Raw genomic sequence first — 144,179 nt, 5'->3', positions numbered from 1 at the left:
GAAGTGCGGTAGTGTGAAGCAAGGTATGCTAAGACAAATTTGGATTTGCTATTACTGCAAATGTGAGTTTGGCTCTCTGTGAATGTGTGTGTGTGTGTGTGTGTGTGTATGCTGAGATGCTACGTGCCTGGTTAGTTAAATGTACATTTTCCAAACAACTAAAAAAAACAAAAAAAACCAAAACACTCACAAAAAATCGGCTTTCATTCATTCTCCTTTTTGTGGGTGTTTAAGTGAGCCCGTGTTGGTTGGTGCTATTAAAGCACAAGTGTGTGGTAAAATTAAATAGCTTTTGATGTTAGCCTCTGAGTGCGTGAGTCTCATGTGTATGTGTGCGAAAAACAATGGGACACTCTCTGCTTGTATGTATGTATGAATAAATGTGTGTGTGCGTGTGTGTGCCATTAACATGTCTCTATGCTGTGCATGTGATTTTGCAAGCAAAATGTTGTATTTGTCAATGGTCTTGTTGCCAAAGCCAGCTAGCAGCACTTGATCAGCGGTGGGGGGACATGAGGGTGCTGCTGAATCTTTCTGTCACTCAGTCAGTTAGTCAGGCTGTCAAGTTAGACATATATGAATGTCTGCCTAAGTATGTGTCATCTACACGACCTTGACAATGTAATTTAATGATGACGATTGTCGGTGTCGGTTGTTCGTTGACTCGTTCTTTCTCTTCTTCAGCTCCTTTTCGTTTTTTGTTTTTTCTTCTTATGCTGTGTGAGTGAGTGTGTCTTTTTTCTTCTTCTTGGGCTTGCTTGTTTTGTGTCTTTGATAAGATTTTCTCCCGGATTTGATTGGAGTAATTTTGAAGGAATTGTAAGCAAACTGTGCGCAAATGGGGGTGCCAAGTTCATGTACAAGTTAATGTTGGAAGTTCACCAAATGAAACCCACAAAACCCACATCACTCCCTTCCTCTCTCCCTACAACTAGGAGAGCACAGCATCATTAATCATTAGCACACTTGGATACAGCCTGAAAAAAGTGATGTCCTTTTTTGTTTTGGCAATTGCCCCCACTCTCTCACATACCATTAGCATTAGTCGTAGTAGTAGTTGTGTTTTTGGAGAGTCCCATATTGTGTTGAGGTTTTAGGGTTTAGGTCATTAGAAGGCAGCTAAATTTAGTAAAATGTCCCTTTAGTTGCAACATCTGGCAGAACGAACTACTTTCATAATGTCCCTTATTTACGAAAAACTATTCAAAATTGTACAACTGTAGTTCTCAGCGTAAAAGTAAGTTTGCCTGTAACTCCTTGGATTGACATTTTTCTATAGAATAGAAATCGATTCTAGGCTTGGCTAAGAAAATCTGCAAAAAAACTATGATTGGAACAAATGAAATATAATATTTAAAGTTTTGGGCTTGTTTTTAGATACCTTTGGCGTTCGAAACATTGTACAATATCTCTCTTGTTGAGCGTTAATTGATGAAATCGGTACATTTTACATCAAAACAAGTAAAATCGTCAAATTTTGTGTATGGTATCTCTTTGGATAAGAAACGTTATGCTATTGGAGCTACATCAGACTACGGACCGATTCGGCTCATACTTCGTTTGAATGTTAGAGACCATAGAAGTGCCAGTCAAGTCGGTTGAGAATTGCGACTATAGGTGCTCAAGAAATATAATCGAGAAATCGGTTTATATGGGAGCTTCTTGACACGTATGTTGGAGATCAAGGAGAAGTCATTGGGCAAATCAGACAAAAACTGCGACCTCTAGGGGTTCAAGAAGTGCAATCGGGAGGTTGTTATATATGGGAGCTATGTTAGGTTTAAGATGAAATTCAAACCAATTGCGCCCTAGAGAAGAAATATATCCCAATATGATCGAATATGGCAATGTGGCCAACCTTTTTGTGGCTAAGCGGACTGATGATGAAGCTTTGCTCAACCTCAAAATCGCGATCTCCGTAGCCGGTCCAATGCATTTGCAACACACCACATTTTGCCTTAACTTTTAAAAAGGTTTTTATTTTGCTTTCTATTCAAAATAGAAGAAAAAAAAAAATCAATTGGTTCAAGTGGCCCAAAGATATTCAACATCAAATTTTTTTTTATTATGAGGACTGCTGCATGTACCAGTCCATTGGAAAATTTGACGTTTTCCAGCTTAATCGTACAGCTTTATTCGCTAAATGGTCATAAAATAGGAGTTTAGGAAATAAAATGAAAGACTTTTTGAAGGTTTTAGTGCCTAAATATACGAATTAAAACAAAAAACCTCTAGTTGGTTTTTATGGACAAGAAAAGAATCTCTACAAATTTTCAGCTCAATATCTCTATGTTTAAAGACTGTAGCGTGATGTCAACAGACAGACGGACAGACAGACAGACGGCCAGACAGACGGACAGACAGACGGACAGACAGACGGACGGACAGACAGACAGACGGACAAACAGATGGAAAGACAGACGGACAGACAGACAGACGGACAGACAAACGTACAGACAGACGGACAGACAGACGGACAGACAGACCGACAGACAGACGGACAGACAGACGGACAGACAGACGGACAGACAGACGGACAGACAGACGGACAGACAGACGGACAGACAGACGGAAAGACAGACGGACACAGACAGACAGACGGCCAGACAGACGGACAAACAGACGGAAAGACAGACGGACAGACAGACAGACGGACAGACAAACGTACAGACAGACGGACAGACAGACGGACAGACGGACAGACGGACAAACAGACGGAAAGACAGACGGACAGACAGGCGGACAGACAGACGGACAGACAGACGGACAGACAGACGGACAGACAGACGGACAGACAGACAGACGGACAGACAAACGTACAGACAGACGGACAGACAGACGGACAGACAGACGGACAGACAGACGGACAGACAGACGGACAGACAGACGGACAGACGGACAGACAGACAGACGGACAGACAAACGTACAGACAGACGGACAGACAGACGGACAGACAGACGGACAGACAGACGGACAGACAGACGGACAGACAAACGTACAGACAGACGGACAGACAGACGGACAGACAGACGGACAGACAGACGGACAGACAGACGGACAGACAGACGGACAGACAGACGGACAGACAGACGGACAGACAGACGGACAGACAGACGGACAGACAGACGGACAGACAGACGGACAGACAGACGGACAGACAGACGGACAGACAGACGGACAGACAGACAGACGGACAGACAGACGGACGGACAGACGGACAGACAGACGGACAGACGGACAGACAGACGGACAGACGGACAGACAGACGGACAGACAGACGGACAGACAGACAGACGCACGGACAGACGAACAGATATGGCTAGATCGTCTTAGATTTTTACACTGATCAAGAATATATATACTTTATATGGTCGGTAATGGATATTTCGATGTGTTGCAAACGGAATGGCAAAATGAATATACCCCCATCCCTCGATGGGGGATATAAAAAAGGGATGGTTGACAAAGAGGAACAAGGCTTCAATACTAAGCCCAGTCTTTGTTGGCAAAAATTCTAAGAATTCATAGTAGATAATGATTTTGCCAAACGTTTAGAGCGATTTTAGTGTTTAATTCAAATTGATCAGAGCTTTTATCTTAAGCAACCTTCCAATAATACACATCGAGCAATGTTAATGGAAAGAATACAAAATTTCACATGGAAAGCCACTTTTGGGTGGGCTTTCCGAAATTTTACATATTTTTTTTATTTACATTTTGTAAAAACGTAAAATATGTTACCAAATATTTTTTATTTTCCACATGCATCAGCTTTTGCGCTACATTCTATTTTGGTCATTGGATTTTTTTTTTCCAGCTGAAACACATGATTTACATGAATGTTTCAATTTGTGTGTGTGTGTGTGTGTTTTTTAGAATTTTTGTCAAACCAAAAAATGCATGATCCTTTAATCCATGCGACTTGCCAACAATGTTATCTAAACGAAACGAAACAAGCTTCAATTATTTATAATAAACCACCAAACAATCAATCATCAGCTCATGCCAACATTGTAAAGGTTTCGTCAACATTTCCGGACCGTGCTCATAACACTGTGCTGCACTGTACTGTGCTGGACTTAAGCCGTGTTAAGACCAAAATGCCAATGGCTAAATTTGAAAGGACAGCATATGGACATCAATAAAGCCACTGAAACGGCATGGACACACACATTCTGTTGGTGTTTTTCAGTGTTGTCCATAGCAGTGTCGCCCCGATGAGGCGCAATTTGCCACAGCAATCCAAACATTATCACCAGCAATATCAGCCAATGGCAATAAAACAACACTAAAGTGGAGGGGCACAAAGAAACCCCCTTCACCCTTCTGCCAACTGTTAATACACAAGCAGTGCAAACGAAAAGTACAAACAAATCGAGGATTTAGAATTACACATACACGTAACGGTGACAGTCAGTCGTCCTCAGCATATGGTACATAGAACAACCAGGCTAACCTCCAGCCCCGTCTCTATCACTGTGCTGATACAAAAAGGAAAAAAAAAAAACACAAACAACCAGGGACCCTCTACGGTTCAAATGTCAATAGTGTGGAAAAAAGATGACAATGAGAATCGTGGCGCTGATACAGATGCTGACGAATGCAGCATGGTTGCTGTGCTGTGGCAATGCAACTCAAATGCGAGTAATGCAATGTGGCAGAAATTAACTTGCCTGTCCGCACACTGGGGGCTCACGCACACTCACTCACTTGCACATATTTTAAGCGCTAATTCCATGCCTCAAGGCTGGCACAGTGCACGTTCTCTGGGCACCACGAGGCATGTAATTGTCAACAGTATCCCACATAGCAGAACACAAATGCCGCCATGTGTGTCACATGCTCAGATGTTGATTGTCTTTGCTTATTCGCTGACTACTTTAGGGAATCCAAATGAGTAAGGGATTACAAAAAGTTCTTTAGCAAGTAGAAATATTCAACACTGAAAGAAAAGAAACAGAAAAACTATCGATTTACGCGATACAGAAGCATTCAGTATCAAATTTCAGATTGTAAGAAAGCCTGCCATGCTGCTTTTGGGAAACAACAAGTGAAACCGTGATAAGTTCGGTGATAAGTTCGGTTTAAGACTCCCGACATCCAACCCACATATGGTCCAGATCGGACCATATTTAGATACATAATGTCATATAGGTCGGTCATCCGAATTAGCGCTTAATTACAGAAACGGCGCATTTATTTCCCGATTTCGTTGAAACAATGGAACTGTAACTTGTACAGAGTTTCACGGCACGTGAACCAAATTTAATTAAGATCGGCATATATTTGATTAATAATATGGATATATTGGGTTGCCCAAAAAGTAATTGCGGATTTTTTAAAAGAAAGTAAATGCATTTTTAATAAAACTTAGAATGAACTTTAATCAAATATACTTTTTTTACACTTTTTTTCTAAAGCAAGCTTAAAGTAACTGCTGATAACTGACAGAAGAAAGAATGCAATTACAGAGTCAAAAGCTGTGAAACGCCAACTATATGAAAAATCCACAATTACTTTTTGGGCAAACCAATAGTAGTGTTATAATAAATTTGTATAATCAAATTCTCCAAATTATCACATTTTTATTCCCACCACCATACGAAGAGGGGTATAATAATCTAGTCATTCCGATCACAATTCCTCGCAATATTGACCCTATTAAGCATACCCTCTACCATAGGATAGGGGTATACTAACTTCGCTGTTTCCTTTGCAACAGCTCGAAATATTGATCTTAGACCCCCTAAAGTAAATATATTCTTGATCGTCTTGACACTTGGAGTCGATCTAGCCATGTCTGTCTGTCCGTCTGTCGAAATTGTTCGAACGAATGAAGATATCCGAAATTCCTTATCGATGTAGGTCGTTGAAGATTGCAAATGGCCTTATCGGTTAATATTTGGATATAGCCCCCACATAAACCGATCCACAGTTTTGTCTTCTTGAGCACCTAAAGACCGGGAATTTTTGCGATATGACTGAAATTTGGCGCAAAGTCTTCTGTTCCGACTTCCAACCACTGTGCTAAGTAAGATCCGCATCTATCTATATACTGACATAGCTCCCATATAAACCGATCCCAGGACTGGACTTCTTAAACTCCTGATTTGGCTGAAATTGGGCACAAAGAGTTCTGTTATGATTTCCAGCCTCTGTGCCAAGTTCAATCTGAATCTGTCTATAGACTGATATAGGCCTCCTTAAATACCCATACCTCGATATGACTTCTTGGGAAGCATCAATCAACTCTCGATTTGAACTGAATTAATAAAGTTTAATTTTGAGCGGAATTCATTGTGGTGTGGACCCAAGACTCGTCCCGGCCGAACTTAGCACGTTTATACTTATTGTTAGTACACGAGAACTTAAAATGAACACGTAGATTAAGAAATAAAAATAAAATACCTACCATGATTTCCACAGACGGACGGATGGATTGGCAGACGGACTTGGCTTGATTGATCAAGAAGTTCAAGACGATCAAGAATATTTTGAGGTGTTACAAACGGAATAACGAGATTAGTGGTGGGCTTTAAAATAGTAGACAAAAATCTGCCAACTTTGAATGGATAGAACAATTGTTACAAAATTTGGAATGGGAATATCTGTGGTGGCTTTTATTGAATTTGGATAGACTTGCAATGAAAACATTATTAACAACCCGAATAAAATTTATAAAAAAATATTTTTTTTTTTTGATTTCCTCATCCTACTGTGCATATGTAAATAAGGGGATTTCCTCAAGAAACATAACCGCAAATTCGGGTTTGAACAGACAGAACAGACTTCAAAAGGGCATTGGTTCATAGGAAATAAAATTGCCAACGGACTCAGTAGATTACCAAGACAGGAAGACCGTCTTGTATTTTCCAGTAAGAACATTCACTGTACCTCTCTGTTTTAATTTGTTTAACAAGAGCGAATCCTTTGTACTCCTCCCTTTGGTGTTGCCCCAAAAGGGTTCTGTCATCCATTCTGCTAACTTGGTGCCGAAAGCGAATCTAAGAATCACGAACGTCTTCATGCCAGTCCATTGGGTCTTTCATCCATTCTGCTAACTTGGTTCCGAATGCGAATCTAAGAATCACGAACGTCTTCATGCCAGTCCATTGGGTCTTTCATTTGTTTAACAAGAGTGAATCCTTAGTACTCCTCCCTTTGGTGTTGCCCCAAAAGGGTTCTGTCGTCCATTCTGCTAACTTGGTGCCGAAAGCGAATCTAAGAATCACGAACGTCTTCATGCCAGTCCATTGGGTCTTTCATTTCAGATGACCCAATACTCTTTTGATGTTCGTTTTCACCATGATTTAGACAGCCCTTAATGCCTCCTGCTTTTGTTTTAGGAAATGCAAATCAAACGGTGTCTCCTTAAAGTTCACTTTCACATTTTGATTCTCTAACATTTCAACTTCAAGCACAAGGTGCTGCAAATTAAAGCCATACCAGTACACAAAATATGGCGGATATGTTAGTCAAGGGAAATGCAGAAGCGACTGAACGAAAGAAGCACGGACACAGCAGGAACAATCCTTTTTGTTTTTGCTTAGCTGGCAAATATGTTACATTCACTTTGAACTGCTCCGTTCAGCGGCACCAGACAGACAGACAAAGAGACAATCACCATACCACAGCAGACCATAGAAGTGGGATTTTTTAGTTAGTCCCCATTGTTTTGCCAGTTTGTGTGTACTCAGCGTATTTTCCCAATGCCAAATAGTGTCGGTCTGTCTGCCTTTCTGCCGGTCGCTGCCGTCTCTTTGCAAATGCAATGACAAATGCTGTTCCACTCCAGAATGTTGACGCCTTCCTCTTTGTCTAAATACCCAGCGTGTTGGTAGGCTGTAAGCTACGAGCGGCCAACTGAAATCTAACGCATTTATCCTATCAATGAATGTGATTGCATGGACTGACTCTCTCTCTCTCTCTCTCTCTCTCTAATTATGTCGCCATCCTCATCTGTCCAAGAGGTATGGGTGGATTTTTGACCCAACCGGCAGCAGTAGTTTGAGTGTCATCAATGAATTGAAAGAGGATATTGGAATTGCAATTGTTTCCCTCAATTGGTTTTCTAGTACGTCGGTTGGACAAAAGCATTGCTTCGGTTTCCGCTGAGTTTGTCATGTCTGCTGCTGCTGCTGCTGCTGCAAATGGTTAAAAGCGATTGGCGTTAGACAGGTGTTTGTGTGTTCATTTTTATATGGGTATTGGATTCTTAATTAAAACTATTTGGCACTGCATTAAGGATGATAATGGGGAGAGGGGTAGCAAGAGCAGCAATAAAATCTCTGCATGCATGGATGTTTGGGTGTTGGTGGGCAAGTATTGATGTGTGGATACACCAGCCCTGTGTGTGTGCCCCTGTGTTTGTGGCCTGGATTGAAGATTGAGTTTCCTGTACATTTTTAAGTTATACCTTGGTATTGGTGGTGGCTATGGCTGTGGCTGGGAGCTTTGAGCCGTGAACCACAAGCCAAAACATATGGAACGTAGGTGTTTTTAAATGCATGAAGCTGCTGTTGGGGTCCGCTGGTGGCAGGTTGTGGTTGTTTATGCCCGTTTTTTTGCTTTTGCATTCCATTCTAAAGCACCTCTGAAAGTGAGCGACACATTTTGGTCACGTTAGCACATAAAATCAGCATAACTTCGATTGTCACCGGCTTCACGTCTCTTGCTCGTGCATAATTGTCTATCCATGATGACCATTCAAGGCGATGCAGGCAATCTGCACAAATAAGGATCTAAACGATAAAATTTCGTCATCAGCTTGCTTAGCTGGGCTATAAATGATGGCAGCAGCTTTGAAATGGCCATCAGTCGTCCCTGGCTTAGCCCAAGTTAAACATCCGGTTTGCACTCAACTCGACTCCAGCTCCCGTCTAAAATGGCCAAGTACCAATTTGCTATTGCCTTGCTGCTCGTCGCTTTGGCCATCATCAGCTGTGAGGCGCAAAAGACCAGACCTCGTCCAGTGCGCCTCATTCAACGCAATCGCCAATTGGCCCGCCAAGAAGTCGATATACCGGTCACACCCTATCCCTCTGCAGATGAACTAAAGCCCGACATTCCCTTTGAAGAAACTGCACCCACAGACGATGTGCCAGTGGTAGAGGAAGTGGCCCCTGAGGCAAGTGAACCGGTTCCCGATGAGGTCTATGGTCCCCCCGATACCCCTGTGCTCTACAATTCGCCTGATGAGGTATATGGCCCTCCAGAACTTGATGCCAATGCCTTGCCAGCCGAGGTAGTTTTGGCCCGCCAAAAACAACGTCAAGCCCGTTTGGTGCAGGCCCGTCGTCAGGCCGCCTACCGCCAAGCTAAATTGGCCAAATTGCGTGCCACCAAGAAGCGCAATGTCTAGATAGCTGGTTGTGAAGAAAATTTCCTCACTTCTCATGGCAAAAGTTTGTTTTTGGAAAATTTTCTCCTCCATTCCCTGCCTGCCTATGGATATTGATAAAATTGCTGCTGCTGCTCGAGAACTCCTTCAATCACGTACTACGATCTTGGTAAACATCACCGCCACCCCCTATACAGTAATTTTAACGATAGTTATTTTTAATTTAATTTAAACGAATTTCTGCAACATCAACAAAAAAGTCAAAATAAATGAAATGAGCTTTGTAAAGGATCTAGAATGTGTTTGTGATGTTATGAACCCCACCTCCCTTAGAAATGCATTCGCTAATGCTCTCCCCACAATGGTTTATCACGATGAATGGCATTCCATACCAAAGGCCTGGAAACAAAAATTGAAAGGCATTATCTCTGAATGAAAAGAAGATATGGCGAATAATGCACTCCAATTGAATGTCATTGCAAAAGTAAATTCCATTGCAAATCCTAGTGACACTCAAACACCCACACACACACACACGCACACACACTCACTCACATAAAATAATATTAACCCACATTCATCCATCCACCAGAGTAAGAATTTTCTATAACCGCCATTCGCAATGGAAGGAGATGCCGCAGCAATATCCGCTGCAGGGCTTAAATCCACTTGGAGCGGACCGAGTAGAAAGCAATTCAATTGTCTGCTTGTTAACTTTGCAATCTTATTGTGTTTCTATGTGTGTATGTGTGAGTGTACTGCGGCTGAGTATCATCCTTGGTGCCCAGGAAGTGCGGGCGGAACAGTATTTTATTCTTTGAATGTGTTGAATTTTCACTTCAACTGTATACAAACCATCTCTATCCAGACAATGACTGACACATTCGTGCACTAGAAAACTAGGGTGGATGGGGGCATAGCAATGGCATAGGTATGGCATGCAGTGTGGTGTGAATCGAGCGTAACTATTTCCAACTGCGGGAAATTTAGTTCACTGAACTGCGAATATCGATAAGAAGAAAAAACTCAAATGCACTCGAATCATACATTGCGCCTGCATTGATGCCAATGTTGTTCTTACTTTACGTAGAAAAGTTGGCTTGCCGTTATGGTGCATATCAGAAAATTGGCATTGACAAAAGTACCTTTTGTTTGATTGAGGAAACTGTTGTTTGGCCAATTTAACCAATGATAATTTGCAAGAGATTTTGCAAGGCATTAAGAAAGGGAGTGCTACTGAGTACCAAATACATTAATAATTTGTATCGTGTTTTTGCATAGCTGGACAGCCCGACAGCTGAATTAATTTCGTGCGCGCGAGTTCGCTTATTTCCAGAAGTTTTGGTCTATCGCCAATGTAGTATCCAAACAAGTCAAAATTCATTAAGTTCGGCCTGGTGCATACCACAACGTATATATACGCATATTATCTATATTTTGCTTAAGTCCGAAGATAAATAATGATTTTGTTAGTAGCACGAAATTACCGACTTGGACTTTTCTTTATCGAGGTATACTAATTTCGTCATTCTGTTTGTAACACCACGAAATATGCGTCTGAGACCCCTTAAAGTATATATATTCTTGATCGTCGTGACATTTTAAGTCGAATTAGCCATGTCCGTCCGTCTGTCTGTCGAATGCACGGTAACTTTTGAAGCAGTAGAGCTAGCCGCTTGAAATTTTGCACAAATACTTCTTATAAGTGTAGGTCGGTAGGGATTGTAAATGGGCTATATCGGTCCATGTTTTGATATAGCTGCCGATCTTCAGATTTGACTTCTTGAGACTCTAAAATGCGAAATAATTATCCGATTTCGCTGAAATTGACTTCTCCTATAATATACGCGCCACATATGGGCTAAATTTGTCTATGACCTGATATAGCTCCCATATAAACCGATCTCCCGTTTGCGTTTGTCTATACATATCATTATATAGCTCCAATTGCATAGCAATTCTCATCCATTGCTCGCCTAAAACAAGTAAAAAGGCGTTAAGTTCGGCCGGGCCGAACTATAGATACCCACCACCTCGGGTATATATATAAACCACCTCTCATCAAAATTCGGTGAAAATTTCATACGAATTATAAATGCGCCTTTTTTGGGGCCAAGACTTTAGACCAATTTGCAGAAATATGTGGAGGGGCTTAACTTAAATCTCTGTCCTAAATTTCGGCAACATCGGACAATAAATGCGCCTTTTATGGGCCCAAAACATTAAATCGAGAGATCGGTCTATATGGCAGCTATATCCAAATCTGGACCGATCTGAGTGAAATTGAAGAAGGATGTCGACGGGCCGAACACAACTCACTGACCCAAATTGCGCCGACATCAGACAATAAATGCGCTTTTTAAGACCCCAAAACCTAAAACCGAGAGATCGGTCTATATGGCAGCTATATCCAAATCTAATCCGATCAGGGCCAAATTAAAGGCAGATGTTGAAGGGCCTAAGATAACTCACTGCCCCCAAATTTAAGTGAAATCGGATAATAAATGGGGCTTTAATGGGCCTAAGACCCTAAATCGCCAGCTATATCCAAATCTGAACCGATCTGGGCCATATTGACGAAGGATATCGAAGGGCCTAACACAACTCACTGTCCCAAATTTCAGCAAAATCGGATAATAAATGTGGCTTTTGTGGGTCTAAGACTCTAAATCGGCGGATCAGTCTATATGGCAGCTATATCCAAATCTGAACCGATCTGGGCCAAATTGACGAAGGATATCGAAGGGCCTAACACAACTCACTGTCCCACATTTCAGCAAAATCGGATAATAAAGGTGGCTTTTATTCGCCTAAGACACTAAATCGGCAGATCGGTCTATATGGGGGCTATATCAAGATATAGACCGATATAACTCATCTTCGAACTTAACCTGCTTATGGACAAAAAAAGAATCTGTGTTTCAGCTCAATATCTCTATTTTTAAAGACAGTAGCGTGATTTCAACAGACAGACGGACAGTTGGGCAGACTGACGTCTTAGATTTTCACGCTGATCAAGAATATATATACTTTATATGGCTTTAAATGGATACTTCGATGTGTTGCAAACGGAATGACAAAATGAATATACCCCCATCCTTCGGTGGTGGGTATAACAACATTGTGATGAGGCCAAGGCCGCCTTGAAATTTAATGCAATTTTTTCTAAACCAACTTTAATTGAATTTTTCTAAGACAAAATTTCAGCGTAACATTCTCTCATAACATGACAAAACTTCAGTTCGGGCCGGGCCCACCTCGAAATTATTTTTTAGAGATAATTTTTTTTAATTTTTTCTAAAGACAATTTTTTATAAAACAAAATGTCAATAAAGGTTTTTCTAAAGAGTAAATTTAAATGAATTTTTTTAAGGACTAAACTTCAGCGAGAAACTCTCTATAGACCTCGAAATTGTTTTTTCAGTCAAAATTTCAATAAGATTTTGCATTTTGCGACATAACATTTTGCATAAAAATCATAAATAATGGGAATGCTCTAATGGATGAAATCAGAAAGTATTTTTGTTCAAAATCTATTATCTACAAAAAGTAATCGTAAACAAGAAAAAGCGTGCTAAGTTCGGCCGGGCCGAATCTTATATACCCTCCACCATGGATCGCATTTGTCGAGTTCTTTTCCCGCCATCTCTTCTTAGGCAAAAAAAAAAGGATATAAGAAAAGGAAGTAAAATAGAGAGATCGATTTATATGGGAGCTGTATCGGGCTATAGACCGATTCAGATCATAATAAACACATATGTTGATGGTCATGAGAGGATCCGTCGTACAAAATTTCACGCAAATCGGATAAGAATTGCGACCTCTAGAGGCTCAAGAAGTCAATATCCCTGATCGTTTTATATGACAGCTATATCAGGTTATGAACCGATTTGAACCTTATTTGACACAGTTGATGAAAGTAAGAATAAAATACGTCATGCAAAATTTCCGCCAAATCGGATATGAATTGGGCCCTCTAGAAGCTCAAGAAGTCAAGTCCCCAGATTTGTTTATATGACAGCTATATCAGGTTGTGAACCGATTTGAACCATACTTGGCACAGTTGTTGGATATCAAAACAAAATACTTTGTGTTCAAATTCATTCAAATCGGATAAGAATTGCGCACTCTAGAGGCTCAAGAAGTCAAGACCCAAGATCAGTTTATATGACAGCTATAACAGGTAATTTATCGATTTGAACCATACTTGTCACAGTTGTTGGATATCATAACAAAATACTTTGTGCTAAAATTCATTCAAATCGGATAAGAATTGCGACCTCTAGAGGCTCAAGAAGTCAAGACCCAAGATCGGTTTTATGGCAGCTATATCAACATATGGACCGATATGGCCTATTTACCAACTGACCTACACCAATAAGAAGTATTTGTGCAAAATTTCAAGCGGCTAACTTTACTCCTTGGGAAGTTTGCGTGCTTTCGACAGACAGACGGACGGATATGGCTAGATCGACATAAAATGTCGCGACGATCAAGAATATATATACTTTATGGGGTCTCAGACGAATATTTCGAGTAGTTACAAACAGAATGACGAAATTAGTATACCCCCCATCCTATGGTGGAGGGTATAAAAATGTCATCAAAAAACTGAAGCTGATTCGCCGAAACTTTCCGTACAGAATGAAGATATTCGCAAAGACAACCCGAACTTGAAGATATTGAAAGATTGATGAATATTGTCTTGACATTCAGTACAAATTTCTGCTCTGACGTTATGACCAAATGTCACCGTAAATGGGTCAGTGCCTGCACCCAATAGCGACCACAATTATCAAAAAAAAAAAGAATTGAAATATTTTTACAAATTTCACAGTAACAGAAGAATTCTGGCATTTTCCGATTTTGAGAAAAAAAAAAATAAAGTCCTGGCTACGTTCCCGTTGGAGGGTATATAATATTTGACCCGCCCGAGCTTAGCACGCTCTTACTTGTTAGTATTAACATCAAGAGGACGTAGGAAAAATCCACAATGCCAAAGCCACTTCCTAGGAGCAAAAAAGAAACAAATCAAAACTAAAAGCATACGAAATCTCTTATAAGCTCTGCAGCTTATAAGAGAATTTTACAAAGAAGAACTCTCTTAAGAGAGATTACTCCAATGTAAGACAACCCATGTATATACGTCACTTTATTATGGGAATATCAAGATATTAATCATTTGCCTAATTGATGTCGTCACTGCCGGCCGTCATTGCTGCTCGTCACTTTAATGTCTTGAGGAGAAATTTGATGAAGCAAAATGACGAGGGAGGAGAAGAACAGGTTCTTAGTAGAAAGCACGCACCATCTGTTTGAGAGCAGGCCTTCTCTCTGTATTTCTCTCTGTGCCTGCTCCCTTACTGGTGGCCATTCATGGTCTTTGTTTTTTTTATACATCCGTTGTTACTTTGTTGTTTTTGTTTTTTTTTTCAGATAATTCCACGTTTATTGTTGATATGAGTTGTGGTTTTTTGTTGTCTTTATGGCATGTTGTTGTCGGTTGGGAATAACCCAAAACCACAAGAAACCCAAAAACAAGTCACCAGGCGTTTACTTGAAATGTGTCTTCTCTAAAAAAAAAGGAATGATGAATGGCGTCAAAGCCTCAAAGATAAATCAAAGTGCATCCAAGTGCATTATGCAGTTAAAATTAACTGCACAAAGTCGTGAGTTGGCAAAATTTTGACGCCACACATTGCTCATACCCCAGTAAGGTAGAAGTGCAGGCATAAAGCGCCTCTAAGTCTACCTAGGCTAAGCATAAAGAGCTTAAAACGAAATTTGAGACACGTTGATTTTTGGAATAAAATAAGTCGTATTGTTAAAAAAAAGTAAGAGCGTGCCAAGTTCGGCCGAGCCGAATCTTATATACACTCCACCATGGATCGCATTTGTTGAGTTCTATGCGCGGTATCTCTTTTTAGGCAAACAAAGAATATTGAATAAGAACTGTTATGCTATTGGAGCTATATCAATTATAGTCCGATTTGGACCATAAATGAATGCTGAACATTGTAGAAGTCATTGCGTAATATTTCAATTCATTCGCATCAAAATTGCGCCTCGTAGGGGCTCAAGAAGCAAAATCTAAAGATGGGTTTATATGGGAGCTGTATCAAGCTATAGATCGATTCAGACCATAATAGACACGTATCTTAAAGGTCATGAGAGAAGCCGTTGTACAAAGTCGTTGTGAAGCGTTGCCAAATCGGCTTAAGAAGTCAAGACCCAAGATCGGTATATATGGCAGATATATCAAAACATGGATCGATTTGGCCTATTTACAAACCCAACCGACCTACATTAATAAAAAGTATTAGTGCAAAATTTCAAGCGGCTAGCTTTACTCCTTCGAAAGTTAGCATGCTTTCGATAGACAGACGGACGCATGGACGGACGGACAGATGGACGGACGGACATGGTTAGATCGACTTACGTGACGATCAAGAATATATATACTTTATGGGGTCTCAGACGAATATTTTGAGTAGTTACAAACAGAATAACGAAATTAGTATACCCCCATCCTATGGTTAAGTCCGGCCGGGCCGAACTTTGGATACCCAACATCTCGGGTATATATGTAAACCACCTTTCGTCAAAATCGGGTGAAAAATGCATACCTTATGCCCCATATATAGCCATATGATCCAATTTAGACCAAATACTTACAAGAACAAGTCATTGTTCAATTGCGCCTTTTATGGGGCCAAGACTTACAATCGAGATATCGGTCTATATGACAGCTATATCCAAATCTGGACCGATTTGGGCAAGTTTCAGAAAAATGTCGAAGAGCATAACACTAAGCACTGTCCCAAATTTGGGCGACATCGGACAATAAATGCGGCTTTTATGGGCCCAAAACCTTAAATCGAGAGATCGGTCTATATGGCAACTATATCTAAATCTGGACCAATCTGAGCCAAACTGATGAAGGATGTCGAAGGGCCCAACATAACTCACTGTCCCAAATTTGGGCGACATCGGACAATAAATGAGTCTTTTGTGGACCCAAAACTTCAAATCGGCCATATTGCAGAACTATGTCGAAGAGCCTAACACAATTCACTGTCCCAAATTTCGGAGTGATCGGACAATAAATGCGTCTTTGTTGACCCAACCAAAACTTTAAATCGAGAGATCGGTCTATATGGCAGATATATCCAAATCTGGACCGATCTGTGCCATATTGCAGAAGTATGTCGAAGAGCCTAACATAATTCCTTTGTGGACACAAAACTTTAAATCGAGAGATCGGTCTATATGGCAGCTATATCCAAATCTGGACCGATCTGAGCCAAACTGAACTGGGATATCGACTGACCTAACACAACTCACTGTCCCAAATTTCAGCAAAATCGGATAATCAATGTGGCTTTTATGGGCCAAAGACCCTTAATCGGCGGATCGGTCTATATGGGGGCTATATGAAGATATAGTCCGATATAGCCCATCTTCAAACTTAACCTGCTTATGCATAAAAAAAAAAATCTGTGCAAAATTTCAGCTCAGTATCTCTATTTTTAAAGACTCTAGCGAGATTTCAACAGACAGACGGACGGACATGGCTAGGTCGCCTTAGATTTTCACGCTGATCAAGAATATATATACCATAAAGGGTCGGAAATGGATTTTTCGATGTGTTGCAAACGGAATGACATTGAATAGGCGTATATCCTGAACACCATAAGACATATTTCATACATGAAAACGGATTTTTGTTGAATTTTACTAGCGCCCTTCGCAGCCCGAACAAAATTTTGCAAATTTTTATGGCATTAATATAATGCTTTGTAACGATTTGATTATATTCAAAGGAAATGTTGTATTAGAAGTCGGAACAGTACTCGGCATGCATAATGTCAGTCAAATCGGACAAAAATTGCGGCTTCCATGGGGCTCAAGAAGTCAAATCGGGAGATCAGGAGATATTCAAATCTCAACCGATATAGCCCATTTGCAATCCCCAATGACCAACATCAATGTAATGTATCTGTACACCGCTACCGTGATTTCGACAGACGGACGGACATGGCTAGTTCGACTCGGAATGTTGAGACGATCAAGAATATATATTCTTTATGGTGGTGGGTATAAAAAGTAACCTCGAAATCTAAAATCTAAGTTAGGAATTCCGTGCGAGTTACAAAATCGTTCTCAGCATTTCCTTTTAAATTACAAATTTCGTTTTCTAAGCAATTTTTTGTGGGTGCAATAATGTTTGAGTTAGTCCCTTTATCCTCTCAACTTCTATTAATGGGTGTGAGTCGGCATTTAAGACTTCAATTTGTTGCTTCGTTGGAAATGCGAAAATAAAATAAAACAAAACAACAAAAAATAAAAACACACACGCACACACACGAGAGTTAAATAAAACAAAACGACAATTTACCGCAGTAGCATCTGTTTGGTGCGTCAAACAGTCAATGAGATACTCAAGCAAGCATCCGAATCTTAAGCGATGAGTAACCCCAAAACGAAGAAGAGAACGAGGTTGAGCATCTTGGATTTTTGGGAAGATCAATTGAGAGACACCAGCTTCGTATTTATAAGCATCCCAATGGCCCAACTCGCAGTAGTTCCCCACGAGACGACGTGAAAGTGACAACTCAGCCAAACAACGGATCCCACAAATTTGCGCTTTGCACAACATTAGTCAAGAGTTCGAGAAACAAGTTTTCTTTTCCCCACAAAACAAAACAAAATAAATTGTGTTAAGTTTTTTTTTACTTGAAATAAGATCGCAATAGTAATCGCCAATCTAAAATAAAAAACGACATAAATTAGCCCACAATGACAGCATTTAGCAAAAAAGTACTAATCTGCATTTTGTTCGGTGTATTCGTATTGCTGCAAAACACCATGGCTCAAAGACCCCCCTTTGCTGGTAGCCGCCCTCCAAACGGCCTGAATCAGAAGGATAAATATAACAACAACGTAGTGGTGGTGACACAACCAGAAATCCAAGATCGTTTTGGAGAAGGCGAAGCTCCCATCAGCAATCAAATACCCTATGGCCAGCCGCAAAGACCTCCAACAGGGTTTGTGGTAACTCCCGTATCGGTGTACACACCCATCAATAGACCATCAACATCGACAAGTGGTTCGAGTGGAAGTGGATTTTCTGCGGCAGCAACACCAAATGCCGAAAATGCAGGTGCAGTCTCATTTGCCGATCGCTTTGGCGAAACAGATGGCTCAAATGCGATCTCCGGTTCTGCATCAACCACTTCCACCACCCCAAATCCCGTGCACCCTCTGGATGCGCATGGCGATCAGGAATTGATCAACAAACTAAGCAAACTGCCCTTGGACCAGCAACCATTCTGGTTTGTTAACCACAAAGCCATTGAAGCTCAGCGCAATTCAACGGTAGCGAATATAGCCCCCGTGCAATCGTCCAGAGGATCATTCGGTGGTTGATTTGTTTTATTTCAGTCAATCACTTTTGTTTGATTGTTTGTTTTTTTTTGTGATTAGTGATAAGCTTTAATTGTTAAGTTGACATATGATCACCTGAGGAGAGTCGCGAGAGAGAAGGCGGTGCGCGAAAATCATTTTAAAAATGAATTTATTATTATTATTATTATTGTTTAGCATAGGATAATTTAATAATATATGTATGTACGTATGTAACTCTATATATGTATGTATTTATTTAAATAATAAATCAAACAAAAGCCAGACAACAGATACAACAGATTTAATATGAGCCGGCCATTTATTGGGGAATGGAATGGTGTGAAGCTCAAGGCAAGCTTATCCAGGGTTACCGTTGGGAATTTTGAAAAGGTCGTACCAAAAGTAGATTATTCTTGAAATAGCCGTACAAAAGGTAGTTTTCTCAAAAACAGGCTCCCAATGTGATTATTCAACACTTTACAAATGAATACAATCAACTAACTCAGTACAAGTCGGGCGATCGTTTCATTGAGAAACCCTAACCAAAGTGGAGAAATATTCAAATTGGATAAAAAGATGTTCAGTTTTCGAAAATATTAGGTAAACCGATTTCCTGACTGACATTATCAGGCACTTGATGGTTAGTAAAAACAAAGAAGAAGAAGAAGAACCAATCTGTCCTGTTTTCTTTTTAGCTTTATCTCTTTGCATTTAGAAAAATTGAGATATAGTCCGGCTACGTTGACGGGGATTTGAATGGATCCAAGAGGTTGCTCCAACCAGAAAGTCATGGGAATAAACATCTGGCTGCTCACACAGTCAGCAAAGACAGAAACAGAGACCAAAGACAGACACATAACTCGATATTCGGCTGGAATGTAAAGAAAATAAGTAAGAGCGTACTAAGTTCGGCCGGGCCGAATCTTATATACCCTCCACCATCGTCGCATCTGTCGAGTTCTTTGCGCAGTAGCTGTTTTTGGGCAAACAAATTATTGGGTTGCCCAAAAAGTAATTGCGGATTTTTTAAAAGAAAGTAAATGCATTTTTAATAAAAGTTAGAATGAACTTCAATCAAGTATACTTTTTTTACACTTTTTTTCTAAAGCAAGCTGAAAGTAACAGCTGTTAACTGACAGAAGAAAGAATGCAATTACAGAGTCACAAGCTGTGAAAAAATTTGTCAACGCCGACTATATGAAAAATCCGCAATTACTTTTTGGGCAACCCAATATAATGAATAAGGACGGAGGAGCAGCTATATCAAATTATAGTCCGATTCGGGGCTCAAGAAGCGAAATCGGGAAATCGGTTTATATGGGAGCTGTATCAAATTATAGATCGATTCTGACCACATTGCACACCTATGTTGAAGGCCATGGGAGAAGCCGTTGTACAAAATTTATGCCAAATCGGAGACCCAAGATGGGTTTATATGGCAGCTATATCAGGTTATGGACCAATTTGAACCATACTTAGCACAGTTGTTGGAAGTGATATCAAAACACTATGTGCGAAATTTCAGTCAAATCGAACGAGAATTGCGCCCTCTAGAGGCTCAAGAAGTCAGGACCCAAGATCGGTTTGTATGGCAGCTATATCAAAACATGGATCGATTTGGCCCATTTACAATCCCAACCGACCTTAACTAATAAGAAGTATTTGTGCAAAATTTCAAGCGGCTACTGCTCCAAAAGTTAGTGTGCTTTCGACAGACAGACGGACGGACATGGCTAGTTCGACTTAAAATGTCACGACGATCAAGAATATACATACTTTATGGGGTCTCAGACGCATATTTCGAGATGTTACAAACAGAATGACAAAATTAGTATACTCCCATCCTATGGTGGAGGGTATAAAAACCCACAAGACAAAAGCGTTCTGGGATTTTTCTACGTTCAATTCAAAATAATTATCTGCAACTTGTATAAAAGCCACACATTTGCAGAAGAAGTAGCACAAACACAGTAAAGCTAAAAGTCGCAAAAATTTGTAAATTTCAAAAGGTCACAAAACATTAGTTGACTCTAGAAAGGTCGGAAATTCCGAATTTAGTCGCTCAACGGTAACACTGTGCTTATCTCTTCTAGCCGCAAAACAAATCAATTGTTCTCAAAAATAAACACACAAAATGGGGATAATTAACATTATTTAAAGCAGAATGTTGTGTTTTGTGACCTGTTTGCCTTCAAATGTTGTGAATCACTTTATAATGTGGATAAAAACAAGAAAAAGGTATTAAATTAGGCTTGGCCGAAATTTGGATACCCACCACCTCGAATTTATGTAATAATCACCTTATAATTCGGTGAAAAATGCATCAGCGAAATCGGTTAATAAATGCGCTTTTTATGGGACCAAGAACTTAAGTTGGGAGATTGGTATATATGGCAGCTATATCTAGATATAAGCCGATCTGAACCATAAAGGGCAGGGATGTCGAAAAGCCTATCATAGCTCACTGTGCCAAATTTCAACGTAATCAGATAATAAATGCGCCTCTTATGGGCCCAAGGTATTAAGTCGGGAGATCGGTCTACATGGTTACTATTGGGTTGCCCAAAAAGTAATTGGATTTTTCATATAGTCGGCGTTGACAAATTTTTTCACAGCTTGTGACTCTGTAATTGCATTCATTCTTCTGTCAGTTACTTTTAGCTTGCTTTAGAAAAAAGGTGTAAAAAAAGTATATTTGATTAAAGTTCATTGTAAGTTTTATTAAAAATGCATTTACTTTCTTTTAAAAAATCCGCAATTACTTTTTGGGCAACCCAATATATTTAGATATAGACCGATTTATACCACATTCGACACTGATGTCGGGGATCTTGACAAAACGCATTGTGGCTTATTTCAACGAAATCGGGTAATAGTCGGGAGATCAGTAGCTTTCGCAGCTTTATACAAATATAGACCGATGTGGACCGAATTGAACACGGATGTCGAAGGGGGCTAACACAAATCATTGTCCCATATCATTCTACAAAATCGGAAAACAAATGTGGTCCGAAGACCTTAAATCGGCAAATCGGTCTATATAGCGGTTATATCAAGATATAGTCCAATAGCAAGAAAGGCAACTGTAGCCCTATACACCTGCAACAGAGCCGTTGGTAAAAGTTGGGGGTTTAGACCACTCATCATGCATTGGGTATATACTGCAGTAGTTAGACCCATAATGCTATATGGTTTTGTGGTCTGGTGGACGGTGCTTAAAAAGTCCACCAACTGTTCAATAATCAACCGGATCCAAAGATTGGTTTGTTTGTGCATCACAGCCGCACTGAGGACCACACCATCTGATGCACTGAATTAAATGCTGCATGGTCATTGTGGCTAGACAAATTGCCGTTAGGCTAAGGGAGCTTCCTCTTTGGTCATGTGTGTTATCCTTGACACAACGTCCGATGTTCCACGCAGTGTGGATTACACCCTACATGAGTTGCTAATACGTACTGTACCTGATAGAACCGATTGGAACTATGAAATCCCTGGTAATAGAAGTTACATAGACTTCTATACGGACGGTTCCAAACTAGGCGACCAGGTGGGCTTTGGAGTGTACTCTTAAGATCTAGAACTGGTCATATCGAAAACGTTACCCGACCACTGCAGTGTGTATCAAGCGGTGATCCTTGCAATTAACGAAGTGGTGGTACTATAATTTCAAAACGACGATTAGCATAAATATCTTCTCAGACAGTCAGGCGGCCATTAAATCCTTGGAGAATGTATTTCTGAACACAAAAACCGCCCTCGAGTGTCGAGTGAACTCAAAATGCTCACAATGCACATGTTCTGAGTTCCGGGCCACAGATTTATCCCAGGGAATTGTAAAGCGGACGAGCTTGCGAGACTAGGAACTACCTTACACATTCCGGTGAAACTGGAATCTGTGGGTATGCCTCAAGCGACATGTTAGCTAAGTTTTCCGGATCAGGCCACGAATGATAGATAGATCATTCGAAGGGCAACGAATTATAGATGGTCACAAAGAGGGGGCTGTGAGCATTCCAAAACTATGTGGCCTAATCTAGGCTTGAAGAGGTCTACCGCTTTGCTGTCATTGACTTGAACAGACATCTCAGTCATTGTGTCTGTCATGACAGATCACTGTCTAATCGAAAATAAAGGTTCCCAGCATTGACTTTTGCAGAAGCTGTGAGGATATCGAAGAAGAAGAGACTATAAAACAACTTCTGTGTGTGTGTCCCGCTCTGGCAGTCAGAAGGTGTTCCGCTTTAGGTTCTCATTTCCTTGAAAACCTGTGCGATTTCGCGGATGTGAACGTTCACAAGTTGTTGGGCTCTTTAAAGCGATCTGGGTGGTCCAATGGTAGAAATTAGAAGGCATCTTCCACAAAAAAGTCTAAGTGAGTCTGATGGCCACTTAAACCTAACCTAACCTAGCCCGTCGTCGAACTTAGCCTGCCTATGAACAAAAAAAACGAGACTGTGCAAAATTTCAGTTCAATATCTCCATGTGCAAATACTGAGGCTTGATTTCAACAGACAAACAAACGGCCATGGCTAGATCGTCATAGATAGAATTAGATAGGGAAATTGGGACCCAGTTGAACCGAAGAAGAGCGCTAATTAGTAGAAATCTCTTTGAGTCAACAATTTTAATTATGTGAGAGAAGAGGAGTTTATCACTGTTTGAAAAACTCCGCTACAGAACCTAGGCTACCCTGTAACCATTAGCAAGGTTTTGTTTGCGCGTTCATTAATGAATGCGTCTGTCCCACCAAGGAGCTAGCGCAAGTATTAGCGATTCCCGGGCTTGGTCCCGGGGCTCAATAAAGCCAGCTATGCCTTCTAATGACTATTACAACGAGTAATAGCACCAGTCTTGACCTCACAAGGCCTAGCGCCAGAGCCGTTGCCGCCGATAAGCTGTACGAGTTAGTGCAGTACAAGGACGCCCCGGTAGCCGAGTTTGTAGTGTGCTTGGATTACCAGTGCAGGGTACGTGGGTTCGATTCCCGCCAGAAGCCTTGGTCTGTCGCTACTGTGGTATTACAATGAACCTAAAATTGTCTAAGTGAGTCTGTAAAGGACTGCCACTCTTACCTAACCTAATCTAACCTAGTGCAGTACATGGTATGTGGAGGTAGAAATACTCCTTATGATCACACAGATGAACAATCTTGTTCCGGTCCATAGAGCCGGTCGCCGCGGGAACGTAACGGTCATTGGCTATTTAAAGGCGCCAATAACTCGCCTTGTCATATCGAGTATAATAGGCACTCAGTATTTAAGCAAAAGTCACTGCGACCTCTCACTAAGACTCTCTCCTCGATTATCCGCGACTGCAATTGCAGCTACTTCGTATAAATTATTCCACCATCTGCAACTTTTGGACGAGCCCGGTAGCTCTCATCATAGTTTTTCGGAACTCTCAGTTCCAACCTGTGTGGTGCTCCCGTGTCGGGTAGGTAGAACGGTACGTGTTAGTCCGTTCGAGCAGCCGCCTCTGCATTTAAGATTGCAAAGAACACTTCTAGAAGCCTGTATGTCTCCTTTATACTAAGTGATTCAATTCTTAGTTATACAATGGAGACCATTGCCCGATGCCTCCATTCATCTTCGACCCATCCTCATATACAGAAGTTCAAGGAAAAAGCGGATGTATCCAACCCAAAATTCACTCTCTGGGAAAATGACGTCTATTCAGCCAACAAAGCTAGATCTTTTCGGTACAAAGACCGCCGCCACACCTCGTCCTCAGTTCCGCACAAAATGGAAATTTGGCCAAATATAACACAACCACCGCCGCAGAGTGCCGTAAGTTCAGGGTGAACTTGGCCAAAAATAGAACGAGTTAACGTACGTGCATGAAACCATTTTTGTATTAGTTTTCCCTCAAATTTGAAATAAAGACTTGATTTGGACTCCTGCCCGGATAGTATTTTTTTGTTTAATGGTTGTTGAAAGTTATAACCAAAGACTCCGTGCAAAATTTCAGCAAAATCGTATAACAATTACGGATTTCAGGGGCTCCAGATGTCAAATTGGGAGATAGGTTATTATGGGAGCTATAGCAGATTATGGACGGATTTAGACCGTACGTGACACTGTTTTTGAATTTCGACAAATCGGATAAAAATTGAGATTTCTAGTGGCTCAAGAAGCCAAATCGAAGAACCACTTTATATGGATGTTATCCAATCACAGCCTATGGTGATGGGTTCAAAACAGGGGTGCACAAAACTAAAATTTTTTTTTACGCTAGCGATGATTAATAACTTTTGTTAAGCCACGGTCGCGACACTGTGCACCCCTCTAATCCGCACCTATCGACTTGCCTTGACGTTCCTTCACCAGGTCAGTATCTGGTCAAGAACTTCGTCCATACACTGGACTGGCAGAAAGAACGGCAGTTACATCCCATCCCGGACATATCCTCTGAAAAAATCTAGCTTCCTTTTTGCAATGAATGTCACCAGCTCAGCTTTTCTAGGTTTTATACGAAGCTCTTGGGCTATCGCTTATCTAGACTGTTTCCTCAAGGCACCCCGAAAGAGGTCTATGATTGTAAAGGGGAACAGGCCTATGGGCAGGCAATATCCTTTATCCCCTCATCCTTAAAATCCAAGATTTCCATTGATTGCCAAAAAAAAACGAAAGATGGATGGATGGTTACTCTAGCCATAGTCTTTGTAATGGAATCCATATGGAGCATTGTGTAAACCAATTTCAACAAAAGAGTGTGGATCCTCATGTCCACCAGATGTTCCAACCTCGCATTGCGTTTAACGATTTGTCATGTCCCTCTTTAATTCTACTAATCAATGTCTCTCCTCAATTTCTTATTTTAAAGGAAATTGAACGACGAACCCATCTAAATCCCTTTCTAACAAGAACGCAGTCATTCGTAAACTGTATGCTCCAACTACCACATTCAATGTATGGCTACAGATCTCATTTGAAATTCACGGCAAATAAGTTGAAGCAACATAAATCTCCAAGTAATGCAGCACCTGCAATGACAACAAATTGAACCTTTTAAGAATGGTCACAAACATCATTACGATGGCCAGGGAAAACTGTTTTTATCGCAAAAAAGAAAAACAAAAAAACAAAAACTGAACTAGTAAAACTTTTTAGTGATGCCATTGTAATCATTCGCGTTAACGCCATGGAGCATCATCCTCATCACAACGTTCATAGTCTTCATCATCAGCAATAACGCTGTTGTAAACTTAAAGTGGTCCTCCTAGGAGCCAATACAAGCACATTGGGAAATAACGCCCAACCAGGTGACAAGTGCCAAATATATGGAGCTGAATCAGTCACTCGCAACAACACGAGACAAACATACAGAATGCTCGACATGCTTGAGTGTCAAGCAACAGGAATGATAGGCAAAGGTCCCCAGGAATTGTAAGCGAAAACACAGAGCAGCCAAACTTAAGAACTCCATTGCAATCTACTGCAGCTATTGGTTGTAGTGCTGGTGATGTGCGCAACGTATTTTCCCCAGTTTATGTCCCATGAGTCACCGGACACCAGAAGATATGTGTGGCCGGAACAGATTCATAGAGCTTCATTAGCTCAATACAGCCAACTAAGGATATGAATGAAGAATTGGCGGCGGATATTTTGTGGGTGAAATGCTTATGGCAAATAATACAGACGATTAGGAATATGGGTTCGAAGAGAGGAAGGAATATTAGTGAAAATTTAAATTGTAATTTATTACTACTTTCAATGGTTTTTGCTATGACTCCATTCTGCCATTGTCAGTCAGCCTTTACTATCTATATTAGCATCCTGTGGTTATTTTATTTATTTACATTTTTTGGAGCAAGGCATACGTAACCTTAGAGCATTTGTAAAGATTTATCTATGGTTTCTCTTTAACGGTAGAGACTTCAAACGCATACTCTTAATGAGATCTCAAGTAATCCCATGGAATTCTTCTATAATTGAAAAAAAAATGGCTTTTTATGCGAGAGCTTTATATAAACGTGGACCTGTTTGTTTGACCGTTTTTGATATGGATGTTAAAGATCGCAGTAGAAATCATCGTACTGCTGTTACATTTATATGTGCAACGCATTGAATCAGCAAACATTTTAACAAAGGAACCAAATAGCTGATAAGACTGCCAGCCATATTTGACTACAACCTATAAAAAAAATTCATTTTGCCAACCAACGCAAGGTGGCGGACATCATTCTTTTTGGCAAAATGATATTAAAAACAATTTTTTATTCCACACGGTCATAACTTCATCTCATAACTTAAACATTTGCAATTCAAATATCTATGAGTGTAGTATGATTCAAGTTTATAGTTCAACGATAAGGGACCTCCTTGCTTTAGCCGAGTCTGAACTCTGACTATAGCTAGAGATAGCTACCGTATAGACCGATTTGTTAATTTCACCTTTTGACTTTACCTCGTATACAGAGCATATTGCAATAAAAAAAAAAAACAAGTAAAAAGGCTTCAACTTCGGCCGGACGGAACTTTGGTTACCCACCATCTCGGGTATATATGTAAACCTTGGGTACTTATGCACCCAAATTCGACACGAACATTGAGTTGTCTAATAAATATATGGAAATACTCAATTTTGTGATATAAAATATTGGTCTTTTGGCAGCTGTATCCAAATATACACCGATCTGAAACATATAGGACATGGATGTCGAAAAGCCTAACATAAGTCACTACGTCAATGCGTCACTGCGAAATAATAATCATCCTATTTTTTATTCATGTTCCGAGTACTCATACACAAGTAACATTTTCAGACTATCTATATATATAGTCAATATAGTCTGATCTGACTCATATTTGGGTCGGATGGCGGGGGAACTCATTATTTCAATTTTCAACGAAATATCTTTTATGAGATTCAGACCCTTAGTCGGCATATCGGTCTATATGACAGCTATATCTAAGTACCCAAATATGGGAAAGATCGAACTTTCCCATATTGGGGACAGATGGCGGTAGGCTTAAAACAACTCTCTGATCCAAATTTCAGCAAAATTGGGTAATAAATTCAGCTTTTATGGGCTTCAGATCCCTTATCGGCAGATCGGTCTATATGACACCTTTCTGGCGGTCCACCCCTTTCCCAAAACACCCCCCAAACTGGGCTTATTTACTGACCATTCGTATTCTACATTTGAATGTAGAATACGAATCTGATATCTAAATAGGTGACCAAATGTTTGGGGGGCCGCCCCTCACCAAAAACATCCCCCAAAGGGGACAAATTTACGACCATAGCAATATGGGGCTCAAATGAAAGGTCTTTGGAAGTAAAGCACGACTTTGATATCAATATTCGGGAAAAGTGTCTATGGGGACACGCCACCCCCACAACACCACCCAAATAGTAAGTATTTTCTGACTATAACAATATGAGACTCAAATAAGAGGGGTTTAAAGTGGAACACGAATCCGATATATATTTTCAAGGCCAACTCACTGAGTGGTCGCCCATCCCACTAAACACCCCCCAAGCCGCTCATGTTTGCCGACTATGGACATATGGGGCTCAAATTAAAGGTATGTGGGAGTAGACCACGCATCTGATATCAACATTAGAGGCCAACTGTCTAGCGGACGTCCCACCACCATAACAACCCCCAAATAAGACATATTTGCTCACCAAGAGAGTGGAACTAAATATTTATAGTTTTTAGGGCCAATACCCCAAACCGGACATATTTGCTGACTTTTGCAATAAGGAGTTTAAATGAGATTAGAAAACGAATTTGATATCCAATTTTGAGGCTAATGGCAATATGGAGATGAAATAAATGAAAGATATATGAGGATCAGAGATGGTCCGTAAGACGATTTTTTAGGTTTCCGACTGTCAAAAAGTTGTAAAAGTCGAAAACGTCGTATACTTGTATAAAACGTAGAAAAAGTCGCAAACGTCATAAACCTTAATAACTCAGTGCAAAAGTTTGATTTTTAACAAATATTATTGTCACTTATTTGTTGTATATAGAAGAGTTTATATGTAAAAAAATTTCGCAATAAAAGAAATATTAAGTTTTTTTTTTAATTTTTGCATTTACATTTTTCACACAATAAATTGGAAATATACGCAAATTTCAAGTCAATTTATAAAGTAACGTTTAAGGATTTTTTTGTGAAGCAAAAAATCAATAAATTATTAGTTTTCATCAATTATATTTAGAAATTGCAATTATTTTGTATCCTTTTGCAAAATTATTTGCTTCTCCCGTTTTAATTTGCTTTTTGAAAGCTGTTGTAAACGACATATGTTAAAAATGCATGACATCTGAGGAAGTGTCAAGTGAAATGGTACATGGAGTGTTAATTATGTTATTCAATAACAATACTAAAAAATAACATTACTTATTCAATAAAATACTTAACACGCCATCTTCCATTTCACTTGACATTACCTCACATTAGCATACTTAACACGCCATCTACCATTTCACTTGACACTACCTCAGATGTCATTCATTTTATAACAATATTGGTAAAAATCGTGTAAACCTACGGTAGCTTTTTCTAATTCTGAACCGATTTTTTCCAATTTCAATATTGTTCGTCTCCAGGAGGAAAAAATTACTTATGCCAAAATTTTTAGTTAATCAGATCAAAAATTCGACATATTTTCGTTCGAATTTTTTTTTTCTGTCAGAAACCTAGTTTTTTGGCTAGGTTTACGACGTTTCCGACGTATGTAATATACGTCGGAAATGTATGTCATATACGTCACTGTTTCTGACAGGCCATCTCTGATGAGGATAGAGCACGTTGCTGATATATTTTCCGGGCTTAGTTTTTGGGGACCACCCCAATCCCCAAAATACCCCTAAATCGGGCATATTTACCGACCATGTCAATGTGGAGCTTAAATGAAAGGTAATGAAAGGGGTAGAGCAAGAATTGATACCCATTTTCGGGATAAAATTTCTGGGGGTCTACCCCTCACTCAAAATACCCCACAAACAGCAATTTTTTTACTGACCATCTCAATATGGGGCTCAAATTAAGGTATTTGGGAGTAGAATACGAATTTGATATTCAAATGTAGGACCATATATTTTGGGCATCACCCCTTTCCCAAAACACCCCAAAAGGAAAAAAAATTTTCGACCATGCGAATATGTGGCTAAAATGAAAGGTATTTGAGATTAGAAAACGAATTTGACAACCTATTTTGGGGCCATATGTTTGGGGAACGCTTCATCCTGTAAACTCCTCTACAGCCAATGGCAATATGGGTTTTAAATAAATGGTATTTGAGAGAAGAGCACGATGCTGATATTTTTTCAGGGCCAAGTAGCTGGGGGACCACCTCTCGCCCGAAAACACCACTAAATCAGACATCATGAGAATATCGGGCTGAAATGAAGTATTTAAAGAATGGAGTACACTTTGCATCCAAACTTAAATTCGTTGTTAAACTGTTGTTAAACTGTTAGTCAAGCGATATACTATTGGGTTGCCCAAAAAGTAATTGCGGATTTTTCATATAGTCGGCGTGGATAAATTTTTACAGCTTGTGACTCTGTAATTGCATTCTTTCTTCTGTCAGTTATCAGCTGTTACTTTTAGCTTGCTTTACAAAAAAAGTGTAAAAAAAGTATATTTGATTAAATTTCATTCTAAGTTTTATTAAAAATGCATTTACTTTCTTTTAAAAAATACGCAATTACTTTTTGGGCAACCCAATATTTTCGTAGCATGGTATTTCACTAAACGATCGTTAATTGTCGAAAATAAATATTCCAAGGAAACTTTTGTTCCATATAAAGTGAGAGAAGGCGCAGCGGAGCGGGCCCGGGTCAGCTAGTGCTCTGTAAATTAATCCATTAAAAAAAGGTGGATTTTAGAGCAATAATACAAAATGGGACATATATGTTCCATTCTTTCTCGCAGGTTTAAACGAGGTACCAGAGGTGTTTGTAACTCATCTTTTCAAAATCGGTTATGGGTTACACAATTTCGTATAAAACTCAAGCACACTCGTCTTTGCTCAAATACTGTGTGCAGTGTGGTTTGCTCGCACAGTTAATTGCTGGCATTGCCGACAATCCGGTAAGACCACACTCACACACACACACACATCTTACTTTTTTGCGTTCACATCACACTCAGTATTTATGAATGAAATTTGAGAGACAAAGCAAGCAGCAAAATAAAGAACAACATCCTGCTGCACACTAGTGTTGTGATACTGATGCCAAAAACATATCAATTGACCTCATTTGAACGGAATTTTAGTTAAAGGCTGCATAGGGTTTTCTATGGCTTACTTTACTATGACTTGTTAATGCATGTTTCCAAATTTTAGTTCATTGTTTTCTATTCATTGAGATTATGGATTATTTGGCTGCTATGCCATTTCAATATTACATCCAGCATGCTGCAGCATTAATCCGGACAAGTGACTATTGTGCTTTGAAGCAAGCCATAAAAAGAAAACCTACTTAAGAGGCGATGTTTTGCCCTCTCACCAGTTGCAGTCGGTCATGATACCTGCTCCAAACGACCAATGGTCACCGTGACAACAGAAAAGGACCATCACAGCACCACTACTTGCGACTACAAATCACAAGAGACGGTGTGAATAGAGTAGACAAAAATTGATGGTGACACTCCCCGTACTCGTAGCCCAGCTAACAAGAAGAAAATTCATGACATCAAACTTGCAATAAGGACTAAAAATAATGCCAAAAGTAATGTAAATGATAATCAAATGGCAATGTGGCATAGAGGAGGAGGGACGAGAGGAGCCAGAGCTGAGTGCTATGAGACACCTAAAGTTTGCCCATTCTGTAGGAGATGGCTGACGGTGATGATGATGACTATGGCTGTCTGGTGATAGTGATGACTCTACACGGTTAGGACAACAATGTCTATGTATGGCAAATGCCGGATGGATGAATGGTTAAATGGACGAGTGGTGGGTTGGTTGGTTGGTTGGTTGGTTGGTTGGATAACTGAAGATCCAGTGACTGCCGCAACAACTGTTGCCCTTTGAATAATCACTCACAGAAGAATGATGATGATGACGGTGTAATAAATATAAATGCGAAAACACAGGAATTCGTATTTAATTCGTTTTCTCCAAAGATTTATTAACAAGTCTTCCATCTTTCGTTATGCTTTCCACTCACCTTCGCACATGCACATTCAAACACACGCGCGCACACACACACACCCACACATATTTACACACTCTAATGTACATTATAACGAACATTCTTCTTACATAGTCAACAAATGCCACTAATCATTATTATCCTTGCAGTGTCCTCGCCGGAGTTGAGTTTACCAAATTTGATATTGGGCCGAATAGCTGAAGGGTTGGTTAACCACAAAATATTGCTGTGAAGTGGAGGGAAAGGCAGCCGCAAAGGGTATGGCGGAAATTGGCACAGCGGGAGCAGCAGGGGCGATTTCTAAACGCTGAGATTTTTGGGATTCCTTCTTTTGCACCAACCGTGAGGATGAAGCAATTTTCTTTGTGGTTGTTTTTTTTCTGCGGCTGGTGAGACGTGCAGGTTGTTGCTCAGCTTCCACCTCAGCAGGTTGGAATTCCTCGGCATCTGGATGGGGGGCAAACTCGGCAGGTGCATCTTCTGAGGGCAATTCAACGGCCGAAGATGGTTCTGGCTCTGATTCTGATTCCGATTCCGGAGGCCCATAAACCTCATCGGGGGGACCATAAACCTCATCGGGTTTGTTGCCTTCCTCAAAGACTATTTCAGGCTTCAGCTCTTCGGCAGTGGGGTAAGGCGTCACAGCTTCGTCCAATTCTTGACGGGCAAATTTCGCACGCCTGGGCTGCACTTGCAATCTTTGTTTCTGTTGTTTTTGTTGTTGCAACTTTCTCACTTGCCTATATCTGGGAGATTCGGCACTGCAAGCCACAATGGCCAAAGCCAAAAGTAAGAGGGAAATTTTTGCCAAACTTGTCATTTCTGCTCGGCTACTTCTTAAGCTGCTGTTAATCACAAAATGATATGGTTGTTCAAAACCTAGACACTTTTATACATGTCATCGATTGTGATCGATTGATGGATGGATGGACGGCTGGTTGGACATTTCGTTTAGGGAAGCAAAATTTAAATTCTGAGTTTTTGTTTTCTTCCCCAGAATTCTTATCCACTCAACGTAGCGATAGTTGGCTCATAATGAAAACCGAAAATTAATTATGCCATTAATTTATGTAGTGCGACACTTTGATTTCATTGCCCATGCCCGGCGAATACTAATGAGCCATTGTCAAGTACTCTCCCCCGAAAAAACATGGAAGTGACGTAGATTACCCATGGAGTGGCCAATGAAGCCAGCATAGCGTCTATGAGAACTTGACGGCATAACAAAGTAAAACTTCTGGTTGAGGGGTAGTCCAGGGATGCATCACAGACTGAACGAAAAAATTTCTGATTCGATAACAGCTGCAAACATGCTGGACTCATGTCTCTTGGACTCAAGAGATTCTCATCTTATTCACTTGCAGACAGTTTTAATAATGCAGATAGGCGATAAGCAATGTGCACACATGGTGCCAAATATTTTTGAAATACTCCCGCCGACTCATCGAGTTCTTATTTCGCTTCGTTTGCCTTATTTGCCGTTCTAATGGCATTCCCTGTTGTCATTGCCAGCCGCCATTAACCGGTAATTGATGTTTTCATGCTGGCCCAATCAGCCAGCTAGGCAGCCAGCCAGCCAGCCAGCCCTTGGTCTTAACGGCGGATTTCTGCTGGCTGTGTGTTGCGGCGTGAGTGCGCTTCCAGCCAAAATGTATGGTCACGTAAAGCCCATCAGAAATAAAATCCAAAGGTAAACACAATAATAATAATTTCAGCTCACTTTAAGTGGCATCCAAATAGGGTATGTCCGGCGATATGCGCCCCCATGTAGCCAAACTCATTTGACATTGACACTTGCCGGCAAAATGTTCACCAAAGCCAAATCGGGGCTGCCAGCGACATTCGACCAAGCTAATGTCAAAGTAATCACTTGGCCCCGGGAAATTGTTGGAGAAGTATAAAAGCGCCACGCTGCCACCCAGACAACATCATACCATCACTTACAACAATCAAGAACACAACAGCAGGAGCTGCAGCAACAGAAAACTGCAAACAACAAAATTACCAGCATGGCCAGGTTTTACACAATCATTGCAATTATTGCCGTTTCGTTGGCTCTAGTGGCGGCTGGGCCAGCTCAGCGTAGACAAAGTAAACGTACAGGAGCTTTGAGGGTGCAATCAGTACGTAAATCGGCACGCCAAGAGGTGGCCCCCACTCCTGCCGCTCCCTATCCCCCAGCGGGAGTTACTCCTGAAATTCCCTTCGATTTGCCCACCGAAACTGAGAAACCTTTCGCTGAACCCGATCAGACCTATGGACCTCCGGAAGCCATTCCCGATGAAACCTATGGTCCCCCAGAAGCTGTCCCCGATGAAACCTATGGTCCTCCCGAAGAAGCTACTCCTGACCAAACCTATGGACCTCCGGATGCAACAGCTGCCGATGAGCCTGCCATCACTGAACCCGATAGCACCTACGGCCCTCCTGAAGCCGCCGATGCTGATGACCAGCCAGCCATTGTAGAGCCCGAAGCTGAGGAGTTGCAAAATCTAATCCAACCCCGCCGAAAGCTGTCACCCAGTCGTGGCCGTTCATCTGCCTTGCGAGTACGCCCCGCTCCAATTCAACGTAGAGGACGCATTGTAGAGATTGTACGTGCAGAGCCGGTTCTCGTTTACACTTTGCATTAAGAGAAGTGTTTCAGGCGTTAGTTTCGGCTAGCGTAAAATTGTAGAACCAAATAGGCATATGTATGATTAATTGCTTGCGTGTGTCCCCCACTACCTAGAGAGACTATGTAACAAAATGTTCTTTACCATTTTGAAGGGTAGCGTATATGTAACTGTTAAGTTTGCCACTGAGTGTTTGTGTTTTGTTGATTTTTATATAAATAAAAGATATTTAGCAAATTCTAAAAAAATTGTAAAATTTGAAGAGTTTTTTTTGCGACCAAAATCTGTGCATATTGTGAGGAGTCATAAAAGAAATCTCTGTGCAAAATTTTGAGAAGATCGCTTGCAAAGATCCTGTGAATTCTATATCAATATTTGGCCGATGATAGGAAATTTGCAAGTTGTCTGAAGAGTCTTTCTCCTCCAGATAGCTTGATACCTTTTTCTCCGACTGTAGTTTCATCTTATATATAAAAATCAATTTGTGTTTGTTTGTAGGTTTGTTTGTATGTTTGTGTGTTTCTTATAGACTCAGAAACGGCTGAACCGATTTTCTTGAAATTTTCACAGATAGTGCATAATGACCCCGTGGTGAAAATAGGTTACAACATTTTTTGATATCTGAAGGCGGGGCGGACCCTCCCCCTTATTATAATTTTCAAAAACGCCAGATCTCGGAGATGGGTGGTGCGATTTAAGCGAAATTTTGTGTGCTCTCTTATAGTAACCTACAAACAAACAGTTGGTATCCCAATTTCAGATAGGGTACCTAGGGGGCGCCCCCTCCCAAAACCTAACAAATATATATTTAGACCAATCACGACAATATGGGACTCAAATGAAAGGTATTTAGAATAAGAAAACGTATCTGATATCCAATTGTCGGACCAAGTGCTAGGGGGACCACCCCAAGCCCCAAAACACCCCTAAATCGGACATATTTCCCGACCATGGCAATATGGGACTCAAGTGAAAGGTAATTGCGAGTCGAATACGAATCTGATACCCAAATGTGGGACCACGTTCCTGGGGGTCCACCCCTTCGCCAAAACACCCCCCAAACAGGACTTATTTACTGACCATGGCAATAAGGGGCTTAAATAAAAGGTATTTGAATGTAGAAAACGAATCTGATATTCAAATATGGGACCAAGTGTTTGGGGGGCCGTCTCTCTCCAAAAACATCCCCCAAAGGGGACAAATTTATAACCATAGCAATATGGGCCTCAAATGAAAGGTCTTTGGGAGTTAAGTACGAATCTGATACCAATATTCTGGAAAAAGTTTATGTGGGGCCATCCCACCCCCACAATACCACCCAAATAGTAAGTATTTTCTGACTATTGCAATATGAGGCTCAGATAAGAGGGTTTTTGAAGTGGAACACGAATCCGATATATATTTTCAAGGCCAACTCAATGAGAGGCCGCCCATCCCACAAAACAACCCCCAAGCCGGTCACGTTTGCCGACTATGGAAATGTGGGGCTCAAATTAAAGGTATGTGGGGACACATCTGATTAGGGGCCACCTGTCTAACGGACGTCCCACCAGCATAACAACCCCCAAAATAGGACATATTTGCTCACCAAGACAATTTGGGTCTTAAAGAGAGTGGAACTAAATATTCATAGTTTTTAGGTCCAAAACCCCAAACCGGACATATTTGCTGACGTTTGCAATAAGGAGTTTAAATGAGATTAGAAAGCGAATTTGATATCCAATTTTGAGGCTAATGGCAATATGGGGTTGAAATAAATGATATATAGATATATGAGAATAGAGCACGTTGCTGATATATTTTCCGGGCTTAGTGTTTGGGGACCACCCCAATCCCCAAAACACCCCTAAATCGGGCATATTTACCGACCATATCAATGTGGAACTTAAATGAAAGGTAATGAAAGGGGTAGAGCAAGAATTGATACCCATTTTCGGGATAAAATTTCTGGGGGTCTACCCCTCACCCAAAATACCCCACAAACAGCAATTTTTTTACTGACCATCTCAATATGGGGCTCAAATTAAGGTATTTGGGAGTAGAATACGAATTTGATATTCAAATGTAGGACCATGTGTTTAGGGCATGTTTCGACCATGCCAATATGTGGCTCAAATGAAAGGTATTTGAGATTTGAAAACGAATTTGATAACCTATTTTGGGGCCATGTGTTTGGGGGACGCCTCATCCTGTGAACTCCTCTTAGGCCAATGGCAATATGGGGTTTAAGTTAATGGTATTTGACAGAAGAGCACGATGCTGATATTTTTTCAGGGCCAAGTATCTGGGGGACCACCCCTCCCCAGAAAACACCACTAAATCAGACATCATGAGAATATCGGGCTGAAATGAAGTATTTTAAGAATGGAGTACACCTTACATCCAAACATAAATTCGTAGACCAATAAAGACCATGTGGGATTCAGATAAAGGCACTTATATTGTTAAACTGTTAGTCAAGATTGCATGATAGTTCACTAAAAGATCTTTAATTGTCGAAAATAAATATTCCTAGGAAACTTTTGTTCCATATAAAGTAAAAGAAGGCGCAGCGGAGCGGGCCCGAGTCGGCTCGTTGACCATAATGCCAAGCAGCTTTGCAGCTCTCATTATTTCTTCGCTAGTAGATTGAAGTTTACCATATATGATGTTTGCTTAAATAGTATCATGAAATGACAATGGGTTTTGAGGTATTACAGATATTTGTTGCCCCAAAGAACTCTGTTTTGAATGGAAAGTTCAGATTTCCTGCCCATAAGATATTTGAGTTTTGACCATTTAATATTAAGTTCTTCGATTTTCTTCTTGACATGCGCTTTCCAGCGTAATTTCGAATCCAGGGTCATACCAAGATATTTCGCATTGTCCGAATAAGGGATACTGACTCCATTTATATGCACGGGGATGTTCCTGGTAGCTTTATTTGTAAAGTTTACATGAACCGACTTCGAATGGTTCAACTTTATTTGCCAAACAGAGGCCCAACGATTTATTTCATTAAGAGCTTGTTGCAATTTAGTGATTGCTTGCTCCTCTGTATCTGCCACAGCAAGTATAGCAGTATCATCCGCAAAAGTTGCAATGACTGAGTTTGGTGGTTCAGGCAAATCGCTAGTGTATAAAAGATATAGGACGGGACCTAGGATACTTCCTTGAGGCACACCTGTACCAATTTTCTTCATGTCTGAGTAGGAGTCATCCTGTTTAATTCTGAAGAATCTATCCGATAAGAATGATTTTAGAAATTCAACATATATTTCAGGCAACATCCTGCTTAATTTCCTTATAAGCCCGACATGGCATACTTTGTCAAAAGCCTGCGACACATCTAAGAATACAGCAGAACATATTTTTTTATCCTCAAAGCTTTGTTCAATAGTATTAGTTATGCGGTGTATCTGGTCAATAGTTGAATGGGAATTTCTAAAACCAAATTGATGGTCTGGTATGAGATTTTTTTCTGCAATAATGGGGTTTAAACGACTCAAAAACAGTTTTTCTAGCAGTTTGGATAACATTGGTAGTAGAGATATTGGTCTATATGAGGTTACCTCTGTTGTAGGTTTACCTGGTTTAGGTATCATACGGATTTCTGCAATTTTCCAAAAAGTTGGCATTCTTCTTAACTTGAAGCAGGAATTAAATAATTGGGTTATTTTAATGATGCAATTATATGTAAGATTTCTTAGTATTTCAGTATTTATTAAGTCGAAACCTGGACATTTCTTTAGCTGCATACGGCCTATTTCTGCATATACCTCACCAACTGTAACATTCTCGATGCTTTGTTCGAAATTTCCTATACCTTCATTACCATTAGTTGGAACTTCATTGTTATTGGAGAAAACGTTCTCCATGTGTTCTGAAAATATTTGCGCCTTTTCCATATTCGTTTTGGCCCATGATGAGTCATCTTTTCTTATTGGATAATTTCTTGGTACAGGCCTCTTAACTCCTTTTGTTGCTTTCCAAAGTGAATAGTCGGTACTTTTATCAGTTGTTAACGACAACAGATGTTGCCTAAGTTCCATATCTCTGAAAAGTTTGGTTTCTGCACTGAGTTCCTTAGTGATTTTATTTAAGAGTGTCTTGTATGACGGATGTCTAGTTTGCTGCCATTTCTTACGTATTTTGCGTTTCAGTTGAATTTTTTCTCTAATATATACCGGGTAGGTTTGTTCAGAAGCAGTACTTCGATAATCAGGAGTACTTTGCCATGCGGCTTTCTGAATAGTTGCAGTTAGTATTTCAACTTCATTTTCCAAATCGTCTACAGAGATTGGTGCTTCGACTTTCAAATCTGCATTCCACAAGATTAAATTGAAATATTGCCAGTCGGTAAATTTATTTATCAAAAAGGGTGGAGGCTCTTTTGTTAGTATTTTTTCAAAAAGTGTAAGGAAGATTGGAGAGTGGTCTGAGCTTAGATCAAAACCATTTTCTATTTTTATTCGGGACGTCGATATTTTTTTGACCAGAAAAAAGTCTATTAAGTCGGGAATTTTGTTTGTATCAGTTGGCCAATAGGTTGGTGTACCTGATGAGATTATTGAGCAACCAGTATCATTCGACGCTTTGAGTAGTTCTCTGCCTTTTGTAGTTGTTAATCGGGATCCCCAGTGAGTATGTTTGGCGTTAAAGTCGCCTCCAATAATGTGCCTGTCGTTGTGTTTTTCTATCAGCTGTTTATATTGTTCGTATTTAATTTGATGTTTCGGTGGACTGTAGAGAGCTGTTATGAGTAAATTTTCATTTTTAGTGAATATTTTTATTGTGGTAGCCTGAAATTCATCCGTTTTTATTTCCTCATCTTCTATATGCTTTATCGACTTCCTAACTATAACTGCGCTACCTCCTCTAGCAGTATTCGTTGGGTGAGTGGTATGATACACCTCGTAATTTTTGAATCTTATATATGATTGAGTAGTGAAATGGGTTTCTGATATTAGACAAACATCTATTTTCTCGTTGTTGAGCACGACTTCAAGCTCCCTTTGGTGTTTGTGGAGGCCATTGGCGTTCCATAACATAATCTTAAGCGGGTTATACATGTTTAGATACGTTTGATGTTTTCTCGAGATTAGCTAGTCTGATTTCAATAGTTTTAAAAAAGTTTTCTTGAGTACTAAGCCTACTGAGTATTTGTGACAGTATATTGTTTGGAGCTTCTGAAACGATATTTCCGGTGACACTCGCATATGATTGCGGGTTTTCATTGCTATTTCGTGGAATATTGGTGTATGGTATAGTACGCTTACTGGTTGATTGTAATTTCTTGTTTCTTAGCTTCTGCAACTCTTTGGCGACTTGACATCCTCGGTATGATGCGGGATGTTGTTCACCACAATTACAGCATTTTGGACGGTCTATTTCTTTATCGCATTCGTACGAATTATGTTTACCCGCACATTTGACACACCGTGGAGGTTTATTACAGTAATTTTTGGTGTGACCAAAACTTTGGCATTGTTTACATTGAGGAAGCACTCTTTGTTGTTTTATTTCCTCGATTTGAACAATGGAGTGGCAAATACTTCTTATTTTGAATATTTTTTGGATGTCTTCTTTGGAATCAAAAGATAAAACGAACATATTAAGAGGTTGTTTAGTTTTGAATTTAAGTTTATTTTGGGCATCAAGAACATTATAACCTTGAGATTTGAGGTCATCAATTATTGATTCTTTATCGGTTGCATAGTGGAGATTTTTTACCATCACTTTAATTGGTCTCGTATTTTTATTTTCATAGCTATGCCAAGACACCCCGATTGAAAAGAGATGTTTTGTCAACTTTCTATAATCATCAGAATTAAATGTGTTCACTTTGTATGTTTCATTACTTAGCATTTTAATTAAAAACGAGCTTGTAATATTTTGTTTTAAATCATGATGAAACTTTATGTAGTCAGTAATGCCTGATACCATTATTGGCGGTGGGCGATATTTCTCATCGTTTTTATTTTTATTATTTATATTATTTTTTGGCGAAATTTGATGTGCGTTGTCACTTTGCTGATTTTGGTGAGGAGAAACATCATTATTTAACTTTTTTCTTTTCTTTTTATTTTTTTGTAGAATCCACTCGGTTTCTCGAGCTAGTTCTTCCTCGTCAGTTTGGTAGTGTATGGTTTGATCTTCGCAAGGCTTGGAATTTGTACTTCCATTTGAATTATAACTTGAACTTGCACTCGTACATTGAACCATAGGCATTTGTTTTAATATTTTATTTTCTTCTTTTAACTGGGCACAGTATTGTTCCAAAGATTGGATACGCTGCATGAGCTCCGAATTGATTTTTTCTAATTCTTTCATTTTATTTACCCTAAATAGGGTTAAGCTGTTACGGGGAGAATCGAGAGAAGAAAACTCGTTGAAACTCATTTTTTGAAATTAACGACCGTAGCAGAGTCGATAACACCGTTTTGACTGGACTGACAATCAGCTGATTAGCAGATGCCGCCTTTTTTTTTGATATGGTAACACTGTCGCTTCTATGCCAGTATTTGCTGAAGCAGAACAGATGTTTGTTGTTTGTATATAAATTTTTATTTGTATCTTCGTCTCTGTCGGTAGAGTTTCTCTTATATTAATTTTTGTGATTTGATAAGAATTAAAATGAATCTTTTTATTAATTAATTGTTCAATAATCCACGCGCACATTGCGAAACCTTCACTTGCACTAGCGCGGAGAATTCAGCGCCACCGAATAAAGGCAATATCAATATGCTGCGTATAGTTTAATGACTTCAAAAAGGGTTTGTTTACAAGCACTCGCACAGTATGTCCGTATGCGCCGAAGGTTGAGACAACTTTACTTTTATATAATCAACAATTAAAACCAATATGGCTATATGGCATCCAACTATGGGGTTGCACGCATAAGAAATATATCTACATGATTCAAAATTTTCAAAATAAAGTACTAAGGAGCATAGTTAACGCCCCTTGGTATGTTCGCAACAGTGATCTCCATAGAGACCTCCGCATGAACACAGTGTCAGAGGAAATATCAATTGCAGCAACGAAACATGATGCCAGATTACGCCTTCATGTAAATCCAGAAGCCATTAATCTCAATGATCCAAGTACCAGACGTAGACTGAATAGAACTAAACCCTATGATCTCTTAATATCATGAGCTTTAAACTTATTTATTTTCTTTTTGTTTCCAATGTAAAATAAATTTTCAGATAGATTATATAAAATTTACATATTTTCAATGATAATTATGTTAAATTTGAAAAAAATTGCTTGTTAGCTTCTTATTGAAAGCTAGTTGCAATTAAAATAAAAAAAAAAAAAAAAAAAAAAAAAAAAAAAGAACTCTGTGCAACTTCTGATACTATTTGATTATTTTTTGTTACCATCAAATAGCCTTTAGATTAATCCTAAACGAAACCTAAGCGCAAATAGGCGATTTCGGTATCTGACAAGGTCAAATGCATAGGTGTGATCTTGGACAGGAAACTGAATTGGAAGTGTCACATTCAAGCGCGTACTAAGAAGGCCCACATCTGTTGGGCACTATATGAGACGGGCCATAGGCTCCTGGCTCTACAGAAGCGTGATTAGACCAATACTTACTTACGCCTCAGTAGTTTGGTGGACTGCTATGGAGAAAAAGTGCAACATAAGGACCATACAACAGGTTCAGAGAACATGTTGTCTTGGCATAGGCGGAGCGATGAGGACCACGCCCACTAGGGCACTGGAGACTATTCTAGATATCCGACCCATTGACATACAGATTAAGTGTGGGGCAGCCACTATGAGGCTATGAGACTTAAGGCGATGGGAGAATGGATTGAGGATGGGAGCAGCTCATACCATCGCGGCATAATCGAGGCGACGATAGGAAACCTTAAAGGAAGGGAAGAGATTTTCGATCGGTTACCTGAGATGAATCTTGAAGTCGAGTGCGAGGCACTGCTGCCATCGGCACAGTTTTGGATTGATGGAACCCTAGTATCCATCTGCCATCTGCAACGTCAAAACTAGAGGACAGAGTGGGCCTGGTGGTCTACATTGAGAACCTGTCCTCCGCCTGACCATAATACGATTCTGCAGGCGGAGATCCGGACGATCACGGAATGCGTGAAGTGGTGTGTTGCTAAGGCGAGGGCGTCGAGTTTGAACATCTTTACGGACAGTAACATTGCCATATGGGCAATAACAACCAGGACGGCAAGGTCACAAACAGTCTTGCAGTGTAAGAAGAAGATTAACGCCTTCCCTGAGAATGGCAAAATCCGCATCGTTTGGGTGCGGGCCATAACGGAGTAAGGGGAAATAAAAGGAAACAAAAGGACTGTCGCCAATAAACTTGGTTAACCCGAAGCCTTTCGGATCGACGCAGTCCGAGTTAAGGGAGTGGGCGACGAATGCGCTTGCAACATTGTGGAACAGCGAAACGGTCGGTAGGACGGCGAAAATCCTATGGGGGGGTATCCAGATCGTGAAAAGACGTGGCTATTACTGAAAGGAAGCAAGAAGGAGGTCAGTATATCTATTGGCATCTGACGGGACACATAGGACTACCAGCTCACTTATGTAGTGTATCGGTGCGGCAAGTGATAGCATGTGTAGGGCATGCGGAGAAGATGATGAGACGTTGGAGCATTTCCTTTGTCATTGCCCGCCTTTCCATGAACCAACTTAGAGGAGTAGTATTGAAAACAATTAAGGATTTTGTTAGTAGCACGGAATTGCTAACTTAAAATTTTTCTTTTTAGAGGTTACTTCATAGATTTTAGAGCGCACAACAAGCCGATTACTGGCTTAGGTGTATGTCCATAGTGGTATGGGGCAGATTAATATCTGCATCCTCTATTCAACCTAACCTAAACAGATTGTAATGTTCAAATACCATATGACTTGAGGGGATGCAAAAAATTTAGTTTTTCGTTATTTTTTTAAACTTTAGTTGTGATTTTCTCGTGAATCGCACACGTATAAGTGTGGCGAGAAACGTACGATCAGACGCTGCACGGAACCTGGACATCTTAAAGCTGCAAACACCACAGGTGGCGGCTGACCCAATTGCGTCAAGAAATCAGGGGCAGGCCCCTGCTCACTCCATAGGAAGAACAGCAACATCCATACTAGGGTACCAAAAGCCTCCCCCAAGGAACACATGGTACTACCAAGAGCTGTCACTGCCTAGAACAGACGTCTCAGTCATGGTGTTCGTCATGACAGGTCACTGTCTGATCAGAAAACATGCCAACAGACTGAATGTTACAAGTAACGACTTCTGCTGTGAGGATATCGAAGAAGAAGAGACTATAGAACATCTGCTACGGGTGTGTCCCGCATTGTCAGCCAGAATTAGTTCCACTTTAGGTTCTCATTTCTTTGAGAACTTTTCTGATTTAGCGGGTGTGAACATTCGCAAGTTGTTGGGCTTTTTAAAGCGATCTGGGCGATAGGATCTAGAAGGCATCTTCCTTCTCCTGCTCCTGTCGTCTGATGGCAGACTGCCACTTAAACCTTACCCATCCCCTTCTCTACTTCTCTACTAAGTGGTGTTGCTATGCGGCACACTGACACACCGACAAACTTTAACTAAATCGAACTGCAAACATTGATATGGGAGAAGTATCCATGGATATGAGAGTATTGCAAATTGCTAATTTTTTTGACCATGAACATTCCCTTAAGGAACAATGGCGAACTTCTCACATATCAATGAGTGCAGTCCAATTCAAGTTTAAGCTCAATGACGAAAGGCCTCCTTTTTAAAGCCGAGTACGAACGGCGTGCCGCAGTGCGACACCTCTTTGGAGAGAAGTTTTACATGGCATAGTACCTCACAAATGTTGCCAGCATTAGGAGGGGAGAACCACCGCTAAAAATTTTTTCTGATGGTCTCGCCAGGATTCGAACCCAGGCGTTCAGCGTCATAAGCGGACATGCTAACCTCTGCGCTACGGTGGATATGAGAGTATATCATGGAAAATTCAATAAAAGTTGGTTTTGTAAGTAAGTTTTGTTCAAATCATGCTCTTATAGAGCTAATGGTTTACCCTCGGATTCATTTCAAGCTTATAGGAAGATGGGCCCATCTTCATAGTGCTCAACCTCTGTGAGCCTTCTCAGTACTTTTCTGAATGTGACACTTTCAGTCGTGTTTCCCATCCAAGATAAATCCCAAGTATTGGAATTTGTATGATATTAAAATCGTCCCATTGCGGATACATTACGCCTCGTATAGGCTCATCTTCCTCATGAAGAGGCAGATTTAAGTGTTATCTGCATTAACATTCAGACTCCTAGGTTAGGCCCAGTCGTGGGGATCTCCACGCCGAGCAGAAGGGTTCAAATCCCTCTTCAGTCAGGATCTTTAATAGGTTATTTATCGTGGTCAATTATAGGAGTGGCAATAACATTCTCCCTTGTGACGTGCCCTGTGCCCCCTTATGCCTTGTTCTTATGGGACATACGGTTTATCCACATGTTGCATATGACTTATGCAATGGCCCAGGACATGGTTCACCCAGTACTGGCCTAAGAATTGGTTCAGTGTATTGTACATCGAAAGGTTTTTCTCTCCAACGCAAAAACTCGCACAAGGAGGTCTCCTCCGATTAAATTGTGACACAGGCATGCTGCTTTTATTTGATGTTTGGTGTGGTACTACACAAAATCACGCTCCAGGAAACCAGTCAAATGCTATTACAAAGCAAAAACACATTTTCTGCCTAACTTTAAACCTAACTTTGAAAAAGGGGTTTGGTTTTCCTATTTCTAATAGAAACAGATCACCCTACGGTTTGCAACCGGACAATATTCGATTGTACAGTGATTATAACCTTACGATATTTTCTCTATAATTTAAAATAAAATATTTCAGAGTTTTCTGCATAGAAAGTTGTTGACATACCAAAAGAATGCTCGTTGCTTCAAATAATTTGTATACCCACCACCGTAGGATAGGGGGTATATTCATTTAGTCATTCCGTTTGCAACACAACGAAATGTCAATTTCCGACCCTACAAAGTATATATATATTTCGGATCGTCGTAAAACTCTAAGACGATTTAACGATGTCCGTTTGTCTGTCCGTCCGTCTTTTGTAATCACTCTACAGGCTTCAAAAATTGAGATATTGATCTGAAATGTGGCACAGATACGTCTTTTTGATACACCCTGGTTAAGTTCTCGAACGGGCCAATTGGGACCATATTTGGAGATGGCTGCTATATAGACCGATTTTCCGATAAAGGGTGTAATGCCCATAAAAACTTAATTTTTCATCCGATTTTGCTGAAATTTAAAACAGTGAGTAGTTTTAGGCCTCCCGATATCGACCCAAATATGGCCGATGTGCCCATAAAGGGTCTGAAGCCCATAAAAGCTTTATTTGTTGCCCAATTTCGCTGAAAGTAAGTAGTTTTAGGCCTCCTAACATAGAACCAAAATATGGTTGAGATCGGACTATATTCAGATATAGCTGCTATATAGACAGATCTGCTGATAAAGGGTCTGAAGGCCATAAAAGCTTCATTTTTTATCCGATTTCTCTGAAATTTGAAACAGTGGGTAGTTTTAGGCCATCCGCCATCCGACTCAAATATGGTAAAAATAGGACTGAATTAAGATATAGCTGTCGTAAAGACCGATATGCCGGTTAAGGGTCTGAAGCTCATAAAGCCTTATTTATTACCAGATTTTGTTGAAATTTGAAATACAAAATTCAACAGTGCCATATATATATATAAGACCATTCAATGCCCGTGCCGAATTTGGGTGCTTAAGTTATCCAATTTTCATTGGATTGTGACGAACGGGGGTTTACACATATATACCCGAGGTGGTGGGTATTCAAAGTTCGGCCCGGCCAAACTTAATGCCTTTATACTTGTTTTTTTGCTTTCCCTTTGTCTTGACCCATTTCGCTGCTAATGCCTTAATGCTCGGCTACAGCATTTCCTAGTCCTACTCCTAATTCTTATTCTCGCAACCAATGCGGTAAACACTTAGGCAAGCACTAATTGGACAAGAACACATTGGAGGACGCTTGAAATACGCAAATACCAAAAAACTATAAATAATGGGAAAATTAAAATTCATCTTGAATTTATGTTTGACTGAGCATTAACATTGAATGACAACAAATTAACATAAACAAAAACAACAAAAAAAAACCAACCACTGAGGGAGATCCATAAAAAGTGTCATATATGAGACGTGTCTGTCCATCAAATTCTTGAGTTAAAAAAAAAAAATATTAAAAATTTATTGACACATTGTATGGTTGGAAGCACAAAAAATTGCATGAACTAACCACACCATTTGATATAAATCGGACTATGAATTAGAAGCCCATTTAATCGAATAAAGGCCATATTTAAACACAAGCCAAGTGGCTTAAAGGGGATTTGTGGAGAAGATTTAGTCATACACACATAAAAAACGGCGGCGCATGCTCATTTGCATGCACAAGTGGTACACATTAACGAAGTCATGTGGGGGGGCCAGAAGTGAAGAATATTTTTTATGGCCATCGACACTAAGCGAGGAAGTTGTTTGTTTTAATAATTTAAGTAAAGGCCCACAATAAGAACTTCTTGGCACTTGAACTTCATGCACTTATAAAAGTAGTTTTCCCATGAAATCAGTTAATATTACCAAAAAAGGTTCTAAGGTAACCAAGACTTAAAAACGAGGGAAAAAAACAATGACCAAATATGGGATTCCTTTTGCGATGGCCTTGGTCCTTATACTTTCCTCGGAAGCTTTGGAATTAATAAAGAATACCAAACTTAACAACACGAAGGCATTAAGATTGGAACAAGCCCCTTATCCAGCTGCTGGTTATAGACCGGAAATACCATTTGAACTGCCAACAGAGATTGCAGATTCCACACAAAGCGCTCTCGAGGAAATGACAACAGTTTCCATAGTGGATGTAGATATCAATACCAATGACAATCAACCAGCTGACACTTATCTACCACCTGCACAAGATCCCTTAGTGGCTAGCGGCAAGGATTCCAGTGCTGTGGTTGACAATACAATCCAATACTCACTATCAGAATTGGAACAAGAAGAACTTGAACCATTAACTCTACCCCAGGCCAGAACCAAGTCTGGTCGTTTATCCTTTGGTCTGCACAAATTGAAAAAGCCCATAAAATGACTTAAGCGTATAATTTGTTAAGGATTAAGGATTGAGATCTTGTTGAATTTCGTTAATAAAATCTAAATATTTACACACTAGATATTGTTACAATAGGAAATGTGGGCACATCCTTTCGCATATACGGACTCTTGTATTGTTGCTGTTCCATGACCAAGCAAAACAATTTGGTTTTTATGGTTAACAAAATATTTATTGCTCTTACAGCAAAACCATACACACATGCCATGCACCTCCGCCCCAGAGCCGGGCCCCTGGAACATGCCCGACATACAACCATCATCACCGTCAATACAAACCATTGTTGCACTCCTACAAAACCATATTTTGTTTTGGTTTTTTGGTCGACACTTGATTCTATCTACAAATCTATGGAAAAAATATGTTCCACCTACACTCAGGCTTATGGAGATAGATTTAGTATCCCTACATTCACGCACACACACACACGCACACACGTCCGCTCTCATACATGCATGCAGTCATGTGTAACCATAGACAGGGGATTTTTGCACATATGATGCATGATGCTAAAATAGGGATGCAAATTAGAGCCTACTTTAAATGGACAGACAGAAACACCATTTAGTGGACAAAAAAAGCGGAGGGCGCTGATTCTTTTCTCCCACTTTTCAGTGAATGAATGCATGTAGAGATATATCCCTATAATTGTACATGGTTGTGTGAGCCTATTACGTCCAAGAGTTGAGCCATGGGTGGTGATAGTAAGGCAGTGCGATTGTGCAAAATTTTCTACTGCTTGGTCTTGGTACAACTCCATGTTCTAAATTTCAATCAATCATATATGGTCTGATTTTGACTATTCTCTGAACGCATGTCGAGGAATCTCACACAACTCCATGTGTCTTACCGAAATTAGATAATTAGAGGCTTTATAAGAGCCCAAAACCGAAAGTCAGTCAATATGTAACTATCTAGACCATACACGGCACGAATGCCGAGAAGTGTAGCACAACTCACAAACCGGGAGATCGGTCCGATGTGCAGCATATTCAAGAAAGATGTGTGGGGGACTACAACAACGCACTGTTCCAAATATTAACGAAATCTGCTAATAAATGCGTCCTTTCGGTTACATGGTGGCTATATGCAGATATAGTTCGATATAGTCCATCATCTAACATAACCTAGCCTATGGTACAACATATAATCTGTTCAATGTGTCAGCTCAAACCCTACATTTTTAAAGACTGTAGCGTGATTTCGTTTGTAACATCAAGCCCCCTTAAGGTAAATATATCCTCGATGGTCCAACTGTCTATCAGTTCTTACATGTAGGATATATAAGATTTGGCCAAGCCGAACTTAACACGCATTCAATTGTTAAACTTAACTTGTTATACCCTCCACCTTATTGATCTGCGACCCCATACACATATATGTTCCTCATCATTCTGAGTCGATTTAGCCATGTCCTTCCGTCTGGCGCTTGAAATGTTGCACAACTACTTCCTATTAGTGTAGGTCGGTTGGGGTGGTAAAGGGGCCAAATCGGTTAATATTTTCATATAGCTGTCATATAAAACGATCTCGGATCTTGACTCTCCAGATGTGCAGTCATATCAAGTAAAAAACCTTTCACAAAATGAAATATATATATCTAATGTTGGCAAATTGGACGCCTTTAAATAGGTTTCGTCATCTCTATCGCAAATCTTTGAAGTTAGTACAAAATTTTTGTCAGTGTAGCAAATTTGTCAGAAATTAATTTAGCTTGGACAATAATTACTTTTTCTACATTGTCGCAGCCCAATTGCCAAGCCATCCAAATCTTTTGGTTTAATTAGAGCCTTGTCCTTGGGCCATATAAGAAATGTAAAAAAAAAATGAAATGAATTACGTTTCATTGATATTTTATAGAGATTTAAGTGTATCTGGATCTATTTTGGCATCCCTATGGCCAAAGCAACAGAGGCAGCAAAAACATCACCACACACAGTCTGTGGTTTCCAAATAAAATTCTAAATAAACTATACAACAAAATAAATGGCAATCGCAGCAACAAAATGCAACACATCAACTGACTCACAGCACCAACACAACGAGAGAAACACTTGAGCGACCGAGCAACACCATCACGGACTGTGTAACCGCAGAGAACACTGAGTATGTACTCGACTCATTCATCATACGTACGGATGGCAATGGCAATGGCGCTACCGATGAGTGTGTTGGTCTTTTTTTTAACGCTTCGCTTCACTGCAGAATCTTTGTTTCAGTGTGTGGGTTAGTGCTTGATTTAAAAGCGCCTAAAAGCAAGTATTACACTTTTCGGCCATCACTCAAAATGCGATTATTTATTGTAAATAATTTTGTATGGACGATATACTTTGAGCGTGTAGCAAGAGGGCCAGTTTTAGTTGCAAGGCCTCTGAGGTTTTTTTTTCCCCCGTATGGGAAGCAGAAGTAGGAAAGTGTTGCGGGCATGTCCATATGCGTTGTACGCACACATCATTGGCTGATGAAAAACGACCCTGCTTCATCATTATAATCAAATGAACGTTTATATCTGCATGGCTTAATTTAATTATGACAATGTTTTGTTGTTTATTTATGTTCGCACGTTCACCTATTTGTCCATAACAACCATGCCTACATATGTATGCATGCATGCATATTTATTCACAACTGCATATGCAAAAATGGCGAGTTCATATCAGAAGTTGATCATATGCACATAAGGGTTTGTCGATAAGAAAATCAAATATTGTAGATTTTCTTCCAAAACAAGGCCAGAGTAGAGTATAATTCAGACATTAAAACATTCAGGCCCAATATCAATGGGCTCAGTCAACCTCTTAACTTCACACCAAACAGGACAAGTAAACCGATTCTGGTAATACGGGAATCCAATGAAATTCATTAGAGGGTAGAAAATGAATCTGAATGCAAACTAAGGGCCAATTTCTGTCGGTTTACCCATTCGAGCGACTGAATATGAGTTTAATGAGGAACATTGTGTACGATGTTTAGTAATAAAGACGAGGCTATAACTAAAAGGGTGTTAGAAGGGGGGTTAGTATAGCTTTCGGTATCACAACGGGACATATAGGACTACGAACAAATGGAAATTTGCCCATGAACATTTCATAAAGGAATAGGGGCAAAATGTTCGCATATCAATGCGTGCTGTCCAGTACCTTTCAAATGTCGCCAGCATTTGTGAGGGGAGAACCACCGCTGAAAATTTTTGATATTCTCGCCGGGATTCGAACCTAGGCGTTCAGCGTCATAGGCGGACATGCTAACCTCTGCGCTCCGGTGGCCCCCGGACTACGAGCTCACTTATGCAAAATCCGGGCGGCAAGTGATAGCATATGTGGGGCATGTAGGGATGATGAAGAGACGTTGGAGCAAGCACGGAATTCCTAAGAAGCACTGAATTCCTAGCGCACAACGTAACCTAACCTAGAAATAAAGTATAAATCTGACATACAAATAGGAAAAAAATGTGGCACAAGCACAGAGGATCCAATAGTGACCACTGCTGGAACCAAGGTATTGCAAATTTCAATATTCTTAAGTTAGTTAGTTAGGTTAGAGTACTTAGAGGCTCTTCGAAAATGTAAGCAATTAATTCTCCCTTTTCGATCGATTCTAGGCCAGTCCTAGCCATCCGGCTCTCATGTATATCATATCCTGAAACGTCGTAGAAACCCAAGTCATCACTGTTCACCAAGGAATACGATCCCACCGTTGTCGATTTCAAAATCCAGAGAGTCACAATATCATGAGCAAACTTAAGATATTTCAGAAAGGGTAGAGGTGAAAAAATTTTCTATAATTTAAATGAAATTGGTGAGCACCCAATCATATAGCCTTTAGATATTGGTTCCCTCTATGGCCAACCCTAATGTTTTTGCATAAATGCATTGGAATGTGTGAGCATGTGTGGAATTCTGAAAGTAGAAGTGTTGTTACACTTTTTATGGTTGTGTGAACATTTGGTTTGTTTGTTGTTTTTGCACGCGCATTCAAAATTCTTATTTAAATCGTTTTTATAAATTCTATGCATTTGCTTCAATATTTTGCTATTTAATTGAATTAAGCCAATTGACTTTGTTGCAAATATGAAAACAATTATGAGCGAACGAATGAACAAACGAGCGGAAATAAATGAAATACACAAACGTAGAGCTCCAAAAAGTGGTTTTTGTTCAGATTTTAATGGCTTTAATTCATTTGGAGTGCTGCATTGGATCATGGTATTGAATGTGATAGTGTAAACTTTGCAAAACACTTCATATTAACTCTATTATCGATTAACTGGGATTCAAATAATCATATAACACCAGAAACTGCATTAAAATTAATAAAATAATAAAACAATTATATATTGAATTGAAACCAGTAAGGAAAGGCAAAAGTCGAGCGGTGCCTACTTTATAATACCCTACACCTACCCTATAAATACTAAAGGGTGACTATATCCAAAGCAAATATGTTCAAAAAGTAATAACTACGGTTGATAAATGAAAAAAAAATTACCCAAAATGTGACGAACATATAGATGGAAGCTATATCAAAATCTGAACCGATTTCGATCAAACTTAATGGATATTGTGGAAGTCTGCGAGGGAAGCGTTGTACACAATTTTGGGAAGATTCGCCAATAAATGCGCTTGCAGTGGATCGAGGAGTGAAAATCGGGCGATATATATATATATATATATATATATATATATATAACGAGAGTTATAAGCAAATCCTTCCTGCCAAATTTCGAGAGAATCAGTTAACAAATTACCATTTTATTGCTGTATTTCTGCAAATCGGACGAACATATATATAGGAGCTATATACAAATCTCAACCGATTTTTATAAAATTCACCAGTAATAACGAGAGTTATAAGATAACAAAATTAGGAAAGTTTTTCAATAAAACACATAAAATTCAGAAATCTTTGTTTGAATCGATGGTACGGTCCATATAATTTAATGATTATTAAATACTGAGCCCCAAATGGTCCATCCTCTTAGTAAAATTTGTGCACATTCTTTCCAACATTTCAGCCGGTACCTCAGGAATAAATGCTTCAATGTTGGTAGCGGGCTTTTCTGTATAGACATGAGCTTTATAGTCTGTATAGACACCGAAAATAGTCCAAAGGCGTTAAATCGCACGATCTAGGCGGCCAATTGACCGGTGCCGAACATGAAATAAAATGTTCACCGAACTCGCCTCTCAATAAGTCCATTGTTACGCATGCTGTGTGGCATGCGCCATCGTCTTGTTGAAACAACATGTCATGCAAAACAAGCTCTTGCATTTTGGGCAAAAAAAAAGTTGGATATCACCTCACGATAGTGTTCACCATTCACAGTTAAGTTACGATTCGCATCATCCTTGAAGAAGTACGGTCTAATGATGCCACCAGCCCATAAACCGCACCAAACTGTGCCCTTTCTGGATGCATTGGTAGCTCTTGCAATGCTTCTGGCTGATCTTCACTTTAAAATCGACATTTTACTTATTTTCGTACCCATTGAGCCAAAAATGAGCTTCGTCGCCAAACGGAAGAAGCGCGCGATGAACTTTCTTAAGAGAAAACTAATTTTGATAATAAAATTCAATCATTTGCAAGCGTTGTTCGTTTGTAAGATGATTCAAGGTTAAATTATAGACCAAACTAAAAATGTTTGACAGTGAAACAAAACACGAAACCGTCGTGAGCTGTTTAAACCAGTGTTGCCAAACAGATAATAGCTAAAAAATTACCCTTTACAAATTAAAGATATTTTTCCTTGTTTGAAGGATTTTCGAAATGAGTCAAAAAGCAAGACTTCTTCAAAGGGATGGTATAGTTAAATTTAAATTCCTCTTTCACTTTAAATTTCGCTCATCTTTTTAATGTCACGAATTTCTCCCCGTTTCCCCTTTCAAAGTAAATAAAATCTTTAAACTAAGCATTATTATCTTAGGAACAACTAAGGCAAGGCTAAAGTCGGGCAAAGCCTACCTTTGGACAACCTACACCACATTGGATATGCAGGCTAAGTCGTCGAATATAAAATTTACTTACATTTGATTGATAAATGGGTTACCAAAGGCCTTAAAGGGAAAATCGGGAGACGCATGTATATGGCAGCTACACTGTCGGACAAAATAAAGTGCGGTTGTGTACGCCTCCTCATTAATCCTCAATATTGTTTACCTACGTGAATTATTTACTATTTTTATACCCACCACCGAAGGATGGGGGTATATTCATTTTGTCATTCCGTTTGCAACACATCGAAATATCCATTTCCGACCCTATAAAGTATATATATTCTTGATCAGCGTAAAAATCTAAGACGATCTAGACATGTCCGTCCGTCTGTCCGTCTGTCTGTTGAAATCACGCTACAGCCTTTAAAAATAGAGATATTGAGCTGAAATTTTGCACAGATTCTTTTTTTGTCCATAAGCAGGTTAAGTTCGAAGATGGGCTATATCGGACTATATCTTGATATAGCCCCCATATAGACCGATCGGCCGATTTAGGGTCTTAGGCCCATAAAAGCCACATTTATTATCCGATTTTGCTGAAATTTGGGACAGTGAGTTGTGTTAGGCCCTTCGACATCCTCCGTGAATTTGGCTCAGATCGGTTCAGATTTGGATATAGCTGCCATATAGACCGATCATCCGATTTAGGGTCTAAGTCCCATAAAAGCCACATTTATTATCCGATTTCGCTGAAATTTGGGACAGTGAGTTGTGTTAGGCCCTTCGACATCCTCCGTGAATTTGGCTCAGATCGGTCCAGATTTGGATATAGCTGCCATATAGACCGATATGCCAATTTAGGGTCTTAGGCCCATAAAATGCTTATTTATTATCCGATGTCGCCAAAATTTGGGACAGTGAGTTAAGTTAAACCCCTTGACATACTTCTGCAATATCGCACAGATCGGTTCAGATTTGGATATAGCTGCCATATTGACCGATATCTACGTTTTAGGTTTTGGGGCCATAAAAGACGCATTTATTGTCCGATGTCGCTGAAATTTGAGACAGTGAGTTTGGTTAGGCTCTTCGAAGTCCTTCTTCAATTTGGCCCAGATCGGTCGAGATTTGAATATAGCTGCCATATAGACCGATATCGCGATTTAAAGTCTTGGCCCCATAAAAGGCGCATTTATAATCCGATTTCACTGAAATTTGACATAGTGACTTATGTTAGGCTTTTCGACATCCGTCTCGTATATGGTTCAGATCGGTTTATTTTTAGATATAATTAGTGTACTTTTAGTATTTGGTCCAAATCGGAACATATTTTGATATAACTGATATGGGACATAAGGTATGAAATTTCCACCGAATTTTGATGAAAGGTGGTTTACATATATTCCCGAGGTGGTGGGTATCCAAAGTTCGGCCCGGCCGAACTTAACGCCTTTTTACTTGTTTTCTTGTCCCGTTATATGTTGGAGTGCTTCAATTATTCTCATAAACATTTGAAATTTTTAAACTCGTTCGTTCAGGTTCCTGATGTAAAAGTATTGTTGTGTAAAAAAGTCTTCGCGACATAATAAAGTGCGTTTTTTATACCCACCACCGAAGGATGGGGGTATATTCATTTTGTCATTCCGTTTGCAACACATCGAAATATCCATTTCCGACCCTATAAAGTACATATATTCTTGATCAGCGTAAAAATCTAAGACGATCTAGACATGTCCGTCCGTCTGTCCGTCTGTCTGTTGAAATCACGCTACAGTCTTCAAAAATAGAGATATTGAGCTGAAACTTTGCACAGATTCTTTTTTTGTCCATAAGCAGGTTAAGTTCGAAGATGGGCTATATCGGATTATATCTTGATATAGCCCCCATATAGACCGATCCGTCGATTTAGGGTCTTAGGCCAATAAAATCCACATTTATTATCCGATTTTGTTGAAATTTGGGGTAGTGAGTTGTGTTAGGCCCTTCGACATCCTTCGTCAATTTGGCTCAGATCGGTCCAGATTTGGATATAGCTGCCATATAGACCGATCCTCATATTTAGGGTCTTAGGCCCATAAAAGCCACATTTATTATCCGATTTCGCTGAAATTTGGGACAGTGAGTTGTCTTAGGCCCTTCGACTTCCTTCGTTAAATTGGCCCAGATCGGTTCAGATTTGGATATAGCTGCCATATAGACCGAACTTCCGATTTAGGGTCTTAGGCCCACAAAAGCCACATTTATTATCCGATTTTGATGAAATTCGGGGCAGTGAATTGTGTAAGGCCCATCGACATCCTTCGTTAATTTGGCTGAGATCGGTCCAGATTTGGATATAGCTGCCATATAGATCGATCCTCCGATTTATGGTGTAAGGCCCATAAAAGCCACATTCATTATCCGATTTTGCTGAAATTTGGGGTAGTGAGTTGTGTTAGGCCCTTCAACATCCTTCGTGAATTTGGTCCAGATCGGTTCAGATTTAGATATAGCTGCCATATAGACCGATTTCTTGATTTATGGTTTTGGGCCCATAAAATGCTCATTTATTGTCTGATGTCGCCGAAATTTGGAACAGTGAGTTAAGTTAATCCCCTTGGCATACTTCTGCAATATCGCACAGATCGGTCCAGATTTGGATATAGCTGCCATATAGACCGATATCTAGGTTTTAGGTTTTGGGGCGATAAAAGACGCATATATTGTCCGATGTCGCTGAAATTTGAAACAGTGAGTTTGGTTAGGCTCTTCGACGTCCTTCTTCAATTTTGCCCAGATCGGTCCAGATTTGCATATAGCTGCCATATAGACCGATCTCTCGATTTAAGGTTTAGGGCCCATAAAAGAGGCATTTATTGTCTGATTTCGCCGAAAGTTGGGACAGTGCTTTCTGTTAGGCTTTTCGACATGTTTATGCAACTTGGACCAAATCGGTTTAGATTTGGATATAACTGCCATGTAGACCGATATCTCGATTTAAAGTCTTGGCCCCATAAAAGGCGCATTTATAATCCGATTTCACTGAAATTTGACACAGTGACTTATGTTCGGCTTTTCGACATCGTGTCGTATATAGTTCAGATCGGTATGAGGTATGAAATTTTCACCGAATTTTGATGAAAGGTGGTTTACATATATACCCGAGGTGGTGGGTATCCAAAGTTCGGCCCGGCCGAACTTAACGCCTTTTTACTTGTTTTTTGTATAAACCGTGAAATTTATAAAATTCTCTTGATTTTTTTTTACAAAAATGTGTGATAAGTTTTTAAGGGTAATTTGTAGCAAAGTACCTAACCTTTTCGTTCAATATTACTTGAATATATTGAAAATAAGCATTGACCATTACTTTTTCGAAATGATGCGCTTCACCGAAACTCAAAAAGATATGTTGGTACAAGATCGCGAAAATGGGATGAAATTGAAAGCTTTGAGTTCCAAATAAAAAATATCAGTATCTGGGGTCATAAAAAACATGGTGGAGGAAGCCTCATGGTGTGGGGATGTTTTTCCTCTTCAGGAGTTGGTTGCCTCGTAAAAATTGACTCTAAAATGACTGGAGAGCACTTAGTAAATATTTTGGAAGAAAATATTTATAGCAGTGCGGAGGAAATGGCCTTGGGGGAGTAAGGTCGCTAAAAATATTTCGTTGAAAAATTGGAATGACCTGCTCAAATCCCTGATCTAAGCCCCATAGAGCTTCTTTGAGCTATCCTAGATGACAATATCCCGATGGAATCCAGATGAAATCTTCACACATTTTGGGAAAAAATGCAAAGTGAATGGAGGGCAATTCCAACAAGTACTTTGAAGAACATTGCTTTAAGTATGCCGAAAAGATTGAGAGAAGTTTTAAATAACAAAGGTGTAGCAAGTTTGTATTGGGTTGCCAAAAAGTTATTGCAGATTTTTTAAAAGAAAGTAAATGCATTTTTAATAAATCTTACAATGAACTTTAATTAAATATACTTTTTTACACTTTTCTTCTAAAGCAAGCTAAAAGTAACAGCTGATAATTGACAGAAGAAAGAATGCAATTACAGAATCACAAGCTGTGAAAAAATTTGTCAACGCCGACTATATGAAAAATCCGCAATTACTTTTTGGGCAACTCAATATATCAAAATCAATACCGGGAGTCATAAGGGAATACTTTGTGCTAATTTTCGTTTGAATCGGTTTACAAATTATCAAATTATTGCAATACTAATCCAAATCGGACAAACATTTAAATGGGAGCTATATCTATATCAGCAATAATGTCGAGACATATAAGAGAATCACTCGCTCGAAATTTCGTGAGAGTCGGTTAACAAATTCGCTAATAATGTCGAGACTTATAAGAGAATTACTCGTGTAAAATTTCGTGAAAATAGGTTTACAAATAACAATATAATTGCAATTTTAGTCCAAATCGGACGGGAGTTATATCCAAATCTGGACCAATTTTTGCCAATTTCAGTAGACATCGTCTCAAGGCCCTAGAAAATGCTTGTACCAAATTTGAAGACGTTCGGATGAAAATTGCGACCAGTACTTTGTACACAAATTAACATGGACGGACGGACAGACAGGGAGGCCACCGTAGCGCAGGGGTTAGCATGTCCGCCAATGACGCTGAACGCCTGGACTCGAATCCTGGCGAGACCATCAAGCGAGAATTTTCAGCGGTGGTTTTCCCCTCCTAATGCTAGCAACATTTTTGAGGTACTATGCCATGTAAAACTTCTCTCCAAAGAGGTGTCGCACTGCGGCACGCCGTTCGGAGCTTAAACTTTAATCGGACTGCACTCAATGATATGTGAGAAGTTTGCCTCTGTTCCTTAGTGGAATGTTCATGGGCAAAATTTTGGACAGACAGACAGACGAATCAGAAAATGATTTTGAGTCTTTCGGTATACTTATCAATGGTTCTGTCTGTCTTCCTTCTGGGTGTTACAAACAAATTCACAAAGTTATCATACCCTGTACCACAGTAGTGGTAAGTAAGGATATTTTAGCACGCTGCATTTCTTTGATATTTTGTTCTTCATAAAAAGATTGTTGTCTTTAATAAATTTGTGCATAATCAGACAATAATTTAAGCTGCTTAGGGGTCTAAAAGGCAAATCTGAGATTATGGGACCTTTTCTTATTTATCTACCTATCTAGACCTTATATAGTATGAACATTGGAAGTCAGGTATCACGTATAACCGATGTATATGACGGCTATAGGTGTACTTCACTTATCAAGTTTCAAACGAATCGAGGTAAGTATTGTATCTTTAAGAAATTCGTTTATATCCCTTGTGGGGAAACTTAAAGGTTTGCCTTATAACCCCAATTCAGATTTAAATATGTGGCAACATCCAAGAGGTTTTTTTTCTCAACCACCATACTCAGACCCTTATTTCTCAAGCATATCCGTACTTACATTCAGCTATCTGATGCAATACCAAGCAAATAATCGTCATTAGAAGAACATATTTTTGGGTATAAATGTATGTTTGTGTCTTTGTGTATTTCTGACGAAAAAGAGCCAATAAAATCTACCCTCTTTAAGAGAGTTTCCTTGTCTGAGGGTTGCCAAGCACTAAAGAAAGTAAACAAGTAAAAAGGCGTAAGTTCGGCCGGGCCGAACTTTGGATACCCACCACCTCGGGTATATATGTAAACCACCTTTTGTTAAAATCCGGTGCAAAACTGACACCTTACGCCCCATAGCAGCTATATTAACATATGTTCCAATTTGGACCAAATACTAATAAGTACAAGTCATTGTTCAATTGTATATAACAAAATATTGGTCCTTTTAGTAGTTATATCTAAAAATAAACCGATCTGAACTATATACTACACGGATGTCGAAAAGCATAACATAAGTCAGTCAGGATTAAAAGTGCGCCTTTTATTGGGCCAAGACTTTAAATCGAGAGATTGGTCTATATGGCAGCTATATGCAAATCTTGATCGATCTAGACCAAATTGCAGAAATATGTGGAGGGGCTTAAATTAACTCTTTGTCCCAAGTTTTGGCAACATCGGTCAATAAATGCGCTTTTTATGGCCCCAAAACCTAAAAAAACCTAGATATCGGTCTATATGGCAGCTATATCAAAATCTAGACCGATCTGTGCGACAATGCAGAAGTATGTCAAGGGGCTTAACTTAACTCACAGTCCCAAATTTCGGCGACATCGGACAATAAATGCGCCTTTTATGGGCCTAAAACCCTTATTCGGAGGATCGGTCGATATGGCAGCTATATCCAAATCTGGACCGATCTGAAGGTAATTGACGAAGGATGTTGAAGGGCCTAGCACAACTCACTGTCCCAAATTTCAGCAAAATCGGATAATAAATGTGGCTTTTATGGGTCTAAGACCCTAAATCGGAGGATCGGTCTATATGGCAGCTATATCCAAATCTGAACCGATCTGAGCCAAATTGACGGAGGATGTCGAAGGGCCTAACACAACTCACTGTCCCAAATTTCACCAAAATCGGATAATAAATGTGGCTTTTATGGGCCAAAGGCCCTAAATCGGCGGATCGGTCTATATGGGGGCTATATGAAGATATAGTCCGATATAGCCCATCTTCGAACTTAACCTGTTTATGGACAAAAAAGAATCTGTGCAAAGTTTCAGCTCAATATCTCTATTTTTAAAGACTGTAGCGTGATTTCAACAGACAGACGGACGGAAGGACGGACATGTTTAGATCGTCTCAGATTTTTACGCTGATCAAGAATATATATACTTTATAGGGTCGGAAATGGATATTTCGATGTGTTGCAAACGGAATGACAAAATGAATATACCCCCATCCGTCGGTGGTAGGTATAAAAATATTTAAAACAAATTGAACAAAATAAAATAAAGTAGAACAAAACAAACAAAAATGAAATAAAATGATTTTTTTTGGTTTCAAAATTTTTGTTTGCAATCTATCTTAGGATACTAAGCAAATTCGTGAACTGTCAGCATAGATAAATCTTTATAAATGCTTTTATTTTAGATAAACCACAGCGCATTCAAAAAAAGCTGTGAATTGTAATTTTTGTCTCTCGTAGGAATTGTTGTTAACTAATATGAAACAAGTTTTCGTACTGACCGCAATTGTATCTCCGCCTTGATCGAGGTCTCGGAATTCATAAAGAGCGACATTGATGACAATAATGTATGTTTTCTGGTTCTACTTAACCACTCAAAGGCCTTCTACACCGTTGATCACGGTAACTTTTGCTTTAAACTTCGTAGGTTTTGCAATTTTTCTACTACATCTACAAGACTCATAATGTTTTACGAATCGGTCACAATCGGTGCATACGGGGCCCACGGTGTCTAGACCAGGACCCCGGGGGTCTACCATTGGTCCACTCCTCTACTCTATGGATGCTAACGACCTTCCTCTTCAGTAAGTCTGCACCCGAGTACACATGTATGCAGATGACGTGCAAATCCATCTGACCACCCATATGGATGACATTGATCAGTGTATTCGGAATCTTAATGACGATCTCTTCCGTGTTTATGAGTGGGCAAAGGCGAACGGTCCCTATTTGAATCATCAGAAATCAAAGTGTCTGATTGTTCACAAGAATATAAGATTGTCATTGCGCGTTATTGATGTCATTGTTAATGGTGAAAGCGTCGCAATGTCACCCGCGCTAAGAATTTGGGGGTGGTCTTTAACAGCTCTCTGTGCTGGACAGACCACAATAACGCTATTCTTGGACGGACTTACGCGAAACTACGGGTATTGTGGCTAACTCACCCGTTCACACCGCATAACATACGGTACCTCCTGGAGAAGACATATTTAGTGGCAGGTTTGATATACGGTGGTGAAATCTTTGATCAGTGCGATACGCAGAATCGGCGCAAGCTAAATGAGACACACAATAGTATTATACGCTATGTGTATGGACTGTGAAGGATTTGGCTAAGACACACTTCTCAATATGAGAGTACTTCAATTTCTGCACGAGATCATCTTCAAACAAAAACCAAGGTATCTATACGACAGACTCAGGTTTGCGAGATCCAATTCAATGCTAATTTGCCCATTAAGGAAGAGAGGCAAACTTCTCACATATCTCCGAGTGCTGTCCGATTCAAGTGCAAGGCCAATGATAATGTTATAGCGTGCCGCAGAAGACACCTCTTTGGGGAGAAGTTTTTACATGCAAAAGTACCTCCCAAATGTTGCCAACATTAGGAGGGGATAACCACCGCTGAAATTTTTTTTCTGATGTCTCCGCCAGGGTTCGACCCTTGCGTTCAGCGTCAAAGCGAAGTCTAGTATCCGAATGGCGATTTTATATTGGTACAATCCGCCTTTGGAATACTCCTCCATTTAATTTATGGGGTATCCGCAACGCTTATACATTTAACATCTGACTTAAAAACTCTTTCCTAGAATATTGAACAACATACGTTAATGTAAACATTGTGATTATCTTGTTTAAGTTCAAATCATTGGTTTGTTCCTTTCTCAACCCCCCTTCTTATAGTTTTTGTGCAACTTGCCTTGAATTCGTGTGAATTCCACTACAACCTCTCCTTAGCCTTGTTCACTCAGCCGCACTGTAGGAAGACTTCTTAAGAGCACTTTCTCTTTTTACACTTCTGTTTTTGTTGTTGTTGTAGCCACATGTCTATATGCGGAGAAAGTATTTATTGAAATTTTGAGTGAATAGTGCTGTTGGGTCGAAAAAAGTTTCCGCTTCCACTAAAAAATGATTGAAAAACCAAGAAAATTTTCAATTAAACAACAATGGTTTAGAACACTAGCTTTTTTTCTTTTTGTCTCTCGATTCGTTCGCCAATTCAATGAAAACAGCTGTTTTCCCTCAATAAAATCAGCTGTTTTCAATGAATTGTCACACGAAACGAGTGACAAACAGAAAAAAGCTAGTTTTCTACGCCGCTATTGTTTAATTGAAAAATATAAACATTTCAATCACACGTAAGATTCAATCATTAAATGATTGAATCAAATAACTTTTTAATTGAAAAATTTCAATCACGATCGTAATGAAAAAAAATCCGATTCAACTAGAAGTGATTCAAACAATAAATTTTTTTAATTCAAAGTTGCAAAAATTTCAATCACGATCGTAATTGAAAAATAGATTCGGATTCAATTAAAAAATGATTGATTCAATTAATTTTTTAATTGAAATTTTAAAATAATTTAATGTCGATCGTAATTGAAAAAAGTGCATATTTAATTAAAAAAGTTATTGAATCCGTTAATTTTCTTATTGAAAATTCCCAAAATTTCAATCACGGTCGTAATTGAAAAAATATTCGGATTCAATTAATATTTGATTGATTCAATTAATTATACTCACCACCGAAGGATGGCGTATATTAATTTTGTCATTCCGTTTGCAACATATCGAGATACCCATTTCCGACCCTATAAAGTATATATATTCTTGATCAGCGTAAAAATCTAAGACGATCCGTCCGTCTGTCTGTCGACGCTACAGTCGTCGCACAGATTCATTTTTTGTCCACAAGCAGGCTAAATTCGAAGATGGGGCTATATCGGACTATATCTTCGCTATCCTTCTTCAATTTGGCCCAGATCGGTCCAGATTTAAATATAGCTGTCATATAGACCGATCTCTCGATTTAAGGTTTTGGACCCATAAAAGGCGCATTTTTAATCCGGTTTGGCCCTTCGACATCCTTCTTCAATTTGGCCCAAATCGGTCCAGATTTGGATATAGCTGCCGTATAGACCGATCTCTCGATTTTAAGTCTTGGCCCCATAAAAGGCGCATTTTTAATCCGATTTCACTGATTTCACCATACTAGAAAACTGGCTATAATACTCAACTTAGATGGTACGTGCAGAAGATACTATCGATGCTAATATCCCTCTATTTTACTTTACACACCCTTAAAAATGTTACCTTCGGTTCGCAACAAATCCATTGATTCCCACCAAAAATACTCAATAGGGTAACTCTAAGCATTTATTGTACCACAACTAGGTCTCTTCGTGTCTCGCAGCTGGCATTTTTTTGGCTCTCTTTAATGCTCTCACTCTTTAGGCGGCAAAACAGCTGCCTCAAAACAACGTGTGCGAGTATCTTGCCGATACAAGATACTACCTGGCCGCTTTCAGTTTAATGCCGACCAAGCTACAAGTAACTAACCCCAAAGACCAACTGCATTTACCGGTCAAGAATGCCGCGTGTTAACTAAAAGAAATAATCCAAAAAAATAGAAAATAGGCAAACAAAAAAGTACAAAACCAAAAATAAATTAAAAATTTAATATCTTTAAGAATAGAATAAGGCCACAAATCGATATAATGGAGGAATTTCTGGATAATTTTGGGTAAGTTTTGACAATTGCATCAGACTGCTTTAAGTTATGGCAATGTTGATTGACTACCAGGAAGATGGGTAGGCAAACGCAATTTGTACCATAAACATGGTGCATTTCAGATATTTTTTTCTTTTTTTTTTGGTTTTTTTTTCATAAATTCTTTTCATGCCACTATGTCGAAGTAAAAATAACATATCTCGTGCACGACACCATTTCAACGAACTCAATGCACACTCATCGCTACATATAAATAAATTTTGTATATGAGAACATGCATGTTCGCAGACACTTCAATGTATTGTTTTGCTATTGCTTTGCCCAGCAGTAGCAACTGTGCAACGTTTGCTTTTTTCTGTTTTGTTTAATTATAGTTTGCGTGTTATTTCCAATTTCTTTCATTTCTTTATTGATTCTGGTATTATGAGAGCCATGCCTCTCTGGTATGCTCTCTTTTCAATTAACTACCGCTAAACACCACACTCACCAATTGGAATTGACGTAGTATAATGTACTCGCACTCTCGTATTTCAAACATGTGAAGCTAAAATTGAATTTAGTTCAATGTTGTCAAAGAAATGTGTAATGACGTTTCACAGACCATGTTTTTCCATCGAAAAAAAAAACAAAGATAAAATTATGACTCTTATTTACAACATTGTCACCTTGGTCAGAAGTCCAATCTGTGGCGTCATAAATAGGGAACGCATTTATCTATAATTATTGCGGAAACACATAAAAGCCAATTTTGTACGTAACACCATTTGTTTTGGAAATTGGTACGGAGAAGAGATCTGTTAAAATAATCACATGCGATGCTGAATGTTTTGAAAGCTTAAATTAAAACTGAAATGCATACAAATAACAGTTTAAGATTTTCAAATTTAGGTACAATAAAAATTAGAAGCAAAACCTTAAAATTTTTTAAATATAAAGTAAGGAAAACCTACACCCATAGAAATAAGTTTGCTGATATCAGCAAACACTGTCTGTTGATTTCAAATTACAATTTGCTTAACTACTAATAAAGCATTTCCAATATGTTAATAAACAGTTTTTGTTCAATAGCATAAGTACGATTTTAGCATATATTTTGCTGTTATTTGATATCGTTAAAAAATTATTAAATTCCAAAAAATTAAAACAAAATGTACCGCTATGTTTTTTTTTTCGTTCTGTCCCAACACGCAGGGGATGTCCCCTATGAATGCAGTGCATTGCGTTGGCGAGAGGAAATTAGGAATTGGAGGGGGGGAAAATGATGTAGTGCTTATTGACATTTGTCTTAAATCTTTGGTTGTCAAAGTGGGTGGGAAAAACATTAGCCGGAAGTCGATTCCACATACGAACGGTTCGGGCGCAATAAGAATTCTCTCTATAATGCATTGTGCGGTCCGCTGGCCAATCAATTACAAACGGGTGTGAGTTCCTGGAATGTCTAGTATCCCTGACATACATCCTTACATCAGGAATAAGAAGACGAATACCAGACGAACACACACCATGAAAGTACCGATAGAACAGCGCCAAACAACCCACATTGCGACGATGATGATTAAGGGAGGCAATAGAGTTGGATACCCTACTGTCCCCAATCAACGCCATCGCTCTCCTCTGTACACGGTCCAGTAGCTCCAGGGATGATTTTGAAGCTCCAGCCCATACATGTGAGTTGTACTCCATTTTCGGCCTTATGAAATTGGTGTAGATATTAAAAAGATCAGACGGAGTGAAGTAATTCTAACACCGTTTAAGGAAGCCTAAATACTTGAATGCTTGAATTCGATACTTCGAATACATGTTTAGCCCAACGGACATCACTTTGTATTTTCATGCACGGAACATCAAGAGTTCCTGTTCGCTCAACATCTACACCGTTGATAGACAAAGATGGTCGTAATGGGTCAGCGAATCGTTTGTGTGACAACAAGCACACTGAGGCTTTCGTTCATTAAAATCTACTCGATTCATTCGACCCCACTCAGAAATGGCCAGCAGATCCTGGTAGAGCCCGCCTCTTGTCCTCAATCTCTCGAAGACTTGGCCTATGGTCGAATGACAGAGATTACTGTCATCCGCAAATGAGTAGATCGAATTCGATGTCTGACCCAAAATGAAAATTAGAAAAAGAGAAGGAGAAAGAGAAAGAACAAAGCCCTGGGGTACACCTGCGATCAATTTGTGCTCATTGGATGAGAACCCATCTATAACGACTCGAATGGTGCCATCTCTGAGAAAACTGGAAATAAATCGAACGAAGCCATTACCGACACCAAATGCGACAAGCTTTGATAGTAGTGCACCGTGCCAGACCCTATCAAATGCCTTGTAGATATCCAGAGCCATAGCCTTACTCTCACCAAACTGGTGGATTGAGCGACTCCAACGTAGAGCGATTTCTGCGGAACCCATACTGTTGGTCGCTTAGAAGGCCATTAGACTTTAAATACCTCACAAGATGGTGATTAACCATGCTCTCCATGACCTTGGAGAGAGCGGAGCATATCGCAATTGGCCGGTAATTCGCAGGGTTGTTTGCCTCACCCTTCTTGGGTATTGGCTGAACGGTGGCAACCTTCCAACGCGCCGGGAAAACTCCCGCGCGGTAGGCAAGGTTGAAAAGGTTGCATAATGGACGAGCGAACGTAGAAGAACACCTGCGTAAGACAAGTGTTGATATGCCATCCGGGCCCGGGGATTTATTTATGTCTAGACTTTCAAGAACCCTTTTAACTCAACGAGTTCGAAAAAATATTTTGGGCATGATGCCAGATACATTTTCGATTGGGGGCAGTGGTTGATTGCTATCCGGCAGGAAAGAGTTCACTTCGAATATATCAGCCAACAGGTTAGTTAGCCCTATCAACCGGGTCAGCGAACGTTTGATCGTCCTTAACAAGCGTTGGAATAAATGAAGAACTACCTTTTACTCTTTTCACGAACCATCAAATGCTCTTACTTCCTCGTGTAGAAGCAAGAACCTTAGTACGCAGACGCTGTTCGTAAAGAAAATTTTCGCACCTAACATATTGGCACACGAAAATCTTGCCTGTTTGCGCAGGAGTTCAGTATTGACATTTTTATCCGAGCGCCAGTTCCTGGATGCAACCTCTTTTGATCTGACACCATCTCTGCATGTCTGGTTAAACCAACTAATTAGACGACAATAATTTAGCCGTTTTTTTCTTAACTGGAATAAATGTCTTCATTCCATATAAAATTATCTTCTCAATTATTTCAGCAGTAGCATTTATATCGTCATCTAGAAAACATAGTTTCCAATTAAATTGCTGAAAGAATCCATTGAGCTCAGCCCAACGCACTTTTTCGTATAAAAATATTGACCGCTTCGGGACTGGGGAGGAAGCAGTACGAAGAGCAGAATACGATACTGAAACAATGCAGTGATCGGGGTTACCAAGAGGTGCAAGAGTATTAACTTCATACATTTTAGGGTGTGAAGTTAAAAAAATGTCTAGAGTTTTATTTTTGTGCCCTTGGACACATGCGATATGTGTCGATTCGTTCACTAGTTGAGCCAAACCATAGGTCTTAATCGATATATAGCCTAATAGCTCCCATATAAACCGTTCAATTTTAATCAGAATGGACTGAAATATTACCCAATGACTTCTACTATGGTCTGCAACATTCAATATACGTATGGTCCGATATATCTCCAATAGCATAAAAATTCTTTTCCATTATTCTTTGTTTGCCTGAAAAGAGATGCCGCGCAAAGAACTCGACAAATCCGATCCACGGCGAAGGGTATATAAGATTCGATTGTTGTTGTTTTGAGCTAGTTTCAATGTTTAAACATCTGAAAATGTCTGCTGTTTCAGCAAAAAATTACTGTTGTACCGTTGTCAGGAGATTTTCTGTTGTTTCAGCAAACAAGTTTACTGTTTTTACTAACCACTTTCTATGAGTGTAATAATGAACAATTAAAATAAAGTTAAATTCTGGTGTTCCAAACGAAATGCAATATAGCGGCTAGCATATATCATTCCATTCCGAAATAGCGATCTGCGATGCTATGAAATATATATCTATTTCTTGTGTTTGGAAATATTAAATCGATCTTGCATTACCCGTCAGTCTCTCTATCTGATCGTTCGTCACAGCAGCTTTCAAGCTAATAGACTATTAATTAAAAATTCTTCTCACCCTCTTACTATTGATGTATGGGATTGGGTATCGATTGGATATACATAGCTCCCGCGGAAATTGTAAACTGATGCAATAAAAGACTTAGGTCAAAGTGCCGAGGTCAAAATCAAAAACTGGTGAAGAAATTGAACAAATATTTATTCAACTTAAATCAAATAAGATGAAGATGTCAACATCTTCAACACTAATGTTGATCCCGATCTTCTTCAGAATTTGCTACAAAATGTCACTATGGGGAATAATGGAGAATAATACAGGGCACGTTAACACAAACTTATTAGACAATCCCGTTTTGGCAAATAACATGCTATCATTGTGATTGTATATTGTCAATCAAACTAACCCCACTCATTTCACAACGACTACCAATACGCTGTAAGATTTGCTTTTTGTAAACAATTTATCCAATATTCTACTATAGGAACGAATTTCAGCACCATCTTTCTCCAAACATGGCTTAATATTCCTTACGCACAAATTCCATTTACAACATATTAACCAAACATCCCTTCCGAGACTATAGGAGTTTTGACTTCAGTGATTTAGGCGACAAGTCCAGTCAGATAAATTGGAATGATATATACAGAATAACAACAGCCGATCTACAACTAAATTTTCTAGAAGAAAACATTCTTCATTTGTATTATTCCACAGTTACGATCAAAAATAAATATATTTATCCAAGGTCCAAGCCCTGGTTTAACTCGAGCATTAAAAGCTTAATTAAGAACTGGTGGAAACGCTTTAAAACAACAGAACTGCATGATAAATATATTTCGTTCCTCCCTCAAGTTAGTGAATAGAGCCATTAAAAAGGAGTTGCTTTAGTTCCGCAATAGACTCAAAATAAATGAATGACATTGATCTTGGCAAAACAAAGGCACCTTCCACCTATCCAGGTGATGTTGATGAAATGAAAAAAAAAGGTTCCTCAATATACCCTCTTTTCGGGCCGACTTTTCGTTTTATTGTAGCCCGACGCTTCAGCCGTTGGAAGACTAAGTGATGGACATTTTGAGTTTATAAACGTCAATATAAATGAAGTCTTACAGTGCCTCGCTACCGTCAAATCTAATGCAATCGGGCCAGACAGACTCGACCCAAAGTTCAAACAGATACTTTTCTCTTGTCTTTTGCCATTGTTTTACACATCTTTTCAACATTATTCTCTCAACAAAGATTATTCCAGTCTTAAAGTCAAATATGGAACACAGGCCCACAGCAATACTATCCTATTTAATCTAATATATTCGAAAAAATACGGCACAAGCAAATAACTGACCATATGTACCGTAATTCTTCGATAATTGATACACAATCGGGTTTCCGGGCCGATCATAGCTGTGTCAGTGCATTAATAGAAATTTCGGAATCTATAAGATGTGCGATCAATGATAACAAACTTTGCTTTCTGGTACTCCTTGATCATTCTAAAGCATTTGACACAACTGATCATCACAACCTGTGTTTCAAACTTCGAAGTTTCTTCAATTTTTTCTAACACTTCGACACATCTTATACATTCCTACCGTTCACAGATCAATCTCAATCTGTGTACTATGGAAATAAAACTTCTAAATCATTGAGTGTTGAAAAGGGTGTACCTCAAGAATCTATTTTGGGCCTCTCCCTTTCACACTCTATGTCAATGACCTTCCTCACCAATTGGTACAAGTCTTTATAACCTGCCCTTGAACGATATTGCACAGTGCATACGGAAATTAAATGATGATGATTTTTAAGTGGGCCACTGCAAATAGTCTTTTATTAAATCCACATAGGTCCCAAAGTATTATTTGTCATATAAATAAAAAGATTTCTTTGCAAAACGTAGATAAACTACTGGATTAACAACAAGTAAAAGCGTGCTATGTTCGGCCGGGCCGAATCTTATATACCCTCGACCATGGATCGCATTTGTCGAGTTCTTTTCCCGGCATCTCTTCTTAGGCAAAAAAAAAGGATATAAGAAAAGATTTGCTCTGCTATTAGAGAATATTAAGATATGGTCCGGTTTGGACCACAGTTAAATTATGTTTATGTTGGAGACCTGTGTAAAATGTCAGCCAATTCGAATAAGAATTGCTCTCTTTGTGGGCTCAATAAGTAAAATAGAGAGATCGATCTATATGGGAGCTGTATCGGGCTATAGACCGATTCTGAACATAATAAACACGTATGTTAATGGTCATGAGAGAACCCGTCGTGCAAAATTTCAGGCAAATCGGATAATAATTGCGACCTCTAGAGGCTCAAAAAGTCAAGTCCCCAGATCGGTTTATATGACAGCTATATAAGGTTATAGACCGATTGAAACCACACCTGGCACAGTTGTTGGATATCATAACAAAACACGTCGTGCAAAATTTCATTCCAATCGGATAAGAACTGCGCACTCTAGAGGCTCAAGAAGTCAAGACCCCAGATCGGTTTATATGGCAGCTATATCAGGTTATGGACCGATTTGAACCATACTTGGCACAGTTGTTGGATATAATAACGAAACACGTCGTGCAAAATTTCATTCCAATCGGATAAGAACTGCGCACTCTAGAGGCTCAAGAAGTCAAGACCCCAGATCGGTTTATATGGCAGCTATATCAGGTTATAAACCGATTTGAACCATACTTGGCACAGTTGTTGGATGTAATAACGAAACACTTCGTGCAAAATTTCATTCGAATCGGATAAGAACTGCGCACTCTAGAGGCTCAAGAAGTTAAGACCCAAGATCGGTTTATATGGCAGCTATATCAAAACATGGACCGATATGGCCCATTTACAGTACCAACCGACCTACACTAATAAGAAGTATTTGTGAAAAATTTCGAGCGGCTAGCTTTACTCCTTCGGAAGTTAGCGTGCTTTCGACAGACAGACGGACGGACGGACAGACGGACGGACATGGCTAGATCGACATAAAATTTCACGACGATCAAGAATATATATACTTTGTGGGGTCTCAGCCGAATATTTCGGGTAGTTACAATCAGAATGACGAAATTAGTATACCCCCCATCTTATGGTGGAGGGTATAAAAAATAGAAATTGTGTTCAGTGCCGAAAAAGTCTATAATTATTAACTTAACACTAGGGAAGCTATATAAATTTTGTAGTAGGGAAAATTTATACTAAATTGCGTGCCCTGTAGCTCTCCTAGCAAAATCCTTCCTGGTACCTGCTTTTAACCTATGGCTCCGAGCTCTCTGCAAATTGTGACGCATTGAGCAAACACAAATTAAATATACCTCATAACAGCATTGTACGCTATGTTCACGGTATTCGCAGAACAGAACATGTGTCACCTATTAACGAGTAATAGGGTGTTAGCTTCCATAATTTTTATTTTAGGATAAAAGCTTTAATGTTCCTGCATAAGGGTTAAAAAGGTTAAAATTCACCAGATCTAAAAGAGACAGAAAAATAGTACCCCTAATACGTCGAAGCCTAGTATCTGAAGGGCAATTTTTTATTGGTACCATACGTGTGTGGAATTCTGTACCAAGTCAATTGCAATGCATCAGCAACGTTCATACTTTGAAAAATAAACTTTTAAATTACTTTCGGAATATTGCTTCAATCACCTAATCCTATATCAATTTTTTATTCAATATTTATTATTATTTATTTTTGATTATTTTTTGTTCACTGCATACATCTTGTGTGGCCAATGTTTAATTTTTATTATTAATATTATTGTATTTTCTTTTTTTTATAAATTTTAAACTTTATATTTTAATCATAAAAGGATATGCATCTTCAACAATAATCCTGTTCTTAAAACTAGTACGATTATTTTATCTTATTGTACAGGAATAATTAATAAACTAATTATTCCACCTATAAAAAAAGAAGACTTGTAGCGATCGGGAGGATATTAAAGGTCTTTCTGACCAAGTAACCCATACTTAAACGGACGAAATAGAACTCAAAGAAATGGTGCAGAGTACAAATATGATAATCAATTTAGGGACACAATATCCACCCTATAGCCAAAACACTCCACACTGACATGTGCACCAATCAAGACAATATGGGTGCCCAATAAGAGGTATTGAATAAAAGACATTCACAATAAGTGAGGACGAAAATCGAGGGTGTAACAATTTTGGGTTATATGGCTGGGGAGAGCGCTACTCTGCCAAATCCCTTGGACGGTTACGTTGATCGGTCATCTCAATTAGAGACTTTTCAAGGAAAATGTCATAAAATGGGCGAATAAAACATGTTAAATAAAACAAGTAAAAAGGCGTTAAGTTCGGCCGCGCCGAACTTTGGATACCCACCACCTCGGTTATATATGTAAACCGCCTTTCATCAAAATTCGGTGAAAAATTCATCACTTATGTCCCATATCAGTTATATTAAAATATGTTCCGATTTTGACCAAATACTAATAAGTACAGTAGATATATCTAAAAATAAACCGATCTGAACCATATACGGCACGGATGTCGAAAAGCCTAACATAAGACTTTGTCAAATTTCAGTGATATCGGATTATAAATGCGAATTTTATGGGGACAAGACTTTAAATCGAGATATCGGTCTATATGGCAGCTATATCCAAATCTGGACCGATTTGGGCCAAGTTGCATAAAAATGTCGAAGAGCCTAACGTAAAGCACTTAAATCAAATTTCGGCGAAATCGGACCCAAAACCTTAAATCGAGAGATCTGTCTCAAATTTCTGCGACATCAGACCATAAATGCGTCTTTTTATGGCCCCAAAACCTAAAACCTAGATATCGGTCTATATGGCAGCTATATCCAAATCTGGACCGATCTGTGCGATATTGCAAAAGTATGTCTAGGGGCTTAATTTAACTCACTGTCCCGAATTTCGGTGACATCAGACAATAAATGAGCATTTTATAGGCCCAAAACCTTAAATCAGGAAACCGATCTATATGCCAGCTATATCCAAATCTGAACCGATCTGGGCCAAATTGAAGACAGATGTCGAAGGGCCAAAGACAACTCACTGTTCTAAACTTCAGCTAAATCGGATAATAAATGTGGCTTTTGTGGGCCTAAGACCCTAAATCGGAGGATCGGTCTATATGGCAGCTATATCCAAATCTGCACCGATCTGGGCCAAATTAACGAACGAAGTCGAAGAGCCTAGCCCAACTCACTGTCCCAAATTTCAGACAAATCGGGTAACAAATGTGGCTTTTATGGGCCTTAGACCCTAAATCGGAGGATTGGTCTATATGGCAGCTATATCCAAATCTGAACCGATCTAGGCAAAATTAACGAAGGAAGTCGAAGGGCCTAACACAATTAACTGTCCCGAATTTCAGCGAAATCGGATTATAAATGTGGCTTTTATGGGCCTTAGACCCTAAATCGGAGGATCGGTCTATATGGCAGCTATATCCAAATCTGGACCGATCTGGGCCAAATTGACGAAGGATGTCGAAGGGCCTGATACAACTCACTGTCCCAAATTTCACCAAAATCGGATAATAAATGTGGCTTTTATGGGCCTAAGACCCTAAATCGGCGGATCGGTCTATATTGGGGCTATATCAAGATATAGTCCGATATAGCCCATCTTCGAACTTAACCTGCTTATGGACAAAAAAGAATCTGTGCAATATTTCAGCTCAATATCTCTATTTTTTAAGACTGTAGCGTGATTTCAACAGACAGACGGACGGACATGTCTGGATCGTCTTAGATTTTTACGCTGATCAAGTATATATATACTTTATAGGGTCGGAAATGGATATTTCGATGTGTTGCAAACGGAATGACAAAATGAATATACCCCCATCCTTCGGCGGTGGGTATAAAAATACCTTGTCATATAAGGTAAGGTTTTTGGGGAAAAATTTGGCTTGTCAAAAATCTACAGTTTTTTTTAAAAGCTCAAAATTTCAAACAAAATTTTTTTGAATACTCTTGACAGTGAGATTTCTGGGAGTTGTTTTAGTGTTTTGTTGTATTTGTTTTTTTCCCCTACTTTAAACTAAAGGCAAAAATGTATGCCAAAGCCATTTGAATCAACGTTTCTTCTCTAAACGGTCAACAAATATTAAGAATTTTGTTTGCACCAGAGGCTTGGGATATACAGTCGCCACCGCATAACTGTAATACGTTTTAGTGAAAAATCCCGCTTAAGTGAAACTTAATGGAAAGAACTCTTCATCTTTGCTGTTATTTAATGCAACTGAATTCGCTTATCTGAAAACACCGCTAAACTGAATTACACCACGTAATCCGTTTTTATATGAAACTGAAATGGAATAACTACACTGAAAGGAAATCCTTCGTAACCGGAATGAAATCTTACATTAATACAATGAAATTTGTCATTGTTTTGGAATCAACGTGGAGCTTCATTGCATTAATGAAACAAGTTTCATTCAATCAATGGCAAATAATTTGTTATACCCACCACCCAAGGATGGAGGTATATTCATTTTGTCATTGCGTTTGCAACACATCGAAGTATCCATTTCCGTCTGACTGTTGAAATCACGCTACAGTCTTTAAAACCAGAGATATTGAGCTGAAACTTTATACAGATTCTTTTTTTGTCCATAGGCAGGTTAAGTTCAAAGATGGACTATATCTTGATATAGCCCCCATATAAACCGATCTGCCGATTTTGGGTCTTAGGCCCATAAAAGCGATATTTATTAGGACAGTAAGTTGTGATAGGCCCTTCGACATTTTTCTTTAATTTGGCCCAGATTGGTCCAGATTTGGATATAGCTGCCATATAGGCTGAGGTTTTGCGTCCATAAAAGACGCATTTATTGTCCGATTTTGCCAAAATTTGTGACAGTGAGTTGTGGTAGGCCCTTCGACATTTTTCTTTAATTTGGCCCAGATCGGTCCAGATTTGGATATAGCTGCCATATAGGCTGAGGTTTTGCGTCCATAAAAGACGCATTTATTGTCCGATTTTGCCAAAATTTGTAACAGTGAGTTGTGGTAGGCCCTTCGACATTTTTCTTTAATTTGGCCCAGATCGGTCCAGATTTGGATATAGCTGCCATATAGACCGATCTCTGGATGTGGGCTTTGGGCCCATAAAAGGCGCATTTATTGTTGTTCATCCCTATATCGATGAAATTTGACACAGCGAGATCTGGTACTTTTGATATCGTTTATGATCGGATCATATTTGCATATAGCTGCCATGTAGACCGATCTCGCAATATAGAGTATTGAGCCCATAAAAAGAGCATTTTCTATCCGATATGTATGAAATTTGAAACAGTGCGTCTGGATAGACCTCTACTCCAATTTGTTAAATATCGTCCAGATCGGATCATATTTGGATGTAGCTGCATATAGACCTAAAGTTTGCTTGGTTGGAGGGACAGACAGACGGACGGATATGGCTAGATCGACTTAAAATGTCACGACGTTCAAGAATGTTTATATTTTATGGGGTGGTAGACGAATATTTCGAGGTGTTGCCCACGGAATGGCGAAATTACAAATATTTACAGCTTGTGGGATCCTAGTTAAATATTTCGATGAGTCACAAACGAAATGACAGAGTTTGGGCTGTACCATATATTTTTGTTAATCCAACAACAAAAATTTAATGATTACCAATGATTAAATTTTTAATTAAACTATCTAATAAAAAATCTAACACGATGGGATCGACAACAAAAGATTAAAAAAAGTTTTTAAAGCAGCTGCTCAATTTAGCAAAACCTAAACTCATCAGTTATTCGTTACTTTTGCTACACCACCAAACAAAAGCTGTTATTTCAATTAACAGAGAACTCACACCAACTGTCTGCCATTGACGGTATATTCACCAAACTTTTGGGTTAAGCTTTGATTGCATTCTATATTGACCACAATGTCAATACAGTGAACGATCCAAAGTAACTCACCACACTGGTGTTTCTTCGCAAGAGTAACAGAGTATTTAAGAAAATTTACGAACACTTTCCGTTTAGTTCATTTACGAACGGTCGCGCGAATTCTTGAAAAAATTCAATAGCAAAACAAACAAACGAAGGTATAACGGCGGTTTCGTTTTTCAAATTTCGTGGCTTAGCAAAACTGAAAGAAAATCCCTTAACTAAATGTTAAATAAATAATACAATAAAGAGATTTGATGTGATATCTATGGCAGTGAAAATCGAAAACAAAAATGCGACTGTGCGCCACATGTATAAAACGTATTTAAATGGGCCAAATTTGCGTCAATTGAAATAAACACCCAAAGGATTGATGGGTCTGAGTCACTGCATTTCGCGCTACGTTTTTCGCCAATTACAAATTTCACATATTAACAAGAGAGTGTCAATTAATGAAAAAAAAAATTCATTTAAACAACGTTGGAAGCCATTAAATCCATAATTAAGCCACTGGCATAGTAATAAAGTCTTCTATCTTGTGACCAATCGAGCGGGGGATCGATCGATCTTTTGTCTGTCCCAGAAAGCACCAGCACCCACTAAACCACCCCTACTTTTCGAGATTAAGGTGTCTAAGCGTCTTGGCTTTTGTCGGGAGTCCGTCCGGACATGCAATAAATACTTTGTTAATAGAAATCATCTGAGAAATATAAAATACGTGCTAATATGCGATATTCGTGTGATTCCAAGAAATGTCCATATACATGACATTTGGTGTTTCCCATGCATTAATGGTATTTTGTTGTTTTTGTATTTTTCTTTTTTTTTTGTACCCTTATAGGATGACGATACCCAGTTTAAGAGGCATCTACGAGACTTTAACTCGCAAAAAACCGATTGAAGATTCCAGTGAATCGAAATTGGCCAAGGTTCTGTCGGCCTTTGATTTGACCACTTTGGGCATTGGCTCCACCTTGGGGGTGGGTGTCTATGTGTTGGCTGGCCAAGTCTCCAAAGTCTATGCCGGTCCTGCAGTGATCTTCAGTTTCTTAATAGCAGCCATTGCTTCCATATTTGCGGGTTTGTGTTATGCAGAGTTTGGAGCTCGAGTGCCTCGTGCAGGTTCGGCATATGTTTACAGTTATGTTACCATTGGCGAGTTCATTGCATTCGTCATAGGCTGGAATTTGATATTGGAATATGCCATAGGTATGTATGTATGTGTGAATGACTTAGAATTCAATGCATGTGTGCGAAAAGCTTCACTTAGACACCAACTGTCTGGCTGCCTGGTGGAAAGTGAAACCTTCGTCTCCAAGACAGATTAAATTACTTGCGTCTTGCCAATTGATCAACACATAATTGAGTTGATTGATTTACATTCGATTCTAATTGATAATTAAACGTTAGACATCGAAGTCGCATACAACAACAACCACAACAATGGCAAAACATAAACGAAACGCCTTTCCAAAAATATTTAATGCATCTTTTTATTATTTTTGCAGGCTCAGCCAGTGTGGTCAAAGGTCTGAGCTCATATTTGGACAACCTTTGCGATCATGCCATGGAGAAATTCCTGGGCACTCATCTGCCTATGAACATTGAGGGCTTAAATCATTACCCCGATATCTTTGCCTTCGGTGTCACCATTGTCTTTGCCTGGGCCATAGCCATGGGAGCCAAAGAGTCTACCCGACTTAATACGATTTTCACTTTGCTGAATCTCAGTGTGGTATTATTTGTCATAATAGCCGGCCTCTTTAAAGGTAAGTAAAATAAGTTAAAACTAGTAAAAATCTAATTATATTGGCCGGGCCAAATAATGGGAAGCCCCCACCATGGATTCTGCTGAAAATATACACAAAATGAATTCATATGAAGGGCATATTTTTTTCTCTAAGTGCCAAATTTTTGCCAAAACAGCAAAAATTGAAGCATCTTAGACCCGTAAAACGCTATTCAGGGGATGATTGAGGCAACAATAACCATGGGTGTTGGAAATAATAACGAAACATTACGCCCAAAATTTCGGCCAAATCGAAAAAATGGGGCTTCACGAGTTCAAGACATCAAATCGAAAGATAGGCTTATATGGGAGCCATATCAGGTTATAGACTGATTTAGATCGTACTTGGCGCGAGTTTTGAAAATCGAACACAGTACACTACGCTAAAAAGTTCAGTCAAATCGAAAAAAAGTTGCGGCCTTCAGTAGAGCTGCGGGTATCGGAAAAAATTGCAGTTTGTAATGGCTCAAGAAGTCAAATCGGGAGATCGGTTTATAAGGGAGCTGATTTGGACCGTACTTGACACAATTGTTCGGAATCATAACAGAACACTGTGTGCAAAATTGTTACTAAATCAGACGAAAATTGCGGCTTCCAGGAGCTCAATAAGTCAAAGTCATGTAATGAACCGATTTGGACCGTAATTGATGCAGTCATAACGTAACTCTATCTGCAAAATTTTAGCCAAATCGCACAAAACTTGCTGCTTCAAGGGGCTCAAGAAGTCAAATCGGGAGATCAGTTTATATGGGAGCTATATCCAAATCCTAACCGACATAGCCCATTTGCAATCCCCAACGACCAACATCACTACTTAATATCTGTTCAATATTTCAAGCGGCAAGCTTTACGCGTTTGAAGGCAATAGGGATTTCGACAGACGGACGGACACGACTAGATCGACTCAAAATGTCGAGACGATCAAGAATACAAGGATACATTCAGTGTCAACTCGCTTATTATATGCACCTCCGAAGGATTTTAATACCATATTCGTTTTCTGGTCTCGAATACCTTACTGTGCTTACCGGACCACTTTTGGTTATGGGTGGCGTTTTTGGGGTAAGGGGGAGGGTCCGCCTCCACCCGATATCTAAACGTACACAATCGATACATGCACAATCTATGAAAATTTTAAGAAAATCGGGTCATAATGAGTCTAATGACGTTTTTGAGGCGTGGCTATACTTCGATCTGATTTTGTATGCCAGATTCGAAATCAACTACCGAATACCTTTCATTAGAGCCCCATATTGAAATGAAGTCCAATATCTCTGTTTGGGAGAGTTTTGGGGTTGGGGCGGCCCGATGGGTATTCAGAGTCAAGTTTTAATACCGTATTCGTATTCTACTCTCCAATATCTTTCATTTGATACCTATATTGTCCCAATCGGTCCACGTTTGTGTTTTTGGCATAAGGGGAAGCGTCAGTCCCCCTACCGATACCGAAAAATTATTTCCTTCCAGACCAACCTACACAATATGGGAAAATTTCGAGAAAATCGTTTCTGCCATATTTCAGTCTATACGAAGCCAACAAACCGAGTCCCAATATTTAGGCTTTTAGGAACTGAAATTAGGGGACCGGTTTATAAGGGGCTAAATTCAGCTGGCTTGAATCTTGGGTACCCACCCCCATGGATTGTGCTTGAAATCTACCCCTTATTAACTCAGTATTCGAATTATTTGTAACAACCAAACGGAGTATTGATTGAGGCTTCTATTGTCTCAACAAATCAGATCGGGGTATCGGTTATGAAGGGGAATATATATGTTGATGAACGTATCGGGATAGGATTAGACGTGAGTATTAGTAGAATAAAAGCCGTTGCTTCAAGGGGCTTTAGAAGTCAAATCATGGGATCGTTTTATATGCGGGCTATATCCAAATCTGAGCCGATATAGCCCAAGTTAATAGCTTCATTCGCTCGCGTGCTATCGTGATATCGAAAGCCGAACAGACGGATATATGGACATGGCTAGATCGTGTCAGCATGTCAAAACGATCAGGACTCAGATTGTCATTTGGCACAAATGATCAGGTAAAACTCAAGTCTTCTAGGGGCTCAGAAGTCAAGTCCGAAGATCGGTTTATATGGGGGCTCATTGAAGGCCAAGGTAAAATTTGAAGATTCTAGGAGCTCAAGAAGTCAAATCTGCGGACCAGTTTATATGGGGACAGTATCCAAATCTGGGAGGCCACCGTAGTGCAGAGGTTAGCATGTCCATCTGTGACGCTAGTGCTAATTCTGGCTACATTTGTAAGGTACCATGCCATGTAAAACCTTCTCCTCAAAGAGGTGTCGCACTGCGGCACGCCGTTCGGACTCGGCCATAAAAAGGAGGCCCTTATCATAAAGCTTTAAACTTGAATCGGACAGCACTCAGTGATATGTGGGAAGTTTACCCCCCTTCCTTAATGGAATGTTAATGGGCAAATTTACATTTGCAATATCCAAACATGTCTAGATAAACTCAGAGGGCCTCAGATCAATATTTAGATGTGTTACATACGGAATGACCCCTCCCATGGTGGTGGGTATAAAAATTAAAAAAAAAAAAACTTTGGTAAAGAATTAAAGTAACAACATTTATATATTTCTCTCGTTGCAGTGTCCACCAAAAACTGGGCCATTCCCAAAGCCGAAGTACCCGAAGGCTATGGCGAAGGTGGTTTTGCTCCCTATGGCTTTGCTGGTATTATACGAGGTGCGGCCATTTGCTTTTATGGCTTCATTGGTTTCGATTGCATTGCCACGGCTGGTGAAGAGGCAAAAAATCCTAAAAAATCCATTCCATTTGCTGTCATCACTTCGCTGGCCATGGTGTTCCTGGCCTATTTTGGCATTTCCACTGTTCTCACTATGATGCTGCCCTACTATGAACAGGACGAAAGTGCTCCTTTGGTTCATGTCTTTAGCATTTATGGCTGGACTGCGGCCAAGTATATTGTCTCCATAGGCGCCATATGTGCCATGTGTACCAGTTTGATGGGTTCCATGTTCCCTCTGCCACGCATAGTATATGCCATGGCCAATGATGGTTTACTTTTCAAGTTCATGGGTGAAATCAGTTCCAAACATAAGACTCCTTTGAATAGCACCCTGCTGACGGGATTTCTAACAGGGGCTTTTGCTGCCATCTTCAATCTGAAGCAATTGATGAATATGATGTCCATAGGCACTTTCTTGGCCTATTCCATGGTGGCTGCATGTGTTTTGATACTGCGCTACGAAAGTGATGAGAGAAGAGATAGTCGCAATCTGGCCAATGGCAGGCTGCTGCTGGAGCAAAGTGACGCTGATTGTGGTTTCTTGAGAATGTTGTTCAACAGCTCCCGATCTACGGTGCCTAGCAAGAAAACTTCGCGCATTGTAACCATGATGATAATGTTGTATGGTGAGTGAAACAACCGCAAACCAGCCAATCAACTTTGAAGTTGTTGATGTAACATTAACTCTGCTTCTTCTTCTTCTTCTTTCCAGTTATACAATGTGTGCTGTTGACCCAGATTCTGTTGCCCTTCGAGGAGAACTTCAGTGGCATATCCGTTTTAGATTTCATCAAGCTGGGTGTGAATATAGTGTCATTGATTTTGACCTTGTTCATCATTTCACGCCAGCCGGTATCTTCAGCCTCACTGGCCTTCAAGGTACCCTTTGTACCATGGGTACCAGGATTTTCTTTGCTCATCAATATCTACCTCATGATAAAACTGGACATCATGACCTGGGTGCGTTTCAGCATATGGATTGCCATTGGCCTGATTATATTCTTTGCCTATGGCATACGCCATAGTCGCATGAGACGCAGAGAGCTTAAAATCTTGGCCGATTCTGAATCTCGAGAGAGAAGTGAAATTGACTCAATCTCATCGTTACACGCCGATGATCGCTTCAGCACTCAAGTTCCATTGATGGTTATGCACACTACAAGTTAATCTCATAGTTTAAGCGAAAAGAAGACAAAACTCCAGGTTGATGCCAAGGTGTTATAGCAAAGGCAATAATAATAAGATGCTACTATTAACAAAAAGGCACATTGTTCCTTTTTTTAGAATTTGACAACAAAAAATTATTTACGATCTAAGGAGAGTAAAGCAATTTACAGTTACTGTTTTTGATTATGTTAACATTCGATTGCAGCAAGGAAATCGTTATCGCAATAATAATGCTAATTTAGCTGAAAGAGTAATTCCAAACTAACATTAACAAGAGAGTTTCCAAAATGCTCGTGATATCGCGAATCGTATTTCATTGTCTACAATTAATACTGAAACATCATACATACATATTGCTCACTCACACAAATCAACATAGGAAACCAACTAATTTAGCACCAATCACCTCCAGCTTAGAAAGAGGAAATCTTAATGTGTGAACGCCCCATCAGTTTTCTAGTAGAACTTCAAAACATGTTTCCACTCAAATAATGTCTCTTTAATTTGCTCGCCTCATCTGACCTCAAAATGTCAATAATCATGTACTTAATTTTAGTAACGAAAATATGTCGAAATAAGCGTTTTTTACGCCTGTGAATATTTTGTAAAGTTTTCATTAAAAAATTCAATAATTCTTAAGCTAATTTTTTGTTTAACACTTTGTACAAGTTTAGTTTAAGCTACAAAAATAAAGAAATAGATTTTTATTTATAAAAAAAAAAAATGTCCTATATAGCAAATACGTCCTTCCTAGTCCCGAATGCTGATATCAAATTCGGACTCTACTCTCAAATTCCTTTGAGCCTCATATTTCCGTAGTCTGCAAATATGTCCGGTTTGGGGGTTGGGGAGACCACTCAGTCACCTGGCACTGAAAATATATATCCGATACGAATCATTGATGTGGTCGGTAAATTTGCCCTAATTGGGGGGTGGCCACTTTCTTTCTACCGAATTTTGATATCAGATTCGTGCTCTACTCCCAAAGACCTTTCATTTCAGCCACATATGTAAATTTGTCCTCTTTGGGGGTTGTGTTGGGCGCGGGGCGCCCCTCCAAGCACTTGGTGCCACATTTGGATGTCATATTCCTGTTCTACTCTCAAACTCCTTTTATTTGAGCCCCATATTGTCGTGGTCAGTAAAGAAGTCCCATTTGGGGGTGTTTTAGGGAAGGGGAGGACCCCCAGAAACTTGGTCTCAAATACCTTTCATATGAACCCCATATTACCATGGTCGGTAAATATGTAAAATTTAGGTTGGTCCATATTTGATACCAAATTAATTTTCCACTCACAGATACCTTTCATGTGAGTCCCATATTGCCGTGATTGGTCTATAAATATATCTTGTGGGTTTTGGGGGCCCCAACCAAATTAGGGTATGGGGGAGGGTCCGCCACTACTCTGGTATTATAGCTTAGTGAATTTGTTTGTAACACTCAGGAGGAACATAAATAGACCCAATGATAAGTATACCGATCGACTCAGAATCACTTCCTGATTCGATTTAGCTATGTCCGGCTGTGTGTCCGTCTGTCTGTCTGTTTGTCTGTCTGTCCGTTTGTCTGTCTGTCCGTTTGTCTATGTTAATTTGTGTGCAAATTACAGGTCGCAATTTTCATCCGATCGTCTTCAAATTTGGCACAAGCAATTTCTTGGGCCTAGAGACGAAGCCCAAAAGGCTTTGGTTCAGATTTGGATATAGCTCCCATTTATATGTTCGTCCGATTTGGACTAAAATTGCAATTATATCGTCATCTGTAAGCTGATTCAAGACATTTTGCACGATAGTGCAAAAATCTCGACATTTTTGGTGAATTTCAAAGAAATTGTTTTAGATTTATATATAGCTCCCATATATACGTTCGTCCGATTTGGACTAGTGTTGCAAATGTGGTCATTTGATAAGCGATTTGCAAGTAAATTGGCACAAAGGATTCCCATATGACTCCCGGTATTGCTATTGAACCTAGAAATAGGTTCAGATATGGTTGTAGCTCTCATATATATTTGCCCCATATTTTTAATAATAATCAATAATTTAGTAATTTTTAAACTGATCTTCACAAAATATGGCACTACGGTCGCTCTTATCACTCTTCTGATGACTGATTATAGATCATAGAAATCATAAAAATTTGTGCAGTTTTAGATATACCTCCGATATATGTGCATCTCCCGATTTTCACTTTAGAGGGAGAGATTCTATCAATCGATCAAAAATTTGCATAACGATTTATTCTATGGCTCCTACGGAAACAATCTAAAAACAAAATTTATTTTAATTTCCCAAGCCTATGAATTTTTACAACACCAAAAAATCCTAATATTTCATGACCATTTAGCAAAGAAAAGTGGATTTTAATGACTTTGACATAAAATCCACCTGCTGCCAAAAGTAGTAGGCCTATCGCCATAAATTTATTTTGTTTATGTAAACAAGCAAGAGCGTACTAAGTTCGGTCGGACCGAATCTTATATACCCTCCACCATGCATCGCATTTGTCGAGTTCTTTGCGCGGTATCTCTTTTTATGCAAACAAGGAATAATGAATAAGAACTGTTCTGCTATTCGAGCTATATCAAGTTATAGTCCGATTCGAACCATAAATGAATTGAATGCTGAACATTGTAGAAGTCATTGTGTAATATTTCAGTTCATTCAGATAAGACTTGCGCCTTGTAGGGGCTCAAGAAGCAAAATCGCGAGATCGGTTTATATGGGAGCTGTATCAAGCTCCAGATCGATTCAGACCATATTGGACATCCAAGTCGGATGAGAAATGAGCCCTACAGCGACTCAAGAATTCAAGATCCAAGATCGGTTTATATATATATACTTGACACAGTGGGGGGAAAACAAGAAGCTTTTTAAAGGCTAGTAAAGATATTTTAATTTTGTCAGCAGATAAAGGTGGCAAAACCGTAGCATTGCAAAAAAATTACTACGATGTGTACATATAAACCTTTAAAAATGGATCCCACTTCAGGACTGCTGGCAAAAAACAACAAATTAGTAGACAATATATTCAATATGAATATAACAAGAATAACGAACAAGAACCTGTTGACGAATTTTACTGCAATTGCCCCAATATTTTATGGCTAACCCAAAATCAATAAGGAGGAACCGCCACTCAGGCCGATTTGTTCATCAATTAATTCCCCAACATATGGCCAATCAAAATATCTAACAGACGTATTAAATAACTTGACTAGAGATTCGCAATACAACATAAAAGACGGGATAGAACTCAAATCAAAAATCATTGACAAGGAAATCTGAGACAATGAGGTATAAATATCTTTCGACGATGTGTCTCTATATCCAAGCACACCGGTCAATTTAGCCATAAACACTGTAACCGAAAAATGGAATGACATCCAGAAGCACACAAAGATACCAGAGGATCTATTTATAGAATTTGTTTATGGAAATAATAATTATTTAAATTGAGGGGTCAGTTCCTGCAGCAAGTAGCGAACATAACTTTTAATAAAACGGTCTAGGCAACATAATCAATTTCACAGTGACAAAAGGATTTTGGAAATTATTCGATTTTGAAAATATATGGGGTGCCCCCTCCCCCTCCTTCTGGCTACGTCCCTGTCCCCATTCTTAGATGGGTTATTAGCCCATAAAAGTTGCATTTATTTCCCGATTTGTCGGGATTCCCAGGATGTTGTCTTAAGCCCATAACAGCCGCATTTACAGGCAGATTCTGCGGAAATTCAGAAAAATGTCCCATCTGCATACAGATCGAACCATATATCGATACAGTTGTCAAATAGTCGCACACCCGATTTCGCTGAAATTTAGAACAGTAAGGCCAAATGATGTCCGAACGGAGTGTGGTCCACGTCAGACCCTATTTAAACGCTATATACACCGAAGAAAATTTGTTGATCCATTTTGCTGATATTTTGCTTGTATAAATGAGGCTTTTTGGCATCTAAACCAAATATGATCCAGATCGGCTAATATTTAGATGTAACTATAGATATAGTAGAGTTATAATAGAATAGCATAATATATATATATATACATATCCATTATGGGTATGCGTTTTCTACTTGTATTAATTTAAATATTTCTAAACGAACTGGTATAGATTAATTATCTGTGGCATGTTATGCATCTGATTAATCCAAATAATGAAAACAAATAATTTTGATCCAATTATTTAGGCAGATTCTAATACTCAATACATAATAGTTTAAAACCATACAGCATCTCATTCGGAATTCTTAAATCCCCAGAGTCATCCCTAATATTTGGCAAATATTACTGCGGTTACTTTACCAAAACTTTAACATACTTTTAGGCGCTGCCTATACTGCGAAATATTTGTCGGTTATTTATTAGCAAATCCAACCAAAACTTTATATTAGTATTTTAAAGTAGCAAATAATTGAAAAAAAAAAAAATAATTTCTTTACCAGCATTTCAAACTTCTCCACTCAGAAGAATTTCTATATTTAATATAAATGCATAAATCAAATTGCCATATGACTCAGCCAATGCCTTTTTAATTTCTCAACTACTACACCATAGATTGCTGTTGGACGATGTGCTTGCTTGTTAGTCTCCAGTGATAAGAATGTATTGCATTGCGAGGAGGTATCTAATCTTGAAGCGTTTCTGAGTAGCAATCGTGCAGATAAACTTTACCGAATAAAGGAGGATTTCAAATTTAGTAGAAAGAAATGGCATTTGGCAATGTTTATCTGGAGCAAGGGAGGGTCCATGGAAGATTTCACCACATCCGTTGGCAAGAGTATTTGTCATATAATGAAATAGATAAACATGCGAAAGTGTTTTGATAAAGTTTTGCAAAAAAAAAACAACCAAGTTAAGAAGCCGTATAAAAATTGTTAAATGGGGAAAATCAATTCTGGTAGCCTTCGCTTTCACCGATGTCATTAGAAATTATCTATATTTACTAAATGATGATGTAATTTCTTACTCAATCAAATAAGCCAATTATAAATTTCCAGATTAAAAACTCAAAAATTATTTTTTCTTTTTGTATAGCAAAAATTTAAAACAAAACGTAAATGTCAGGGCATGTATATACCTCGAAGGTCCATTGAACCTCTCTACTATCTTAGAAAGATGTTCCATGAAATTTAAATTCAACGACAATAGAATCGCTTGTGTAGACAAATTATTAGGTGCTCAAGTTGGGCTTATCAACCTCAGCATCGCGGTTAATAGTTAAAAACAAATGTTATATCTACGTATTCTATATAATTTATAATTTTTAAAAATTAATTTGTGTTTGTAAGTTTGTTTGTTCCGTATAGACTCGAAAACGGCTGAACCGATTTGCTTGAAATATTCACAGATGGTGTAGGTTGGTCTGGCAGGAGCTTTGAGCTTTAAAATGACACCCTATACCTGCACTGTGGTATGGCATTTGTTTGTAACACCCAGTAGGAAGAGAGATAAACTCATTAATACGTATACCGATAGGCTCAGAATCACTTTCTGATTCGATTTAGCTATGTTCGCCTGTCTGTCCATGTTTATTTGTGAACAAACTACAGGTGCAATTCTCATCCGATCGTCTTCAAATTAGCACATACATTTTTTTGCGTAGAATCGAAGCCTATTGATATTGGAAATAAATCGATTCAGATTTGGATATAGCTTCCATATAAAAAAATGTTCGTCCGATTTGGACGAAATTGCAATAATGTGGTCATTTGTTAATCGATTCTATCGAAATTTGGCATTACGGATTTTCTCTTGACTCTCGATTTTACTGGTGAATTTCATAAAAATCGGTTCAGATTTGGATATAGAACTCATACATATATATATATATGGCCCGCTTTTCCCTCCTAGAGCCACTCCAAGCCCATTTATTGACCAATCTTCACAAAATTTTGTACAACGCTTTCCTCAACGACTACCACAATATCTAAGAAGTTTGCTGGAAATCGGTTCAGATTTAAATATAGCTCCAATATATATGTTTCTCCGATTTTGAGAAATATTGCAATAAAATGCTCATTTGTTAACCGATTTATTCGAAATTTTTCAGGACTCTTAATGTTAGTGGTGAATTTCATAGATATAGCTCCCATATATATGTTCATCAGATTATAGGCAATTTGCAATAATGTTCTCATTTGTCAACCGTAGTTATTACAGTTTGAACATATTTGCTCGAAATGCGACACGAATTGTTTAATAACCCATCCGAAAACTTTCGCCAAGGTCCATCAAAATTGGCCAGAATTGGATATAGCACCCACTTTGTACTTATTGGGAAGGAATAGGGTGTTATATAGTCGGCACCGCCCGACTTTTGAATTTACTTACAGGTTTTTGATATCGGAAGCGGGGCGGACGCTCCCCAACCAAATTAAAAGTGAATCGATCGGGGCAATATGAAACTTAAATGAAAGATATTCGGGCGTAAAGTAGGAATATGCCAAGTACGATCCAAATCGGTTTATAACCTGATATAGCTCCCATATAAACCGATTTGCCGATTTGACTTCCTGAGCCCCTGGAAGCCGCAATTTTTTTCCGATTTGGTTCAAATTTTGCATTTGGTGTTCCCTTATGACTTCCAACAACTGTGCCAAGTACGATCCAAATCGGTTTATAACCTGATATAGCTCCCATATAAACCGATCGCCCGATTTGACTTCTTGAGCCCTTGGATGCCACAATTTTGGTCCGATTTGGCTGAAATTTAGCACAAAGTGTTCTTTATATGACTTCCAACAAATGTGCCAGGTACAGTCCAAAGCAGTCTTTAACCTGATACAGCTCCCATATGAACCGATTTGACTTCTTGAGCCTTGAGCCCCTGGAAGCCTCACTTTTCATCCGATTTGGCTGAAATTTTGCACATAATGTTCTGTTATAACACTCAACAACTGTTGGTCTATAACCAGATAAAGATCCCATATTTTAACAGAATCCATTATGGTGGGTTCCCAAGATTCGGCCCGGCCGAACTTAGCACGTTTTTACTCTTTAAACGTTTGTTTCGTTTCACAGTGTGTAATTTTTGTTCCATTCCTATTCCACTTTTATGCCTGCGTATGCAATTGGTCTAGTTCAAATGATCCTCGTGACCCGTCCAATCAAATCAGACTTGCCCAATGAGTCAACGGCCTCATATGGCGTCTAATACGTTAAAGATTTGATATCGAAGCTCTCTATATGACCAAGTACAAGTACTTTTGCAACGACTCATTGCTGTTTATGTTTGTTGTTGTTTTATATACAACTTTTTATATTTTATTGGGGCTTGATTTTGATTGTCAGTTTAATACAAACAACGATCACAATAATTACCCGAATTATTTTAGAAGTATCTTCATCAGCCGAACGGGCAGAACAACGTAAAAATGTTTACTTATATGTATGTGCAAGCGTGTGTCTAATTATTATTAACTATGTTGAGTGAGAGCAGGTGTTTATGTATGTGCATGTGAGTGTTTGTTGACACTTGTTTTCTTCGTGCTTTCGTTTAATCGTATTGTTCTTGTTGTTGCTACTGTCGTTATTATACCTCAGGCTTGTTGCTCGAGTTCGAGTACGCGATGTAGTAGGTAACAAGGACGGGCGGGGGTGGGTTGAAGTGCAGGTCGATATCTCAGTCTCAGGTACTTGATGCCGGCTGCTACAATTAGTGAATTAGTCTTATTTCAGAATTGAAAACAATTGGAACGGTAAATGAGCCTCAGCGCTAATACAAGTCCACTTCGTTTCGTATCGTAGCTCTGTTACCTGTTAGCCAGGTTAAACGAAACCATTGAGGCAACAATAGAAATTCAAATAAAAACAATTTAACGGCCGACTGAAGCTACAAACAACGCTGTTCTCATAGCAATGCTCGGTGTTTTTTAATCGTTGTTCTTGCTCTTGGCAAAAGCTAACATTTGCTAGTGCGTGTGTGTTCCTAGTTTTTTTTATTCATTTGTATTTTGTTTACCTAGGCGTCTGTCTCTCCATGATCGTGTGTTACGACTAAGATACCAACAACACAAAACAAACAATCAAAACAAATGCATTATGGCTTGGTTTGTCCGCATCCTTATCAGCCAAACAAAAACAAAACACACAATACGCGAAGCAAAAACAGTTATGTTATGAACTAACATGACACTTTAACAGAGAGAATATTTATCGACAGAATTTAATTAACATAACAAAAGCAACAACCACATCAAAGTCGAAGTGAGCGTGTGTGTAAGCGAAAATTATAGTGGCCTGGATGCCGTAGCGTATGAATGATACTCGCGAACAAAAACCTCAAAATGACATCTCTCTCGTATCGTTTAGAATGTCTTTTTGAAAATATTTCAAATTGCAGTTGAATACCCCACATTGTTGGCATTTATTTTTAATAAACTTATGAATATGCAGCGAATGAATTTAGCAAATTGCTGTGAAGAAAAATGTAACAATTATTTGTACGTTTCTACAAACACAAGTCACTTGTAAGATGACATATTGAGTATAGGGTTTCATTATGCAGACAGGTGAAAAGCTGTCTTCTTATTAACACTATGACGCCGTAAATAATTTGTTTGAGTTTGAGAATAGAGAAAATATTTTTAAACAATTTTGCATTTTGGTTCAGTGAGAAATTGGAAATGGTTGTTCACCTAATTTAAAACATCCTGATAGAGGGGACAGAAAGAGATGATTTGCTCACGCTTTTCTAAATTACTAATGGCTACTACGGCTTGCTGAAAAATAAACTGTTTCAACCAAGGTTGCAGAGTCGGAGTCGGTTGGTTGGAGCCGGAGTGGAGCAATTTTGCGGGACAAAGTAATAAAAACTGTTTCAACAAAAAAATTAATTCTAAATTTTTTTTTTAAATCAAGCTCGTGCTCTTTTGTTTTTCACCTAAATTATTTAACTTGATTTGTTTTTCATTTGAATATGTCAATCTTGAAAATGCATTTCATTGAAATATAATAAATACTCGTAATCTAAATACAAAAACTGAAAGACTCCGAGTCAGTCAAAATTTCAGAGACAGAAAATGTTTACCATGCTGCTTCATATTTTTGTAACTAAAATCTTGTAAGCAAACCACTGACATCGACTCACCTATTAAACTGTTTGTAGATATGTTTTTGTTTGGATTTATTTCGTTATAAGCCACCACTAAACATCTGTGATGAAAGCAGGGGTGCGGAGTCGGGCTATTTTTACTCGACTCCGGTAAGAGCAATCGACTCCGGAGTCGACTCCGAGCACTTCATTTTTTTTATTTTTAATTAAAAAAAAAGTAAAAGCGTGCTAAGTTCGGTCGAGCCCATCCTTGGGAACCCACCCCCATGGATTCTGCTAAAAATTTATACAAAAACAAGGATGAACGAGAGACCGCCTTATAGGGGAGCGATATCAGGTAATAGACTGATTTAGACCGTTTTTGGAAACGTACTAGGCACAATTTTTGGAAGTAAAAACAAAACACTACATGCCAAATTTCAAGCAAATCAGATCAAAATTGTGGCCTCCAGGGGCTCAAGAAGCCAAATCGGGAGATCGGTTTATATAGGAGCTATATCAGGTTATAGACCGATTTGAACCGTACTAAGCACAATTATTGGAAGTCATAATAGAAAACTAAAAGCTAAATTTCAGCCAAATCGGACAACATATGCGGCTTCCAGGGGTTCAAGAAGTCAAATCGGGAGATCGGTTTATAAGGAAGCTATATCTAAATCTGAGCCGATATGGCCCATTTTCAATCTTTAACGACGTATATCAATACTAATTATCTGTCCAATCCCATGGCAGCCGGTTGTATGTACCGGATTGACCCGATGAATTCCTTCATCGGCAAGGGCTGCCGCTTCAGTGTACCACACACTGCTACTACAACAACAATTATCTGTCCAAAATTTCAAGCGGCTATCGTTTATTACAGGTATAGTTTTTGACCTAGAGACGAAACCAATTAAAATTGAAAGAAATCGGTTCAGACTTGGAGAGAAGGGTATGTACGAAGTAACATGCCAATACAAGTTCATTATACATAAAAAATTTTTGATGACTTTGATTATTTTATTATTTGATCACTCCATTGCCCTGAAAAGTCGCATTAAAGCGACTCTGTAATAGTAGGACGAACAAAGCACTGTTCCAAGGAAAGGCTAGAATTACTTCGAAAACTAAGCAAAAACTACGAAAGCCTTAATCTTCTCTTGATCGTAACATTTCAAATATGAAAAAAGTCTAAAACACTCGGACTCAAACGTCAAACATCAACTATTGAGGATCGTTATTTGTGTGACATAGTAAAGCAAACCCTACTACTACTTCTTCAAGGAAGATACAAAAAGGGCTAAGTCTAACTGTAGTTGGTCCCAATATTCGCAAATCATTGTTGGAAGGTAACTTACTCACAAATCGTTCAAGAATGGTACCAATGCAGACCAAGCATCAATCTGTATAATTTTCCAAAGGAAATACCAATTGCCTATTGGAAAAATGGAGGAACATATTGCTGACTGACGAATGTAAAACTGTAGTATTTGATGGAACTGGGTCTAGAAAGTATATCGGATGTCTTAGCAACAAATAATATAAAACATATTAAACAAAAATGAAGGAAAAGAATTGCTTTGCTAATTGAATTTTGAAGACCACTGTAAAAGTATATGTGTAAAATGTCAGTCAAATCGAATAAGAATAGGGCCTTTTAGAAGCTCAAGAAGTAAAATAGGAGATTGGTTTATAGAGGAGTTGTATCAGGCTAAAGACCGATTCGGACCATATTTGACTCGTATGTTGGAGGCCATGGGAGAAGCCGTTGTACAAAATTTCAGACAAATCGGATAATATTGGGTTGCCCAAAAAGTAATTGCGGATTTTTTAAAAGAAAGTAAATGCATTTTTAATAATACTTAGAATGAACTTTAATCAAATATACTTTTTTACACTTTTTTTCTAAAGCAAGCTAAAAGTAACAGCTGATAACTGACAGAAGAAAGAATGCAATTACAGAGTCACAAGCTGTGAAAAAAATTATCAACGCTGACTATATAAAAAATCCGCAATTACTTTTTGGGCAACCCAATAATTAAGCCCTCTTGAGCCTCAAGAAGTCAAGACCCCGGATCGGTTTATATGGCAGCTACATCAGGTTATAGACCACTTTGAACCATATTTGTCACAGTTGTTGGAAGTTATAACAAAACACCTCATGCAAAATTTCAGCCAAATCGGATAGGTATTGAGCCCTCTATCGAGTAAAGAAATCCAGATTCAAGATTATTATATGGCAGCTTATATGGCAGCTACATCAGGTTATGGACCGATTTATGAGGTCTTAGACGAATATGTCGAGGAGTTACAAACAGAATGACGAAATTATTGTAGTATACCCCCATCCTATGGTGGAGGGTATAAAAATAGTCAAACGTGGTGGGGAAAAAAGTATTGACACATAGGAGGCTTTTGAAAAGCTTTTGAGTTATTCTATTATTTTGGACAGCAAATTTTTGAGAAAAAGTTTATTCATTGAAATATTTTAAATTATTGTAGTTTTAATTGCATAATTTATTGTTATAAAATTTAGGCAAATGATTAATAATTAATCTTTTATACAAATATTTGCATGAAACAACAAAATTATTAAACAAAAAAGCATATTTATTTTTTAGTGGGGCGTAGTTGGAAGTCGATTCCACATTCGTGTTATTCGGGCAAAAAACGAGTTTTCACGGTAGCGCAGTGTTTGGTCAACTGGCCAATCGATTATATACTGGTATGTGCTCGAAGAAAATCTTGTGTGCCTGGGGAAACTCCTTACTTCGGGGATAAAAAACCTATCTCTGCGGAGCAAACACTCTGATGGTATCAATAAAACAGCACCACGGAGACCACATTCCGACGGTGCTCAAGGGAACAAATTAACAACATTTTATATTTTTTTGTCGAAACATTTTTTATTACAATACTTTGTCCGGAGTCGAAATAATTTTCTCGACTCCGGCCAAAATTGCTCGACTCCGACTTCGCAGCCCTGGATGAAAGTATTTATGTATATAATATTATTTAGGTATATCAATTGTTTGTTATTATGATCACTTATGGGCTTACTTGTGTATCGATTATAACAAAACAAGAGTATTTTCAACAATTCGCTAAGACGAAACAAAAACAGCAGAGCACAGCACAGTTGATAGGTACTCAGTGCAAAATACGAATACAGCATTTACAACTATGGTAGCCTCGTGCTTGCCCTCTCCCAATGAAAATGATGGTAGAATCACTTGTTGCTTTGGTTGTACTTGTTGTTGCTGCTGCTATTGTTGTTATCGTTATCTATGGCTGTTGTTCTGGTAACTGTCACATACTTGAATGTGGTGGCGTAGTTGTTGTTTGAATGACACTTTCTTATCAGTATCATTGAGATACAATTATGCCTTAAAGACGACAACGAAGACAACATCGCGACTATAATGACTATGAGATGATGGTGCTTTCTTCTCTATCTCTCTCTCTCTCTCTCGCTCTCTTTTTCTCTCCCTTTGTGTAGAAGTTATCGAGAGACTCGTTGTTGTGTGTGTGTTTGTGGGACGCTGCCTAGATGTTGTTTCATTGTTTGTTTTGATTTTTCACTTGTGTTGTTCTTTTTTTGCAAATAAATTTTATTTTTGATTCATTTCCTTCGGCTGCTACTCGATTTGCTGTTGGGTATGCTTAGGAGAAAATGCTCATCCGCCAACTGTCATTCGGTTTAAACGCTTTGTGAACGTCAAGCTAAGCGGGTTTATGGTGAAAAGAGTGAACAAGTGAAACAAAGTTAAATTTTTCAATTAAAAACGAACATAAATATTTTTGTATTTTTGTTTTAAAAAATATAATTAATAAAACAAACATAAATACTGGAACCACAGTAACTTCCCTTGGAATACTTCAGTTTGGCTGTCAATCTTTTTGTGTAGTGTACTACCATATCATTATCCCCCAGTATTGAGGTGAGTCAATAACAGAACACAATACAAAAAAAAAAAAAGTGTGTTTATTTACCTTTAAATTTATGTACAATTTCCTCTTGATTCGCTGGTTGCTTATTAAAAATTTTCATATAACCGTGTTCTTATCTTTATGACATACCATACTCAATAGGCGAATTTCTAGGTTTTGCATACTAAATTGACAAAGGTGTGTTTTGGTTATAATGATGATGATGGTAAGGCTGGGATTACGCCATAGAAACCCAAACAAATTACTCTAGATTTGCGGTTAAGGGAAATGATTTCCTGCATCATTTGATCAGAAAATAGGATGCCTAGGATTACATATGGAAATGAATTTTTGAAGAACCTAAAGAAAAAAAAAACACACATGAAAAGATTAAAAAATATTCATGTACATGCAATTAGAAAATAACTAAAGATAAATATCTTTTAGAAGATTTTTATTAGCCAATTAGTGACCAATTCATTGTTGGTAAATTAAAAAAAAAGAAAAACTCAATTTTACAGACAATAAATATTACTTATTTAAAAATAAAAATCATTGTATATAAAATAGAATTAAAATAAAAACAAATATGCAATTTGGAGAATTTGAATTTGTAGTTTTTGATTAAGCTAAAAAAATAATAATGAAAATTAAACAAAAGATATATATCTTATATAAAAAGAACGTACTAAGTTCGGCCGGGCCGAATCTTATATACCCTCCACCAAAGATCGCACAGTTCTTTGCGCGGTATCTCTTTTTAGGTAAACATAGAATAATGTATAAGAATTGTTATGCTATTGCAAATATATCTAGTTATAGTCCGATTCGGACCATAAGTGAATTGAATGTTGAAGACCATACTAGAAGTCATAGGGTAATATTTCAGTTCATTCAAATAAGAAGAGCGTCTTGAGGGGGTTCATAAAGCATAATCGGGAGATAGGTTTATATGGGAGCTGTATCAGGCTATAGATCGATTAAGACCATATTGAACATGTATGTTGAAGGTCGTGGAAAAAGTCAAAGTTCAAAATTTCATCAACATCGGATAAGAATTGGGCCCTCTAGAAGTCAAGATCCCAGATAGGTTTATATGGCAGCTATCTCAGATTATGTGCCGATTTGAACCATATTTATCGCAGTTGTTGGAAGTCATAACAAAATACTTCATGCTAAATTTCAGCTAAATCGGATAAGAATTGCGCCCTCTAGTGGTTTATGCAGCATATTAGGTCATGTACCGATTTCCACCAGTTGTTGGAAGTGATGCCAAAATAACATGTGCACAATTTCAGGCAAATCGGATAAAAATTGCGTCCTCTAGAGGCTCAAGAAATCAAGACCCAAGATTGGTATGGCCCATTTACAATCCCAACCAACCTACACTAATAAGAAGTATTTGTGCAAAATTTTAAGCTGCTAGCTTTACTTCTTCGAAAGTGGGCCTGCTTTCGACAGACGGACGGACATGACTAGATCGACTTGAAATGTCACGACGATCAATAATATATACTTTATGGGGTCTTAGACGCATATTTCGAGGTGTTACAAACGGAATAAAGAAATTAGTATACCCCCATCCTATGGTGGAGGGTATAAAAATGTGCCCAAATTTGCCACATTCCATTAAGGAACTGGGGCAAACTTCTCACAAATCAATGAGTGCTGTCCGATTCAATGTTATGCTCAATGATAAGAGACCTCCATTTAATAGCCGAGTCTGACTGGCGTGCCGCAGAGCGGCACCTCTTTACGGAGAAGTTTTTACATGGCAAAGTATTTTACAAATGTCGCCAGCATTAGGAGGGAATAACCACCGCTGAAAAATTTTCTGATGTTCCTGCCAGGATTCGAACTCTGGCGTTCAGCGTTCGAACCCTGGCGTTCAGCAGCTAACCTCTGCGCTATGGTGGCCTCCAAATGGATATAGGGTACCTCATTTTTTTAATGTCCGATGGAGGAGCGTTTTTCAAAAACGTCTGATTCCGGTCTACCACCGATTCAATTGGTTTGCACGTCTATGGCAACCCAAAAAAACGTAATTAATATACAATTTTGCTATCGCCCTACCCGCCACCATACAATTATGGGTATATGCATCTAAACATTCAGTTTGCAACACATCGAAATATCAATTTCTGACCCCACAAAGTATATATTTATAATCTGGGTCCGTCTGTTGCAATCACGCTATAACATTCAAAAATTGAGATATTGAGCTTAAGTTTGGCATAGATTCGTATTTTGTCTATACGTAGGTAAGTTTTTGAATGAGCAAAATCGAACTATATTTAGATATACCTGCCATGTAGACCGATCTCCTGATTTGGGGTCTTAAGGTAAATTTGAAATTTGAGACCACGAGTTGCACTAAGTCCCCCGATAACTGAATGGTATATGGCCCATATCAGGTCATAATTAGACTGCCATATAGACTGAGCAACGGATTTTCGATTCAAAGCCCATATCAGGAGCGCTTTGTAGAGATGGACAATGGGTATATACCCAAAAGGTATTTACCCGGTAAATTGAGTAAATACCCGGGTATTTACCCATTTATTCCCAAAAGCTGGGTATTTATAATGTTGCAGATATCTTGGGTATAAAAACATTTTGCAAACAATTTTTGATGGTTTCGTATTCCTTGTATATAAACCTGATCTTCTGACTTCATAAAATCAGATTTTAGTTATAGACCGATTTCCAAATTTAAAGTCTTGAGGCAATAAATTGGAGAATTTTCATCTGATTTCGATGAAATTTGGCGTAGTGAGTTCTGGTAGACCCCTTCCCATTTCTGTTAAGTGCTGTTCAGATCGGACTATTTTTGGATATAGCTGCCCTATAGACCGACCGACCTATCTTCCATTCCTGTCAAATGTGGACTATATTTGGATATAGCTGCCATATAGACCGATCTCCCGATGTAGTGTAATGAGCCAATAAAAGGAGCATTTTTCATCCTATTTCGATGAAATTTGGCACAGTGAGTTTTGGTACGCCTCTTAACCGCTTTGTTGAATTTCGTCCAGATCGAAACATATTTGGATATAGCTGCCATATATTGTAGACCGATCTCCCGTGCCCATGACCGAACTTAATGCGTTTCTTATTTGTTGTGTATTAAAAATTTGGTTAGGAATTGCTTCCGTTTATATGGTCGCAATAGAGACGGATTCCGTTCCGTACATGACATGGATGTTGGAGGTTATAGGAGAAATATTTCAGCCAAATCGAATAATAATTGCGCCCTCTAGAGGCTTAGGATGTAAAATCGGGAGGTCGGATTATATGGGATCGGAAAAATTTTTGCCGGAGCGAAGCGGCAAAAAGGTAACCGCTCCGGACCCCTGGCAAGTACTCCGTAAAAATTTAAGCATCTTATTTATGTTTGACAATACTAAACTGAACCAAAAAAAATGTCTCTGACAAGTTCGAAAACGATCAGATGAAAATTACCATCTGTGCTTTGTACACAAATTAACATGGATATGCAGACAGACGGACATATTGGGTTGCCCAAAAAGTAACTCCGGATTTTTCATATATATAATTGCATTCTTTCTTCTGTCAGTTATCAGCTGTTACTTTTAGCTTGCCTTAGAAAAAAAGTGTTAAAAAAGTATATTTGATTAAAGTTCATTCTAAGTTTTATTAAAAATGCATTTATTTTCTTTTAAAAAATCCGCAATTACTTTTTGGGCAACACAATATGTCCGTCTGTCTGCATGTCCATGTTAATTTGTGTATAGCTAAATCGATTTAGAAAGTGATTCTGATACCGATCCGTTTACTTATCAATGAGTCAATTTCTCTTTCTTCTTGGTGTTACAAACATATTCACTTTATACTCTGTACTACAGTAGTGGTGTAGGGTATGAAAATTGGCATGGCTGTTGAAAATCAGAACAGAAGTCCACATGCCAAATTGCATCTATTTGGCATAAGATATGAGGCCTGTATGTACTCAAGACGTCCAAATGAAGTTTGAATTACCTTAAAGTAGTTTTGGAAATAATGTGAACCCAACTTACCTTGAATTTTGAAAGTCATTTCCAAAACTACAGTTAGATCGCGACCCCCAAGAGCTAAAGATGACAAAGTGTTACATCGGCTTATATCGCAGCTTAATTGAGAGGAAAATGTGTGTAAAAATGGCTCGATATGGTCCAATCTGTTCCTTTTAGAAGCTCAACCGACATATATTGCAAATTTGCCCATGAACATTCCATTAAAAACCACGGAGTAGCATCATATCGCCACTGTCACTAAGCACAACTTTATTTATGCCATAACACCAAATTGAGAAAATATCATAACACCCAAAAGTTGGAATGTAAAATGTAGTTTTATTTAGAAGAAGCAAAAGCGTGCTAAGTTCTGCCGGGCCGAATCTTTTATACCCTCCACCATGTATCGCATTTGTCAAGTCCTTTGGCCGATATCACAACCAAAGGATAATGGACAAGAATTGCTATGACCTCCGATTTAGGGTCTTTGACCTCCGATTTAGGGTCTTAGGCCCATAAAAGCCACATTTATTATCCGATTTTGCTGAAGTGTGGAACAGTGAGTTGTCTAAGGCCCTTCGACATCCTTCTTCAACTTGGTTCATATTTGGATATAGCTGCCATATAGATCGATCTCTCGATTTAAGGTTTTGGGCCCATAAAATGTGCATTTATTGTCCGATATCGCCGAAATTTGGGACAGTGAGTTAAATTAAGCTTTAATTTGGCCAATTCGAAGAATTAAATGCCTTTTTTGAGACCTTACAGTGGGATCCATACACAGTGGAAGATGTGTGTTTGGATCCCCTGTTCAAAGAGCTTTGAACATGAACACATCCTATGGTGGAGGGTATAACAATTTTGACTTAATTTTACTGTTTGAACTATGAGAGAGAAGAAAATCGTAAGCCTGGCCGCTTAATGCTCCCTCAGAGCATTTTTTATTTAGAAACATTTTTACTTTATTTTACTGTTGGACTTACGAGAGAGGAGACAACTTTAAGCCCGGCGGAAGGCTTTGTTAAAAATGTCTTCTAAACAAAAACGACCTTTACAATCCAATGAGGGGGATATTAACCGGCCTTCAGCCGTGCTATAGATTTTCTCCTGCTTCATAGGTCCAAAAGTAAAATAAAGTCAAAATTTTTTTGAAGAAAAATGACTTTTGCTTCTTAATGGGGGGAATTTTTTAGAAACTACATTAAAAAATGTGTCACATGTCCCAAATTATATGGGGTTTATTAGTTCATTTGGGTTTTATGGCATTGGGTCTCACGACACAAATTATTGGCTTGCCCAAAAAGTAATTGCGGATTTTTCATATAGTCGGCGTTGATGTATATATGAGCTATATCCAAATCAGGACTGATTTTAATGAAATTTTGCGTACGTATTGGGACGTCAAATAAAATGTCGCATGCTAAATTTTGTTAAGATCGGACCAAAATTGTGGCTCCTACAGGCTTAAAGTCTATATCGTATGAAAGATATATCTGGGAGCTATATTTAAATATAAAGCTAACTCTTTTGAGGATAGGACTAAAATTGTTGCTTCTACAGCCTTCACAGGTCATATCGGATATATTGAAGCTATATCAAAATCTGGAACGATTTTTATGACATTGTGCACACATATTGGAACGTTTAATAAAACATCTTGTAAAAATCGGACAGACAGACGGACATAGCTAAATCAAATCAGGAAGTGATTCCAAACCGATCGGTATACTTATCATTAGGTCTAGCTCGTCTCCTTCTTAGCGTTGCTAACAAATTTATAATGCCCTATACCACAGTGGTGGTGGTATACAAATTTTGTTATGCCCAAAAGACAGTCATATCAAAAGTGTGCAAAAACAACTAACATTGGCATCGTTGGGGCGAAATGGCGCTACGCCAAGAAGCAGGGGGGAACTTCTTACATATCAACACAGGCGTTCAGAGTCATAGGCGGACATGCCAATCTCTGCGCTACGGTGGCCCCGACCGTTAAATTTGTCACCTATACAGAAAACGTAATTTCAATGTTTTCCATCCTTCTAGCAAAGTTTTCTAAGCAAATCCCAACAACCTAATGTCATTATCCCCCTAATTATTTGAAAACATTCCACTGGTCTATGGATTTCTTGCATTCAGTTAATATATATGGGGAGTGATAAGCTACCAAAGATGGTTGGTTCAATGTCCAATTAATGGCAAATAAACGGTCAACACATCCAGCTGGACAAATGTGATGAATTGTGGCGTCGTTTTGGTTATTTTTAGAATGATAGTAAAACAGCTGAAATGGACTGCAGATGAGAAAAAAAAACAGCAACAGCAGAACTTTGATGTGAGGGGGCCAAAAGCCCAAGGCATAATAGGCGTTCTAGGGGAAACTGATGCACTGAATTAGAATATAAACCAGATTATGGCCTGTTTTTACATCGCAGTAGAACAATAACAACAAAAAATTTTCACAAATGATTGATTAATCATGGAACTTATTGCCATTATTAAGTTACAAAATAAAAAAAATATTGATTTTGCAAAGATCTTGCGTCACGTACCAGTTAAAAGCAGTGCATAAAGGATTAACAGAGATAAGGTCCACTTATAAATGAAGAAAATTTAAATATAATGGTCTCAACTTCCTCTTCCAGGGATATAGAAAAAATCTGTAACAGCTTCGATTCAAAATATTTTTTTTTTTTTGGGGGGGGGGGGGAATTTAAAAATTTGGTTTAGGGGAAACATAGGGGGAACCACATTCAATTTTAAGCTCCTCAGCTGCATATGAGCCAAACCGCAAAAAACGTGTTTCAATATTCTGATTAAAACCCAAATACAACACAAAAATGACAAATTGTTGCCATCAGTGCATTAGCTTTACAACGTCATCATCATTGTTATTGCCAGTTCAGCGTTTTCGCCAAATGAAATGTGATATTAATTTCGATTTCATTACAGTTCATCACAATCTCATCAAGATGGTGCAACAACCCTCCTATTGGAAAGTATTGACTCGCCGAAAAGCCCTATCACAAGAGAGTGGTGATGGCGAAGGAAAACTTAATCGTGTTTTGGGCTTGTACGATCTGACAGCCTTGGGGGTTGGATCCACATTGGGTGCTGGTGTTTATGTCTTGGCCGGACAGATAGCCAAAGATCAGGCGGGACCTTCAGTGATTATCTCATTTGCCATAGCAGCTTTGGCTTCGTTGTTAGCAGGTAAGTTGCAACCAAATCATGATTACCCATCAGCACGAATTCTGCTAAAAATTTACACAAAAAAGCCTACGACTGAGAAAGGTCATATGTCGAAGGTCATATGTTTGATCATCACGCCATGCTTTATTAAATCAGGGTTATAGGGGTAAAGAAAGCAAACGTTATGGACCTTTCTTGTCCCCATTTGGCCTGGGTGTTTATAGTCTTTACATTGACAAAATGTTCATCGTAATTTTAAAGATGCAAGATTAGTAAAATTTATCTAAAGAAACATTGGCCTTGGTGCAAAATATTATCCTTCATATTATGCGGATTTGATTTTTTAATTAGTAGGCTAAATAAATCCTTAACTTTGCGTCTTGTAAGACAACAGTGAACCGTAGTTAAAAATCCAAAATAGCCTTACAAATAGGAGCATGTTTAGGTTAGGTTAGGTAAGGCTGAAAAGAGGGTGCGGATATTAATCCGCCCCATACCACTATGGACATACACCTAAGCCAGTAATCGGCTTGTTGTGCGCTCTAAAGTAGCCTCGAAAAAGAATATTTCTAGTTAGGAATTCCGTGCTTCTTAGAAAATTCTTAATTGTTTCCCATAACACTCCCCTAAGTTGCAACCTTAGCAACGGTATCTTTTAGCCGCGAAAGCCGGGCAATGGCAAAGGAAACGCCCCAACTGACCTACATTAATAGGAAGTATGTGTGCAAAATTTCAAGCGTCTAGCTTTACTCCTTCGAAAGTTAGCGTGCTTTCCACAGGCAGGCGGACAGACCGTCAGACGGGCGAATATGGCTAGATCGACTTAAAATGTCAAGGCGATCAAGATTTATGGGGTCTTAGACCTATATTTCGAAGTGGAGGGTATAAAAAGGTCTAAAAGAGTTCACACAAAACTGAAGATTTAGATGCTCATCGATCTATTTAGTGTGGGTGTTGCAAATTTCAGACTGAAGGTAAAACTTTTGAGACTTAAAATGTCTAAAGAAGTGAAATCGGTGCATCTGCTTATATGGGAGCTACATCGAAATATGAATGGATATGGCCCATTAGTTATCAACAACAGACAGCGACGAAAAAAATGTATGTGTGCAACATTTCCAGAGGAGAGCTTAACTCATTTGAAGCTAATAGTGTTTTTGACAGAGAGAAGGACGGACATCATGGCTTAGTATACCAAGACAATCACTTAGATTAGATTACAGATAGATGATTCTGGGTGTTAAACTGCAAAGACTACATCAGTGTATCCCTCATCCAACATTGGTGGATATATTTAAAGATAATGACAAAAGATAGAAAGGAAAAAATATTTACCGCAGGTTTTTTGGCATAATAGTTTGCAACAAAAACTATAGCTCACATTTCCCTAGTCGTAAGTGCAAAAAACTTTTAGGAGAGGAGATGAGCCTGAGATAAGAGATTGCTAACAAAAAGCTTTTACTTATTTTGCGGTTTATGAAACCAATTTTCCCATCATTCCGTCTCACAGAAACGAATATTGATTTCCCTAACCATTGTCCAATTTTTTTAATCTTCCTCTCCGCCCAGGTGTCTGCTATGCTGAATTTGGTGCGCGCGTACCCAAAGCTGGTTCAGCTTACATCTACAGCTATGTGTGTATAGGAGAATTTGCTGCCTTTGTCATAGGTTGGAATTTAATACTGGAATATATGATTGGCACCGCCAGTGTGTGTCGAGGCATAAGTTTGTATTTGGACACACTAATTAATGATACGCTAAAGACCACATTTGCTGAGGTGGCTCCCATGCATATCGCATTCCTAGGCAGCTATTTTGATTTTTTTGCCTTCGGCCTGGTGGTGGTATTTGGAGGTAAGTCGCAAAAAGTTTTAACAAAAGTTGCATGTCATCCTAATCTATTGTTTGCCTCCTTCAGTTGCCTTGGCCTTTGGTGTGGAAACTTCTGCCATGGCTAATAACTTTTGCACTTGTCTCAATTTATCCATTTTGCTTTTCGTCATTGTTGCAGGTGCCATAAAGTGTAAGTATTGCTCAGTTTAATGCCAGCAAATTTATCCAAAAATATGCATTTTTGTCTCCCATAGCAAGTTGGTCCAACTGGACCATTGATGTCTACAGCACCAATACCACCAACATACCTGAGGGCCTAAATGTAGGCTCTGGTGGCTTTTTCCCCTTTGGTTTTTCGGGTACCCTGAAAGGTGCTGCCACCTGTTTCTTTGGTTTTGTGGGTTTCGATTGCATAGCGACCACTGGCGAAGAGGTGCGCAATCCTCGTCAAAATATTCCTCGCTCCATACTGCTGTCACTTTTGGTGATATTTCTATGCTATTTCGGAGTCTCAACTGTGCTCACTCTTATGGTGCCCTATTATCTGCAAGATGCCAATGCTCCCCTGCCCAGTGCCTTCAAGGAAGTAGGCTGGAATTTTGCCATGTGGATTGTCTCAATCGGAGGTCTGGTGGGTTTATTGGCCAGTTTGCTGGGAGCATTGTTCCCCCTACCCAGAATAATGTATTCAATGGCCCAAGATGGTTTGCTATTTAGATATCTGGGTAAAATACATCCCAGATATAGAGTTCCGGTAATTGGGTCCATTTTTGCCGCAATACTGACAGGTAAGAAATAACTCTACCCTCTTCAATAGTAAACAAATATATGGAAATGAACCAATCATATAAATTCCAGAAAGACACAGGTATTCACACATTAAGAGATGTTGTACAGCAGGCAGTAGTTGTTGGTTTGTTGTGGTCCCCTTCGAATTCTAAGCATATATCTCAGAGACCAGGAAGCTGGAAACTGTGAGACGGCAGACGAAAGGCTCTGTAAACACGATGGCGTTGATAAGGGGCCTTAACTAGGCATCCGAAACGTCCGTCAATGGTGTGTTTGTCTGTGCCCATTGACCTTTCATTCTCATGGTCAACAGTCCGTATCTCTCTCCCCTTTGGGATATTCATGAAAGAAATATAAGAATTAAATTTAATTATTATACCCTCAACTATAGGATAGGACGTATATTCATTTATTCATTCCGTTTGCAACACAACGAAATATCCATTTCCGACCCTACACAGTGTGTATATATATTTATATACATATTAGCATCGCGGTGGTCCGCTTCGCTACCCCCTTTTAGTGTAGGACTTCCAAAAGCCTAGATAGGCACTCAGTTTATTAGATTATGGAGTGTTGTAATAATTGCGTCAAAATTTTCATAAATCGGTACCCTTCTGTAAAGAAAGTACTAAATAGTACCAAGAATAACAATATATCGGAAAAATCATTAAGTAGCCCCATATTGTCAAGGTATAAATGAATCACTATTTTGAGCAAAGAAAGTACCATTTTGTATGTTTTAGTACCTATTTTGCCCTTTTTGGTACCAAAATGTACGAATTTTGAATTAATCATTTAGTCACCCATTCTATATTTCCTTTTTGTACCTGCATGCCACATTTCAGACCTCTAGCTCCATCTGCAAAGAAAGTACCAAATTATGCCAGTTTTGGTACCAAAATGTATGACTTTTTATACCCACCACCGAAGGATGGGGGTATATTTATTTTGTCATTCCGTTTGCAACACATCGAAATATCCATTTCCGACCCTATAAAGTATATATATTCTTGATCAGCGTAAAAATCTAAGACGATCTAGACATGTCCGTCCGTCTGTCTGTTGAAATCACGCTACAGTCTTTAAAAATAGAGATATTGAGCTGAAATTCTGCACAGACTCTTTCTTTATCCATAATCAGGTTAAGTTCGAAGATGAGCTATATCGGACTATATCTTGATATAGCCCCCATATAGACCGATCCGCCGATTTAGGGTCTTTGGCCCATAAAAGCCACATTTATTATCCGATTTTGCTGATATTTGGAGCAGTGAGTTGTGTTAGGCCCTTCGACATTCTTCGTCAATTTGGCTCAGATCGGTCCAGATTTGGATATAGCTGCCATATAGACCGATCCTCCGATTTAGGGTCTTAGGCCCATAAAAGCCACATTTATTACCCGATTTTGCTGAAATTTGCGACAGTGAGCTGTCTTAGACCCTTCGACATCCTTCGTTAAATTGGCCCAGATCGGTTCAGATTTGGATATAGCTGCAATATAGACCGATCCTCCGGTTTAGGGTCTTAGGCCCACAAAAGCCACATTTATTATCCGATTTTGCTGAAATTCGGGACAGTGAATTGTGTAATGCCCATCGACATCCTTCGTTAATTTAGCTCAGATCGGTCCAGATTTGGATATAGCTGCCATATAGATCGATCCTCCGATTTATGGTCTAAGGCCCATAAAAGCCACATTCATTATCCGATTTTGCTGAAATTTGGGACAGTGAGTTGTGTTAGGCCCCTTGACATCCTTCTTCAATTTGGTCCAGATCAGTTCAGATTTGGATATAGCTGCCATATAGACCGATATCTAGGTTTTAGGTTTTGGGGCAATAAAAGACGCATTTAATTGTCCAATGTCGCTGAAATTTGAGACAGTGAGTTTGGTTAGGCTCTTCGACGTCCTTCTTCAATTTTGCCCAGATCCGTCCAGATTTGAATATAGCTGCCATATAGACCGATCTCTGGATTGAAGGTTTAGGGTCCACAAAAGAGGCATTTATTGTCCGATTTCGCCGAAATTTGGGACAGTGCTTTGTGTTAGGCTGTTCGACATGTTTAAGCAACTTGGCCCAAATCGGTCCAGATTTGGATATAGCTGCCATGCAGACCGATATCTCGATTTAAAGTCTTGGCCCCATAAAAGGCGCATTTATAATCCGATTTCACTGAAATTTGACACGGTGACTTATGTTCGGCTTTTCGAAATCCGTGTCGTATATAGTTCAGATCGGTATGAGGTATATGAGTATAAGGAATGAAATTTTCACCGAATTTTGATAAAAGGTGGTTTACATATATACCCGAGATGGTGGGTATCCAAAGTTCGGCCCGGCCGAACTTAACGCCTTTTTACTTGTTAATAGTTCATGTAGTTACCTATCTTGTATTTCTTAGGTCAGTCAGTCAGTCAGTCAGTCAGTCAATCAATCAGTTAGTCAGTCAGTCAGTCAGTCAGTCAATCAGTCAGTCAGTCATGAAATGTTTTGTTATGACTTCCAACAACTGTGTCATGTATGGTCTTAATCGGTTCATAACCTGATGTAGCTGCCATATAAACCGATCTCCCGGTTATACTTCTTGCGCCTCTAGAGGGCACAATTATTATCCGATTTGACTGCAATTTTGCTCAATGACTTCCACTTTAGTTTCCAACAGCCAAACCCCAATTGATTCATAACTTGGTGTAGCTCCAATGGCATAGCATTGTATATTATCCCTTATTTGCCTTCAAAGAGATATCGGGCAAATAACTTGACAAATACAATACTATGGTGGATGGTATATAAGATTCGGCCCTGCCGAACATAGCACTCTTTTACTTAGTAGATATAACTATGGATATGGTAGTGGAGTTATAATAAAATAGGATGATTTATGTATTCATGGTTTTTCTTTCCAGCTTTAATTGCCGGTCTATTTGACTTAGCCCAATTGGTGGATCTTCTCTCCATTGGCACTCTCTTGGCTTATAGTGTGGTTGCCATATCCATAACCATTCTACGGTATATGGACAACTCAGAAACTTTCAACACCCATGAAGTGATAGCTGAAAACGGCCATGCCAATGGAACTAATCACCATCACTCAAATGGTAATGGTAATAGCAATGGCCACACTGCCTCGGAAAGCACCCTATTGACCTCCCCGGGAGAGCGAGTCACCTTCAAGACGGTGGTCTCACAAATGTTCAACTTCAGACGAGTAGAAGTACCCAATCAGCTGACCACACGCATAGTGGGCACACTTATAACGTTGTTCTGTAAGCAGGTTACAAAAAACCACAAACCACCCTTTCTTAAAATCCCTCTCCATTGCAGGTCTTCTATCCATGGGCATCGGTCTGATATTCATGCAGGCCTATGATGCCCTGATCAACAACCAACTTTGGGTTTTGGTGCTCTTAATCGTCTTGGTTACCCTTACGCTACTGGTGTTGGTCTTTATATGCTTGCAGCCACGAGAGGCTTATGCCCGCGTATTCAGAGTTCCCTTTGTGCCCGTAGTGCCGGCGGTGAGCATTTTCATCAACATCTATCTCATGCTGCAGCTAGACATGATGACGTGGATCAGATTCGGTGTATGGATGGTCATTGGTAAGTAAAGCACTTTCCATCCATTCTCACCTACACAACGAAATTGAGCACCTCACTCATTAGAATTGGTCCGTAGGGCGAGCACATTTAATGCATGACTCTTAGGCTAACTAATATCACCGCTAGTAGATGCACGCCCTGAACGTTATGCCGTAGTCTACTACTAACTTCTAACCGCTATTATTGTTACTTAGGTGTTCCCATGTTTATTGCATGTTGGTGCATGAACGATATAAAAAATCCAGCCAATAGACATCCTGAGCGTTTAGAGTTTGAGAGAATGCTCAAATCATCGGGCGGTCCAAAACCTGATCCTCCTGACATCTCGGGCAACATGAAGGGGCTGTCCAATATCTCAGTGGCCACCACGGTGGTCATGCAGCAAAATGAATGTTCAGTCAAGAGCTTGGATGAGATAATGGACTTGAATGAGGTAAGGGAAGAGCTATTAATGGTCAAACATCCCAATGGCCAAATAAATTATGTGGAGGAAACCAAAAGTGATAAATCGCAAAATTCCAATTACGGCTCCAAAGAAAGCAGCGAGACGGGTACGGGGGCTGATACTACCGAAGAAGAGAAATCGGTTATAGCCATGTTAGATGATGTGCTGCAAATTGAAGACGATCGGCTCAACGAATTGGCCAGGGTCACCAACTTCTATGATCGCAAGATCAGTGTGGACTCTGAAATGGTACCCAGTGTCATAAGAAGCACCACGGTGGTCACCGTGCACAGCAGTAGCAGCGACAGCTCTGACAACGATTTGGCAGAGACCACGGAAAATACCTCCTCTGCTAGGAGCGTGGATTCGGGCATAGGTAATTATCAAGAAAAGGCTAAACTGGCCTCAGAATTGGTTGACGATATTCTCAATAGTCCACAATTGTGGATGGCTTTGGAGAAACATAGAGGAGAGCAAGAAAATAAAAAGGCCCAAATGACCCAAACATCATCTATAACTCCCGAAAAACGGGTGGAATCCCAAGAATCTTTGTTATCCCTAGCCTCGGTGGAAGATCCTTTGCATTCGGAAAACTTTCGCAATAAACTTAGCCGGATAATAATGCGGCCGCCTGAAGCCAAACCTCATAAAGAGTCTTCTGTAAATGAAGATAGGTCTTCTAGTCAAGAAAGGCCCATGCTAAAGCATTCCAAATCTGAAGCAGATGTCAGAAAGTTGGTTTTGAAGGCCATAGAAGGCTGTGACATAGATTTGGATGAACAAAGTCCCAAGGCCATACCAAAACCACCTAAATTCGATCCAGTTCTATACAAAACCATCAATAGCCTGGGCAGGCCCAGAGAAAGGCCTGGACTGGACAAGTTACTCAAGGAGGATCAAGAAAGCAAACCCAAGTTGCTGCAAGAGGTGAGTGAGACACCTGACAATCAGGCAGAAGAGATACCGTTTAAGCAAAAACTAGAGGCCATACTGAAAAGGGGACCCTCTCATCGAACTCAAATAAAGCCTACGGTTGAATTAAGGCGACCCAGATCCCTGGAGCCTCTACAACAATCGGAGGACTTGCCATATCTAGCAAATAATCCAACCCAGTCATTACAGAGCAATCTCAATAACGCCCCTCTCAACAACGTGATCAACGAAACTCGTAGAACCTTAAAATCTGTGAAAAAGAAAGCTAACGACTTATAATCCTAGTCAAGTAATCAAGTTGTACTATATCTCCATGTAATCTAAACACAAATTTATTCCCCCTTACCTAATCCAAAACTGCATGCCGGCATCGGGTGTGGCGAAAGCAAATGCATGAGCGCACCCCAAACAAATAATACACTAGTCCTGGAATGCTTACTTACTAAACTCGTTGTTCCTCTCAATAACCCTAAACTGTTGAAAAATAAGGCTAACGACTTATAACACTAGTCAAGTAATCAAGTTGTACTATATCTCTATATAACCTTAACGTAAACTTATCACAAAAATTCCCTTTCACTTAATCCCAAACTGCATGCCTGCATAGGGTGTGCCGATAGCAAATGCATGAGCACCCCAAACAAATAATACGCTAGTCCCGGAATGCCTACTAACTAAACTCCTTATTCCTCTCAACTCAACTTGAAATGCCATTATTTTATTTATCCTCTATTCTAATCCCATTCCAATAGGCTTGGCAATTTACTTCTTCTATGGCCTACCCAATAGCTTTAGAGACTTAAAGAGGCAGCGTGTTGGTTGGCAAAAACTAAGATACAGTGAATATTTTTAAGGTTTTTCCTATTACCGTTAAGTTATCACACACTCACATAACACACAAACACACAAAACAACAAACTTCTGAAGACATCTAAAGCAAGGCTCTGCGACCTTCGCTCAGCATCCTTGGCAACTTTATTATTGTAACTGATAAATTAAGTATCTATACTAATAGACCTAAGTTTGTAGATATATCTATGTAATATGTACGTAGGCCTAGACGATGTATGTGAACAAAAGAAATACGAAATATGTGTCATATTTTCAAAGAAACTGAAACTGAATGCAAATAATGGAAGTTTTATTATATTTTAAAGCCCCATAGGTAACAACAATTGCTCTTAGTAGTTCTGAACAAATATAAGTGTCTATTGGTCAAGTTAATTAATTATCGTACCTCGCACAGTTGTTGAAAGTCACAACAGAATACTACATGCAAAATTTCTGCAAAATAGGACCTAGCCGGCAGTAGTCGGCTTGTTGTGCGATCTTAATACTAAACAAGAAGTAAAATAGAGAGATCGATTTATATGGGAGCTGTATCGGGCTATAGACCGATTCAAATCATAATAAACGCGTTTGCTGATGGTCATGAGAGGATCCGTCGTACAAAATTTCAGGCAAATCGGGTAATAATTGCGACCTCTAGAGGCTCAAGAAGTCAAGGTCCCAGATCGGTTTATATGGTAGCTATATCAGGTTATTAACCGATTTGAACCTTATTTGACACAGTTGTTGAAAGTAAGAATAAAATAAGTCATGCAAAATTTCAGCCAAATCGGATATGAATTGCGCCCTCTAGAGGCTCAAAAAGTCAAGACCCCAGATCTGTTTATATGACAGCTATATCAGGTTATGAACAGATTTGAACCATACTTGGCACAGTTGTTGGATATCAAAACAAAACACGTCGTGCAAAATTTCATGCAAATCGGATAAGAATTGCGCACTCTAGAGACTCAAGAAGTCAAGACCCAAGATCGGTTTATATGACAGCTATATCAGGTCATGGACCGATTTGAATCATACTTGGCACAGTTGTTGGATATCAAAACAAAACACGTCGTGCAAAATTTCATGCAAATCGGATAAGAATTGCGCACTCTAGAGGCTCAAGAAGTCAAGACCCAAGATCGGCTTATATGGCAGCTATATCAGGTTATGGACCGATTTGAATCATACTTGGCACACTTGTTGGATATCATAACAAAACACGTCGTGCAAAAATTCATTCAAATCGGATAAGAATTGCGCCCTCTAGAGACTCAAGAAGTCAAGACCCAAGATCGGTTTATATGACAGCTATATCAGGTCATGGACCGATTTGAATCATACTTGGCACAGTTGTTGAATATCAAAACAAAACATGTCGTTCAAAATTTCATGCAAATCGGATAAGAATTGCGCACTCTAGAGGCCCAAGAAGTCAAGACCCAAGATCGGTTTATATGGCAGCTATATCAGGTTATGGACCGATATGGCCCATTTACAATACCAACCGACCTACACTAATAAGAAGTATTTGTGCAAAATTTCAAGCGGCTAGCTTTACTCTTTCGGAAGTTAGCGTGCTTTCGACAGACAGACGGACGGACATGGCTAGATCGACATAAAATGTCGCGACGATCAAGAATATATATACTTTATGGGGTCTCAGACGAATATTTCGAGTAGTTACAAATAGAATGACGAAATTAGTATACCCCCCATCTTATGGTGGAGGGTATAACAAGTAAGAACGTGCTAAGTTCGGCCGGGCCGAATCTTATACATACTCCACCATCGATCGCATTTTTCGAGTTCTTTGCGCGCGCTCTTTTTAGGCAAACAAAGAAATAATGAAGAACTGTTATGCTATTGGCGCTATATCAAGTCGTAGTCCGATTCGGGCCACAATTTATTTGAATGTTGGAGACCATAGTAAAAGTCATTGTGTAAAATTTCAACCAAATCGAATAAGAATTGCCCCCTTTAGAGGCTCAAAAAGTAAACTTGGGCGATAGGTTTATAGGGAAGCTGTATCAGGCTATAGACCGATTTAATTCATATTTGACACGTATGTTAAAGGTCATAGGAAAAGCTTCAGCCAAATCGGATAATAATTACGCCCTCTAGATTGGAATGAAATTTTGTACGACGTGTTTTGTTATGATATCCAACAACTGTACCAAATGAGATTCAAATCGGTTCATAACCTAATATAGTGGCCATATAAACCGATCTTGGGTCTTGACTTCTTGAGCTTCTAGAGGGCGCAATTCTTATGCGATTGGAATGAAATTTTGTACGACGTGTTTTGTTATGATATCCAACAACTGTGCCAAGTATGATTCAAATCGGTCCATGACCTGTTATAGCTGTCATATAAACCGATCTTGGGTCTTGACTTCTTCAGCTTCTAGAGGGCGCAATTCCTATCCGATTTTAATGAATTTTGGCACGTAGTATTTCGTTATGATATCCAACAACTGTGTCAAGTATGGTTCAAATCGGTTCATAACCTGATATAGCTGTCATATAAACAGATCTGGGGACTTGACTTCTTGAACTTCTAGAGGCCGCCATTCCTACCCGATTTGGCTGAAATTTTGCATGACATATTTTATTCATACTTTCAACAACTGTATCAAATAAGTTTCAACTCGGTTCATAACCTGATATAGCTGTCATATAAACCGATCTGGGATCTTGACTTCTTGAGCCTCTAGAGGTCGGAATTATTATCCGATTTGCGTGAAATTTCGTACGACGGATCCTCTCATGACCATCAACATACGTGTTTGTTATGGTCTGAATCGGTCTATAGCCCGATACAGCTCCCATATAAATCGATCACTCTATTTTACTTCTTGAGCCCCCAAAGGGCGCTATTCTTATTCGAATTGACTGACATTTTACACAGGTCTCCAACATATAATTTAATTGTGGTCCAAACCGGACCATATCTTTATATCGCTCTAATAGCAGAGCAAATCTTCTCTTATATCCTGTTTTGCCTAAGAAGAGATGCCGGGAAAAGAACTCGACAAGTGCGATCCATGGTGGAGGGTATATAAGATTCGGCCCGGCCGAACTTTGCACGCTTTTACTTGTTGTCACTCAATTCGTTTGCCAATTCATTGAAAACAGTTGATTTATGTAATAGAGGAAAAACAGATGTTTTGGATTGGCGAACGAATCGAGTGACAAAAAGAAACAAAATTTGTGGTATAGGCAGCAAGTTCTTTGAATCAGTTTTTAATGGAATCCGAAACTTTTTAGACCCCACAGCACTGTTATGACTGTGCGTTTTTTAAAAAGTCTAGCCGCTCAAAGTTTGGATATGGATATTTGGAAATTTTCAATCATTTTTTAATTGAATCAACTAAAAAATTAATGGAAATCAATTCAAAATTAATTGAAAATTTTTCAATCACCTTTTTCAAAAGCTTTGGTTGATATTATCAATTTTGTGATTGAAGTAGCTTCAATTAATATTTTAATTACATTAATTAATTTCGTGATTGATACCGTTTTTTTTTTCTGTGTAGAGAAATGCATTTTAGGAGTATTAACAAACTTTCCAATTGCCTTTTCGTAAAAAAAAGTGGTTTTCTAACAAATTCTAATAAAAGAACATTTTCTTGCAGTTTTCTCGTATGTTTTCATTCTATTTTCTCAGTCTACAAATGCAATTTAATGGGTTTTTTTCAAAATTTGAAACAAAAATTTTTATTTTCTTAATATAACGAGCTAAACTAAATTAAAAAAAAAAAAAAAAAAAAACTAAAAGCTAGCTAAAATATTTTAAACAAGTTTATGCTCAGACAGAGATGGGGGATATGCCCGGAAGCAGGACACTAAATTTCTATTAAAACTGTACTTCATTCCAAATACAGGGAATGATAAAAATTGCATCTAATGGCTTAATTCTTACTATACATGGTTGGCTTACACTAAAGTTAAGGTTATTGTTGGTCTATTGCAAGGCACTTTGGGGGGGAGTGAGGGGCGTCCAATTAGCCGAGTTATCGGCACTAGGCACTGGTGCTGTAACCACTGCTGATGCCGTGGCAGCATCAACCGAAGCAGCTCTCATATGGCCACCGCCACCATTTGCAGCGGCATTCAGAGATTCCATTTTAACTGAATTCTCCACAACATGTGATGAGAGTGGGTGAGAGTCTGCCTTCAGACTATTGCATTCCAGCGTCAAAACGGTGGTGGGCTCCTCCGTGGCTCTGTACAAAGCAGAGTGCGAAGTATTATCCAGGGTCTTGGTGACTTCTACGGGTTCCAATGCGGGAGGGACATAACTGCTGGATTGTTGATAATGAAGAAAAGAATCATTGGTAACTAAACTACAAATGATTAGACGGCTAATTAAATGAGAGATGTACGAGCTTCAGAGAGACTTACCCAATTTCTGAGACCAGAGGTATGTATTCGGTTTGGTAGGCATAGGCTGCTGCTGGGTTTTGGTAGAGTCCGTAGTCGGCCGCCGAGCCATTGTGCCATGAGGAGGTGGGATAGGACAGAGCACTTGGTCCATTTAGAACATTCGAATACAGCTGATGGGATGAGGGCGAGGTGGGTGTGGGATGGTAGACTTGATGGGTGGGTGCATATGATTGAGTGGTGGGTGAGACACTTTGATACATATCGGCTGTATGGGCTGCCGCTGTCTGAGGCATGTTGTACTGATGATGAGTATGCGTGTGAGGTGTCAAATGGTGTATGGTATAGCCGGGAGAGGGTGTCGTATAGGTGGGTGAACCATTATTGGTGGGAGAGGGAGAGTTGTGGGAACCTAGGCAAAGAACAAAAAAAATTTTACTTTTGTTTCTAAAATGTTTTTCAAACATCAATACTCACTCATAGCTCTGGCCGTGTTGACCGGCATTGGTCCTGGTACTGCTGTGGAACTCCAATAGTTGGTGTTCGTTTGCCAAGTGCCTGGATAGGAGAAGACCGTGGCACTGGAGGTAGGTTCGACTGGCATGAATCCCGATTGGGAATAGGAACTTGAAAAGCCACTCGACGTGGCTGAGGTGCCCAGGGTGGCCGTTGATGAAGACTGCAAACTTGTGGGAGTCTGAGGCGCCGAGGGTGGTTGTGGTGGTGAGGCATTGCCAGTGCTGCCATTCGAAGCAGAACCCGAGACAATGCGTGGTCGACTATAAGGTGTAGATCTTTGGGATGGGGTTGCTCGGCTGGGCAAAGCCCTTCCATAGCGATCACAATTGCTCGAAACCAAAGAAGATTCACTTAAACCATTCGGATTTACCGGTGAGGTGGTGTAGTGAGTAGGCGGCGGTATAAGCCAACCATAGTGGGCATCATGCGAATACAAAGTATCGGGGCGCTCCTTTGTGATATTGAAGGTGTTTTTATTAGAATTTGCCTTCAACAACAAAACCCTCTAAACTACAAAACTTACCTTGGCATCCAAAAAGGCTTTGGCAAAGGGATTGTATTTTATTTTCAATGAAGTCACCTCCTCATTTTGATAGGCGGTCACAGCTATGAATTGCGTTTCCGGAAATGGATAGGTCACCACATGGCGCTGTTCCGAACCTACTCGCACCAAATGGACCCGGGGCTCATACTTATGCAGGGAATTCAACATAATCTGACCATTGCCATTGGTTTTGTTGGTCAGCTTAACTTTGGCAAATGAAATGGGCTCCTTCATCCAATGGGCACCGAAATTGGGCGATTCGGGATGCACATATATGGGATTAGAGGGCGGCACTTCAGCCTTGCCTCCAGGAACCTATAAAAAAGGCGACAACAATGTTTGGTTTTTTCTCATAAAAACTATGTTGGCGATGGCTCAAACATACCCATTCTCCATTGACGTATTTCCAGCGGTGTGTGTCCACTTGCACGAATTCCAAAAGCACTGTATACATGGCGGCTGGATCCAATCCCGAGGCGCTGATCTTAACCACCGGAAACATGCGCCTAAAAAAAACAAACACACACACACACCCATACGTACAATACAGATTCGATAAAAGTTTGTTTTCAAGTTTTCTATGAAACCACAACCATGACTGCATCAATTAACACATTTCTCGAAATCATTACAACCCAAGACTAATGGCTTATTTTTTTTTTCCTTCATATTCTCCAATTCTTTCAATATTTTTTTTCGCTTTAAAAAAAATCTATTCATGTGTATGGACTAGGAAACGTTAGAAACTCATTAATGAAAATGGAAATCTTCGAAAATAAAAAGAAACCTTCAAAAGTAATTTGCAAAAGAAAATTTTTGTTTTCTTGTCTTTTGATGTAAACACTTAGCACCTTTACAAGTGGAGGTGCCAACAAATGACGAAAACATTAAATGGGGAAACAATCGCAATGCTACGAATCAGAACAATGTCAGTTAAAGAATAGACCAAACGGTTGCTAAGTTCGCAAACTTGTGATGGTTACCTACCGTCCATTTTTGGTAACAATCATTTCATTGGTAAGATTTTGAAAACGCAGCCACAATTCCCGATCATCCAGAGATACATGTAAATTGCGTTCCAAGGCATTGGGACTGCCGCGATTGCCCATCGCATTGTGATTATTGTTGACCATGCCATCGGTGTGTAAATGTTGAGGAGAATGGGTGCCGTTGGTATGAGGATCCACAGCTGAGAGAATGTGCGAGGTTGACATGTCTTCTGCAAATAGTTCAAATGGGAGATAAGAAAAGACAAAAACAAAAACAAAAACAAAAGACTTAAGACACAAACTGGTTGAGATGTGAAAATAGGGGAAAATGGAAAAAAAGAAAGTACGATTTTAGTATGAAAAAAACAAAGGATTTAGGACACAAATTCATCAATATATATTAGAACTTGGTAAAGGCAAAACAAAAGATTTAAGAAACAAACATAATATGGAACAACATGTAGAAGAATATTAAGCAGAACATATGGACGATTTTTTTCTTTCGTCACTTAGATGTATAATTGCGTCACATTGCCATAAAAACTGCATACTGCAGATGCCTATAAAGTCATGAGAAGATACGAGAGTAATAACCACTGAAAATTATTTTCTGACGGTTTTGCCAGCATTCCAACCCAAGCGCTCAGACATAGGTCAGACAAGCTTAACTTTGTTCTATGGTGGCCTCCATTAAAGAGTATTTACATGTCAGCGTGATAGACGGACAGACGTGTGGCTAATTCATGTCGATTTGAAGCCTCCACACCCAATGTACTTGAATAAGTCTACTAACCAACTCCCCACAGTGATTGGTGTGAAATTGGTGAAACAGACCATCATTAAGCTGGTCTCGAAAGAGAAATAGAAGAAAAATGCATGTATTTTATGCTATAAATTTTTGTTGTTGATATATGCAACAAGTAAAAACGCGGTAACTTTGGTATTGCCGAATTTTTTTGTGAACTCCAAAAGTTTTTCCGGGGTACATTCCACCCAAATGTAAATCGGGTAATGAATATGAGGAGACAAAAACCAATCACTATTTGAAATTTTGTAAATATCGGATAATGAAAGAAGCTTCTATGGGCCCATGAATATAATTTGGAAGATCGGCACACACGGCAGCTATATCTAAATATGTCCCCATCTAGACTATATTCCGAATGAATGTCAGGCCATCTAAAATAACTCGTTCACCAATATCAAGCAATAATGGATCGAAAATTTCGGAGATCGGCCTATATGGCAGCTATTATATCCACATATGGACCGTTTTGGACCATATTCGGATCATACATTGGGAACCTTAGAGCGACTCACTGATTTATGAATTATACCCTATTCATAAAAAAATGAAAAAACATTTTTTTTCTTTTAATTTCTTGCGAAGAAATTCCAATTCCCTCCCACTGGCTTAAATGGGCATTAAGGCGGCTGAGGAAGGTCATATGTCATCTTTACCCAATCGTACCTTAAGCTCCTACTTTAATCCATTATCGCCGATTGGATAGACAAATAGCCAAAAACACAACTGTTTTAGAACACTTCTTGCTCTAGCTAGGACGAATGAAAAATAAATCAATTTTTATCGTCACATGAGATCATGTTTGGGAGGAAAATCGTCTTATAGAATGACAGAAATTTTACAAAAAATCAAATGGTCTAACAAAATTTGTTCTTAAAATTCTTGTCATGGAAATTAGTGTCTTGTTACAACTGATGGTTTCTATGGTTTAAAATTACGTAAAGGGTGATTTTTTTGAGGTTAGGATTTTCATGCATTAGTATTTGACAGATCACGTGGGATTTCAGACATGGTGTCAAAGAGAAAGATGCTCAGTATGCTTTGACATTTCATCATGAATAGACTTACTAACGAGCAACGCTTGCAAATCATTGAATTTTATTACCAAAATCAGTGTTCGGTTCGAAATGTGTTCATTCACCGTTCAGCGATGAGGCTCATTTCTGGTTGAATGGCTACGTAAATAAGCAAAATTGCCGCATTTGGAGTGAAGAGCAACCAGAAGCCGTTCAAGAACTGCCCATGCATCCCGAAAAATGCACTGTTTGGTGTGGTTTGTACGCTGGTGGAATCATTGGACCGTATTTTTTCAAAGATGCTGTTGGACGCAACGTTACGGTGAATGAACACATTTCGAACCGAACACTGATATTGGTAATAAAATTCAATGATTTGCAAGCGTTGCTCGTTAGTAAGTCTATTCATGATGAAATGTCAAAGCATACTGAGCATCTTTCTCTTTGACACCATGTCTGAAATCCCACGTGATCTGTCAAATACTAATGCATGAAAATCCTAACCTCAAAAAAATCACCCTTTATATGGCAGTAGGTCAATTATTTTGGAATACAAATTTGCACATGAACATTCCATTAAGGTCAAGTGGCAAACTTCCCACATATCAATGAGTCCTGTCCGATTCCAGTTTAAGCGGAATGACTAAATGAATATAACCCCTAAAAATACTTTTAAAGCTGAATATCAACAAAATGGAATGTTAGTGTAAATTTTTCAGGCACTTAGAGGAGCGTGAGTCGTAAATCCAAACAATATCAATTATTTGCCCATGAACATTCCATTAACGAACAGGGGCAAACTTCTCACATATCAAGTTTTAAGCTCAATGATAAGGGACCTCCTTTCTATAGCCAAAACCGAACGGCGTGCCGCAGAGCGACACCTCTTTGGAGAGAAGTTTTTACTTGATTGCCAAACCATTTTTTCAAATGGCATAGTTCCTCACAAATGTCGCCAGCATTAAGCGGTGATAACCACCGCTGAAAATATTTTCTAATGTTCTCGCCAGAATTGGAAACCAGGCGTTCTGCGTCACAGGCGGACATGCTAACCTTTGCGCAACAGTGGCCTCTAATCACGAAATTCAATAAAACATTTTTATCCAACGACTATCTTGTGAAAAAAACCCACAGCCCTAATTGAAATCGTACCTTAAGGTTCTACCTTAACCCATTATCGCCGATTGGATAGAAAAAAAGCCAAAGACACAACTGTTTTAAATAGAAAAATTCAAGCTCTAGCTAGGAAATAATTATCGCTTTGCTTTTTTTATTGGCATTCGTCCGGGACGAACTTTGAATATCCACCAGCTCGGATATATATTTTAACCAGAAATCGGATCGGCCAAGATATAGTCCGATATAGCCCTTCTTCGAACTTAACCTGCCTGTGAACAAAAAAGGATCTGTGTAAAATTTCAGCTCAATTTCTCTATTTTTCAAGACTGTAGCGTAATTTCAACAGACACACGTACGGACATGGCTAGCTCGTCATAGATTTTTACGACGAACAAGAATATGTATACTTTATGTATATCCATCGATGGTGGGTATAAAATTACAGCAATTTTACAAAAATCCAAAATTCTAACAAAAATGTTTCGTTAAAATCTTAAAACTGTCTTAAATGATGAATAAATGCAATTTCATCGAATTCGGACAAGGGGCTCGAGGGTCTGGTGGGAATGGCTTAAGTTTGTTATGTCTAAGAAAATCGAAAACAAAAGACTTAAGACACATGCTTGATAAAATTTACTCCACTCCCGCACGTACTTACCCCCTCTCTTTACATTCCATAACAATCAAAAATTAAGTTTTAATTTTCTTCTACCACCAAAAACCTGAAATACCTTCTACTCAGTTTGTTTTTACACAAGAATTTGACTTTTATCGTTTGTTGACTGAGGCCTTTTTTCTTTGCTTTTTTTTCGAGTTTATTGACAGGTGTTGTAAAAGCGTTCATAATTTTATTCATTTACAAGGGCAATGCAAATAACTTAGAGAGAGATTTTTGAAAATCGCTTTTGAAACCATTAGATTTATAAGAGGCGATGACGACGATGACAACAACACCAGCGACTAAGACCAAAGACCAAAAAGCCGCTAAGCCGCTCACTATGCTGGGCCCCGTATGCTGTTGCTGATACAATAAAAGTCTCTGTATTCCCAAAAAACAAAAACGGCTGAGACCCAAGAATTTCTTCCATGCGCCAAGCAACATAAAGGCGTCCTCAACTGTTTGATGTTTTGTTGTTGCTGTTGATGATGCTGTCTAAATTACTTATGTCGGCATTTTAAAATTATATTGCACATTTTAGCCACGCTCAAGCTCAAATGACCGCCAAAGCAAGCGGACAGTCAGTGCGTCATAACTGTTGATGAATACAGCAACAAACCATACATCTGAACCTTCCCAAGTCCGTCTGTCTATCCATCTAAACATTGGTCATTGGTAATAGGTCATAAATGCGAGGGAACCCTTCTGTTTTACAATACCCACCAAAAACAAAAAAAAAACGACGAAAAAGAAGATATATTTGTACAAAAGTGTCGAAAAAATCTTTTCAAGTATCAAAACAAAGTGATATCTCTATAAAGAGCATGCGAAGAGCCTAAAAAGAAAGGCAGCAATGCTGCATCTAGGCTACAAAAACAAAGAAAATGAATTGATATTCGGTCTGTTATGACTCTACTCTCTTACTGGCTGCTATCATAAACAAACAGAATGTCTTAATTGTGGTGCAGGCAAGAGATTTATAATCTCTATGCAAGAATTTTATGCTAGAAAAAATTAATTGAGACAAAGCGAAAAAAAGAGAGAGAGAGAGGGAAAAAGAAAATAGGAGAAAGACTGAAAATAAATTAATTTATTGGATGCTTGCCGACAGCAGAAAACTAAAAACTGAAGGTGTACAATTTGAGACCCAGCATTGTCGGACGGCTGCTGCAGGAGACAAAATCAATGATTAACAAAAGCTACTGCGGCAAGGCATCATAAATAAAACTTCAATCTCAAACAAAAAGCCATCACATGTCTAATGACAACTAAACCCAAATAAAAAATCCTATGGAATTTATCTCAAGCTGGATTGGATTTCCTCAATTTGTTCAACTTGAACAGGCCGAAAGCGGACTAGGTTTGAAATACCCGCCCTGATTAACTAGCTTCAAATTCGTTTCGGTTTTTTTTTTCTGATGATTTTTTGCTTACGCATATACCCATACTTTTGTATGGATGTACACCGTTTGCTCAGCTATAGTTATTTCGTTTATTTGCCTTTGATTAATCTTCGCTCGGCTTTTTTATTTATTTATTTAACCATTTTTTTCAATCGTGACTTCAATATTTACTAAAGCCAAACGCGTTTTTTTGTATATATATATACATATTTTTTTTTAATGGATGTGTATGTTTATCTGTGTCATGGTATGTGTATTTAGTATAAGTCTGTCTGTGGTCAGTTGACACAATATATTAAATGTGGATGCCATCATCCATAAATTTATTACAAAACAAAAATTTTTAACATACACTGGAGACAGCAGTGACGTTAGGCTTCAAAGTGCTAGAATAATGCGTGCTTGGCGCAATTGCATTATGATTTATGAAAGTAAGTAGGAAAATAAAAAAAAATTATGGAAAAAAATAATCTATACAATATTTAAAAATCAATTTGCAAAATGGTGCAGATGGTGCAAAATGATCCCGTGGTGAAAATAGGGTGCTACATCTTTTGATATCTGAAGGGGGGCGGACCCTCCCCCTTACCGCAATTTTCAGAAACGCCAGATCTCGGAGATGGATGGTGCGATTTAATCGAAATTTTGTGTGCTCTCTTATAGTAACCTACAAACAAACAGTTGGTATCCCAATTTCAGATAGGGTACCTAGGGGGCGCCCCAACCCCAAAACCTAACAAATATATATTTAGACCAATCACGACAATATGGGACTCAAATGAAAGGTATTTAGAATAAGAAAACGTATCTGATATCCATTTGTCGAACCAAGTGCTAGAGGGACCACCCCAATCCCCAAAACACCCCTAAATCGGACATATTTACCGACCATGGCAATATGGGACTCAAATGAAAGGTATTTCCGAGTCGAATACGAATCTGATATCCAAATGTGAGACCACGTTTCTGGGGGTCCAGAAACAGGACTTATTTACTGACCCTAGGAATGTGGGGCTTAAATAAAAGGTATGTGAGTGTAGAATTAGAATCTGATATCCAAATATGAGACCAAGTGTTTGGGGGGCCGCCTCCCCCCAAAAACCTCCCCCAAAGGGGACACATTTACGACCATAGCCACATGGGGCTCAAATGAAAGGTCTTTGGGAGTAAAGCACAAATCTGATATCAATATTCGGGAAAAGTGTCTAAGGGGCCAACCCACCCCCACAACACCACCCAACTCCCAAAACACCCCTAAATCGGACATATTTACCGATCATGGCAATATGGGACTCAAATTAAAGGTATTTGCGAGTAGAATACGAATCTGATATCCAAATGTGGGACCACCGGTCATGTTTGCCGACTATGGAAAAATGGGGCTCAAATGAAAGGTATTTGGGAGTAGACCATAAATCGAATATCAATATTCGGGACCAACTGTCTGGGGAAGTCCCACCACCATATCAACCCCCTTATAGGATGTATTTGCTCGATATGGAACTCGATAGTCATAGTTTTTAGGGCCCATACCCCAAACCGAACATTTGCTGGTTTTTGCAATAAAGGATTTAACTTATTTTTTTCTTAACTAATTTGCATTTCTGCGAATGTGTTTTTTTTTCATATGTCATAATGTCTTACTTCATATGCAATGTTTTGAAATTGGTTTTTGTTTGATTTTTTTTTTGTGTGGAAGAAATATTCTTTAGTAATATGTAATATTTAAAGTATATTTTTGGACGGTTCGTCATCTCTCTGTTCAAATGGTTGGCAGCATTCCATTAATTGCGGCAAAATATACTTTAAATATTACATATTACTAAAGAATATTTCTTCCACACAAAAAAAAAATCAAACAAAAACCAATTTCAAAACATTGCATATGAAGTAAGACATTATGACATATGAAAAAAAAAACACATTCGCAATAAAGGATTTAAATGAATGGTATTTGAGACTAGAAAACGAATTTGATATCCAATTTTGAGACCAATGGCAATATGGAGTTCAAATAAATGATATATAGATATAAGGGAATAGAGCACGTTGCTGATATATTTTCAAGGCTTAGTGTTTGGGGGACACCTCACTCCCCAAAACACCCCTATTGGGGGGTAGAGCAAGAATTGATACCCAATTTCGGGAACAATTTTCTGTGGCTCTACCCCTTTCCTAAAATACCCCACAAACAGCTTTTTTTTATAAACCATCGCAATATGTGGCTCAAATAAAGGTATTTGGGATTAGAATACGAATTTGATATCCAAATGAGGACCATGTATTTAGGGCATCATTCCTTCCCCAAAACACCCCCCAAAGGGTAAACATTTTCGACCATGCCAATATGTGGCTTAAATGAAAGGTATTTGAGATTAGAAAACGAATTTGATAACCAATTTTTGGGGCATGTGTTTGGGGGACGCCTCATCCTATAAACTCCTTTAAAAACCAATGGCAATATGGGATTTAAATAAATGTCAATAAAGAGAAGAGAAGGACACAAAGCTAATATTTTTTTCAGGGCCAAGTGTCTGGTGAACATTATGAGAATATCGGGCTTAAATGAAGTATTTTGTATAGGAAGATGCCTTCTAGTCCCTTGAACCATCCAGATCGTTAAACGTAAAAGCTCAATAACTTCACATCCCCTAAATCAGTGGAACTCCTTCTGGCTGCTAGTGCGCGACACACACACACACACACACAGCAGATATTTTATAGTCTCTTCTTCTTCGACGTCCTCACAGCTCCGGCAAAAGTCGTTACTGGCAACTTTCAGTTTGTCACCATGTTTTCGGATCAGACAGTGGCTATGACTGAGACTTCTATTCTGGACAACGACAGCAAAGTTTTACTTCCACCAAAAAAGGGGTAAAGTTCGACAAGGCAGTGCCTTAGGAAGGCAATTGCATACAAATAAGCAGTTATAGACTATTTTCATGATATACAAGAAGCCAAATCGCTGAATCGGCGCATGAGTACTAAACTACAAAATTTTCTTTGAACATTCCACTAAGGAACACTCTCTCTCTCTCTCATATCAATGAGTGCAGTCCGATTAAAGTTTAAGCTCAATGGCAAGAAGCCTCCTTTTTATGCCGAGTCCGAACGGATACCACTTAATAGAGAAGTTTTAACATGACAGGGTACCTTACGAATGTAGCCAGCATTAGTAAGGGGATAACCACCGCTGAAAAATTTTCTGATTTTCCCCAAGTTTCAGCCAAATCAGAAAACAAACCGTACAATATACATTTTAATCGAACTATCGGGACCTTGTTTGGGTTGGGCGTTGAAAAGCTTATGTTTACATTACATTCCAAAATGTAGCAAAGAAATCAAAACAGGGAACTGCTTTATATGGAGCAGTTCCCTGTTTTGATTTCTTGGCATAGAAGTTTTTTGAAGGCAATCACATGGATAGATTGGAAACTCTGTCATAGCCACTGGTTGATTATTGTGTTTACATGTCATCTGTAAAAGTGAAAAGTGTTCGGTATACTCTGCCATTTTGGGTATGGAGGAACTCAGAAACGAGCAACACCTACAAATCGTTGAAAACTTTTTCTTAAACTCTTGCTTTTGTGAAAGCAGTACGATAAAAATTCACTGTTTTGTCGAAACGTTTTTTTTAAACGATAAGGTTCATTTCTGGTAAATATGACATATACCTTATGCAAGTTACCTATGGATTCCAAAAAAACCAAAGTTTGCTGCGTGTACTTAGTATAAGTCTGTCTATTCGTGATTCCGAGTCAGTTCGTATAGAGAAACAAATGCAATAAGTTGTAATGTCCTGTACCACAGTAGTGGTGTAGGGTATGAAAACACCCTTCACATAAAAAAAAACTTATAGTGCACCATGGATTATAACGACCAAATAAAACCCAATACCAAAATTAGAACTACTTTTTTCTTCCACTGATTGTAAGATTTGTAGTTTAAAGTTTTCAAAGACCTCCTTAAGTTCAACGAAGTTTTATCTTACGAATACAGCAGATTAAAAAAAAAGGTTTTTGAGTAAAACGGTACTAAGACTGTAGATCTCCATCCTCAAAGTGGAGTGTGCACCCATAGAAAAAGGACGGTACTTTGCCAATACTGACTGGTATTATTTTATTCGCGTTATAAGCAAATGTTTTTAATACTATTCGATATCAATTTAATACCAGTCGGTATTATCATCGTGACAAAATTATTGTTTAGCTTCGTACTTAAAATTACAAAAAATTGTTTTTTTTATTTAATTAAAGGTTGTTATATGTTTTGTGTGTCTAAAAACGTGTTCAAATACGCGAAAGCGTTAAAAATGAGAATTATATGAACACTAAGGAAGTTTTCTGTGCCAAGAACTTGATAAAGTGCCTTGTGTGGCAAACGATGCTGTGTTGGTGTATTATATGAAAATTATTTCTGGGATTCAATAGATACGGAATCAATTGTTGAATACAAAGTATCGAGGCTGGTCGCGGTTGGTAACTATTTCCAATGTTTTTTTTTTTTAATTTTGGTTCATTAGGGTGTGGAATGTTCAGGTGATAATGAGATTGGCATAAAAGCCATAATTACCAGTTCGGTAATAAAGCTAGTACCAAATTGTACCAACATTTCAGCTAAACCATGCGGTTTCGCTTTAATACCATTCGATGTTGCTTTACAATCAATACCGTATGTTACTGAAATGAGCACTTTTGGTATAAATTTTTCCTGAGTGTGTAAAAAACACAGTTACCCGGATGTTAGTATGTCCGCCTATGACGCTGACCATGTGGGTTCGAATTATGGCGAGAACATCAGAAAAAATATTCAGTGGAGGTTAAGCCCTCCTGATGCTGGCGACATTTGTGAGGTACTTTGCCATGTCAAAACTTCTCCCCAAAGAAATGTCGCACTGCGCCCCTTTATCATTGAGCTTAAACTTGAATCGGTGTTCTGTTATTCATTGATATGTGAGAAGTTAGCCCCCGTTCCTTAATGGAATGTTCATGGGCAAATTTTAATTTGTGGAAAAAACATTCGGTGGTATCGGAATTCGCTGCGGCTAAAGATTTATCTAAGGCGGTACTATAGAAACTCTGACGATGTTTCTCCACCGAAATATAATTTTGACGAAAAGTATACACAGCATTCATGTGCTGTGCATTTCATCAAGAATGTTCTCATAATCCTCCGCCATTGGTCTCCAACAATGTCTAGAGCAGTTGTCGCAGTTGTTGCAAAATAGAAATAACTTCAGTTTTTGTAGAAGTATAAGTTCTGGAAAATCTGATTGTAGATAAGTACCAAGACGGGCCTTAATTTAGACAAATCGCTAAAATTTTATTTTGAAAATATTCACAATAGTTGGCTTCAAATTGTGAAAATTTACAACAGGTCTTCTTATTTTATAAAAATTTCTTTATGCAACAGGAAAATAATATCATGATTGAGCTAACAGTTAAATATTATCGTTGAGATAAACAATCTATTCAACTAGAACATATAGGAACAGGACTTTGAAAACCTTTATGAACTTTGGAAATTTAGAAAAATTTTCCGAAATCAAAAGCTTGAGTTTTCAATAACAAATTATGGGAATAATTCACAATCGATGAAAATATTTCAAGAGTTCACTGGGGAATAGAATCGAAAAAAAAACAAACTAGAAAAAAAGCGTACGTATAAAAAAGGGGTGGAGATATCTTTCAAATTTTAAATGGTTAGAGAAAATTGCAGTTTTCCGAAAAGAGATATTCTAATAATTCATTCTGAATTTTGCAGATAAAAGTGTCTCTAAAAACTAAAAGTAAATTTTGCCCAAAATTTTTTTACAAAAATCTCCAAAATACTTGATTCGGGCAAAGATGATTTCAAAATCGATATTTTTAAGTGAGTTGGTAGTAGAGGGCAATTTCGAATTTGAAAATAAATTTAATGCTACAAATTCTCGGTAGACAGGAGGTTTGAGAGTCACACTTTGGTACATAAGATAGCACTTGCCATGCTTGAAAAGTATGCAGAAGACGTGTCGTCTGTGGTCAAATTCATCTGTTGTCTTGCAATTTCTTTTCAATTAAATCCTTCACTTTTTGATGATACTCATTCTAATGGTCATTAGCTCGACTCACTCCCCCTTTGGGAGAAATAACTTTAGAGGTCACAAATATTTTTTGATGCAAAAAAGTTTTTACATGTGCGTAGAAGACATATGAAGTAAAATAAACAAAAACGCGCTAAGTTCGGCCGGGCCGAATCTTTGAAACCCACCACTGCGTGAAATTGACACAAAAGTAATATTATTTGAATGGCATAATTTTACTCTACGCACCAAATTTCTGCCAAACCAAGCAAAAATTAATGCTTGTAATAACCGAGAGATCGGTTTAGCCAAATTGAACAAAATCGGGAGATCGATATATATATGGGAGCTATGTAGGGTTATAACCCTATCGATTTCAATCGTACTTGGCACAATTATTGAAAGTCGTAACAGAACTCTACATGCAATACTTTAGCCAAATGAGACCTATATCAGGTCATCGACCGATTTCCAATGTATTGGGTTGCCCAAAAAGTAATTGCGGATTTTTCATATAGTCGGCGTTGACAAATTTCAACGGCTTGTGACTCTGTAATTGCATTCTTTCTTCTGTCAGTTATCAGCTGTTACTTTTAGCTTGCTTTAGAAAAAAGTGTAAAAAAAGTATATTTGATTAAAGTTCATTCTAAGTTTTATTAAAAATGCATTTACTTTCTTTTAAAAAATCCGCAACTACTTTTTGGGCAACCCAATACTTACCACAGTTATTGGACGTCATAACAAAACACTACATGCAACATTTCATCTCAATCGGATAACAATTGCAGCTTCTAGAGGCTAAATATGTCAAAGCGGGAGATCGGTTTATATGGAAGATATATCCAAATCTGAACCGACATATCCCATTTGCAATTCCCAACAACCTACTCTAATAAGATGTATCTGTGCTTAACGCGTTCGACCGCTATCGTGATTTCGACAGATGGATTGAGATGACGGAAACGACTCAAAATGTCCAGACGATCAAGAATATACAATATATATACTTAAGCACCTCAGTTTTGCGGAATGAATGTCCTATAATTAAAGTTTGTGTCCTAAGTCTTTTGTTCTGGTTGAACGTTGGAATTAATACGAGTAAAAAAAAAATTGTTTTTATGTGACGATATAACGATTTAATAACATTTGCCTAGTCTACGAGTTTGTGTCTCACGTCGTTTGTCTATATAAAAAGTTGTAATGTTAAGTTAAACATAAATAGTAAAGTTAAAGAAAAAAAATCATTTGTATGGATTCTGTTTTTACTTACGCATGTTATTTGTTTGTAAAGTTTGTCGATATTCCAAATAGATAGTTATGTGTAAAAATAATTTCCTTTCCTTTGGTTTGGTAAGTTACAAAAAATAATGTTTAACACTTTTTGTATTTTAGTTGAATACTGAAATTTTTCTTTGCCTTTTCCAGCCACCAAAATGAAACAGTTACGCCAATTTGTGGCCTTTTCAAAGCATTTTTAGCGACGGCTTTTCACAACTCCTTCAAAATTGTTTGCAAATCGTTATGATTTTTATTTTGACAATTGAAACTTTTTGCACTTTCTGATTTATTATTACGGTTTTGTTTTGTTTTGTTTTGTTTTTTCGTTTTATTTTTATTTTGTTTTGTTTTCACTCTCTGTTTTTTTTTTTTGGTAACTTCTTATAATAAACGTTTAACACTTGCGTGTCAAATGTGTCACGCGCCACTTTAAATTATCAGCAATGAACCGCTGCGGGAAACGGTACCGTTTAAATGTCAACTGTCTGGGGTGTTAAAACAACAACACAAAAAAGATACGGTAGTTTTAATTTTCGTTTAGATCGTTTAGCTGGTGTTTTATTGAGGATCTCCCCCCTTCGAATTATGATAATTGGGTACTTTTCACTTTTTTTTTTTTTTTGCGTTAAATTGTTAAATTACTGTTAATTTTATGTGCGGCGAGGGTTTGCGCATGCGTGTGTGAGTGTTAATAGGGATTTACGGCTCTCGAGGTGATTGGTAACGCACTTTATGATCTCTGCTGGCTGTTGGATGACAGTGGCCGGAGGTGGTTGAGTTGCTGATTTGAGCTGTACTAAAATTTTGTACAAACTGTAATTAATTAGTATCCATTTGTCAAATAGCATGCGTCTTAATGGGCCTGTGAGTAGAATGTATTTTCACTCATTTTCGCGCATTTGCTGGTATTTATGGAAATGACAATTTATTTTTAGAGCCCAGGCCAAATCATAACAACGAAGATAATTAATTGAATATTGATGTTGGAGGTGAGCGAGGCAGTGAAGGACTTTAAATGCTGCAAGCATATAAGGAATCTGAAGCAATTAGATTTTGTTTTTGTAAGTATTTTATAGCAATACAAGGTAAGAAAAATTCTTTTTAAGCAAAACTTACATATTTCTGAATTTTAGTTTCAAGAAATCTTAGAATTTGTTATATGTCAGAAATTTATTTTCTTTTTTTTTTTAATTTCCAATATACGTTTCGTCAAATAGCGCGTTCACACCCGTTTGCGTACTCCGGAGCTAATGATCGGTGTTAATTTGTTCAGCCATCACAAAAGTTGTCGTTTTTCCTTCATCTCCGCAAAACCATCATTCACAAGCCCAATGCCCACTTGTTGGTCATAAGTTTTAGCCTTTTCTTAGTTGCTATGTCTCTCTTTCACACCTCCTAAGCCATAAGCTACGGATATCGATATCTCTCACTCTCGATTGTGTGTAGCTCCGCCTTATATTGAATTCGTAAGGTTGCCAGTGACGGGTTGATGCACAGGTAAGAAGTATCCATATTTGTTGAATTGATTGTTTGTTGGTACGTTCATTTGGTCGGTTGTTGGTCGTTCAGCTTACACACGTCCATTTTGACTCAGTTCGGTTTTAGTCATTGCACGTTTGCGTACTGTCTATAATGGCCTGGTAACAGCAGGTAGAGTGAATGAATCGTCAGGAAAAAAATGGAATACATTGAGAAAAAATGTGGACTACCGAATTATGCCAATGGTTTATCAATGAAAATGTAGTGCTTGGGGGATTAAAAGGGGTAGTAAAGCAAACCAATAGTTTTATGCCATTGGACATAGCAACCGCCTTAAGGTTATGAATTGAATTTGCTAACGATGTTAATGAATGTCATCTCGCAAATGTCCTATTAGTAAACAGCAGGGAAACTTCCATCATATCACTAAGTCTGTCGCATTCACGACCCTCCTCGATGATAAAGTGCATATCTCCTTTTGATAGTCAAAATCGAACATAGCTTAAGACTTCTAAATTAAGCACGACATGTATGGCCAGTGCTACTGTTTGATGTTACAGCAATGTCTCCAATGCAGGCGCACGGTGTTATTCCAATGTATTCACCATGGCTATTTTAAAATTTAATAATTCAAAATTATGTACAGATTTTCTGCGATATTGTCAACTATTCGAATACAATGTTTGTGCCTTAAGTCTTTCGTTTCCGGATATGTACTGCAATATTTGTTGGATAATTGTGGGACAAAACTGGGAGTCAAACTTAGATTTAAAGGGTCACAAAGTATGTGTCCTAAGTCTTTTGTCTCTCTGCATATTCGCAGTTACGGACTGTGTCTTAAGTCTTTCGTTTTTTTAAAAATACCTTTTCATTAAGTTTTAACATGGCTTCTATGCATAGCATAGTGCCTCACAAATGTCACCTGCATAAGGAGGAGATAACCACTGTTGAAAATTTCTCTAATGCTCAGGCCAGGCGTTCGGGGTCATAGGCGGACATGATATCCTCTGCGCTACGGCGGCCTTATGTAGTCATTGAACTGCAAATTCAACATTTTTGAAAGAGCAAAAAAGGCAACTCTTGCCCCCTACACATGCAAGAGAGCCATTGGCAAAAATTGGGGGTTTAAACCGCGTGTCATTCACTGGCGTCGTGCACTATGTGGTTGTTGTTGTTCTAGCAGTGTGTTGTATACTGAAGGCGGTAGCCTTTGCCAATGAAAGACTCCATCGGGCCAATCCGTTACGTAGAACCGGCTGCCATGGGATTGCTAAAAAGTCCACTAACAGTTCAATTCTCAGCCGGATCCAAAGGATGGCTTGTTTGTGAATCACAGTCTCACAGAAGTCGACACAATCTGATGCACTTAAATTACTGCTTCACTTAATGCCTCTGAACAATGTGGCTAGATAAATTACAGCGACCACTGCTGTGAAGCTATTATGGTAGCTTTCCCTCTGATCATGCGGCGGCTATACAATGTCCAGTGTTCGAGGCAGTGTGGATTACACATTGCCTGAGTTGCTTGTAGATAAAAAAAGTACTGTACCACCATTCCTGATAAAACCGATTGGAAGTTAAATTGGTCGGATCTAAACTAGACTGGGTGGTTCTAAGCTGAGTTTCGGGGTGTACTATGAATAACTAGCACTGGTCATATCGAGAAGGTGCCGACCTTACAATTAAGGAAGTTGTGGAATGGCTAAGATAAAATGCCATAACGACGATCTTCTCGGACAGCCAAGCAGTCATTCAATCTCTGGGAAACAGATCTCTCAATGAGATGGCTGATGCAAATGCATGTCCAAATGCAAATTACCATGAACATTCCATTAAGGAACAAGAATAAACTTCTCACATATCAATGACTGCTGTCCGATTCAATTTTAAGATCAATGAAAAAGGGTCCTCCTTTTTATAGAGGAGTCCGAACGGCATGCCGCAGTGCGACACCTTTTTGGAGAGAAGTTTTTACATGACAAAGTACCTCACAAATTTCGGCAGCATTAGGAGGGAATTACCACCACTGAAAATTTTTTTCTGATGTTCTCGCCAGGATTTGAACCCAGGCGTTCAACGTCATTGGTGGACAACTACGGTGGTCTCTAACCAAGTTTGAGATGGCTAAACATTTCAAAATTTTCCTGTGATGGGCGTCGGGACACAGAGATATCCCAGGAAAATGTAGAGCAGACGAGCTTGCGAGACCAGTAACTTAGACATTCCAGTGGAACGGGAATTTGTTGGTATGCCGAATGACAGATGGTCAAAATTATGTGAACCAATCTAGACTTGAAGAAGTCTCCCCCTTTCCAGTCGCTAACTAGAACAGCCGTCTCAGTCATTGTGTCCGTCATTCATAAGCGTAGAAAAGCTCTGGGGTGGGCTAAGTATCCCCAGAAAAGAAGAGACTATAAAACATGGCTGAATTAGAGGATGTGAACAATCCAAGTTGTACGGCTTCCTAAAGCGATCTGGAGAGCTTGTTTCCTATGTTAAACAGATGATCGAGTGTCAGTTTGGGTCGTTCTGAAAGTTCTTGCTAGTTTTGCTGCGTTACTCCGATATGGCTGCAAATACTTTGAACGAATGGAAACTGTTCAAAGCTGTAGTGTAATGGACAAATAGGATTTTTCCCATATATGGCGGGTTTACCAGGTCTGATACCACTTTAACAGGATCTAATTGTTTTATTTACCTTAGATCTGAATTACGTTCCTTATCTTTTCTATGATATTTTGAGTGGGATAGTAGTTTGGAGATATTTTGTCTCCCTTCTTGGGCATCGCTCATAGTGCAGAGGCTCCATTCATTGGGAGTTGCCTCATTTCCCAAATTGTTCGGTTGATAACCCATCGGCTTTTGATGCCTTGTCATTCTTTAGCCTGGTTATTTATTCTTACCTCATTCTGCTAAACCGTTACAGACTCACTACCGTCGCACAGTGGGACAGAATTTAAGAATGGATAGAGATAACTCCTTGAAATATGAAATGGTGAAAGCTGAGGTGCTCTCGAGATCATGTGCAAAATTTCAAGCCACTAGGTGATGCGGACGTCTCTTGGCAGGGCCCTGAAGTTGATCACCTCGGCATTTTGACAAATTGTTCGGGCTGCCATATCTTAGTGTTTGGTCCGATTTCCAATTTTTTTGCTGAAAAATGCATACAAAAACGTCCACTTGAGGCATTGGATTCGGGGATATTCGACTTTAATTTTCTATTGTTCGAAATTTTGGCTGAGATTGGGTTCGTGTTTTGCGATTTACGAAAGCATTTGTGGTTCAATACGAATCTGGGTATCTTACATTTTCTTTTTGAATTTTGCAGATAAAAGTGTTTTTAATAAAGTAAATTCTGTCCAAATTTTTTACAAAATTCTCCAAAATAATAATTTCGGTTAAATATGATTTCAAAATTGGCATTTTGTAGTAAATTGGCTGGAGGCTACAAAAAAATGTTTGCACGTGTTTAGGGGACATGCAAATAGCAAATTTGCCCATGAATATTCCATTAAGGAGCAGGGGCAAACTTCTCACATATAAATAAGTTCTGTCCGGCTCAAGTTTTAGCACAATGATAAGGGGCCTCCTATTTATTGTCGAGCCGAACGGTGTGCGGCCGTGCGGTACCTCTTTATGGAGAAGTTTCTACATGGCTGCCATACAGCACAGTTCCTCACAAATGTGGCCAGCATTAGGGGGGAATAACCACCGCTGAAAATTTGTTCTGATGTTTTCACCAGGATTCGAACCCAGGCATTCAGCGTGAAAGGCGGGCAGACTAACCTCTGCGCTACTGTGGCCATTTTAGGTGACATATGAAGTGAAAAAATCATAAATCGGAATTGGGGGTCTGGACTTTGCATTTTGATAACACAAGGGATTTTTTCAATGTCTTAATAAATTTTCTTTATTTTGAAGTACATTTTGCATCCCTTTTACCAATCCGAATCATGCATCAAAATGAAGAGCAGCGTTGCCGTTTTGGGTAGGTTCCTGCCAAAATTGGTAGGTTTTTCTTCTCTTGGTAGATTGGTAGGCTGACCTCAATTTTTGTTGGGCTTTTCCAACATTTAAATGCCAAGTTAATTTCTGAAATAATCGCCGGGCATAGATCAAAATTATTTCACTTCGTGTCATTTCTGTCTCTTTGTTAAGAGTGTAGAATAAAACTATGGATGTCAAGGGTTGTTCAGAGAAAAAGGTGTGTAAGTTTTGATATTGGCTATAATTGGTACGTAATCTGTTCCAAATTTCGTACATTCTGGATAAGAAAAACGTCTTTCGTATGTTTAAAGTCTGCAATTAGATATAGGCATATATCCCAGATATAGTACACTAGCTGAACCTGGCCTGCTCCGCTGCGCCTTCATTAACACTACGCGAAAAATAAATATGTTAAAACCATATGTATCTGTTCAGAACAATTTGCTTATCTACTCCCACACAATATACCCCTATACCCCCTTACGATATCAAAAAATTCTATAGCCTATTGCTCCTTCCAGACCATATTCGTACGCTACTACCTAATACCTTTCATTTGAGTCCTATATTGTTATTATCGTCCAATATGTTTAGTTGAGGGGGTTTTGGGGTCGGGGCGGCCGCCTAGGTATTTTTAATATCAAGTACTCTCGCATACCTTTCATTTGAGTCTCAAACTGTCCCAATCGGTTTACTTCTATTTTTTAGGGGCGCTTCGGGGGCAATGGGGAGGGTCAGCCCCCCCATCGGTTCATAACCTGATGTAGCCGCCATATAAACCGACCTTGGGTCTTGACTTCTATTACTCAATTTGCCTGACATTTTGTAGGCGGTGTTTTTCTATGACTGGTGTTTTTCTATTCGAAAGAGTCGTTTAAAGAACTTGACAAATGCGATCCATGATGGAGGGTATAAAAGATTCGCCCCGGCCGAACTTAGCATGTTTTCATTTGTTTTTCGATTCTATCCCACTGTGTGATATTTTACTATAGGATCAAATATTTCGGATATTATTTTGACTGTGGGGTTATACCTCTTCATTTCCTTCTTCTTCTTACCAAATATATGTGTCTCCTCTCCTGCCTGATCTATGAATTATATCTCAACGTGATCGATGTTTTCTTAATATTTTAGCATTCGTCAGAAACTAAAAGAACTTTTTTTCTCCTGGTGTATTTACGACATTGGCTACTATCGTCATACGGAATGTAAATAACAGGTACAGCAAAAAAAACACGAACCGTTTTCTTTTCTCTCCTCTTCGAGAAATTTGGTGGTGATTTGTTTTTGTTTGCTAACTATTGTCCGAACAGGGAGGCAACAACGTCTCCGTCTAAACGTCGACTATGAATAATTTGCTTTGGTTTTTTTAAAATGGATTTCATCTGGGATCGTTTTCTATCTACGTTGCTTGTCGTTGCGCTTCAATGGTGGACTTTGGTGATTTCCATTGAAAAACACTTACCTCTATTTGTCTTCAACCAAGTCTCGTAGATTTTCTGTCTACCAATGATGGGGGCAAGCAACACTTATTTGGGCTATTCATTAAGGAAAGGGGCAGGGGAGGAATGACCAAGAAATCGTTTAAGGATGCTCTACGATTATGGCAATGTTATGCAGTCTAGCTACAATAAAGTGGTTTAAAGTTGAGCATTATTTTACGATTTTGTGGAAAAAGTAGAGCAACAAGTTTTAATATGAGTACAAGGAAATTGTTTTTTTATTTGCTGTTTATTTGAAATTTGCATTATATTCGCATACCCAAAATAGCGGAAATGAAAAACAAGTATTTGAAGAACCAAAACAAGAGAAACCAAAGACCGTAAATGCAAATGCAAATGAAAATTTTGTCCATGAACATTCCACTAAGGAACAGGGGCAAACTTCTCACATATCTATGAGTGCAGTCCGATTCAAGTTTAAGCTCAATGATAAGGGGCCTCCTTTTCAAAGCCAAGTCCGAACAGCGTGCCGCAGTGCGACACCTCTTTGGAGAGAAGTTTTACATGACATAGTACCTCACAAATGTTGACAGCATTAGGAGGGAATTACCACCACTGAACATTTTTTTCTGATGTTCTCGCCAGGATTTGAACCCAGGCGTTCAGCGTCATAGACGGACATGGTAACCTCAACGCTACGGTGGCCTCCCAAGTACAAGGACCGTAAGTATGTTAAACAGACTCAGAAATTAGGCCCATTGGGATACCTTTTTATACCCACCACCGAAGGATGGGGGTATATTCATTTTGTCATTCCGTTTGCAACACATCGAAATATCCATTTCCGACCCTATAAAGTATATATATTCTTGATCAGCGTAAAAATCTAAGACGATCTAGACATGTCCGTCCGTCTGTCCGTCTGTCTGTTGAAATCACGCTACAGTCTTCAAAAATAGAGATATTGAGCTGAAATTTTGCACATATTCTTTTTTGTCCATAAGCAGGTTAAGTTCGAAGATGGGCTATATCGGACTATATCTTGATTTAGCCCCCATATAGACCGATCCTACGATTTAGGGTCTTAGGCCCATAAAAGCCACATTTATTATCCGATTTTGCTGAAATTAGGGACAGTTAGTTGTCTTAGGCCCTTCGACATCCTTCGTCAATTTGGTCCAGATCGGTTCAGATTTGGATATAGCTGCCGTATTGACTGATTCGCCGATTTAGGGTCTTACGCCCATAAAAGACACATTTATTATCCGATTTTCCTGAAATTTGAGACAGTGAGTTAAGTTAACCCCCCTACTTCTCCATTATGGCACAGATCGGTCCAGATTTGGATATAGCCGCCATATAGGCCGATCTTTCAGTTTTTGGTTTTGGGGCCATAAAAAGCGCATTTACTGTCCGATGTCGCCGCAATTTAGGACAGTGAGTTGTGTTAGGTCCTTCGACATCCTTCTTCAATTTCACTCAGATCAGTCCAGATTTGGATATAGCTGCCATATAGACCGATCCACCGATTTAGGGTCATAGGCCCATAAAAGCTACATTTATTACCCGATTTTGCTGAAATTTGGGACAGAGAATTAGATTAAGCCCCTTCACATATTTCTGCAATTTGGTCGAGATCGATCAAGATTTGCATATAGCTGCCATACAGACCCATCTCTCGATTTAAAGTCTTGACCCATAAAAGGCTCATTTCTAATCCGATTTCACTGAAATTTGACACACTGACTTATGTTATGCTTTTCGATATCCCTGTCGTATATAGTTCAGATCGGTTTATTTTCAGATAAAACTACTAAAAAGACAAATATTTTGTTATATACAATTGAACAATGACTTGTACTTATTAGTATTTGGTCCAAATCGGAACATATATTGATATAGCTGCTATGGGGCATAAGGTATGAATTTTGCACCGGATTTTGACGAAAGGTGGTTTACATATATACCCGAGTTGTGGTATGCAAAGTTCTGCCCGGCCGAACTTAACGCCTTTTTACTTGTTGTCTTTAAAATGTAAGAGCAAAGTCTTGGATGGGTGTTGAACATAAGAGCCCCTCAAACAAGCTACACGCTAGTCTTCCACGGCGCCAAAGCTTTAATAACTTTTAAGAAATTTTCGCCGTTTTTAGTCGCCTTATATCGATTTGCTCATCATTTCCGTAATCCCCTCTAATATTTTGAGATTTTGATGCTGTTCATCTTGATTTCCATGATATTTTCAAGCCATTACTGCAATGGGTAATTTTGTTGTTTTGGTTTTTTTATTTGCTTTACTGCCTTTCGTTTCAAGCTTTGAAGCGTTTCAGTCAATGGCAACATATCCACGAATCAAATGATGTGCAAATGAGAAAAATCAACAAAACATTCTGAAATAAAACCCAAGACAAGACTACCAACAACAAGCCAGCAAACAAACCCAACAAACACGCTTGAAATCTTGGTATTTATGTTGGGACTCGAGAAAAAAAAAGTATTTCATATATTTGGCTTTCAAAAGATCCCATTGAAAATCTAAAAGCAGACAACCAGTTCGTAAGGCAAGAGCCAACCAAAGCGCGACAGTGAAACAAATAAGGAGTTAAATGTATGGGGTAAAGGGAAACCATTCGAGTATTACATCAAGAACAAGTCAGAGTTTTTAGTGTTTTAACTTCCATCATATTTGCTCAGACCCATGGACGGGGTGTTTGAATGCTTCACCAGCATCCGGCTGTTGAACTTTCAGACATGCATTTGCGACACATGTATTAAATCACTATTTAATCGTCGAACAAGACTAATAACATTGCCAACTAGTGCAAGGCCATTCATTACTTATTCTTAGCCAGCCCGCTGCTACCCATGCTAAGATAAGACCTTGAATCGTTACAAAGAGCAGATACCCTCTGCTACCTGCTCTCTCTACTAGGTACCATCATTTTATGAGGGCCACTCGCGCCGAGCACACGTTGCTCTAATTTGGGAAAGTTTACTTTTGTCTGCAAACCCAAATCCTTTTAGCACCGCTCTAGTAAGTAGCTGCTGCTAGCTGTTGTGTCTAACCCTTTTACATTTCTTAGATTTTCCTTTGTCCTGTATGCCCTAAATATTTACCACACCATAGATTTCCTCATAATTACTCGATTGTTTACAAACATAACTCGCTTAACAGCTCAAAGGGTTTATTGCTGAGTTTAAGCGTAAATCCGCGCCCTAATTAGTCTGAGGTTGTAAACTCATAAATGCGGTGCTTTAGTATTTTTTCCTTTTTGCTGTGTTTAAAAGGATTTACTCTAAAAACTCTCAAAATGTCGATGCAAACATAGGGTAAACCTTGCAATGGTCTATGGTATGTAAATATAATTAGATAAAATAGTATCTATGGGCGTCCGTCCATCCGCTTAATGCTATTGAAAACTAGCAGAAAAAAAAGGATTTTCTTTCAATATTTCGATTTGTGGGAAAATCCCCATCAGCCCACAATATGTTTGCGAGATGTTGTAAATGCTTCCAAAATATTTTCTTTTGATTCAAACTAAATGGCAGGAACTGATTTTGGCTAGGACAAATGTGAGAAGTTTCGTAAAAGTAGGTCGATATGCAAATCAAAAATTAAGGGCGTTTATCTAAATCACCTAATTGAAGCAAATTGAAATGAAATAAAATAAACAAGTAAAAGCGTGCTAAGTTCGGCCAGGCCGAATCTTATATACCCTCCACCATGGATTGCATTCAGCCAAATCGGATAATACTTGCGCGCTTTAGAAGCTCAAGATCTCATATCGGTTTATATGGCAGCTATATCAGGTTATGGACCGATTTGAACTATTCTTAGCACAGTTGTTGAAAGTTAAAACTAAACATGCCATGCAAAATTTCAGCTAAATTGGATAATAATAAGAGTCAAGATTCCAGATTGCTTTATATGGCAGCTATATCAGGTTATGGACCGAATTCAACTATTCTTACCACAGTTGTTGAAAGTCATAACAAAATAACTCATGCAAAATTTCAACCAAATCGGATAAGAATTGTGCCCTCTAGCGGCTCAAGAAGTCGAGATCCCAGATCGGTTCATATGGCAGCTATATCAAAACATGGACCCATTTACAATACCAACCGACCTACGCTAATGGGAAGTGTTTGTGCAAAATTTCAAGTGGCTATCTTTATTCCTTTGAAAGTAAGCGTGCTTTCGACAGACAGACGGACGGACATTTAAGTCATGTCGACTTAAAATGACATGACGATCAAGAATATATATACTTTATGGGGTCTCCGACGAATATTTCGAGGAGTTACAAACAGAATGACGAAATTAGTATACCCCCATCCTATGGTGGAGGGTATAAAAATATTTAACAAAAATAACAAATAAAATAAATAAATAAACGGAGCCACCGTCTTGTAAAGGTTTGAATCTTGGTAAGGACATAACAAAATTGTAAAAAAAAAACAGAAAGACAAATTTATGAGAGAATTTAACAATTAAGACAAAGTTACTGATACAATAAACAATTAAGAAGTTAAGTAAAAACGTGTTAAGTTCGGCCTGCCGAACTTTGGATACCAACCACATGGAAAAATTAACCAGCCTCTCTTATTACAACTCCACTATCATATCCATAATAATATGTAAATGGGGGCTGGTATGGATCATATTTCATTCAGGTCCCGAGAACTCTTATACAAGGGGGGCGGACCCTCCCCTTTACCCGAAAAGTACTACGCAAAAATAAAAGTGGACTATATGGGACTCTAATGAAAGGTACTTATGAGTAGAGTACGAATTTCACATCAAAAATTGGGTTCAAGTAACTGGGGAGCCGCCCAGTTACGTATGGCGTTACATGTTCGCGAATGTGAAGCGAGTATACAAAACGAATAACCCTATTAAAAACAAGCTGCACTTTTCTAATAACAACCCCAGGAACACCCGAATAAACTTCAATACAATATATCGGGTTGCCCAAAAAGTAATTGCGGATTTTTCATATAGTCGGCGTTGACAAATTTTTTCACAGCTTTTGACTCTGTAATTGCATTCTTTCTTCCGTCAGTTATCAGCTGTTACTTTTACCTTGCTTTAGAAAAAAAGTGTAAAAAAGTATATTTGATTAAAGTTCATTCTAAGTTTTATTAAAAATGCGTTTACTTTCTTTTAAAAAAATTCGCAATTACTTTTTGGGCAACCCAATAGAAAAATTGGCATAATTACCGCATTGCAAACTTTATTCTTACATTCAAGGACAGACACAATTATAAACCGTAAAATTTTCTCAACATGAACTTAACTTTGGATACAACAGAGTTTATATGAGACTGAAAGCCCAAATCACTGTCAAAAATAAAACCAAGACATTTAAAGACATTTAAACAAAGGCAATATTAACATTACTAACACGTACTGAAGCATGAATTAAATAATAATCGATAATCTAATACAGAATCATAAATGAATAGTCAATTACACTTTGGAGTACATCAGGAAAATCTGAATCACACATAAACAGAAGTTGAACATCATCTGCAAACGCAAAAGGCAAACAATTATGGGACGACTCTAAGTCAAACGCACTATTCATAAACATAATAAACAAGTAAAAAGGCGTTAAGCTTGGCCTGGCCGAACTTTGGATACCCACCACCTCGGGTATATATATTAACCAACTTTCGTCTTAAAACGATGAAAAATTCATAATTTATGCCCCCTTAGCAGCTATATCGAAATATGGTCCGATATGGACCAAATTCGGCACGTACATTGAGTAATCTAAAAAGTAGATATCATTGTTCAATTTTGTAAAATATACACAATATTGGTCTTTTTGGTAGCCACATGCAAATATAGACTGATCTAAACCATATACTAGACGGATGTCGAAAAGCCCAACATAAGTCACTGTGTCTATATTCAGAAATCGGGAACAAGACTTTAAATCAAGAGATCGGTTTATATGGCAGTTATATCCAAATCTGAACCGATCTGGTCCTAATTGAAGAGGGGTGTCGGGGGGCCTAACACAACTCACTGTTCCAAATTTCGTCGACATAAATGCGTCTTTTATGGGCCCAAAACCTTAAATCGAGAGATCGGCCCATATGGCAGCTATATCTGCATATACACCGATCTGAACCATATTTGAGTTGGATATCGACAGGCTTTAATTAACTCACCATATCAAATTTCAGCGAAATCGGATAATACGGCTGCCCTTTATATTTCGGGATTAGAGAATACAAAAACAAATATTAATCATGGAAAATCGATTTATTGTTTTTCAAAATATTCCCCATTAAGATCTATACACGTTTGCATTCGTTTGAAACAATTGTCGGAGCACTTTTGTTTTGGTATCTGCAAAACATGCATTCTGAACGCATCCAACGGATCCAATGCGAACAAATTTTTTTGACGGTCAAATGTTCATGCAATATTGAATGTATGCTGGTTCCACTAATGCCTAAATCTCAATCTCACGATAGGTCACATGACGATCTTACAATATGAGTTGGCGCACAGCATCAATTGTTTTTGGAGCAACACGAAATTCGTCTTTGAGTGAACTACCACGGGTGAATTCACCATACCATCGTGAAACACTGGTACTTAATGGAGCTTCATCGCCTAAAACTTAATTTATGTTCTGGTCAAGTCTTACAAGGGAGCTGTTAGTTGGCAAATTGCAACACAAGGTTTGTCCAATCGCAAAATATTAAAGGCAACCCTCGTATTTGGCACTTTCTTAACGAATTAAGCTAGAACTCTAAACTTTGCTTTAGGTATACAAATAGGGCATAACCTTAAAAACAAAACAAAATCGATAGGATACATGTAGGCAGGGACGTAGCCTGGATTTTATATTTTTTCAAAATCGAAAATTGCCAAAATTCTTGTTACTGTGAAATTCACTGTTTTTTGAAAATTGTGGTAGCTATTGGGTGCAGGAACTGGCACATCGGCGGTGCCATTTGGTCATAAAGTCAAAGCTGAAATTTACACTTATTGCCAACACAGTGCAAATATCTTTTAGAAGTTGAATTTTTGGTTTCGAACGGTAGACAACGAAAAAACAAAATCTAGCTCGAATTAGGAATCGAAATGAAATTTGGATTGGCGTAAAGTAGACGACTGAAACCAGTTACAACAATTTTCCCGTTAAATTTTGGGGGAAAATTGGCTTGCCAAAGGAAGCAATTGTTTATATACCAAAAAACAAACGAAAAAATTTCTCAAAATTCCTAGGAGTGAGATTTCTGGAATCCATTTTAATGTCTTGTTGCATTTGATGGTTTCATGGCAATTATCCTACTTCTTTTCACAGCAGGTTCTATTTTATGCCAAAATCACTAAATCCAGCTTTCTTCGCTAAATGGTCATAAAATATTAAGAAAATTGTTTTTTTGTTGTAGTGGTTTAGGAAATTAAAAGATTTTTTTTTAATTTTTAAAAATCAAAATATTTGGAAAAATTGCTACGTCGATATAATCTCTCTAAATTATGAATATACTAGCATATGCCCGGACGCTTCGCTGTCCCCGATGGTACACCGAAAATCAAGGTGTAATTGTATTGCAATTTTAACAACTTTAGCCTTATCCGTAAAACGAATTTTACGAATTTTAAAAATAAAAATCTAGTCGGTTGATAAAGACGGTCACTGAGTGTAACTGTATCGCAATTTTCAGATCTTTAGCTCAATCCGTAAATAAAGAACAATTTTGTACGTTTTAATACCTAAATGTACAAATTTCAAAACAATCTTCTAGTCATCCATTACATACTGCCAAGATGTACCTGTATCTCTAATGCCACAGATGTTGCTCAGTCTGTAAGTAAAGTACCACTTTGTACATTTTATTTTTTAGTCGTCAGGTACATACTGCCAAGATGTGCCGATATCGCAAATTTCAGATCTATAGTTCAATATATAAAGAACGTTCTAAATAGTACCAATTACAGCACATAAGTACTTTTTTCCACTCCTTGTACGATTTCAAAATTTCATATTTGGTACAACTTATCGTATATTTGTCAAGACATCGTTCATTTTTGGCAATTTCTTTAATTTTACTCTTCTCCGTTTACAGTTAAACTAAATAAGCTATTTCGTACTTTTTGGTACCAAATAACTTAGATAGCCAACATATATTTCGTAGTAGTAGAATCTACATGTTAAATTTCAGAGCTCTAGTTCGTTCGTAAAGAAAGTATGGAATGGTACCAAATACCACACT

The 144,179-nt window shown here is 38.7% G+C and overlaps 6 protein-coding genes across 18 annotated transcripts; 5 read left to right on the top strand and 1 right to left on the bottom strand.

Annotated features, from left to right (window-relative positions):
* Positions 1-8,818: 8,818 nt before the first annotated feature.
* LOC106084735 (uncharacterized) lies at positions 8,819-9,632 on the top strand. Its single transcript, XM_013248638.2, has one exon. It carries the CDS (start codon positions 8,886-8,888, stop codon positions 9,360-9,362), a length of 477 nt encoding a protein of 158 aa, XP_013104092.1. The 5' UTR covers positions 8,819-8,885; the 3' UTR covers positions 9,363-9,632.
* Positions 9,633-17,901: 8,269 nt separating this feature from the next.
* On the top strand, positions 17,902-19,054 carry LOC106084734 (uncharacterized). Its single transcript, XM_013248637.2, has one exon. The coding sequence runs from the start codon at positions 18,141-18,143 to the stop codon at positions 18,768-18,770; it is 630 nt and encodes a 209-aa protein (XP_013104091.2). The 5' UTR covers positions 17,902-18,140; the 3' UTR covers positions 18,771-19,054.
* A 14,680-nt stretch (positions 19,055-33,734) lies between these two features.
* On the top strand, positions 33,735-34,729 carry LOC106084738 (uncharacterized). Its single transcript, XM_013248641.2, has one exon. The coding sequence runs from the start codon at positions 33,882-33,884 to the stop codon at positions 34,503-34,505; it is 624 nt and encodes a 207-aa protein (XP_013104095.2). The 5' UTR covers positions 33,735-33,881; the 3' UTR covers positions 34,506-34,729.
* Positions 34,730-63,721: 28,992 nt separating this feature from the next.
* On the top strand, positions 63,722-82,346 carry LOC106084749 (cationic amino acid transporter 2). 2 transcript variants are annotated; one of them, XM_059370049.1, is made up of 5 exons: positions 63,722-63,922; positions 76,766-77,133; positions 77,433-77,693; positions 80,327-81,112; positions 81,199-82,346. In XM_059370049.1, exons 1-5 carry the CDS (start codon positions 63,897-63,899, stop codon positions 81,651-81,653), a joined length of 1,896 nt encoding a protein of 631 aa, XP_059226032.1. In that variant the 5' UTR covers positions 63,722-63,896; the 3' UTR covers positions 81,654-82,346. The 2 variants fall into 2 exon arrangements, with proteins under 2 accessions (XP_059226032.1, XP_013104108.2); XM_013248654.2 differs by lacking the exon at positions 63,722-63,922 and adding an exon at positions 76,035-76,082.
* Positions 82,347-89,315: 6,969 nt separating this feature from the next.
* LOC106084748 (cationic amino acid transporter 3) lies at positions 89,316-110,548 on the top strand. 5 transcript variants are annotated; one of them, XM_059369995.1, is made up of 9 exons: positions 89,316-89,569; positions 94,355-94,628; positions 101,580-101,840; positions 103,389-103,673; positions 103,738-103,842; positions 103,907-104,440; positions 107,353-107,712; positions 107,771-108,046; positions 108,241-110,269. In XM_059369995.1, exons 3-9 carry the CDS (start codon positions 101,600-101,602, stop codon positions 109,701-109,703), a joined length of 3,264 nt encoding a protein of 1,087 aa, XP_059225978.1. In that variant the 5' UTR covers positions 89,316-89,569; positions 94,355-94,628; positions 101,580-101,599; the 3' UTR covers positions 109,704-110,269. The 5 variants fall into 5 exon arrangements, with proteins under 5 accessions (XP_059225978.1, XP_059225982.1, XP_059225975.1 ...); XM_059369999.1 differs by having other exon boundaries at positions 89,316-89,575; XM_059369992.1 differs by having other exon boundaries at positions 89,316-89,704.
* A 3,376-nt stretch (positions 110,549-113,924) lies between these two features.
* On the bottom strand, positions 113,925-133,251 carry LOC106084756 (T-related protein). 8 transcript variants are annotated; one of them, XM_013248664.2, is made up of 9 exons: positions 133,211-133,251; positions 130,150-130,670; positions 129,026-130,070; positions 116,692-116,923; positions 116,090-116,210; positions 115,684-116,019; positions 115,119-115,611; positions 114,663-115,053; positions 113,926-114,604 (listed from the first exon to the last, which is right to left on the bottom strand). In XM_013248664.2, the coding sequence occupies exons 3-9, from the start codon at positions 129,027-129,029 to the stop codon at positions 114,223-114,225; spliced, it is 1,959 nt and encodes a 652-aa protein (XP_013104118.1). In that variant the 5' UTR covers positions 129,030-130,070; positions 130,150-130,670; positions 133,211-133,251; the 3' UTR covers positions 113,926-114,222. The 8 variants fall into 8 exon arrangements, with proteins under 8 accessions (XP_013104120.1, XP_013104118.1, XP_059226009.1 ...); XM_059370026.1 differs by lacking the exon at positions 133,211-133,251 and adding an exon at positions 131,377-131,827; XM_013248666.2 differs by lacking the exon at positions 133,211-133,251 and having other exon boundaries at positions 113,925-114,604; positions 115,119-115,608; positions 130,150-130,984.
* Positions 133,252-144,179: the final 10,928 nt, after the last annotated feature.

Source organism: Stomoxys calcitrans, chromosome 1, assembly GCF_963082655.1.
Source record: "Stomoxys calcitrans chromosome 1, idStoCalc2.1, whole genome shotgun sequence".
NCBI lineage: Eukaryota > Metazoa > Arthropoda > Insecta > Diptera > Muscidae > Stomoxys > Stomoxys calcitrans.
The sequence above is the reverse complement of the archived record's forward strand: the minus strand, read 5'-3'. Positions and strand labels throughout refer to the sequence as shown.

Coding starts and splice junctions, on each gene's coding strand:
- LOC106084735 (XM_013248638.2), top strand. CDS start 8,886: ATGGCCAAGTACCAATTTGCTATTGCCTTGCTGCTCGTCGCTTTGGCC.
- LOC106084734 (XM_013248637.2), top strand. CDS start 18,141: ATGACAGCATTTAGCAAAAAAGTACTAATCTGCATTTTGTTCGGTGTA.
- LOC106084738 (XM_013248641.2), top strand. CDS start 33,882: ATGGCCAGGTTTTACACAATCATTGCAATTATTGCCGTTTCGTTGGCT.
- LOC106084749 (XM_059370049.1), top strand. CDS start 63,897: ATGGAGGAATTTCTGGATAATTTTGG. Junction 63,923..76,765: donor GAATTTCTGGATAATTTTGG/GTAAGTTTTGAC, acceptor GTACCCTTATAG/GATGACGATACCCAGTTTAA. Junction 77,134..77,432: donor GATATTGGAATATGCCATAG/GTATGTATGTAT, acceptor TTATTTTTGCAG/GCTCAGCCAGTGTGGTCAAA.
- LOC106084748 (XM_059369995.1), top strand. CDS start 101,600: ATGGTGCAACAACCCTCCTATTGGAAAGTATTGACTCGCCGAAAAGCC. Junction 103,674..103,737: donor CCTGGTGGTGGTATTTGGAG/GTAAGTCGCAAA, acceptor TGCCTCCTTCAG/TTGCCTTGGCCTTTGGTGTG. Junction 107,713..107,770: donor CACACTTATAACGTTGTTCT/GTAAGCAGGTTA, acceptor TCTCCATTGCAG/GTCTTCTATCCATGGGCATC.
- LOC106084756 (XM_013248664.2), bottom strand. Junction 116,211..116,691: donor ATTGTTACCAAAAATGGACG/GTAGGTAACCAT, acceptor TGTTTTTTTTAG/GCGCATGTTTCCGGTGGTTA. Junction 115,612..115,683: donor AAGCCTTTTTGGATGCCAAG/GTAAGTTTTGTA, acceptor AATATCACAAAG/GAGCGCCCCGATACTTTGTA.